Source organism: Calonectris borealis, chromosome 3 (assembly GCF_964195595.1).
Source record: "Calonectris borealis chromosome 3, bCalBor7.hap1.2, whole genome shotgun sequence".
NCBI lineage: Eukaryota > Metazoa > Chordata > Aves > Procellariiformes > Procellariidae > Calonectris > Calonectris borealis.
Genome location: NC_134314.1, coordinates 66,465,723 through 66,609,901, shown reverse-complemented (window position 1 = coordinate 66,609,901; position 144,179 = coordinate 66,465,723). Strand labels below are relative to the sequence as shown.

At 39.2% G+C, this 144,179-nt stretch overlaps 3 protein-coding genes and 2 long non-coding RNA genes across 34 annotated transcripts; 3 read left to right on the top strand and 2 right to left on the bottom strand.

The window, feature by feature from the left end:
* Nucleotides 1-1,849: 1,849 nt before the first annotated feature.
* On the bottom strand, nucleotides 1,850-22,313 carry ABRACL (ABRA C-terminal like). Of its 3 annotated transcripts, none has more exons than XM_075145975.1 (3): nucleotides 22,293-22,313; nucleotides 3,556-3,622; nucleotides 1,850-2,417 (listed from the first exon to the last, which is right to left on the bottom strand). In XM_075145975.1, exons 1-3 carry the CDS (start codon nucleotides 22,308-22,310, stop codon nucleotides 2,233-2,235), a joined length of 270 nt encoding a protein of 89 aa, XP_075002076.1. In that variant the 5' UTR covers nucleotides 22,311-22,313; the 3' UTR covers nucleotides 1,850-2,232. The 3 variants fall into 3 exon arrangements, with proteins under 3 accessions (XP_075002076.1, XP_075002078.1, XP_075002077.1); XM_075145977.1 differs by lacking the exon at nucleotides 22,293-22,313 and adding an exon at nucleotides 6,120-6,205; XM_075145976.1 differs by lacking the exon at nucleotides 22,293-22,313 and adding an exon at nucleotides 5,777-5,947.
* A 2,235-nt stretch (nucleotides 22,314-24,548) lies between these two features.
* On the top strand, nucleotides 24,549-95,372 carry REPS1 (RALBP1 associated Eps domain containing 1). 21 transcript variants are annotated; one of them, XM_075145973.1, is made up of 21 exons: nucleotides 41,369-41,492; nucleotides 43,280-43,509; nucleotides 45,819-46,015; nucleotides 51,141-51,271; nucleotides 55,385-55,538; nucleotides 61,965-62,092; nucleotides 62,579-62,741; nucleotides 63,050-63,113; nucleotides 63,985-64,139; nucleotides 70,093-70,232; nucleotides 74,713-74,793; nucleotides 77,875-77,962; nucleotides 78,826-78,927; nucleotides 83,151-83,223; nucleotides 85,506-85,624; nucleotides 86,403-86,467; nucleotides 87,594-87,779; nucleotides 89,237-89,332; nucleotides 89,950-90,098; nucleotides 90,725-90,830; nucleotides 91,925-95,372. In XM_075145973.1, the coding sequence occupies exons 4-21, from the start codon at nucleotides 51,197-51,199 to the stop codon at nucleotides 91,991-91,993; spliced, it is 2,013 nt and encodes a 670-aa protein (XP_075002074.1). In that variant the 5' UTR covers nucleotides 41,369-41,492; nucleotides 43,280-43,509; nucleotides 45,819-46,015; nucleotides 51,141-51,196; the 3' UTR covers nucleotides 91,994-95,372. The 21 variants fall into 21 exon arrangements, with proteins under 21 accessions (XP_075002072.1, XP_075002075.1, XP_075002061.1 ...); XM_075145972.1 differs by having other exon boundaries at nucleotides 43,280-43,530; XM_075145960.1 differs by lacking the exons at nucleotides 43,280-43,509; nucleotides 51,141-51,271 and adding an exon at nucleotides 24,550-24,924 and having other exon boundaries at nucleotides 61,965-62,029.
* Nucleotides 95,373-103,843: 8,471 nt separating this feature from the next.
* LOC142080493 (uncharacterized) lies at nucleotides 103,844-111,149 on the top strand. The gene is made up of 2 exons (XR_012673007.1): nucleotides 103,844-106,950; nucleotides 108,712-111,149. It is a non-coding gene; the product is annotated as an uncharacterized LOC142080493 (long non-coding RNA).
* CCDC28A (coiled-coil domain containing 28A) lies at nucleotides 106,621-119,186 on the bottom strand. 8 transcript variants are annotated; one of them, XM_075145948.1, is made up of 6 exons: nucleotides 119,067-119,186; nucleotides 118,001-118,195; nucleotides 115,156-115,319; nucleotides 114,021-114,175; nucleotides 112,370-112,392; nucleotides 110,524-111,296 (listed from the first exon to the last, which is right to left on the bottom strand). In XM_075145948.1, the coding sequence occupies exons 2-6, from the start codon at nucleotides 118,156-118,158 to the stop codon at nucleotides 111,242-111,244; spliced, it is 555 nt and encodes a 184-aa protein (XP_075002049.1). In that variant the 5' UTR covers nucleotides 118,159-118,195; nucleotides 119,067-119,186; the 3' UTR covers nucleotides 110,524-111,241. The 8 variants fall into 8 exon arrangements, with proteins under 8 accessions (XP_075002053.1, XP_075002049.1, XP_075002048.1 ...); XM_075145952.1 differs by lacking the exons at nucleotides 110,524-111,296; nucleotides 119,067-119,186 and adding an exon at nucleotides 106,621-108,779 and having other exon boundaries at nucleotides 118,001-118,801; XM_075145947.1 differs by lacking the exon at nucleotides 119,067-119,186 and having other exon boundaries at nucleotides 118,001-118,797.
* A 307-nt stretch (nucleotides 119,187-119,493) lies between these two features.
* On the top strand, nucleotides 119,494-132,939 carry LOC142080491 (uncharacterized). The gene is made up of 3 exons (XR_012673006.1): nucleotides 119,494-119,671; nucleotides 119,773-119,930; nucleotides 130,744-132,939. It is a non-coding gene; the product is annotated as an uncharacterized LOC142080491 (long non-coding RNA).
* Nucleotides 132,940-144,179: the final 11,240 nt, after the last annotated feature.

Below are 144,179 nucleotides of genomic sequence, written 5' to 3'. Positions count from 1 at the left end.
CTGACCGTCCTACTGTTTACAAAAATAGGTAAAGCTTTCCCCATAGTTAGCTTTTCTATTACTGTGTCAAGTGCTCCAGGAACTACATCTTGTGTCCAGGCCATTTGCTGCGGTAATTATTTCCTTAACAGAGGCGTGGTCCCATGCATGTGAAGCAATGTTAGTATTTGATTTTCTCTGCAAAAAAAAATTTAGAAACAAAGTCCTCAGTGCTTGTACATAACCTGAGGTGAAGAAGCCTACACAATGCTGAGGCCAGTAGACATTAAGCCTTGCGTTGAGGGAAGTCCTTGGATATACATACTTGTTCACGTTGTCCCTCTTCTGCTTTCAGAAACAGAGGGAAAACGAATCTCAACTCCCCCAGGCAGCACACAATCACACTCTCCTCTGGTTGTAACAAATTTGTTTTAGTCCCAGGTTTCTCTGTCTCTTTCTACTTGGTGTTCCCAGAAGCCCTGAATACATTTATTAGCATTGTTAAGAGGGTAAATCCAAAACGAGATAGAAAGGTCTCTTCATAGTCCCATCTCAGCTCCAACCCAGCACCAAGCCTTGAATTTACTGGTACCTAAGACGGAGGCCCCTTCAGTGCTTTAAAGAGCTGTTGTGAACACACACAGAGAACTATATCCTGGCTGGGACAGGCTGGTGCCCTCCCATACCAAAACCGGCATCTCAGACAATCACAAAGCACTCGGTATCAGTCAGCATACTCAGGCTGTGAACCCAGACAATGACTCAGGCTGTCGACAAAATAGAGGGAGAGGAAAACACAACTGTGGTTATCTGGTGACGCAGAGCTGTCTGGTGTCACCCCCAATGCAGAAGGCTTGGCCTCAGTCCTCCTTTCTTTCCACCTGTGGGGCGCAGGGGTGCAGGCACTTGTTGGCGCAGGTCTGGAAGCAGAATAGCTGCATTGGAGTGACAGGGGACTGGAGCCGGTAAGCTGTGCTAAGCTCCTACTCTGCTTCTGAGCTCCAGCTGGCTTGGACCCAGACAGCTCAAGTTTCTCTGCGTATCACTTCCCTGCTCTCCAGATTCTGGGGCCAGCACAGGCAGAGGCAGCCCAGATCTGTTTGCACACAGGATCTGAGTTGTCTTCCTGTTGCGCGAAGCAGAGCAAACAAAGATGAAAGGGGCAGCAGCTGGAATTACACAGCTTTGTAGAGATTCCATAACCGTGCGTGCATTTCCTGTATCTGGAAACAAGGAGACACTTTTCAAGCATTTTGCACTTGCAAAAGGCTGCTAAGTAAAGGGAAATTCACCCATCCTGCAACTTTAAGATCTGCAGCTGCAGAGCTGAAGCACAGAGCGGTAAGCAGTTTGCTTACCCACTGCTGCTTTCCCCATGCAGCAACTCTTTCTCCCCACTGGAAGGGGCATTTTTGCCAGCTAAGAAGAATTAGCAGTAAGCTAGAAAACAATCAAAAGGGCTCTTTTTACTCCCCTCCCATTTTTTGCCTGGAGTGATTTAGAGAAAGTATGATTTCTGTGAGGAAAATAATCACAACTTGAAGCTGCTGTACCATCTTCTGGTTAACACTGCATGAAAGCATTCAGGGAGCTCCTCACCCACTTCCTTCAAAAGTCTAGAGGACAAAAAAATGAAAACATACTACACTGCAAGAGATGAATGTGGTACATCTATAATTCGTGGCTTTTTGTGCACAATCTGGTCACTCCGTAGGATGGTCATTCTTCAACTGAATCACACTGCAAAATTATTTCTATCTCACTGGCATGCTTTCTGTACAGTTACTTAACTATGTTCCTTATAGGAATTCAGTTTGCTTTCATTTCAGATTGCAAATAAAAAGAGAAACAACGGCAATAAGAATTATACAAATTTAAGTATGTGCTTTTATTTTATACTTTCATGGCACATTTTGATTTGTAAACATTAAATTACCAGTCCCCTTCTTCATATGTTGAAAATAACCGCCAGACATTTGAGAGCATTACCTGAGATTTTAAAGGGAAGGGGGGGAAAAAAAAAAAAAAAAAAAAAAAAAGAGAGAGAGATCTGGCATCTTTTACCTTACTCAGATACAGTACCATTTTAGGAAGAATTACAAAAAGGAATGTTTTCCAAAATAGGACAGTTTCGTTTTGACTATAAAGGTATAGAAAATACATCAAAACACCTTAGAATGATCAGCCTTATTCAGAGGATGTTGCAAGTCACTGTCTCAAACAATTCTATTAATGCATAGCTGAAACACTGCATCAGTCCTGCAGTAGCATGATATCAACGTTGTCATGAACACCTTGTAAAAGTAGCTCCCCTTGATAAGTGACAATCTTCCGTCGTTTTGCAGCCTTAAGAGTTCCCACTAGGGCTTCAAAGAGGTTGGCACACTTTTCATCAGCAAAGAGCACACCAAATTTCACGCTTACTTGTCCATCAGCATCTAAATCAAAGATACAACATGAAAACACATGCAGATTTTCTTTCAGTTAGGAGATTATTGTGGAAACAAAGTGACACACCATCAGAACATTGAAAGCAAACCCCACGGTGTGTCCCGATTTATTGGGAACATATTATGAACGCTGATGATAAATAGTAGGCAAAACTCCTGCCTGGTATGACTTTCCCTTTTTTCCAGAGACTCACATCAAGGACCACATATCTGCTATGTTTATTTTTACTGGTGACTTTCTGAAACCTATGACCAGCACAGGCTACTGAACCTCTTCAAAGCATAAGGAGGAAATAGTTTTAAATAATTAAAATGTTAAAATTTTGTTTTCAATTTTTTTTTCCACTTATTAATATTTAAGGTTCACATTGAAAAAGGTGCAACGTGAATTCATTTCTCACACAAAGCAAGAATTTTGAAATATACGTTAAGGTTAGCTAGGTTATTCCTAAAAGGCAGATGCAGTCATACAAAACGCAAGATGTACATATCCGTTTAGGCTTTGAAAAACAAATGGAACTGAACAAAATTGCATCAGAACTGAAATATATGAGCAGGTAGCACATCCACAAATTGCATAAATATTTGTAAAGAAAGAGGAGTTTTAACAATGAAAAACAATCTTCAGAGAAAAGGCTACCTTCTAAGCAAGTTTAAGGAAGGTTGGGACTACACCTATAACTCCTAGTTTAAGGCATACAGATCAATTCCTTCCAAATAATACTATGATGAACAGAACTGAAGTGTATGAATTCTGAAGTTCAGAAGTTACCAAGGAAGGATTAGAAGGAAAAGGTGCAACTTTCTTCTCTGATGACTGTAGCGAGTATCGGAAGTCTAAAGAAAAGGGTAATTTTGCAGTTCATTGCTCTCTGCAGTGGGAGCAGGATTCCAGGCCTACATCTTCTGTGCTGCAGAGGCTTAAACATTTAACTTCATAACAGGACTACTTTAAAGGATGGGACACAGGGAGTACCATACAGTCCAACATTAAGTATATATGCAAGTTTTCAGGTTACCTGAACCTGCTTAATTCAATTTGCCAAGTTCATAGGTTGATATAACATGACTACATCTGTGTGACATGTATGTACATCTGTACCATCAGAGAGATTACAGTACTTACTTTTGGTTCCCAACCGCCGAATCTCCTCAACTAAGAGGCTAATTTCATGTTCCACATTCATTGTGGTCTAAAAAGTAAAATAAATTTTGACAAAGTTATTAGGAGACCTGTAAATCCTTTGCGCCGTCCTGGCCTGTCCTCAGTTCATCAGGAATGTCACAGCACTTTGTAAATCCCAGTAGCCTGGAGACACATGGCTACAGGATAATCTGAGATGTCAATCTTGAACAGATGAAGAGCCTCCACACCTCCACATTTGAGGGGAAGTGAACAGAAACTACAACCTCGGTACGTTCTAAACACAAATCTAAGGAGCTAATCTCAAAATATGAAAAATGTGGGAAGGTTGGGGCTGGGGGGGGTGTTTGTTTTAAAGAATGAGCTTTGGCTGCCACAGAATCAGAGCATCCTGGTAATGTCACAGGTCTTCAGGGGCTTTGCAACTTTCTATCAATGCCCTCAACAAAAATGGAATATCTTCCTCTAAATTCCTCTCTGGGATATGTGGTAGATTCGTTTTTTTAAACCACACCACAGCGTTCCACTTATCCTGACAAGATACTGCAGACATCCAGCTGGTTACAGCAGGTCTACGCACGCGGTGCCCGAAAGGACAGCAGCTACCACATACCTGCTACTGAGAGCAGAATTGAACCAGAGATAAACTACGCAGTGTCCTAAAAAGGCCAACATTTATTTCCGTTCATAGTGATCCCAAGGAACCGCTACACCACCAAACATATCCTGTGCGCCTCTTTGCTGTGAAACACAGCAATTTTCCCCGATGTGCACCAATGCCTAGCAACAGTTTAGCCATACGCAACTTAGTAGATGGCAACGCTACAGTCGCACAAAACACTATTTGGCTACAAAGCGTCCACGGTTAATAACTGCAGGCACCAGAGAGATGTTCGGGATCTATGCTATGCAAAGCGGCATCAACACAGTGAAACCTTTAGATGTGAAACTCTTTAAGCAAAAACCGGCATCAAGGTAAGCACAAGAAACTGGGCCCCACAGACAAAGCGAAGTGTCAAATGCAGCTTCCACAGGTGCTCACAATGCAGCCTGGAACAAAAGCTATAGAGAGAGCTGGAGCTGGGCGCTGTTTGAAAGGGGCTCAGTGAGCACTGAGATAGTCTCTGTTGTTCAAGAAACCGGGATTTCTGCAAAGATCTGGTAAGTAAGTGGAGTTTAAAAACTGACATCTGGATACATGACAAACTCTTCCTAGTAGAAAAGCTTCCCCTCCTTTCTTTTTTTATTGAGTTAAACTAGTACGAGTTACACAGTTCCACCTCCTGACCCCTCATGATTTATCCAAGAGGCAAAAAAACTTTGTAGCAGTGTCTGACTTTCAGATCCCGAATTCACTTGCAAAAATCTGTCTTTTTAACATGCAAAATCGAGCAAGCTTAGCATCAGCATGGGGTTCAGGCAAAGCCCCATCTAAATCACAGTTTCATCCCCAACGCATGGTAACACAAACACTGCAGTGGGTATTAAGAGGCTCACAGGTAACATTGCAACAGAGTGCACTGCCCTGGCACCACCGCTGCAAAGCTGCCTTAAAAGGGCATGGCCACAGGGCTGCAGAGGTTTAATTGCCTTAGATGAATTCTACAAACTTTTAGATTTTGTTTAACTGAGCACTAAATATATTGTTACAAGTCACCGAGGAAAACATGACCCATCTACCAAAAAGCTTACACTATCATTACTAATTTGTCAAGCTGCCAATTTTAATATTGGTCATTACAATGGCATAATTAGCTTCTCTTTAAAGATGTTCTTTTAACTTTAAAGGCTTTTTTACTTTAACTTTTAACTCTTTAAATTCACGTTAATTTAAAATTCTTCTCCCTCATACACATACATCATCAATTTAAATAGCAACATTTAGAATTTAAACAAAAAAAATTTCTACATTATTATGCAACACTTTTGAGATCAGAGAACCGTGCTGTGAAAGGGGTAAGGAAGAAGGGATTCTAGATATTTTAAGAACACTTAAATATTTACTTTCTATTGTCATCTACTCGACACACCAACTATCAAAAGTGCATGCCAACTATTAAACCCTAACATTTCTGATGCCAATACGTGGCTGGACGCCAGCACGATTTTTCAGCACGTAGTACGACAACTAAACTTCTGTTTGCTGGGAATTCACCTAACCGTTACTTGGCACAAATACATCTTTGCAAACAGCCCCACCGACCTCTCCCGTTGCAGACACCGCAAATCCCTGAGAAGATGGCTCCTCGGCGGGGCCGCGTTTGGAGGCAGAGCGCGGTCCTCTTCCCCCCGAGGCACTCCCCGCAGGATGCCTCCGCCTCCCCGGGCTCTGCCGGGGCACGGCCGGGCCGGGGCTCCCACCGCCGCCTGCGCGGGGCGCACTGGGAAACGGGCCCCGCCCGGGCGAGGGGCAGCCGCACCCCCACCCGCCCGCCGCTGCCGGCGGCTGCCCGGGCAGCGCCTCTCTTTCCCCGGAGCGGAGGGAAGGACGGCTCCCCCGGCGCGGCACCCCCGGCCCGCTCCCGCTCCCCGCCGCCGCCACTCACCCGCTGCCGTCGCCGCTCTCGCCGCGAGGGGCCGCCGCCGGCGGGAGCCGCGTGAGGCAGCGCGGGGGCGGCGGGGCAGGCGGCGGGAGGCGGGGGCAGGGCGAGGGGGCGGGCGGCGGTTGCACGGCCTCCGCCGGGGCCTCGCCCCGCCCGGCTGCCCCGGGGGCCAGGCCTGCTCCCGGCGCCGAGCTCCCCGCCGCCCCGGTGCGGCGCCCTCGGCCATCTTGGGTTCTGCCGTTGCTGGCGGCAGGAGGAGTCGCCCAGCCCTGCCGGGACCCCTCTCCCCCTGGCATGCCCCGGCTGCCGGGCGGCAGCGGCCGGCGGGCACCCCGCCTCTGGCGCCAGGCCCGGCTTTCCCTCGGCCCCTCGCAAGGGCCTGGCCCTGCGTTCCCAGCTGAAGGACCGTGTCGTTCTCCCCCCTGTGAGGACCTCGCTCTTTTCCACATCGGCGATTCCCAACTTTGTGCCGTCTACAGAGTTCCCCAGCACCCCTTGTTCTTTTCGTGACAAAGGCATTAGTGAGTTCGTTAGGTAAAATGCCTTCCGAGGCCAGCCCTCTCTTCCAGCTCTCAATATAATACACTGTGTTGCTTCAGTCACTTTCTGCTACTGTACCATCTCCACTGGCTTCCCCTCCACAGCATGGCTGTGACACCATGCCACATTCTCTTCTTACGCCCCCCACATCTGTTTTCTCCTAGAAAAACAGTTCTCTTTCCAGAGAAAGTGAATGAGCTAGGTTAACATCATTTACCTTCAATAAAGTCATGTTGCAGTCTATCTAATTTTTCATTCAGCGCCATGTCCTTGCACTCTACACTGTGGAGAGAACGCAATTTAATTTTTTCTGTCTTGTACCTTGCTGTTCGCTACTGCTCTTGTCTCTCTTGCTTCCTCTTTACCTCACAGAAATGTTTACATCTTCTCTCAAGGACGCATTAAAACTGAGCGCTGCATTAACTCCTACAAAGCAATGAGGCTGCTGCCAACCCGCTAGTGAGAGGCAAGGCTCACACCAAACGTCTCTAGAAAATTCTCACAGCCATAGCTGAAGGCATTGCCATTCCTGGCTGTCTCTCCCACCTCCTTCTCAGGCATGACTGCCCATAAAGCAGAGTTGGTATGAGAAGCTATTTCCAGCCCTTGCAATTCACGTTTTCATGCATTAGCTTCTGAAGCTAATGAGGCTGAGATACTTTCACAGACTGTGAGATGTGCCAGCTAGGTCTGGTCCCTTACTACATTCTCCCATCCCTGGTGTAAGGATGAATAAATAGCTAACGGCACCTTAAACCACTACAGCAAGCTCTGCTAGGGCTCGTTTGGCAGAACCTGCAGCTGGATAAATTGATTTGCACAGTGGAAATGATTCCAAGATGATCACATTTTTATCACTCCAGCCCTTTGCTTTTCCGAGGGATTTTTTTGATGTTGATGTTTTTATTAGAAGATTATCTTTTCCTTAGAATAATAACTATTTATCAGTAACAGAATCTTTGGTTAGTCAAAAACCCCCATGCTGCTTTCTGCTCAAGGAGCTATATATTCAGCAGGTGATAGCATATCAAGAGTTTCCCAAACAGATTAGCTGTATTTAAGATCAGTATGGGCTGCTCTTTTCAAAGAACAAACCCTGGTAGTTAGGAAAACAAGTCAAGATTGAAAGGGCTACATTCCTAAGTCGATAATGGAATTAATGAAATTTAAATCTGTCTGAACTGAATCAAAAGACGGTGAGAATTCTCAGAAAAATGTAGTATCTGAAGAGCATTGATGCTTTGTGCATTTGGTGGTATATGTGCTTATATTAAAGCATACTGCTTTTCCTAAGATCTTTGCTTTGTTGGCCAACAGAATGCTAAATACTACAGTAAAAAGGATAGACTTTTAAGAAAACTTTGACATAAACTTTTTAAAAGAGAATCTTATTAGTATTTTAGCAAATACGGCAAATATTCCAGTTATTTAGCAGTATAGAATAGAAGTGCTTATCCTCTGTTTTTATTGTTAACATGCTTTCAGTTGTATCATGCACATACTCTAGATTTCTTAATCATCAGAACACGATTACATTTGCACAAATACTGTAGGCCTTTGCTATGTATAATGTGATTGTTATTATGGATAATTTATGTTTGATCGAGTAATAGTTTGGGATTTTTCAGACCAAAGGTATTACTATTATTATGATGATGAAACCTGTGTTAGAAATTCTTTTCTAAGTCTGTTTTGAATTTATAATTTATAAGAAGCAGATCAACTATACATCTGAGAAAGATGAACAAAAATCTGTAATTCTCCTATTTTCTTTTAACCCTTTTTTTTGAGGAAGTACAATTTTTTTTTTTTTTTTAAATTCTGTCTTTGGAAAGAAAGTGTTATGTACCCAAGTATTGGTCCCCAGGAACACATCAGGAGATTATCAAAACACGGTATGCTTTCATTGCTATTTCTTTCATGGTCCTTCACTGTCATGTAATGTTAAAATAATTCGAGGTAAATGAGTAATCAAAACCATCTGTTACCATGACAATTAAGGGAACAGTGATGCTGCCGAAGTATGAAAATGAGCTGGGCAGTATCAGGACTAAGTGACTGATTATGTCCTTACAGGGGCAGCAGCAGAGCAGGAAATGTGAAAATTACGGAGATGGTGATTTTCGGTTGTTCTGCTTCCACAAAACGATACTTTTTAAAAAAAAAAGAAGTGCAAAATTGTCCTTTACAAGCTCACAAGACAGACATGGAAATATTGCTTATACATATTTCTCCTGTCTCCTGGCACTTATTGGAGCAAGTAATTATTCCATCTTCTCCTTTCTCCATCACGTTCATGCCTAGAGCTCTCCCATCACTCATCTTATTTTCAAGCTGAAGAGCCCTAGTTTTATTTAATCTCATGTAAGATGAATGCCTTTCTATGTTGCTGATCCTTCTTGTTGTTCTTTATAATTTTTCAAGTAATTCCATGTTCTTTTCTGGGATTGAATTAGTAGAACTGTTAGCATTATTCAGCATGTGAGTAGAGTATATACAAAGACATAATGATGTTTTCTGTTTTGTTCTCACTCCTAATAATTCCCAACATTTCACTTGCCTTTTTGAAAAGTGCTGAGCACTATCCACAGTGGTTTCAAAAACTATTTCCAAAGTGGTAGTAATTAATTGTTCTGTTACAGATAATTAGGACTTTTTTCCCCCCAGCATATTACTTTGCATTTTTCAGTACCACCAGCTGTTTTACTGTGTGATTTGAAATAGGATCACACAAACTTTGTCACCTCTTTCACCATGTCATCGACAGCTTTGAACATCACAGGGGATGGAACAAACATGGATGGTACTAAAAGCATGCTAGTAACCTCTCTCCCTCGTGAAAGTTGACGATCAGCTCTGCCTCTTTGTCTCCTCCTACCTTTCAGCTGTTTATCAACTCTGAATGGAGCCTGTCTTCTTACCCCATGAGAAATTAGTTTTGTAAAAGTATTTAATGTTTACAGCAAACACGTTGTAAACATATCTGTTTTAACAGGTTTCTCCAGAGACAGGCGTGTAGCAGCACAGGCCAAGCCTGAAAAATCTAAGAGAAAGTTACAAGGTCATTTGCTAGGTAATGGCCATTTTTTCTGTTTTCTAGCATATATTAACTAAATATTCTCACTTTACTGGTGTATCTTGATAACCCATGCTGTTCTTGTTTTGTTCAATACTGTCCTCTTGAATTTTTGTCACATTATATGTGCTTGTGAATAGGCAGACATATGCATCACAACACGTGCATACACAAGAGTTTTCTGTTGAGATCCTCCCCAGCTAAAACCGGTTAGAACTGCCACCATGATTTGCAGATTTCACTACTACAAGAGATCATCTTATCTGTCTTCTTACGTAGTCCAGGTCTTACTTTGTTCTTTCAACACATTTTTGTTTGACTTGTTGATTTAGTAGAGACATGAGTTCCTGCTGCATGTGCCTGTGTCCCATTCCTTTGCTTTAACAACAGCAACTTATACCTGTACAAAGTGCCAGAGATTCTCCCTGCTGTCTCCAAAGCTGGACAGAAACTACTGTCCTGTGATTCAACCAGGAGTGTGCAGATGTGTCTTGTTGTAGCCCAGCCCCATCACGTACCTGTGCCGTCGGCCTGCCGTGAGTCACTCCTCAACATGGGTGTGCCATATTATGCAACCCGCTGTAGGGTTATGACTCAACATGAAGTCGTAAAGCCACTTCAGGCCAGGCTAGAACAGATCTTTAAAAATATGTCTTTGCGTGATGTAAAGATTTCAAGTGGTAGAGGATCAACTGCATTCCCTATTGCTGTGGACTTTGTAACACTACAGAAAAAGTAAGATATCTTTTCCCAGAACAAGACAGTCCTTGGCTGCAATGAGAGAAAAAAACACAACAAGTCAATGCTGTTATAGAAATCTGAGCGGAGTAAGCAATATTCAGAGAGTATGGTTGTTAGAGATAGTCAAAAGAACGACTATATTGTTTGAGACAGGCCAATCAACCAGGAAAATAGTACTCTATTCTCTTACGAACTCCATATCCAAAGCATCTCTATCATTCTTGGTCCAATCATTAGTCTTACTCTGTTTTAAGTCAGCAGCTGTTTCAAGGGAGAAAATTATTTTACCAAAATGAAAAGCATAGTGATGCTCTGGAAAACTTTCCAAGAATTTTCCTGTAAAGCCATGTTTTAAAATATTAATTGTATGGGCTCTTAGCCTTACTTTTCCTATAATGACCAAAAAAGCCCAAACCAAAACCAAAACAGAACAAAAAAAACCCCAACCCTTTCTCTTTTTTCTCTCTCAGTAAATTGAAAAAGTAACCTAGCAAAACATACGCATTTCTTTTAATGTAAAAGCAAACACGACGGACCAACCTCAGAACAAGAGAGACTACAAATACAAACACAGTGGCTGCTGACAGTCTTGGCACTTGAACGAGCACTTCCATTGAGGTAAATGGAGTGATTCACTTACGCTGTGACTCACCTGTGTCTGCCCAGGAGAGGGGACTTATTTCAGAAATGGCATCAGGGCGTCATACCCTTCTTGTTATCCACTAGGTGCCTCAAACAATGTAATGCTGCTTCTTCCTGAATTAAGTGTGCAAATCTTTACTACAGTTGAAGAGAAAAGAGAAGGACTACTTAAAATCTTGATGTAAATCACCAAAATTACTTGCTCTACCCCTAACGCAAGAGTAAACCTCTGTATGGAATGACAGAAAGATGCTGTATCAGTACAGGCTAAAAGTCTGGGCCTATAATGTTAGTCATACAGCACACACTGTAAAAAGAACTACAGGATGACCCTAACCATGTGTCTGAGGGCAGTTACTTGAAAACTGTAAGACTGAAGTCAAAACCTCCCTAAATATGCAAAATTAGTAGGGGCTGTATTTTGAGTTTGGGTCATGGTTTTCTACACAAGAGGATGTGAAGTAAAGAGGATGTGCAGTAATGTCTTGAGGTAGCAGAGTATCAAAAAGTGTTTGGAGACAGTTTACAAAGAGAAAAAGAAATATATAAATAGCTGATTGTATTTAATGTGTTTTATGGTGTTCTTTGCTATAACAGCTGAATATTTGAGAAGAGGAACATGAAGACTAATTACTTTCTCAGATTCCTGGTATCAAAAAATCTCCTGTAGCAAGGAAACAGCAGTACATCTCCTGATTTCCAGACAGCATGGTAACAGCTGAATCATCCAGTCCCTCTGTCCTCTTGTTTGGTATGCATCATAAAAAAAAAAATCGGCTCCCCTCCTGCCTTTCCCTCTACACATATACATACACATACTGACATTTTGAGGACTTTGTCAGAAAACCAAAAATACTGGCTGTGCATAAAGATGTCAAATAATGGTAGCAGAGATGACAGTTACATTAATATAGAATTACTATTCACATCCACATCAAATACAGCTCTAGGTGCAATATCTTTATTTATTAGTTTCATATAAATTTCATTCCTAAAGCTCAAGCATTTATAATGACTCACGACAGAAGTACATCAAATCTTTTCCTGAAGGAAATCTTATTGAAATGAAACTGTGGATTGACATTTGTCAGAATGCATTTACTTAACATATGAAATCTTGTCATGGCAAAAGTCATTACATTAAATTTTTTTTTTAGTGAAATGTCAAGACCTCCTGCTGGCCATGCAGGTTCATATGCTGGCAAGCATGGTTCACATAAGTTTATAGTTGGCTAAAAAACATAAGAAAACTTTCTTTATCACTGGATTAATGACAGTTAATAATCCTTTAATGCAACAATCCTGTTTATAAGCATTTTTAGGGATAAACCTGTAATTTTGCTAGTCTACATTCCAGGTTCTCAGCTCAAAAACTGTGCTTAAGGTGCACATTGGATCATTTGAATCTGATAATCCTCGCAATTATACTGAATTTATACTATATTTTGAAGTCAAGTACAAGAGCACTTTATTGGTTCCTGCATATGGGGAAGTGTATTTTTAGGGTCAAGTTTATACATAAACTACCTTTTAAGAATTCTTTTCTCGTTTCAAGATGCAATGCCAGCTCTGAAATGCAAATGAGATTCAAATTCATAACTGAGCAAACTTTATTAATGTCACTGGCACTGCAGCCACAAGTCTTTTGAGCCTAAATCATTTGATTTCGTGCTGTTTGAAACTGCAACACAGAGCAATGATCAGACTCCCAACACAGCTTCGCATAGAGCACTGCTAATGGTCTCACCTATTGACCTAATAGTCTAGGAGGAATTTCTGTCATAGTGTAGAAGGTCAAACTGTATGCTGATTTCAAATAGTAGACAAGTAAGTACTATGAGAACACCAAATTAATTTATGCTTTTAAACACAACATATGGTTTGATTACAAATGATGTGCCAGTTTTCTCCTTCATCTAACACCTAAGTTTTATGAATTTTCATGAATTTTTCATCTGCAAAGTTAATTGTAATTGTGAATCCCAAACTTCTGGGATAAGACTTACCCTTTTTTACTTTTCCTCGAGGAAATTTTGTCTGACATGTTGGAGAAGCTTAGATTAAAAAACCTAGTTAAGAAAATAAAGTATAACCATCTTCTTGTTTGGTTCATAGTTATCCTATGTAATTGCGTTACACGTACATAAATAATACTTGCTTCTCAAGGTGTTGTGACTTAGTATTTTCAGTCAAATATTATTTGTTCTCTGTCAAACGAATAGCACAAATGAATGTCACTTTCCTTATGTTTACTGAAGGAAAGCACAAAAGCTGTCTTGCGCACAGACAAGTGTTTTCTTTGTGAACTGTTACAGAAACTTCCAATTAAACAGTTCATCTCCATTCTGAATTTAATGGAAGGTTATAAAATAATATTAGATGAATGAAAGTATGCTTCTGATGGTCTGCAAATTTGGCAGAAACGATGGGGGGAGGGGGCAGGGTGATGATTCCAGAATTTATGTATGTATTTCTGCTCTAAAAACCATAAATAACTGTGTAACTACAGTGCTAACAAGAAACAGAAATGGGAGGGACAGTTTTATTTTTTCTTTAGGCAATCAGTTGCGTCATAGATTGGGTAAAGTCAGTCAATGTAGGATGAGGAACTTCCCAGCTCCATAAACAAGGCATGCATGTCCGTCAGAGGGAAAAGGTACAGGTGGCCACAGGTACACATTTGGGATAAGGTACAGAGGAAATAGTAGCTGTCTTCCTCAGGAGTACATTCAGGAGAGGTGGGGGTCTTAAAATGGAAATAAAAAACAAAACAAGGACTTATTTTCAGTTATTTTACACAGTGACAAAGCTGGAGCCTCAAGAGGACAGTTGACAGAAGTCCTCTAGGTGGAGGAAAACTGGAGAAACAGTCTCTAAAACAGAGGCAACTGCTCATTAGGTCAATCAGCGGATCAGTTCTGTCTAGTACTAGAGAGGCATGCAAAGCCAAAGACTCCAGCCAGCCAACTTTCCCTCTTTCCTCCTATTGAATCATTTCACTTGCCAGGGGAAGCAAAGGAGAAAAGAGATATGATGGGAAAATGTAATGAGAGCCTAACCTCTTGTTTTTTCTTAAAAGGGTGGGTTGTAACCCTTCCTGCTTCTAATCTTTTAGAAGACTTCCCTTGACCTCAGTTGGCATTTTCTTCGTGCACCTTTCAGAAGAAAGACTGACCATGATGCACTTAAATGGCTGGCATTGCACTAGGATGTACATCAGCCATGGAAAACTGTTTTCTCTGCAGATGCTAGCAAAGAAGGACTGCTGTGAACTGTGTAGAGAACAATTAACAATCCCCCTGAAAAGTCGGCAAGCATTTAAGAAATCATTGGGTAAAGTGCAGTGGCTAAGATTTTGGGTAGGAGTTGAAAGATCCGTAATTTTCAGTCAGGCTTTTAAATTGTATTACACCTCAATTGTGCATACACCTCACATCAGAATTCATCTCACCAGACTTTAGTTACCTGAAAGTAAGGTGTCTATTTTAAGTTAGTTACTTGGCTAACTCTCTGCATGTATACATAGTTACGTCTCTATAGTAAAGAGGAGAGATAAAGACCTCACCTTCCAAAAAGCACCACTATAGAGAGAGCTTCAATAAGTAGGTCAGAGATGACAACTAACTTCTAGATAGCTAAAGACAAATGGAACAAATAATAGTTCTTTGGTCACAGCTGTAGGCTGAGAGACATATAAACTAAAGTACCAGGGCGGTATTGTTGACCCCATTCTATCAATTAACCAAAGATTCTCTAAGCAAATGATCCTCGGTATTAACAGCTTCTCACAATAGCAAATAGTCACCAGTGAAGACTTGGTACGTCGGTTAACTGGTTACTACAGATCAGAATGTTTCCATCACGGAGGCAAACAGAAGGTGGAAAGCCTGGTATCTCACACCAGTAGAAATGCAGGCGTTTTTTCATTCGCTGACTTTCTAAGGAATACACATCCTTTATTTCATTACTGGGAAATAGAGTTCGTATGTGTTCCCAAGCTAAAAACTGACTGCACAGACTATTTTTCTCACAGGTCAGATGTGAGGAAACAGAGACATTTCACTTCCTTCAAAACCTCTATATAAAGAGAAGAGGAAAATGGGACCAGACCTATTGTTCTTACAGTTTCCTGCCTCCTTTTTCACTATGCCTCATTCAAAAAAGCAAGGGTCTGCCGCTTTGAGTGCATCATCTCTATTTAGTGTATTTGGATATGTAATAATATATAAATGGCTCTTGTAGTACACAGACAGTATCAGAAAAGTCTTTATTTGATAAAAAGGTTGTACGTCAAAGGTAGCTGCTGTCCCTGTTTTTCCTTCATATAAAATATAGTAGTTCTTCATTCAAAGTGTTCTCTCTCTTCCAAGAGAGTAAGATCAAACTACACAAATAAATAACCTGCCCACAAAATCCCAATAATCTGTATTTGGGTTTCTTCTTCTCAGCTGTTTTTCTTAAGTCTTCAGTCCTTTGAATGGCAGGAGTATGATGATCAAACACGAGAAAGGTCTGAGTTACGAAGTACATTTGCCCCACTCCTGGCTACCCTAGTCCCAGGCTTTTTGCCAGGGTTGCAACAGTTCCTACTGGAATGAACTGGGGAGTGGTACAAGAAGTTTCTGCTCTCGCTCAGCGACGAGGTGTAACTGGGAGATTTGGGGAAGCAAGCATGAGACCACTGTACGCTCCCGGCAGGAGCTGTGGTCAGCTGTGGTCAGCTGCTTTGCTGTCCAGTGCTATTTCTTCTATCTGTATGAGGTCCTCCACAAAGGAATTGCAGTGATTGTGCCTGAGGCTTGTCTTCTCTCAGGCTCTCGGCCATTTGTAAGACACCTATAAAAACAAGCACTACCCAGGCATCTCCCAAAGCTGGCCATGACAGGGTCGGGGGAGGAAGAGGAGGATGAGGTAGCCTGCTACTTTCTAGCACCTGTTCAAGCTAGGAAATCTAGGCTGCCACCTTAGCCAGGTAATAGCAGTGCTTGGATTCCTGCAAAGAATCAGCGTTGCCTTTTATCACGACCATTGTTTGATCTATTGGGGAGTACAGAAGAGATACCAATTCGTGACACAACCTTTCAATCAGAGGGGCAACTATACATTCTAATCCCTTCCTAATGAAATTATTTTCTCTATAAGAGAGCCAAACTGCTCTTAGCCTGAAAGAAGGTGCATGGGATGCAATGAGCTGCTTTTCTTCACCTTTTATTTCACCCTCCAGTAAAAGAGCGATGCGTCCTTCATGCATTCAGAGCACTCTCTCTCCTCTGTCACCGAGACAAATCCTGGCAAAGGACTTTGGTGGGAAGCACACACAAGGGCACACACAAGTTACATGAAAAAAATGTGTGGATAGCAAAAGATGCAACTGTCTCTCTGTATTTATGCACGTATATTCATTCCATCCTGCCAGTTTCTAATATGCTCATTTTATGATTCATTTCAAGAACTGCAAGATCTGAACCTTTTTCTAGAAGGCACAGGGAGAAATAAAGTACTTGGCAATGGTTCCACTTAAATTCAGAGCGCCATAGCACTATGTAGGCTTAGCACCCATTCTACCAAATATAGTCCCTCTAAAATCACTGGAATGGAACATGATGTTTCAAAAATAAAGAAATGTAATTTCTTTAGAACATTTGAATGTGTGTTAATTAAGTATATTTCCACTCTGCTCAAATAACATTTATTGATTTTACATTACAGGACTGTCATTAGCATTTGCTAACAGAGTCAAGTTTAGCAGGAAGTTACGATGGTAAGAGCTTTGCTTCAGGAATTATTTATACACTAACAGGAAAACTACATCTTTCTTCTCTGACATCTTGAGTGTCTTAATGCAAACAGAAGAAGTTTCAGTTCTGTGCATGTTATATATATCTTACTGTCAACCTCAAAAATGTGTTTTTTGTGAATAGGAATGGTAGTGCAATGAAAATGCTACCATATTTCAAAATCAGTTTTTGCTCCCAAGTACACTAATGTAAATGCAAAGTAATACTCCTCAATGTGATGGAATTATTCTAGCTTTTGCAACAATATATATAAGTTGCGGAGATGGAGGTGAGGTCAACGACCTAAAGGTAAGTGGGGGGGTCTGGCTGTGGAGGTCAGGGCCAGCTGCGAGCCAGCTGCCGGAGGGGTCGCCACAGCCAGGGCCGACCTCATCCCATGGGAGCTGCCTTCACCAGAGGCTCGGCTGTGGGGCCTGGCCGGAGCTCCAGCCCCACCGCATCGCAGCCCCTGGCCATGGGCCGCTGGGCCAGACCCCCCAGCCCTGCCCAGTGCCCTGGCTGGGGGTGGCGGGATGGGACTTTTGTCGACAAAGATGGCCACTGCCTGTCTTGTCATCACACTCGGCTCCCGGCTTCCCTTGCTAATCCTTGACAATAAATGTGGATAAAGAGATGTAATTGGAAATAGATCTTCAAAATAAGTCAAGATGTTCAGAAGAAAGAAAAAAGGAAGGAAAAGATAAGACGAGGACAGAAAAAAATAGCATAAGAATTAGAAAGTGTGAAGAAATGAGAGTCTGTAAAACATATTAAAGCAAAGATATAGAGAGGACCTTATTAGACTCCTTCTTACAGCCACCACAGATGGAGCATACAGCTCTTAATATCCCTCCTATACCTGACTCAAACATCAGAGAAATGTCATTATAAGTGTTTTTAACAAAAGAAGCAGATTTGAAAGCGCGTTGGGGTGTTTTTGATCTAGAGGACTTTAAGAAAAAGAATTAAACTAGATTATTGCTATCTTAAACAAATATAAGACACAGAGGGAGTTTTACGTTTTATTTATCTTAACATATCAAGAGCAGCCCACATCACCATGGAGAAAAAGGAAGGGATTAAAATCCTTGGGAAACTGATCTTAATGGAAAACAGCTAAAAGAACAGGCTGAGTCAAATTCTGACCAAGAGGCAGAATCACACTGTGAAATAACAAACTGCTGAATCCAGAATAGAGAAGGTACTGAAGCATAAGGAAAAGGCAAGCTGGAGTATGAATCCCAAGACTATCAATATTGTGGAGGATTGTATTGCTAGTGTGAGGAAGAAATATGTAGAAAGAAAGGTTAAAGGGGGGAATTAAAATTCTTGAGTAACTGATTGTAACTGAAAACTGTTAAGGAAAAAAATAGTAAGGTGGAAACTAAAATATACGTGAAATGGAAAAGGAAAGATACATTTACATATACAGCCAAAAGCAGAGAATAGGAAAAGGAAAGAGGGGTGAGTATGTGTGTAATATGGGAGAGAGAGATGTGAAATTTTGTTTTCAGCTCTTCTTCCCACCTCGCAACCAATTTCTGACAAATTCAGTAATGTGCCAGAAGTTTCCTGAAGTAGCCAATAACAACCCTCACAGATAGAGATCATTATTCAGTGGAATAATGATCCATTAGGAAGGGATAACATCCTCTTCCATCAGCAAGTTACAGTGCCCTTCCACATTCAGGGAGCAAGAGGAAAGAGTAAAAAGTACGAGAACAATGAGAACTGCTCAAGAATCCAGGGAGACGGGAGCTAAGTAAATAAAGGTAGTGAAGGAGGTATAAGACTGTTTTCAGACTAGCTGGGGCTTCAGTAATGTAAACTTTAGGGCTTCAAAACAAAGAAAGATATTGAGGGACTACAAAGGTAACCCAAATCATTAAGAAAAAGTAATTTGAATATAATCTTATCATACTTCAAGGCACTTGTTATCAATATATAAATAATTTTATGAAGAATCATGTATGTAAGATAGCGCCAAAAAGTACAAAGAAAAGTTAAACTATCTTACCCCTTCTGACTCTACGATATTATAAAGAATATATTTATAAAAGGGGATGTAGACACTGTCATGAATAATCTGTAAATAAATGCGGCAGCAAGACCAGATGGATTTATAACTAAATGTTGAAAGGCTCTAAAAGGAGTTCTAATTTCTATAAGAAGAGACTTATTTGATAGCATCATGCAAGCAGGAGACATCCTCTCCTTTTCGAAGAAACAAGGATAGTTTTAAAATCTAAAGAGAGGTGAGATTTGACCAGCTGCTCAGGCTTCTGAGGTGCTGAGGTAAATATGAAAAGTCACTCTCGCTTCAATCCATTCTCTAAAGGAATTCCTTTCTGGAACCTACCAAACACATACAGCTGTGTTGGGATGAGGATAGGTGCCTCCCACCTTTTGAGATGTGGAGATGAAATCTCATGTAGAAATCTGCCAAAATCATAACGGAGTAAAGGTTTCTCCTTTCCAGTATCCTCCACTTTGATTGTTTTAATCAAAAAAGTTTTCCTTTAGAGGCTTTCATTTGACTGCTTACTCCTTTCAATCAATTGATGTATTTGGATGAAAGAGAAAAGGGGGCAATTTTTAAAATATGTGCAACTTTTACAAGGACCATGATATATATACACAAATTAAAAGCTTAAAGGAGAGACCGGGGAAAACTGAGCAGGTGCTATGGTGAATGATATGGAAAAGGTATTATTCATTCTCCACTGAGGAAATTTACACAGAGAAATATTATTAAATACTCCACAGATAGTAGATGTCTCCAGCCAGGATCCCATACATATTTCAGGTGGTGACACAACACACTAGGGAGGCTGCTGAGAAGGAAGTTATTATTTTCCCTTACGGGATGTGCCTGCACAGAGGTGCGGGAGGGACCAGAATGACCACATTGTGGTGAGCAACAACATTGCTTTAGATCCACCGTTTGCTTGCTGAATGCTCCTTGCAAAGGCGCTCTCCTTGTACAGAGGGAAAAAACAATACTCCCCTCGTTGTTACTGTCTGCCACATGGCTCGGTGGGGAGAGGATTTTTTCATCCACCGTGGAAAATCTCACAGCCTTAAATGTGGGACGCCCCTTTGATGGAGAAACAATCCCAGCAGGACTGGTAGAACAGAGAGTAGGTTCTTGGAAATATGGATGCCATTTCGTAGAAGGTAAAATCAGCAGCAGGTGAAACCTGACCATATGACAAAACTGGTATTTTTCAAAATTGCAAGAATGTAAACATGAAGGTTGGAAAGAGGTTGTAAGCTGTAACACACAGAACATACATGCAGAAATTTACAAAAGTAGGGGTACAAACATCTGGTAAGTGGCTATATTTGCATTAAAATGTTGCTTCTGTACAAAGGAAATAAGGATGCTTTTAGAAAAGCAGAACAGGGACTTCTTTCATTTGTAATTGTTAACACCATTCTCAAAATATTCTTCAGTCTGGGAATAAAGTACCCTATCTCCAAAAGTATCTTCTTTTTTGAAAAGATCAAGCAGTAACAATAAAACAGCTCTAAAGTCTGAGACAGCAGGTTTTTTTAAACACCTCCCATTCGTTTCTAGCCTTAATCTACTTGTCTTTCCACTAAAGAATCAGGATAGAACAAGTCCCTGTAACTCCTGATGAGCTGCAAGTAAAGGAGTATATTGACAGAGATTGTAAAACCTGCTCCACAGCACTATGTATGCGGAAGAATTTAGAAAGGCAATGACAAATAACCTCAGGGCCATTTTTCTAAACTTGGGGAACCAGGTGCAAGATGGAAAATGTGCCCAAATACATACTTTATAAGGTTGAAAATTATTTGAAGGTGTTTTAATTAAAAAAAAAAAAAATCTGAGCATATAACTTACTTTAGTGCAAATAAGGTACATGAGACCCACTAACTGTAATAAGAGCTCAGAGATTCAGAGGCCCATCGAAAGCAGGTAGACTCTAGACATGGCACTCCCACGACACTTGCTGAAGACTAGACCCTGCATATGTGTATGAGTTACATTTATTTTTAGAAATGAGTCTCAGCATGTGTAACAACTAGTTTTTAGAAAACCAATAGTAATTTCACAGCTGATAAAAGATACTGAAACCTGAGCAGTGTTTTAACTGGCATTTCCCTTAAATGAATAAAACATTACTTTTTTTTTTTTTTAGTAGCAATGGACATACATATTGCTGGTCACATATCAAGTTGTAAAAGTATTCCTTTTCTAAAAAAATCCACATTTTATTGATGTATAATGTGGCTCTGATGCTAGGAGTTGTTATGGGCAGCAAAATAACCTTGCACTTCCTTCCGTCTGGGTCATTAGACTTGGCCTTCCTATGACAATGATGATTTTCTCTGACTTTGATCTCTTAAAAGAGTGACTGCTTTGATATCAATATATGTCATCTAATAGTTGCTTCACAGAAAATAAAATACAATAAAATTAGGCATCACATGGAGAATAGCTTAACTCTTAGCTATTCAGAGCTCTGAATTCTAAGAAGGTATATTAAAAAGAGAGAATAAAAGGTACAATACCTAAAGAGGCAAGAAAAGTTCCTCTTCTTGCTCTGTTTAAATCATAATTCAAGGCAGTTAAATCAAGTTTTTCATGTACCAAATATATATCAAAAGTGTATCACTAACGTTATATTGGTGGGTATTTTGTCATAAACCTTCTTCTTTGCATATCTAATATGAGCTCTGGAAATGCTGTGACACAGATCTTTCCAAACCAAAAGAACTAAAAATAGAAATATGGCTTCATTGTTTGGGTCAGTTGAACTGAAAAGCGCAAATATGGAGAAGTTAATATATCTTACAAACCTGCAGGAATACTATTTTCCTCAGTTCATCCTGTAGCAAACAGCATAATCTCCAGCCAAACAAAACGAATCCTCATTGAGAATCCACTGAAAGATTTAATTTTTTTACCTCAGTAGATGCTAAGTCTGGCCTGATGGGAACAGGTAATGTTCTGAACAGCAGATCCCTCCTCAGCCTGGAGGTTTGCAAGAGGCCGATCGGGGGGAAGGGAGATCCCATAGCCAAGCACTGAAACATCGTACCGGGACTGTCTGAGGCAAAGATGCTTTTCCCACGTGTAGATCTTGGGAATTAGAAATGAATTTGCTACATGTCATGTCATTCTTATTCTTTCTGCTGAGTCTTCGAACTAGCACAAAGCAAGAAGGTAAGTTTATGGTACGGGAGTTGGAAATGAGACTCAACAACCTGTTTTCCAAAATAGCTACCTGAACAGCTTCAGAGTGGTGCTATACACAGTGAAAAGCCTGGCATATTCCCCCAAAGCATTCAACTCTCCAGTAAGCAATGACGTGACATTTTCACATGACACATCATGGCTTTAGTGAAATACACAGTTATTAAACTTACTGGAGAATTGTTTGGCATTTGGACATGTGGGAATAGTCCATAATAGGGAACCTCCTCCCTGTATTATTCTCTGTGTTTTGTACAAACTGTTGCAGCCAAGTGATCCCCATTAATGTCAAAAGAGTGCTCCTGCTGCAAAAAATAAAATAGCAACTCAATTAAAATAATAAATGTTCAGATTACTTTTAGACATAAAACTCAAAATTATTTTGACAATGAAGGTATTTTGGGGTCCTTACACTAACTTATGAAAAACTTTATAGCTACAGATATATACATACATTAATCTTTCAAACTCCAGTGCCTGAACTAGCATACAATCACTGAACCTGTAAGAAGCAAAGGCACTTGAACCCAATCATCTGCTAATAAGTGATTTAAAAACCTCCTCTACAAACAGTTCTCTATAACTAATAGAATTGCAGTATGCAGTTTAGCTGTGGAGGAAAGGTTACATTCGTTTTACTTGCAGAGATACTGATGTGACAATAGCTCCAATTAAGTGACCTACGATGCTAAGTTGGCCTTATCGAAGTTTATAAAGTCATAATAACTAGATAAAATATAAAAGTTAATTGTTTCTTCAGTACAGCCTATTTTGAGGAATTTTAATTAACGGAGAAATGTGATCAATCTCTGTGGTTTCATCATTAATATCATGCAAAAAAAGCGTTTTGCAAAAGCTTGATAATGGTACATTTCTAAGAAGATCCTTTCGTCTGTTATTTTAACTATAAGCTAACATATCAGTGGTTTTCAGAAACTTTAGTTAGCATCAAAAGGATATGTGTATTTCAAACAGCAAGGAAGATGAATCTCTGCCTTAAGTTCAGAACATAACTATCTTAAGAGGCAGAAAGGGTAAGGTGCTTAAGGGAAGTAAAGCAGTTGGCAACAGCTACTAGAGAGTAGCTGTTCTCTTTCTCTACTACAAAAAGAAAAACTGGAAAAGTTGTGAAGGAAGGTGAAGTGGAAAAAGGGAAGAAGGCTAAATTAAAAATGAGAGGATGCCTCTAAGTATGAAGTACTGGACTGGCACCTCAGCAGGATTTAAATCAGATCAGGTAGTCAAAAGGGTCTAGCAGGAGACCGTGGCATTCTGCATAGGCCCTTTACTCTGTTAAGACTCCCTCCAGAAGCCAAAGTAGCTCGGAAGGAACTTTCTTAGTGTACTGCAGCGAGAGCATAGATTTACCCAGGGAAACACACAATCCAGGAAAACACAGCCAAGAGAGACACGCAGAGCGAGAGCTCTGGCTGAAGAGGTACGTGAGCTCTTGCTGATTCTTCCTCGCAAGACTGATGTACGGGGTTATTATCCAGGCCACTTCTTGTTGTGTGGTACGTGGTGCTGCTGCGTAAAGCAGTGGCAGTGGAAAAAGAGAGCATACTGAGAAAGGCAATCACTCACAGCAGGGCCCACGAAGGAGAACGGGTAATTCCTCCCCAGTTACCAGGAGGACCTGTACTCGTGACGATCCCCTGGGCTCCGAGCCCCCGGCAGGCAGGCTCAGGAAGCCGCTCGGCACTGCCTCAGCCTCTCACGCCACCCGCGGAGCCTCGCGGGACCGGGACCAGGCTGCGTGGGCAGCGCTGCCGCGCATCCCCGCCTGATTTACTGGGGAGCTTCCTCGGGGGCCTGTGCAGCCGGCGGCCGAGGCCGCTACGGTGGCGGAGGTCGCTGCGCGCAGTCACGGCCAAAACAGAGAGCGAGAGGGCGACGCCGCTGTCTCCAGGAAAGCGGGGGTCCCCGGCGGGGAGCCGAGTGCCTGCCACCGGCGCCGCAGGCCCGGCACCCCAAGGAGAGCTCAAGGGGTCCCTGAGGAGAGCTCCCAGCGCGGAGCCGCCGCGGCCCTCCCCAGGCCTCCGCCCCGCACCCCTAGAGGGCGCTGCCGCGCACGGCCGCGCCGCACGGCCTTGTCCCGGGGAGGGGGCGGGGCGCCCGGGCTGCCACCACTCCCCCTCACCCCCCCTCCCGGGGGCGCCGCCGATGGCGTCGGCACGGCGACGCGGGGAGGGGGCGGGCCCGCAGGCGGCGGGGAACGCTGTTGGTCCTTTTCCCCACTAACCCCGCCCCCCCGGGCCTGGCGCTTCCGCCGCCGCTCGCGCGGAGGGTGCCGGCTCCCCGCGGCGCGGAGGGGGCGGCGGCCCGCGGCGCTGGGCGCTCTTCCCCGCCTCCCTCTCCGGGGCGCGCGCTCGCCGGGCGGTCGGCGCAGGCGCGGGGGAAGGCGCGCAGGCGCGCCGCCGTGCGGGCGGGTGGGCGGTTGGTGGGGGGAAGGTGCGAGCAGCCGCTCGCGCGCGGCGGTTGGCTGGGGCGCGCGGCGGCCGGCGGCGGCGTTCCCTCCCTCCCCCCCCACCCCGCGACGGGCCGGGCGGCGCGAGGCAGCCCCGCGCGCTCTCCGCTGCCCCCCAGCCGGCCGGGCCGCCGCCGTTGGATGCGGGGCGGCGGCAGCAGCGCCGCGCGGAGCCGGGGAGTAAGATGGAGGGCCTGACGCTGAGCGAGGCGGAGCAGCGCTACTACTGCGACCTCTTCTCCTACTGCGACACCGAGAGCACCAAGAAGGTGGCGTCCAACGGGCGGGTCCTGGAGCTCTTCCGCGCCGCGCAGCTGCCCAACGACGTGGTCATGCAGGTAGCCGATGCGGGCCCCCGGGGGGCGGCGGGGCTGGGCACCGCCCCGCCGTTACAGCCTGCGGGGAGGCAGCCCCGTCCGGTGCTGCCGCCCCTCCCCTCCTCGGGCTCGGCCCTCGCTCCCTTGCCCGCCCGGCAGTCCTTTGGCGGGGGTCGTCCCGCCGGGGGTGGTGGGCCAGGGCGGGGAGGCCGGAGCGGGACCCGGCAGGAGGCTCGGGAGCTATTGTCCGGCCCAGGAGCCGGCCACCTGAGCCCGGGCAGGAGGGGACGGCTGAGCCTCTCCGGCAGAGAGGGAAGGGTGGGGGGTGCAGCGAGTCGCTGCGCTGAGCATGCCTGTAGCAGGCCCCCGCTTCTGTACTTGTGGGGCCTCTGACTGCAAGGCTGGGAAGGGGCTGTTGATAATCTCCGCTGGCCATGTCCAGCAACTGGTAGGAAAGTGTCGTCTTTGCTTCGTGTCGGCAGAGGCCGTCCAAAGCACGGGAACCCCAAAGCATTTTGGGGATGTGAGGGAGATTCTTCCCACAGTCTGCTGATGAAGAGCAGCACAGAAGGAAATCTGGGTTTGTATTGTTGGGTGCTGCTGACGCTAATCCACTTCACTTAAGCTGTGATGTCTTTTTTGGACATCAGTTCCCGGCAGGTATTAACTTAGCTGCAGTCATCAAAACATTTCTACCAAAGAAAAATGCAGTGCTAAGAATGACACGGGCCCATACTTGCAATATGTATGTGCACAGTTTTAGCACTTATTTCCTTGGCCAGGTTATGTCTAAAAGGTGTAGCAGTATTACAGAGCTACCGACATAGAAAAGGGAAAGTCTGCTCTGATGCACCTTATCTAATTATTTGACGAAAGTATTCTCAGTGAACCATTCTTATGAACAGCTATTTGTAATAATTTGCTGCTTCTGCAGTTCCCTCTGTCATTGTTCAGTGCTTTAAAGTTTGTGTAGTGTTTTGAGCTGCTCTTGGTAAAACTGTCTAAAAAGCCATGCTGCCTTTCATGCAGTTTCACCCTCAGCCTAGTGACATAAGCAGCCCTTTTAACAAAGCATTAAAGTTACTGTAGCCGGAAATACAGTACACAAATTTCAGCATTCTGCAATATAGTACCAGATTTCAGGAGAATACTTACACTTAACTGGGGTTACTCTTGATGTGTTTTGGGCTCCTAAGAGCAACTTGGTTAGTTAAAATGAGTTTAAGATGCAAAAAAGTGGAAAAGAGCTGAATAAGAAATGCTTCTTACTGGTAAAACCAGTAATCTTTTATTTGATGACTTGCTAGACTGGACTTAATGGTAAGAGAGTCTGCATGCTCAGTATTATGAGTGAGATTTCTCAGGGGCCACCCACTGCTTCTTTTTGTATGTGGCCAACCAATTTCAGAAGAATCATCCCAGGAAAGTGAATGTTTACATGTTTGTTGTATTTAAAATCTATTTTCCACAAAACTTGTCTGGATCACTGTAAAGAGATTTTGTTAGAGATTTTGTTTTATGCAAGGATTTAGTGCAAGAACTTGGAAAGACTTGGAATTTTGAATACAAGTGGCCACAGATTATATCCTTATCTGTTGCAGAGGAGGTAAAATATTTTCTTGTAAAGTAGATCACATCTGAAAAAGAGAAACTACTCGGGCATCATTCCATGGGTTCTAAATAAACTAACTCAAGAGGCAGACCTGGCTTATCAGTGTAGTGATCTCAAGAAAAACCTTGCAGTTAAAATGGCAAACAAGATATTAGATTGCATGAGGAATGAGACTGTAAATAACACAAAGAAAGTCAAAATGCCCTTAGCAGTTTGACCCATTATGAATATCTTGTGCAATCACTATTGGTCACCTGTAAAGTACCTTGTACTTGTGAGAGAGAGAATCTGGTTGTCTAGTGATTTTATGTTCTCCTTGAAGTAGGGCTGTACCTCAGGTGCATGGATACATTGGATGAAGGTTCTTCCAAGGGAAATTGCATTTGGTGCTTCGGAAGCTGTAACTATGTGACTAAAACCTCAAGATGATATAGCTTAAGAAATAAGGAGACCCTGTGAAGGAGATGGAATTTTCTTTTGACCACATGGTGCTGTGTTCTTACCTGTTCATTTGAAGCACCTGATGCTTGTGGGGAAAGGAACTTGATTCAGTTACCCAATTCTTATATAATCCTGGAATGGAAGTGTAGTACTAGTCACATGAATGCTAAGTACCTTTGTAGGTGTGCAAAACTTAGTACAAAATTACTGCTCTCAAACTCACAGGGACCAAGTAGTCTGGAGGAACCACCTCAAAGTTTTTCCTCTTCAGTGGTACAGGTCTGTAGATACCTTTGAATAATTCGGAATTGATTCTCTTGGAAGTGAAAATGTGTGACAGTTGGATTTTTAGACCCATAACTTGTTTTGCTTGCAAATCTGTTGTTTAAAGGCTGGATACACATGCAACCTTTCCTGCAAAGAGTTATGTTTATGTGACATTTCTGTCTTGCAACAGGAAAAGTTAATACAGGTGGCTAATTGTTCCTAATCATTCTCATTTCTGCCTCTAAGGGACACTATCAGCTGCCTATTAAATGGGAATAAATGAACATATAGAAGACTGAAACAGTTATGGTTGCTGTATACAAATCATATGCTCACAAAGCAACAAAACCCTGGAAAAGAAAAGCTGTATGTCCACTTAATACACATCTACAAAAGGACAGCCTTATTACCAGGACAAAAATACCACAAGCTGTGTAACAACCTTAACTGCACATGTGGGAACGCCAGCTTTTATTAACCCATATTTCTGTCTTTTTGTGCACATTCTTGAAATTAGCATTAAGGTAGAAGATTTGCATAAAACAGTGAATAAAAGTACATGTGTTGGGATAACAAGTCCAACTACTTCACAACAGTTACATGAGTCTTTAAATTGCTCTCAGGGTGTGGTTTCACATTGCAGCTAAACCAATCTAATGGTGAGTTGCCACTAAAGGAGATGGTTCAGTCTTCCCCTTTCCCCCAGCCATGTGCTCCTGCTGCTGCTTCTCCTTGCAAAGATGCTAGTGCTTGTCCGATGCTGTTGTACGCTGGCATCAGGGACTATGCAGGCGGAAAATTAATCACAATTTTTTGTTGATTTTAACTCTGTATCAGCTAACAGTGGGGTTGAATGAATGTCAGTGCTGACACAAGGAAGGAGGCAGGAAAACCATTTGCTGATGGAGGGGAAGAGAACTTTCCTCTTTCTAGAGCAATTGGGTATTTCAGTGAGACCTAGCATGGGTTTCATGGTAGCTTAAACCACTAGAAGCTGGAGGTGCCTTATGCTGGCACTGACATTCATTTGAACAGACAGCTTGTTCAGCCAAAAGTTAGGGGGTTTTGTCAAGTTATTTTTCACTTGACTCAGCTGCCTTGAGCTTATGGCTCAGTTGCATGTGCATCCATGTTTGTATTAGCAAGTAGTATGACACAACACAGGTGATGCTGAGGAGCTGCCATCCACTCTGTATATGTATTTCAGAAGCTTTCCTTTGATCGAGTTCTGGCCTGCTCCGGTAGACTGAATGTTAGCTGGGATTCATTAGGTGCACTCCTAGAGTATATCTTCTAGGTTAGCTTCATACAAAAGAAATCTAGTTGCCTATTCTGGAGTGGCTGCACAGTATGAACCAGAGCAATGAGGGTGGTCAGGAAATTGGTTTCAAAAGCACATTTCACATCTGACCGAAAATGCTAATGTAGGTATGCTGTTAAAGTCAGTTCTTGGTGCATCTGTACTGGTGGTGAAGTTGCTTGTAAAAGCTACAGTCAGCCAAAAAATGTATCGTGGAGTTCATTACTTGTGCATGGGATTAATATAATAGCTGTCCCGTTTGTTCAATTTGTAGAATTCTTAAAGTGATTTAATCACAGAAAGTTTTATGAACTTGCACTTTTTTCTTTGATTATGAATCATAGAAACTTCACAAGACGAAGTAAATCAGTTGTGATTTGCTCATCTGAAATTAATGAGTCAAGGCATCTTGCTTTAGAATACTTTACTATAAAACAACAAATACGCAAGTATTTGCATGTACTTTCTCTAAGACAAATGAATTGTCATCTTCAGTGTTGGCAATGTACAGCAACGTTACCTGACTTCTAATTTAGTGTTAGAGAGTCTTTGAAATGACAGATAAATCGTACAGTTATGCCCAGTTTCTTCAATTACAATATGCTTGCATTAGCCCATGAAAAAATTAGCGTAAAGCATATTTTTGGCTCTTGTTAGCCAATTTCAAGCTTTTTTTTTTAATTTCTAAGGAGCCTTTACAGACAGATTAGTTTTGATTGTTCTTGTGTCATTGATGGAAAAAATTAGTCTCTGATTGTCTACCTCAACTCTCTTGTCAGAGGTTGCTGTCTTTGCATCAAAAGTTGTAAGAAAGTGCATACCTGTGATGCAGCTGCTTCACTGTAAAGTCCAGACTCATTCATCAGCTACGATTTCTGCACTGTGCAGAAAAACAGCTAAGGTGTAGGCATGTGCTGCCTTCTGTTGTTCTTGGGGTGACAGCTTTTGGCAAACATAGGGAATGGAGAACATGGAATGGTAGTTTCCTCAGATGCCAGAGCTCATCTGTGGCATGCGGTGCAATTATAATTGGAATTATAATCCATCGGCAGAACATGGCAAAACAGAATTGCAGGTTCTTGATTTAAAATGTTGGCCTCTTTGCTGGAGAATGGATGTAGAGAGAAAGGGATATAAGAAAAAAAACTTGTTCATAGTGATTTTATTGTTGCAGTTAGTGTTTCAGTGCATTTTCCTACACAAAGACTACCTGTTTATCAAATCAGTAGAATTTAATAAATGCCAACTGCAAATGGAAGCGGAGCCAGGGCATGCTTAGGGTTACCTGTGTGGTGGAGACATGCAGAAGACTCAACCTTGTTCTGGTTAATTTGCTGAATTTATTATCTTTTCAGAACTGGTGGGGTAAGAAGTTAGAATTCCTTATACACTGCAAATCCCATGCCTTCCTTTCAGCGATTTGGATTTGGAGTATATTGAAAAGACACAGCACTTTCAGATCTTTAAAAAAATGTACACTGTGTAAAAAGCTTTCCTGTTCTAATACTGATCATTACCTAATCTGCAAACAAGCCCAAAGTTTAAAGAGAAATCACTTAATTGAATCCAACCCATACATTTTGGGTTTATACTTTTTATTTTAAAGCTTACAGCTTTTCTACATGATGTTTTAAAATAAAATTAATTCGGATTCCTTCTGAGGCAATATTCATAACAGGTCATTATTAAGGCATTCTTCCAGTGTAGAATGATTAAGGCATTCTTCCAGTGTAGAAATGTATAACTATAACATTTTTCTTACTCATTCTTAGTATTTTGTTAGCCTGAGCACCATAAAGTTGATGAGTCTATAGCTTTTTAGAATTATAATCATATGTCATTTTTATGTAACATTTATATATAATATTTATATCTTTAAAGGAAGTTTATACATACATTATGCTGTATCTCAGTTCTTGCTTAGGAAATAAGAATTGTTAGTAATCTGTTGTAAATATAAACAGTGCCTGGATCTGCAGTTAAGAATATCCAATTTGTGAATTAAGTATTTTTTTCCCCTCAAATGTTATCGTAATAGAATATTTTTTTTTCCTCTCAGCTGAGCAGTAGGTTAGTTTTGTTTCTCTGTAATGATGAGATATATAAGCAGTGTACTTTCTGTTAGTGCCAGAAATGGCTTTTAGTCTGCTTTGTAGCCTGTGAACTGTGCTTCGAGTTTTCTGCGGAATTCTGGTAAAAATGTTTACTTTAATGATGTTACCTTCACCGAGACTATAGCAGGCTGCAAATTGTTTTCTTTTTGCAGTTAATTAGTTTGAGTAGTCTCATATCTCAGCAGCATTTAGTCAGAGAATAATCATTGTTTTTGAAATGAAAGGCAGGAAGTTAATGGCAAAACTTTAGGAGTGTAGATTAGGTCTATTAGACTTAATTTGTTTTCGTCTGATTTCTCAGTGTAATTGAATAGCATTCATACTGTATAGTCACTTATATAGTAAATAATTCCTTCATAATTCTGTATGCCAGTACAGCACTCAGCTAATTTCAAGTATCACAGCTCAGCTTTGTTTGAAAACAGTGTTGTGGTTTTTTTTTCTTTTTAAATGTGCTGTCAGATGACAGCAGGGATGATTAATATCCATTCTGACATGACTGGATAGAATTCTAAAATTATTCAGAAATATCAGGGCCTTTGGCAAATGTAGCTATCTTAGAGTCAAGTTAGCTGTACAAAATTATGTATTGTAAACTTGATCTTTTTCCTGTAAAGATGATTCTTTTGTATTAGAAGTTGTGAGCACTTCACCCACTGTCTGAAAAATTGCAGGCATGCCTTCATCTTAGTCTAATCTTAATAAATATTACTGCAGATACTGTGAAATTATAGGACTTTGTTGGCAGTCTCTATGACTTTTCAACTATATTTGCTAGCTTTCCAAATACTAGTCCTTACAGACAAGTTGCACACCTATTAGGTCATAAATATTTGCCGTTTAGATTAGTCCTTCTTGCAGAATTCCTAGACTTCGAATTGCAGTTCTGCTTAAATGAGTCTGAAGTCAGAAGTGAGTGTGGGAGCAATACATTGACTATTGGATTTTTCTCACTGGAGTTCCAGTAATGATTAGTGTAAGAATATATTTCCCACTTGTTCTTTTTCCTTTACCATTTCTTTAGACGATAGGGATGTTATTAAGCCAGCAGTGTCATTCTTTCTAAAGTAAGTTACTGAGCTGGTGACCATGTTTGTGACTTGCTTGTTTTTCCAGCTGGGATTGGTGTCTAAAGACTTAAATTATGCCCTGCACTTCTTATGCAAAAAGTACATTATAACTTAGGCATGCCTGTCTGTGTATAGGAACTCTGTTTTGATAGGTTAAAGGACTTGGGAAGGATGACAGTCTGACCTGAATTTCTGGAATGATTGACTTCTGGCATCTAAAATGCTCCTGAAGTGTGGTAACAGAGCAATTAGTAGACTCGGTTTCAAATACATCTTTCCACTTCAGTAACCCCAGAAAAGGGTGACCAGGGCTGAGCTGTGTAAAATTTAGCATTAGGTGCTAACTTACTCCTGCTTCAGACTATTAGTTGTGAATTTTGTAGAAAAGTCTGTTCTTACTGCAATAGTGTATACAACTTGTTTTTTTTCTGAATTAAAATGTCTTAAATCAGTTAAGACCTAGCGTAGCAGCTCTATTCTGAGTCTCAAATGTAGCTCTGCAAACGTGCAGTTTTTAGAATTTTAACTGAGGTTTGTTTAAACTTTGATAGACACATGGTTAAGACTTGTAAAGGCCTTACTGGAAGAAGGAGAGCAGTGCAAAGCTAAGTAACTAATTAACACTGTTCAGATTGATGCTCATAGGAAAACAGATTGAGATGGGAAAGCAGCGTAAGATAATGGACACAGTAGCTTCAGGTAGACTTGTATGGAAGTGCTGAGGAATAACAAGACCAGATCTGAGCAGTCCTATTTGGCCAGGCCACAGCACGACCACTAATTCTGGGATCAGAGAATGCCTTAATCTTCATTTTACATTAGCAAAAAGCCAGAAGCTTGTGTTCATTTTTTGAGGCTTTCCTGTCTTAGGTTTGTTCTGGCTTAGTGATGAAAGGTGATGTGTGGAGAAAATATTAAAATCAAAAAAGTAAGAAAATAATTACTAGCAAGGAAAATCAATCACTGAAATGCTTCAATTATAAAGGAGGTCTGAAAGGAATCAAAATGTCTATATAAATGCTGCTCTTTTCAGCATTTAGTACTTGAGTAGACATTTGCAGGAAAAATATTCAACTTAATGCTGCATGGCAGGAGCATCCACTATTAGAACATCCATGTGGCCTCCCTTGCACTATTTGTTATTGGAGTAATAATTTAAAATACTAAATATATTATTGCTGTAAAATATCTCTGCCTGCTGAAGCTAGATGCTTTCTTGGTGCTTATATGGATACTTACGCTACTACTATTTGTTCCAGAAAATACAATCACTTGAGTGTTACAGAATTATCCTGGAGTCTCAAATCGTCACAGACTGACTCAGGCATTGAGAGTTCTTGTTAAAGTGTGTTTCTTCATCTCCTATTGCTTGAAGTCTTTGTGGCACCACCAGGAGAAAGGAGGCACCCTTGTTTTGAGGGCAGTTCTTAGCAGTCTGATACATGAATATTTCTTTCCCTTCTAAGGAAGGTTTCTTTGGGCAAGGCAAAAAAGTTGGAGTTGCAAGTGCTCTTGATGTGACATTGTTCAGTTGCCTCATTTCAACCTTTTCTGCTCCTCTTAAATGCAAAGCACACAACTTTCTTGAGGCTGCAGCCTTACAAGAAGTTTAGAGTCAAATGAACAAACTATTGCTACCAGCCACATGTTCCCATGTGTCTTGTAGCTGCTGAGGTGTTCAGTGGTTGTAGAGTAGACGGATTCAGTTTAATAAAAGAGCAGATAACTAACACAGCAACTTTTTGCTGGCTTAATGAGTGGAGTAATCATAGTGTATGATCAGATAGATGAGCAACAGCTAGTGCTCAGGAACCATGCAGCTGAGAGCAGAGGAGGGAGGAGCTATTTAGGTTAAGCAGTAATCTAAAATTGCATAGGAAGAGGAGACAGGTATGTGGAATATCTCCTTTTAAAAGAACCTGTCTTTTTGCATCAAGAATTAAAAATGGTTCTTGTAGGTCCCCAGGCTGTCTTTTGCTGCTTCAGTTTTTTTTTTTAATTTCCAGTTCTTCTTGCTGCTGCTTTACCATTACTCTTCGTAAAGTACCTTTCTCATGAGTGCCTACTCTGCCAAAAGAACAGCAGTAGAGAGAATCTGAATGCAAGCAAGGAGCAACTGTGCCTTGAGGTCTTCCTTTTTACTTTACTTTTTACTTGGGAGGATAGTAGTTGCTTTCTAAGTGAGTGTTCATCTGGCTGTCTGGATTTTCCTTTGTTGGTGCTGTTGAACATCTCAGAAAGGAATATGCTTATTTATTCTGTCCTCTTTTTGAGGGTATTTGGCAGTAACTTGTTTATGACTTATAGTTGAATAGGACAGGCTATGGCTCTAGATCTTTGGAGAAATGACTCCTCTAAATCATCATCTTGAGCTTTTTTGTAGTTGCATGTAGGGTGCATCTGCCTCATCTTTGCGGGTTGATTGATGGTGGTTACCAGGTACTGTCAAATCAAGAAGGGAACCACTGACCTCTAGAGAGCTATGGAGCTCTGCATAAGAGGCTCTGCACGTAAGATTCATGTGTATGGCTTGTAACAGCTTTTGCAGGAGCTGTTAGCAAGACCACAAACTTTGATTGCAAATGGAAAAAGTCAAAGCTACTGCATTAGGAAGCATCTTTGAGGCTAATCCACCATGAATATACGTGCTACCAGGAACAACAGGAGATGCTGCAGACCACTTTTGGAATGGGTTGAAGTCAGGAATGACCTAAAATAAAACTGCTTCAAAAAGTACTACAGCAGGTGAAAATTCTGTGGGGTTTTTTGTGTGTGTGTGTGGTGTTCAACATATTCACTTGTTAAGAGATGTATTTATTATGTGCATCTGTCATAAATCAGAGTTTTAAATTTTCAGTGCTTTTTGTCTGCTGCATTTCTATTAACAGAGTGAAAGCATGACTCCAAATCTGCCAACCCTTACTTAGGGAGTGGGCATCCTTGTAAAACAGATCCCATTCCTCTGAGGCTTAAAATACTGGGTCATTTTTTGACCAGCTTCTTTATTAACTTAATTAACTTCTTTATTTCTGATGTGATTAATTCTGAAATTTCATTTGATTGAAACATATGTATGTTTGAACCTGAAATGACCTGTGGAATGGGAAAGTTTAGTTCTAAGTATCTATAGAGAATTAATTGTCAGAGCTGATGAGTAGTTTTTTCTTCCTGTTGGTGTTCTAGCAGTCTGCTTCCACTGTGGATACATGCAGTGTGAAAATCAAGGGCAGAGAAGTATTAGAGGCTCAGACGGTAGGAGACTCTAACAGTTCATTGTCGGAGAGCGCGTGTCGTCTTGGAAGTCGTCCCGTACTATTGGTTTTATTTCTTTAAAGGCCTGTGTTCCGAAGCCAGGTTTGTGGCATTGACTGAGATCCATCTTAAATGGAACAGTCAGACTTAAAAGGAAGACCTTACTATTCGTTATGCAACAAAGTACAACAATGTCCCAAATATACCCTGTGCCTGGGAATTCCTCCTATCAACTAAGTGTATTTACTACTATGCTGCTTAAATACCTAATAAGATAAATGTATGTATTAGAGGTAATATTATACTTGCTGTTCAGCACATGAACATTGCCTACTTCACACTTATTGAATTAAATATAGCAGTTCTTGATATCCTTCATAAATGCATTTTGCAAATGATCTTTGGATAGGTTTAGGACTGTTTAAATGTTTGTCATATACTGCTAATAGTGCTGAAACATAGAATTCAGACCAATACTTGGACTGTTTCTTTTAGTGGCTTTTTTTGTCCTGTCTCCAATTTTTTTTTTTCTTATGTGCCAAGATTTGTGGAGCCTTGCGGAGAACTAGGTCAGAGACTTGACTTGGTTAAAAATAACTCATCAAAAGAAGGATCTTTGTCAGTTCTCTGTCTTGTTCCTGCTATGCAGTGCTGTCAACAACTGTGGCACCTGAGAAGCTACCTGCCAAGTGAGATTTTTCTGAAGAAAAGTTAAAAATTCTTGATGAATAACTGATCAGTATTGCTTTGTCCAGTTGATGATAGGTGAGAGACTGTAGTTAGAAAACTGTGTCAGGCTGTGGTCCGCAATCAGTGAGACGGATTGAGATAAATGAAGTGACAGGAGTTGATCTATTGAACAGTGGCTGCAGAATAACAAGATTAGAAGGTAACGCATTGTGAGGAAAGAAATGTATTCTATCTAGAAAAAAGCACAAAGGAGGTTTTCGTAGGTCTTTGGTATGTAGTGATGGTCGGGGTTTTTTCTGCTACAGTAGCAATGATTAGGAAATATTTTTTTCAACTTCCCTTATACATCCCCAGATTACGTTACACTGTAAAGGTATGGTTAATTTTTGTTGTAGCTGAGGTGAGTGGATTACATGACTTCAGGAGAGCACCTTTGTAGGACAGTATATTCTAGTACCCAATTTGAGGCTGTATTCCAATAAACTTTTAATTTGGAAAACATCCTGTCATACCTGTTTAAGTTAGCAAAGAGCTTTATAATCCTCGCAATGAATTGCTGCATACAGGATACAGAAATAACATTGTTGACATGATAATGTTTTTCATTTTAAACTGTGAATCAAAATCAATCTGTAAGCACAGTTACATTTTTATTAAATAACCTAAAACTGAATGCAGGTTATTCTTTTTAATTTTTTAGGTTTTTCTATCTGAAGTGAAACATTAGCTTTTTTTTTTAAATTTATTGCTTGCTTTTCATTAAAAGTTTATTGTAAATATGCATAGTAAAACTCAAAAATCATGTACTAAATACTGAAGCACAAGTATATTCATATGGTCTGGTTTAGCTCAAGTTTGTATCAAATATTGTAAAATGAATGTGAAAACTTGTTTTGCACCTCTGGTCCATGGCTTATATGATATTGTTCCTGGTGATTGTTTCATTTAAACATAAAAAAGGTTGCTCAGAGAGGTTGTAGTCTCCCTCCTTGGATATACTCAAAATGCATCTGGGCATGGTCCTAAGCAACCTGCTGTAGTTGAGCCTGCTTTGAGCAGCAGGAGTGGAGTGCATGATTGCCAGAGGACCTTTCCAAGCTCAACTATTCTGTGATTCTATGTTTCTTTGTGTTTATTAATTAAAAAAGTCTTACACTAACAATACAAACATGAAAATTCCTGCCACGTCACGGTAGGACTACTAAAATACCTCAAATTAAGCATGTGTTAATAAAATCAGGAGCAAAATGTATATTCTGAATCCCAGTTCTTTTTTCTTGCATATATCAGTATGTGATTTCTTTTTTTTTTTTTTTTTTTTTTAGTGAATAGACTTGTGTTAATGTCCTAGTTCGGATGAGGTAATACAAAAGGTTCTCCTTTGAGTTTGTTCACTTCCCTTTGCTGTAAACATACACAATGTGTGTTGTAACTTCCAGCCTTCAAAAGTTGCCTTAAAGTCTTGTCTCTTACCACCCTCTGGTATGGAACAGTAGGTACTTTAGTAACTCTCTCCAAGCAGATGAAATATTTTTATCTTTACTGTGTAGGTGGCATGCATGTTGTTTCATTTATTGTTTTACTGTTGAAGTCATCCCTGCTTAAATACTATTGTACTTTTGCATGAATAATGTTTACAGATAATGGGCTTGATTTGCCTTGTAGAAGAACCTGGGGGCAGGGGAACTGTGATATTCTAGAAGACCCTCTCAGAGAGGTTTTCTGAGTTCTGGAAAGTGTGTTTCATCACATTTGGTAGAGGTGTGATTGGTTCCACTTCACCTGGAATTTTTAAAGGTACTCAAGTCTGAGTTTTTTTGTTTCACAAACCTTTCCAAGTTCAAGGATCTCTTATTTGAAACTGTAAGAGTTCTAGAAGGTATGTGTTTGAAACAGTGCCCTTTGTCAACATTCTGCTTCCTATGCATGTCTGATCTGTGCCAACTCCTGATACTGTTGATGCTGCTGTCACTTTTTTGCGGTATGATGACTGAGTACGCAATTTCATCATTTACAGCTGCTGCACTGAGTTTTGTGGGTTGGTGGTTTTTTTTTGTATCAACAGCTTCCAGCAATTTTGGAGCTTCACAGAGTTGTTGGCCTTAATCTGGTTAATTGCAGTAGTGTGACCTCAGGATCTTCATATCTAAGGATATGAAAACAGTCATGGAGCATTTTGTCTTGAAGATGGCTCTGCATTCCTTGAAGAGTTTAAGGAAATTCCTTATCCCCTCTCTTCCTAAGAAGATGAAGGCCCTAAACATAAATCTCAGAGAACCAATCCCTTGATTTTTTTTTTTATTATTATTCCCCCCCCCGCCCCATCAGTATTGCTTATTACCTGTTGAATGTTTAAATCCTCCTTCAAGGAGATTATAGGTAGGCTGCTTTGAATATGTTCAAGCATGCTGTCAGCCAGCAGAGGAGTCTCCACTAGATGTTTGCATGTAATGATTTTACTCACCCTTCAATCATGTTTCTGATTGGGTTATATTCTGTGTTTGAAATAGAGGACTCCTTTAGGTAATTGTGGGTGGATTTGACAGCTGCTTGTTCAACAGCATAAAGGCATTCTTTTTTGTTGGTTGGGGTGTTTTTTTAATCCTTTTTCCTTTTCTTGATACTTACATCTCGTGTATTTTCTACATTTATATCTATTTACTTTGAATCCATGCTTGTCTTTCCTTTCTAATACTTATGTGCCATGGTAGCTTAATTATTAATTCAGTTTTAAACGGAAGTTTTTTTCAATCTGGCAGTACTGACTAGCTACAAACAAGATAATTTCTAGTTTAGCACTGGCTTTGGAATTGCCCAAAGCCATTACTGCCTAATGATTCCATAGGCTCCAAATGCCTGTGTCATTGCTTCCTTTCATAAGAAGCTTTTCCAGAGTCTGCTCAGTTATTCATCTGTCAATGCTAGGCCACTGGATCCACAAGCTTTTTCTGTGTAGTCAAGTACATTGATGTTCATCAGTCCTCCAGAATACAGTGCTTTAAAAAAGGGAATTGCTCTTGCTGTCACACTGGTTTCAATTGCTAGCTGGCTCTTGAATCTCCACTGCTTTAGTTCTGCCAGTTATTTAAACTTAGTGTAATTATTTTTGGCATTAGATTGGGTACAGGTAATTTATTTTAGATGTTGATGCCTCAAAGTTTTTGTTTGAATTGTCACTTGTCAATTTAGACTCACTTTTTTCCTCGTGGCACTTTTTGTAGTCCAACCAACTAATGTATTGTATTCAACTGTATTGAATTATTTTCTTTTAGTTAACGAACTTTAGAAAATGCCTTGACTTCTGTCCAGATATCATGCTGCAGAAATACTATAATGGGAAAATACAAATAACACAGGTTCTGTAGGACAATGTGGGAAGTGTAACGCAGACATAGCCAAGTGATGTAATGCAGCTAGCTTCTGTCCAGCAGGATTTCAGCTGCATGCACAGCCCTAGACCTCCTGATCCTCTTGAGACTTCTTTGGGACTAGGTGTTTGTCAACTTCCCACGCCTTCCTGTGACAGGTTTTACAACACCTTATTTTCATGAGGTCCTAGAATCCTGGTGCGTCGCAAGAAAATACCCAAGCAGCTTTTTGTTGAGCCATATCTAGCTCAGCTGTAGTTAATAAACCCATCCATTTGTCTGATTGTATGGAGTTACCAAAGTCTATTTCCTGTTTCAGCAGTGCTGAAGCGTACAGACTAACTCCTCAAGGATCATGTCATTCAGTTGCTGTTACGTGAAAATGTAGTTGACTTTTTCAGTTGGAACTTGCCTGCAAGCGGGGCTCCTCTGCCCTTCAGAATTGTGTCCTGTGAAAGCTGGGAAATCTTTCAGGACAGCTTTCTCTAAGCCCAGTAACAGTCCATCCCAATAGTTAGGAAAATGACCAGATGTGTCAAGAGACCAGATTTGCCAAACAGGGAACTTATGACTGAGCTCTGGTGGGAAGGGTGAGGAGAGAAATTAGTGCCCATGGATGTAGATGAGGCTGAGATTCTCAGTGCCTTCTCTGCATTGATCTTCACAGACAAGGTATCCTGGGCCTTTGTGCCTGGAGATGGGATTGAAGGAGGAGAGAAACTAGTAGCAGTACAAGATAATTGATGGATCTCTTGAGAAATACTAAGTTCATGGACTTAGATGGGGTGCTTCTGAGGGTACTGAGAGAGCTAGCTGCTAATGTTGTTGCAAGTCAGCTTTCTCTTTGAGTAGTTGGAGAGATCAGAGGTGGGCCTCAATGACTGGAGAAAGACATGCTGCAGCCATCTTCAGGAAGAGCAGGAAGGTTGGTTTGGGGAACTGCAGGCTGGTCAGCTGCACTTTGGTCCCTGACAAGTTGTGGAGCAAGTCTGCTTGGAAGCCATTTCTAGGCATATGAAGGTGAAAACAGTAATTAGGATTAGCAAGCATGGATTTACCAAGGATACTTGTTAACCAGATTGTCTGCTGTGGTGGAAAGACTTGAACTGTGGTTGAGGAGAGAAAAGCAGCAATGTCATCTATTTTGACTTCAGCAAGGCTTTCACCATGGTGTCCAAGAGCATCTTTGCATCTCATTTGGAACATCACAGTCTAGATGAGACTGCTAGGTAGATAAAAAGACAGTCTGGATCATTGAGCTCAGAGGGTCTGATCTGGGACATGTTATGCTTAGTATCTTATCAGTGACCTGGCACAAGCAAGGCTGCACCCTCAACAAGTTTGCAGGTCTTCGATGTGGAGGGGTGTGCAGTTAGTATGTTTGAAAACACGGCTGCTGTCTGGAGAGACCAGAATTTCTCAAAATTCATAACAAAAGACAAAACCACCTTTCTGTTATATAAACACCAGGGGAAGAAAAGGGAATAAAATAACACCAATTCTTTGTTGTATTTCTTAAATGAAACAGCATCTGTGGCGTTGTTTGGAGAACCTGAAGTTCTGCATTCTTGTTCAGTGCTGAAATTCATGTGTATATGTTGGTGGTACTTTGTGTTCTGAATGAATGCTTTAGAGGTTTGTTTTATAATTTAAAAGTTAAACTACAGCAAGCTTATATCAGAAAAGGCTGGAAGGTATCATTTGCAATTGTCTAGCTTTTTCACTTTTTATAAATTCTAACCTCGTCATTGAAATTCTTCAGGGAGAAATCTGGGGGCAGACCATTTCTCTAACTTGATCAGTAACACACTGTTCAATTTTTTCTGAGAATTATTTGAAAATCTTAATTTTGTGTTTCTGGATTACATCTGACAATATAATACTAAAAATGTTGAATGCTATTCCTTTTCTGTTGCAGTTACTGAAGACAGACAATAGCTGCTAATGGACTAGCTAATAGTGACATAGGATGTTTATTATGTGGTTTTCGGGGGGGGGGGGGTTTGTTTGTTTTGTTTTTTAAAAAGGAACATGACCCCGGTTACTCTCTTACTTTCTCACATCAAGTCTGTAGAACCTCTAAAGCCTAGGTGAAAGAAAAGGTGGATAATTGGGAAAAACTTAAGTTTTAGACTTGGCGCTTTTGCTGCTTGGTAGGAATCACATATTGTGATTATGTGTCACATAATATTTCGATATTGCATGTGAAATTGTTACTGAAAGATTGTATATAGGAGGTTGTTAAGAGCATTTAGTGCAAGGCATGCTGCTGTTAAATGTATGAAATTGCCTCTGTAGACCAGTTTGTGTTTTAAGTTTCTTTGTACAAGTAACTGTGTGTTTTGTTTCAGATTATGGAGCTCTGTGGTGCCACAAGGCTTGGCTATTTTGGAAGAAGTCAATTTTACATTGCTTTGAAACTTGTTGCTGTGGCCCAATCTGGTCTCCCTCTGAGAGTGGAAAGCTTGAATACAGGTAAATCACAGGATCGGGGGGGAATTGGGTTGCTAAGCGGAATTATTGTACTTGGCTCACAGATTCTTGTAGAGTAACCTTGTAAATTAGTGTAGTATGTTTTTTTATACATGTTGCTAACTTAAAAAAAAGAAATTGTGGAGAGACTATGAGGGAGTGTATTCTTACTGTGCAATAAATATGAGGTATAATGCCTTACGCTTACTGCATGAGTATTGTGTTCATTGTGGGGTAGATGAACAACTGCTACTGACTACTGTGTAGGTACATGTTAATTCTATAGATTACTAATGTGAGAAGTTGTGTGCTATATCCTCTGAATAAAGTACTAATAGGACTAATGTGAATTGGAAGGAAAAGAAGAATGCAACATTTGCAGGCTTTTGTAGTTGCTGAGTTTATGAAGCCTTGATTGTAACAAATGAAAGGTCAACTTTTCTAAAGTCACGTTCCTTCGCGCTTGGCTTGACAGTTTTCTCCCTCCGTAGTGCAAATATGAACATTAGTGGTTTAAGATTTTTCTAGTGAAAAACCTGACCTGTAAAAGATGTTTGAAGCCTGTTATCAGCCAAAACACCTGTTATCCTACTTTTCAAAGGTCAGCTGTGGTGTGGGTAGTGAAATAGGAACAGGAGAAAGACTCACTCTAGAAAGATGGTTCAGAACAGCAGAAAGAGCTTTGATATGAGGCTCTACTGTAGCCTTCTGAGTGACATAAGTGGATCCATGTCGATGTTGCTCTGTGAGATGAAAAGAGACTTAGGAAGATGAAATAGTGAGTTTTAAGCCACCATAGCCCTTTCCAGTGTAGTACACAACTCACAACTTAGAGATATCTTTGGAGCACAGCTTTGCATTAAGGTGACTTCCCTAGTGGATTTTATGTCTGTAAAATACATGTTACGATATAATTTATATATGCTAGTGATTAAAAGAAAGCTTAGGAGTTTTTTTCTGTCTAAAGGATATAGATTAAGCAGAGTGGTTAAGGAGACTGTTAAAAACAATCTAATAGGACTGAAGTATTTGACAAAGCTATAAAAAAGAAAGGAATCATTGTGTATACTTCTGCAGTTAGTTTATTCTAGGCTTGTACAAACAGTATATGCTGCTTTCATGTTTTTTTGTAGCTTTTTGGAAAAGTGCATGGTTTCAGTCAATGTTTTGCTAGTATTCAAGTTCCTTTCTGCTCATAAGCCACCCTATGTTTATAAACCATTTCCCTAGTTTTCTTGATGAGCGTTCCCAAATCTAAAGCTTCAGCAAGTTGTAGCAGAATGCCCTAGAATCAGAAAGTTGGAAAAAGGACCTGCGACTCTTAATATCCGATAGAAATGGGACTTGATATAACAATTGTGGGATTTCTCGTCAAATGCCCGTTGAAGAAAGCAAAGACTAAAATCTGTGTAGTAGCTTTTTCCAGGGTTTTTATATACTTGGTTTTATTTTAATGCAAGATACCTTAACTGGAAGGAGCTTTCCTATTTAAAAAAAAAAAAAAAAAAAACGGAAGAAATTTGAAGGAAGGAATTGAAATGAAGGTACAGAATTAATTCCAAAATACAAAATATGTTGCTGTAAAATTAGCAGCCATTGGAACTTTTATAATGGAATACATTTCCTTCATTCATGACAACACTAGAAATACTTGTAATGGTTTCTAGACTTCTAGGAATAAGTTTCTGTAACTGGTTCCAAACCTACTAAATAAAACGAGTACAATTGACAGAACATTTATTTTTACCCTAACTGTTTTTAGCTTTGGTTGTCTGTTGCCTTGGTTGCAGTGGTTCCAGTCCTGTCTATGAAGTTCCTGCTCCTAGGATGATTCAAGTGTTGTTGTAGCAGCTACTAAACAGCTAAAATACAGCAGGCTGAAGACTCATAAAATCATTCTCAGCTTGGGTTACCTTCCTTTGAAAACTGGGGTTCAGCAGCCTGGCCAGCTGGGTTCTGCCCACAGTCCATCTCCAAGAGGTCTTGAAGAGGAACTGTTAGAGCCATCCCAAACTAAACCGTATACTCTTTCTCTCTTCAAGTAAAACATTTAAAATTAGTTAAAGCTTATATTTTAGGACATCTACTTTTTAGCTCTGCATTCTATGCATGTTTTATTCAATGATTGTCTTGATGTTATTCACTCTCTTATATTGGTATTTTCTCTCACCTTGTTTCTTTTGCTCTTTGGTTCACTGTGTGTCTCAAGCAGACAGGAATCTTGCTTTATGTGAGTTGCTGAGTCAAATTTTGAGTACTAGATCCATTCAGTTGATTCTTAGTTAACTAAGTGCTTTTTTGGTTACTTATTTGTGCAGTGTAGTAAAAATACTGGCTTTAGTTAATTATACTACAAGCTTCTCAATCTGTTGTTCCTTTGCTGTCCCAGAAAATTTTCCTTTCCTTCGAGGAAGCTAAAAATTTAGAAATTGATGAGCAGTGTCTATTTCAAAGTAATATTTATTTTCTAAGTATGGAGTACAGTTTTTGGTGGAAGAAAACGTTAGCAAGGATGTGAGCATAAAAAGTACAGAGAACTTTCTAGTTTATTCAATATCAAGATTTAATTCCATTCATAACCGCTATCACGTTTATAATTGAGGGATTTCTGAATGGTAACAAATGTTGTAGTAGTGTTAAAATGAATTTTTTCTGCTGTTATGGGGAAAAGACAGAGGAGAGAGGTAAAAATGGCAGATTTCAATTGGCCATCTAGAAACTTGGTACAGCAAAACAAATATTTATCTAGTCTTGTTTTTAAAGAAGACAGTAGAGTATTTTGTGTTCCTTCTGAGCCCTCTATGTTATTTTGTGAAATAGTGCTAGATATCTCATGCCAAAGCCTCATGTTGGAGCAACTGTGTCAGTTGGATGTTCTAGTGTCTGTATTATCCCCTGTTTTGCAAGCATACAAAATTTTCACTTGTATGCAATGACTTTTTCACTTTTTGGCTGGCTGTAGTTCACTGTTTAGCTACATGAATAACATTCCTAGTGCAACAATGCTAACGTGAAAATGGGCATCTAGGAATGAGGAAGGTATCAGGAATTGCTTTAACAGTGTTTCCATGTGATGGGTAACCACAAATTTAGCAAAGAGTCTGTGTTGCATGCTCCTTCCCTGTGGTGAAAGCTGTTTGGCATGTTGAGTTGTACTTAGTGACAAAAGCTTAAATCAAGAATTTATGTTCTTAAAGGAGCATTGCTCTTTAATACTGGATGGACACATAAAGGTGTCTATAGTTGTTGAATACTACGGATTCAAATGACACTCTTCAAATACAAATCAGTTTAATGTTTATGTAATAAACGTAAAACAAACATAAAAACTGTATGCAATTTCATCTCATATTTTAATAAAATTGTTAGTACCTCTGACTCATTTTCAATACCAAAAGTAATTGATGTAAGCTGTCAACAAGAGAAATTAAATTTGAGCCATGATTGTAAATTTGTTTTGTGTTGGAAAAAGAATTTCCAAGTAAGCGGTACAGCAAATTCGCAATTTATTTTTATTCACAGTGGACCAGTAAGAAAGTTGTGGTTGGGATTCAGAAAAATGGTAGAAATCTTGCAGAGAAAAATTGAAGACTTACGTAGCCTCATTTTTATATCAGACTACTCTGAACCGTGGTACATAAAGCTAAGGAGTTTGTAGCATTTTGTAGAAACTTTGCTTTATGGGTGTTTATAACAAGGTGAGGTGATATTGGAATGTTTCCAGTTGTATCCCAGTAAAACAGCTAATTTAGCTTCTCTTGTAGAAAGGTGCACACAGATGTGTTTAAGCAATAGTTGCAATTTTTGCAGTAAGACTAGATTGTATTATCTGTTGTAAATATAAACGTGACATCAGCTCACTAAAAGATGATGTTGAATATACTGCAGTATTTTAGCATTTGTTTTGCTGCTGAACTGTTTTGCATGAAGAATCTCTAATTTTATATACGTGCTAGAGATGGTGGATAAATTTTGAAAATCACATTTCAATAATTCAGCGTTGGCAAAACTGAGAAAAAATCAGCTACATCCAGATTACCTGATCGCTACTGTGTTTAATGCAGAGTTCTAGTGCAAAACTGTTATGGAACTATGCGAAGTCCTCTTTGTATACCAAAACCAGAGCTTGGGTAGCAGAATTGTGAAGTATAATGCAGAAAGGGTATTTGCTTTTTTCCTATTGGGAGATGTTGGCTTGACTATAGTAGCAGTCTCAGTGTTTAAGTATTGGAGGCATGTGTGAAATTTTAACTACAAAATAGAACTGCATTTTTATTTTTAAGCATCATACTTCTGTATAGTAAATGGCCTGCTCTCTTTTTTTAACAGTAAAGGACCTCCCTCTTCCCAGATTTGTTGTGTCAAAGAATGAACAAGAATCAAGACACACAGCCTTGTATTCTTCGGATGCTGATAACCCAGCCTCATATTCAGGTGTGATTCCTCCTCCACCTGGCAGGATACAAGTCAAAAAAGGCTCTGTGAGCCATGATACAGTTCAACAACGTACATCAACTGATCAACAGGTAAATTAACTTAAAAGATTAAATGGGACTGTTAACCACTACTTTGCTGCATAAGAGTCAGTTTGATAGGGCTTCTAAGCTTTGTTGCTTTCAATATAGTTTCTTTTTTAAAAAAAAAAATCATACTGGTGTACATGATGCAAGACCACCACATATGCTTCTGAAATACTTGCATGTAGGAGACACTTTTTTATGAAGTCTTATAATCTGTGTTTAAAATATTGGTGGTAACGGACAAAGAATTGAGATAGAAAAGATGTGTAAGCTATGATAGCAAATATCAAGTTGTAATCATTATGATGTTAATACCTTGTTTATTAGATAGTTCACGTTGGCTTCCTGGTCATTGGAATAGTGGTACCGAATGCCATGGAAGATGGATTTCTGGTCCTTCAACATGCTCCAATACCTTTAAATCTGAAATACTTTAGAAAATTTTTTTTAAAGTCTCACAGTTACTTTTCTCTGCCTTGCATTTTATTGTTCAGCTATTTAATTGTTAAGTAGAGACAATGAGAACCAGAAGTAAGACAGAAGTTTTCATACAGCTTTTTATTGTGTTCTAATAATGAGAAAACTGATTTCCTTTTGGTCACTGGTTCTTTCATCTTCAGCAACAGGGTGTCTGAATAAATGAAAACTGTAAAGGTTTACAACTCTGTGCCTCCTTATAATTCCGTGGGTTTTGTAATCTTTACACTCTCTTTCCATGGGGAACTCTTTTCTGATTGTCTTTTCTACAAGCTACAACACTGAGTGCAAATATTAAATTTTGCTGGGTGTATGTGTGTCTGAGCATAACTGTTAAATGACCTGTTTTCTTCCTATGGTATGCTCTTTTCTGGGCGTCTTTTGTAAAGAATCAAGGAACTTGCAAACATCCCTTAATCTGTCTGGGAATCAAGGAATCACTCGTAAACATTTATTAATCTCTCTGGGAATAACCCAGACTGATCCAATATAAACAAGAAGCAAATTAGCAGAGGCCATCCATAATCAGTGTTTGGCTGCCACTTCCTTTCTCCCAAACTGGAGATGGGGACCATAGTGAAAGGAGGGCTGGCAGTAGATCTGAAGATAGCTTGTCGTTGTCTAGTTTTGGTTAGGTGTGTTTGAGAGAGCTCCCAAGCACTTCATAAAGAAATCAAAAATTGCAGATCTCCTTGATCTGATGATGGGGTTTTAGTTTGGTTGAAATAGTGTTTTGTATGCTTCCATCATGGTGTTGAGTTTGTTTAGTGAACAGCTGTAATTTGATACAGGAATCTGTACTGGTGTAACTGTAAAATAAGGTCTTTTGAAAATAAAAAATTTAAAAATTTAAATAAGGTCTTTTTAAAAATAACTTTTAAAATGCGGTCTTCAAGTTCTGGATAAAGCAACCACATATTCAGAGACGTGTATAAGCATCCAGATTTAATTTCGCCATCTTGGCTGATAGAAGCACCTTGGTATCTGTTTCACACAAGACTGTAGGGGATCATCAGAATAAAGAAACTCTGTGTATAAGTCCTTTGAGAGATCTGGCCCAGAAAACAGACTCGGAGCAAATGTAACAGACAACACAGCATTGAGTCCAGCAGTTTTAAGCTGTATTCATGGTCTAGAACATCAGGGAAGTATTGTCTGATTTTGCACCCTATTGTACAACTGCATTTTCTGTGGCTGGTCCTACATTTCTGACTGTACAATAAATCCATTCAAGCAGCCTTCTTGTCCCAGTCTAATATTTATTGATTCGGCCACCATGTTAGAAACAAGCTGAGAATTTTAATCCCCTTAGGCTGAGAAGGAGGCTTGAGCCCAGGTTTCTTGCTTAATGACATAAAAACTCTAATTGTGTTATTTTCCAAAAGACGGATACAGTTTTTAGCCATGTTTTTGTAGAAATTGCTGATCCAGTTGTCTTTACCTGGAGATACCACTCAGTTTTATAAAATGTAGAAAGAGATTCAGATTGTGGTTCCTCATTGTCTGCTACCTCTTTCAGTGATGAGGATGAGAAGAGCTGAAGTCTGAGAAGTAAATTACAGCATGTTATTTTCCTAGGGATCACTGTTCTTTCTGAAGGAATTTAAGTGTCAGTCTTGAATATTTCACTCTGAGAGCTTGTCATGTAGCTGTTAGATACTCCATTAGTGAGTTTGAGGTTTGATTTTTTTTTTTTCCCCTTAAACTGTTTATGAAATCATAAGATATCTTAATCTTCATCTTTAAAAACTGGGTTCATTCATGTGCAGCTTTACATATTGGTGAGATTTGTCATACATAGATTAATATCTTAGAATTACAAATAATTTATGTAAAAGAATTTAACTTAGAGTATTGTCTACTGAAATGTCCTAGGTAAAACTATTTCTTTATCAACGCATTATTTTGGGAGTTCCCCTCAGTGAGCTTCACTCGGAGGCAGGGCGTCAGGAAATGGCAGTCAGGTTATGTTTCCAGAGGGTTAGCCATAAATGAGTTCATCTTTTAAAGTAAGCATGAACTAAGTTCAGTAATGTCCTTTTTCTATCTCTAGCCATTTTTGTGGTGGCATTTTTAGTTTATAATGGCTAAGTATTATGTAAATATAGTACTGGCCGAAAGTTTATATCAATATTGCTAGTGTTAATAGAAGGTGACTGAAGTCACACCCAGCTATCATGGAAGCTGCAGAACTGATTCTAGGAGTCAAGCCAAATAGTGAAAGATGCCTTCACTCACTAGACGGCATGTTGACTGCACATCCTAGTAGAAATAAAACATTGGGGGAAAATTTTTTTTATTTTTCCTGCTGACATAATTTCTTCTTCCTAAATAATAGAGGCTAAGTAGATTGGAACACTTCTGCTGACAGTGTGACATATATACGAGCACTTTTGTTGACTTAAGGTATGTTAACCACGACATATATATGTGTATCTATGCCTTGGAAGTAGCAGCTATGCTACTAAAAATGTTAATTCAGGCCAATCTTGAGAATCTAGATTCTGTTGAGTTCTTGTGCTTTTTTAAAAGAAAACCGCCTAGTAGAATTAGGAGCTGTCATTGTAGATGGAAGCTTTTTTGGCCTTTTTTTTTTTTTTTTTAGTTTTTTTAAAAGAATAAGACAAATGTACTGAAAGCAGTTTCTTAGAAGAAGCAGCACCATTGAGATTAGGAAGTATTTTCTATCTTCTGAAAGTAGCTTACAAGTGACTAAATGTTCTCAATATCAGTCTGTTAGATATTGCTTTTGGATGTTTTGTGTTAACATCCAAAGCCAAAAAGCAAATACTTTTTCTGGTGTCTTTAAGTGTGATCCAGGTGTTGATCAGGTAGTGCTTTAGGATTCTTTCACCTGGCTTCCCACCTTTTCCAGGAAGGAGGGTAGCTAGTTTCAATAGATGTTGAGGCCCTAACAGCTGAAAAACGTGTATGTAGCAAATGCTCATAGGCTGAACCTTGCTATATCAGGTGGAAATAAAAGGTACTCATCTACCTATGTGTGCATTAAGCATAATATTGGCACTCTAGATTATATTGATTTATTGCCATATTAGTGCAACCTTAGGAGGGGACAGCTCAAATTTGGCACCTGTAGCACTCAAAATTTGATCATTTCCACTTTTTTTAACTACATGAGAAGTTGTGTGACTTTCTTTTAAGGTTTGGCCAGTAGTCCGTTTCTGTTCGCTTCTGTTTTGTAGATTGAACAGGTGATTCCAGGTGAAATATATCTGGTATTAAATAAATTGTTTAGGAACACAGAGCTGGAAAAGACCTCTTTTGTCATTGAGTCTAACCCTCTATTATCATGAGAAATTGTATTAGATAATGAATTTTTAAAAAATAATCAGGGTTCTCTCTTGAAATCGCAACCTTTTGTCCACACTGACCATGTTGGGGAAAACTATTCCAGAGCCTTAGTAGGAATACAGTGGAATATTCGTGAGAATATGGTGGGAATTCCCACTTAAGTTTACTCAGATCAGGTAATACCTATTCTTCTAACAGCTTTGTCCTTAGTATTTGCTGCAGGACACCACCAGTACTTACTGGAAAACTATTGTATTCTCATTTAGCTTTGTTTTGCTTGACAAAACAATCCATAGCGTCAGTTTTGTCTCATAAAGTAGTTACCAGTAATCCTCATAATCCTTCTCTGCCTTTGATCCAATTTGAATTTGTTCTTACTGAAAATATTTTACTAGATTTGTATTTCTTGTTCAAAATAAGATCTCACCAGTATTACTACTATTTCGTAGGGTACTTCCCTACTTCTCCTTGATATGTATCACCTCATATACCTTAGCAGCTGTGAATAAAGCAAATCTGTCATATTTGACATATTGTAGTGGTCTGATAGTTGACCTGTGCATCCAGTCTTCTGTTTTCAGCTGATTTATTCCCATTATGCATTTTAGTATTAGTTTCCACTATGCAAGAAACTGTATTTTATATTTTAAAACTTGATAGTTTACTGTTACCTATGTCCTGAAAGGAACCCATCTGTCTGATGCCTCCTTACACTTGTTGTCAGAATTCATCAGCATGCTATTTAGTGTGCATAAACAGTTACCTAAAGTATCAAATTAGGTTATTCCCCAAATCATTCATTCAGGAGCATTATTAGAAACTTCCCTTCAATCCCATAGTTCCCATTCTAATACAGTCCAGCTTTGCTCCTTCTGTAGCCAATTGTTTTGCACCTTAGATTCTTGTATTAATCTCCACATTGTTGGAACGTCTTGCACGACACCCCACTGAAGTATGCTGAGGTTCAGGATAAATGTAGGGCAGTTCCTTCATCTAGAAAATCACAAAAATGCTATCAGCCAACTTAAGTAAAATTTCCCATGGTGTGATTGATCCCTTTTCCATTTGTCTCTGTGTTTTTAATTATTATTTTCTTCAAAACCTAGTCTAAAACCTTTCAAACTGTTGAGGTCAGACTAACAAGTTTGTAATTGGCTGAACCACACCTTCCCTCCCTAAAAATGTGTAGTGCTGCATGTGGAGAAGTTCACACTGAACCTTGGACTATTTTGTTCTTCAGTATGGATACTAGTTGATTACAAAAACATGGGTTCTGCAATGCAATTACCATCTCTAGCATAATCTTTCTTCATGATGGATCTGTTCCCTGACTCTTATGCAGGCTGTGTGGTATCACGACCTGGATCACAGCACCCTTAGAGCTACCCTTCGGATACCATGTCTGGCTTCATTGTCTCTGGAATTCTCCTTAGGAGGCTTTCTTCTGGCCTGAGGTGTGAGATCCAGGAAAAGGTTTATAATCTCATTTGACTCATGTATGGTTGCAATGCCCTTTCGAGGTTGAGATCCCTCCAGGGTTGCTTTAGCATATATTGTGTTGCCTTACGCCAGTTTGTTTGACTTGACTTCACTAAGGTTCTTCTTTTAGAGCCTATATTGTATCACCTTTTTTAATTAACATGCTATTTTTAGTAACTGTTTGTCAGTCCAAAAAAGTGCAAGTTCTGAGTCCTTCATAGTGTCTTGGTTTCGTAATTCCAGTTTGACAAAAATCATGCTTTTTTATAGTTCTTTTTTTATGTGATTTTTTTTTTAATTAAGATGGATTACTTAATTTTTGCCTGTTAGCTATAACCGTATTTTTTTTATTAGTTATTGAGAAGAATGTTCTCAGCAGTTTGATTTAATATGAAAATGTTAAATAGTTATTAACTATTCATGTCAACATGCTTTTATTTAGATCTGTTTTCTGGAATAATTTAAAGAGGAAAAATAAATGTCTTAAGATAGTAAAAACCGGGAAGTTGTAATTGCTGTGGTTTTTATTGAGGTTTGTTTGGAGACAAATTAAAAGCTAGTGTTTTAAATGTTTAAATATAATTGCATTGAAAGTGCTGAAACAGTTTATCAAAATAAGATTTTAATAGTAGCTGATCTAATAAATGATACATCAACTAGAGTATGCAGGTGGTGAGTAAAATTGTCAAAGTTCCCAAAGAGATTAGGTGGGTAATTTCTGTTAAAGTTGGTGAAATTCAAAATCGCTGAGTTATCAGTAACTCACATTAGGCAAACTGTTGTAGTTGTTTCATCTTAGGATTTTGAAGAGCAATTAAGTTAGGTTCTGTACCCTAGTACTCTCAGAAAAATCTGATCCCAGACATTTCATGCTTTCAAAATTAGTTTCTTTTATTGATAGATCAGACAGATGAAAGTGAACAATCCTGCTTCCTCAGCTGGAACATGCACTCTCAAAACACTCGGTTTATGAGAATGTATGTTGCAATTGAGGAACAAAGGTGGTTCTAATGAACATATGGCCTCTGTTTACTAAAATGTGAAGCTCAGTGCAAAATTGAAATGGAAACTTCGTACAACAAACCATGTTTTCTAGGCATGAGTATATGAAAATGACAACTTCTGACCCACTGCGAAGGCAGATACATAGTTGATGTTAACCTATATATAAGGGGTGAATGAACCTGTATGTAATTACAGTTTCAATAAATCCCTACTCATTGTGTTTTCCCATGACAGCTTCTGAATCTTGAGTCAATGTTTCTACAGTCCTGCCTCCTTCCAATGCTTTTCTGGCTTGCATCTTCCTTTCTTTACACTTGCATTGAGCCATCAGTATTTTGGCTAAGCCATAAATATATACACACACACAGAGACACTTATATTTGTGTGTGTATATATAAATATATATATATACACACACACATACATATTTTTAAAAAAGTAATTAAGGAGTTTAACTCTCCTGATCTTCTGGTCAGCTGGATCAATGAATGCCATGAGTGGTATATGAGAGTGACTGGGATTGGACAGGGGAAAGATGGTGCCATAGTAATGCAATCTAAATTTGGTTTAAACTGTTTTGGGAATGTGTGTCTGGTAATGATGGTAAAGCTGAAGATGTGGCTTGTCCCTCTTCCAGAAGCTTTTTGACATCAGAGTTGATGACGTGCTTTTGCTGTTTAATAATTTTGGAGTCTGTAAGCTGAAGCTCCAAATCAATTGCGAGAAATCTGTAAAAGTTCAGAATTCTGATATAACATTGACTGGAACATTGAGAACGAAGTTAATTATTTGTTATGCTTGTACTTCTGATGATCTGATTACTGTTATTACATGCTTTACAGAATCACATGAACCACATGTAAACATTTAGAAGAATTTAAATTGATTATCATATTTACAATTTCTTCCTATGCCTTGAGCATAAGGCCAAATGTTAGACTGAGGCTTACTGAATAGTGACAGTTGTCAGCTTCATTAGGGCAAGGCTGCTTCATGAGGACTATGTGTCAAGAGTTTTAATGTTCACATGCAGTGAACACTCACACTAGAAGTAGTGAGTGGTTTCCTTTAGGTAGACTATCATACATTTGTCTGCCTCAGGTTTTCTTCTGTGTCTTTCTGGACCATCTGACTTACCAGAGTAAGAGTACCGGAGTAAATTAATAGTGTCTGTGACCAAGCATAGCTTTCCCTAGGTTTACTTATGGTATTTTGTCTAAAAATTCAAACATCCTTCAAATCTTGTTTGATAAAAGATGGCTTGTATAAAAGCCAATGGAAGAGAAAGCTTTTCATTGATTTCAGTGATGCATCATCATGGTTCTCCTAGCACCTGTTGCACTATGCTAAGCGGACTAACCATTCAACCTTGGTTCTAGCTTCCAGCCTGCAAGTGGCACTCTGGATGCCCTAACTCCTTCCCCTCTTGCCCCTGTGTAGCTGTAAGAGTAAGAATGTACTGTCATCTAAAATAAATTCCCTGTCAAGTAAGATGTTAAGAGGAGGAATCTTCAGGCAAATTTCAGAAAGGCATGTAACTGCAACAAAAAATCTTGAACTGGTGGAGGTACTGTGGAAAAACAGTGACTTTGTGCAATCAGTTGGTCCCTGAATTAAAAGTTGAAGTGAACTAGTACTGCTCCCAGCCACTTTGTAATACTCTTTGCCAATACATCTGGGCATCGTTTAAATGCTTTGAATGGAAAGTTCAAAATCTTGTGGCCTAGGAATTTGTTTAAAGAAATCTGACTCAATGGTGAGAACTTTCAGAAAATGCCTCAGTTGCAGAATCAACCAGGCTGGCCCTGTATCCCAGGAAATATGAAAATCGGAGGGGGACAAAAAAGTGAAAGTTTGCATCAACACATTAGAAAGTAACCAGTAATCATGTCCCTAAAACATTTTGTTAGGATGCATGTAGTTTTAGTATGTACCTTACATGGAGAAGAGTTTGTTTATGGCACTTTCTCATTGACTTTTAGACTTTTGCAGATGTAATATTGATTTAAAAGCATGATGACCCTCGAATATTCTGCAAAGTAAACCAGTTCAGTTTTGGGAATCCTGTGGAAGTCTGCGGTGGTCAGTCTGGCTGTTGGTACTTGATAGTATGTTAACAGTTGTTAACATAGAGTACCAAACTTTTTTCCTTGTCTACTGATGAAACAGATTTTGAGGTTTTTAGCTTTGTTTTTACTTTTCAGGAAACTGAGTTCAAGCTTTGCTTTCTTGTACTTGTTTTCTCTAATATAGTGTAGTTCAAATTGGGAGATCTGGCAAACAGGAATTTCAAAAGATCTAGATATAGGGAGGAAATTACTTTCTACTATATAAATACTTTACTTTGTACAATATAAATTATTTTTCCTTTGTATTTTATTTGAAATTGAATAATCTGGTAATCTGAATGTCTCCTGAGAACTGATTCCAGGTAGAAATTGCATGTGTGATTCTCTCTTTTCCTACCTGTTCAGGGAGAATATAGTACAATATGGGATTAAAGAGAAGCTTGAGCCTTAACATCAGGGCAACACTACCTTGTAATTTGGACAGCAGAGAAGTATATCCTAGATGGCATCATTCTTTGAAAAAATTACATCTATGTTTTTGCATATTAAAAAAAATAATAATATGGCCTGTCTAGTGATTTGGGTTTTTTAATGTTTAATTCTGGTTTGTTTTTTAAATGAAAGTAACTGATTGTGAATCACTTGATGAAAATTAGGTATGATAATAAGTTGTACAGTAAGTAATCTTTTCTTTTGAGACCTGGGTTCAAATGTAACTTTTATCACAAGTGAAAGTGAGTCTTATGATTTAGTTTCCTTTGTAGCTAAGCCATTTAACTCAGCATTCTGTTGTCTTAAGAATGTCAGGTTAAAAATATATTAGATGACGTTGTTTGAAGCGATTGTGTCCAGTTCCAGTCATACTCTACCTGACTTCTCCTGTTCCTTCATTTTAATAAGTACTACAATTTTCACTCTCTAAAATGAGACTTTAACTGCAGCGATGGTTTTTCCTACAAGTAATGGTTTTAGATAGGCTTTTATGTATTTAGTTATTTAGTAAAAAACTTAAAAGGTTCCTTTGTTTTATTAGGAGTCCACATCTCCAGTTGTTTCACCACAGCAATCCCCACCAACCTCTCCACATACATGGAGGAAGCACAACCGCCATCCCAGCGGAGGGAATAATGAACGACCTCTTGCTGGACCTGGGCCTTTTTGGGCTCCATTTAGTGAAGCACAACCAGGTATAAATGTCTTCTGTTATGCTTCAGCTGTAACCCAAAGTTGTGGAATTCTTAAATAAGTATATTAAATGAGTTCAGGGCAGTTTATCTTTGTATTTTCCAATCCTGGAAACTTTCTTGCAGATTCAAATGTTCGTGTGTATGGCAGCACTGTGGAATCTGTGGTCTTGCATATGGCGGATCCATTTCTTAGTGTGGTATCAGAAATGCTTAGAGTTTGGAGGGAGGGAAAGAGAGTATGAAAGTTTCCCAGTGGAAAGTTTTCTAATACAAAACTGACATCCTACTGAAATTGTGCAGGAACTGTCAGTATACCCAAAAACATGGGGAGCTCAAGGGGAAGCAGCAGATAATGTATTGGTTGTTTGAATTCTATTTCTGGTAAATTAGATGAATTGTCAGAACAACTAATTCTCTTAACATTTTTTTTTTGCTTTCTTTAAAGTTTATGTAAACACAACTGAAGCTACTGTATCTTCAGTCTGTCAAGATAGAACCAGTTGTTTCAGTTTCAGTACAACTTTTCATCCTTTATTGTTCTTCATTTAACATGAAGACCGTCCCTGTTGCTTCTATCGCTGTGCTCAGTTTTTAAGTTTTCCCTTTTAATAACTCATATTTCAAAAAGTTCTGTTTTCTGATACCTGATAAACTTAATACATTTGGGAACAGCGGAGCAATTCTAATTCAGATTGTTTTTGATGATACTGCTGAATAATATGTTGTATTTTGTAGGCTGTAGTTTCAGACTGAACTGTGGTTGGTTGGTTGATTTCAGTTGTGGTAGTCCAAAATTGATCTGTTACCTTTCAATTTATTGTCATTCTGTAGGTATAAGTATCTATGCAGGACCAGGGATTCTGTTGTTAGAATTGGTTGGATAAGGAAATAAAACTTATTTTAGAAGTGAAATGGGTTGTATGCAGAGGTTTATGCCAGTGTCCTGAATGTTATTTGCTAGTAAGTGCTGGGCAATTTAGAATAAAAAAAATAAAGATTATTAGTCTGCTTATTGCATATATAATCACTTCTAAGGGTTCAGTCCAGGTCTTGTGATTTTTTCAGCAGTCAATTTCTTGACTTTTTTCTTGCATGGTTTAGTTGATTTGCTTTTCTTGCAAGCTGAAATATAAGTTTGTCTGGTAGCTGATTTCTAACTTCTGAAGGTCAAGGACTCCAGGAGAAGTATGCAAACTATTCCAAAGAATTTAATATTGTCCTCTTAAAAATAATAAAAATACCATGTTAATATTTCAGTTTGGCAATGCTTTCCCTGTGATATCTAATGGATAAATTTTTCAGTAGTAGTTTGAAAATATTTTTGAACTAACTCAATATTCATCAATTTTATATTCTCTACTTAAACACATTCATAGTGTGTTTAAGTAATTTGGAGATACTGTTATAGAAGGATTGTCTGTTCTGCCAACGCTAAGGATAGAGTGGATTTTCATATATTAGTTCAACAAAAATTGTCATCCTGATTCACTGTGGGTGATTCTTTTGCACTGCAGATGATTAATTATTCCTTTGAATTTCAGCTGTTGTAGACAGTTCGTCATTCTTTTTCCCTCTCTTGAGCCTACTTTTTAAGGACAGTATTTTGTAGGAAAATGATGTTCTGCTGACATTTAGGTAGAACCAGACAGACTGTTGGTTACTTTTCTTAAAATCGGCACTGCAAGCTCATCTTGATTCCGATGCGAGATGGTCTTGAGAAATGAGGTAATTTCCAAGTACGTGATACTATTTCAGTAGGATTTAAGGCAGGGCTATGCTATTTCACTTGTGATCCAAGAAAAGTAAGAACCCAGGTCTCTGCTTGTGTTTCACACAAGGTAATGGGGTTGTCAACTGAAGGCATGGAACCTCAAGTGTGAAAATGTTTCTGACGGGTCTAATAATAAACAGCATGTTGCCTTAAACCAGGAGGACAAAAATCAAAACGTATTTTTTTTTGTTTGGAGAAAGATGTTTTTAAACAGGAAGATTCTGGCTTATGCATAGTAAAGACACTCCAGTGCATCGTCGTACTCCCACCATGAACAAAATTAAGTAGTGCTTTCTGTATCAAATTGGACTGTACAATAATTGTTAGATAATGACTCAATTGTTGTTTTTAAAAATCTTACCCCTTGTCTTGTATCAGAAGTCAGAAGTCTTAAGCATAACTTATAGCTGTAGTTCTCGAATTTCTTGAAGAAGAAAACCTGTTCTCATCTCAACAGAGCAAAAGAATTTGGATTGTAAAAGTTTTTTGCCACTGTGTTGTCCAGTAATTCAGTTAGGATAGCGTTAGGGATGCTTCATAAGTACCTGGACTCTGAGGCACTGTCGTGACTAGCTCAGTGTGTTTACACATAAGTGGCCTGAAATCAGAAGCCAAGGCTTGTTACCATCTTTCTTCAAGGCTTTTTGTAAAGAGAGCCCCAAAGGGTGCATGTATTTTACTTTAATATCAGGAATTAAAAGTTCAGTGACTGATGTTGATCACCTGCATAGAATGAAGTTTATAGTTAGTTCAGGTCTCATCCTTAAATGTCTGAGTCAATTCTACTAAAACCTGAGTCTCTCAAGTCTTCCAGGTGTCTTTGATTTAACAGTTTAAGATAAAGCTGTTCAAAAAATCATGTTGTTATGTCTCAGTTCTGGCTTGCATCTCTGATCTCTTTAACATTTTTTCTAGATCAGTCTTCGTAGACGGATACAGTGGATGACTGAACCCTTTGTAGGAAACAGAATTGTATATGAGATGAGAGCCTCTTATTCCTATAGTTACAAGAGAGGAAAAAAAATACTTTATACTTTTACCTTTTCAGCTCATTTTGCACTACAACTTCAGCTGCTAGAAGGATTCTGACTGTGACAAACTTGGGAGAAAGAACCCCTTCCCCACTTCAGGTGGTAGTTGAGTGGCATGTCAGAATAGGGGCTGGAAACTATTTTTTATTACCTTGTCGTCTGTTTGGACTGGAAGCAAAGCAGAGCATTTACGTTGGTAGTAGCCAAATAATGATTTCAAACTAGTCAAAAAATCTGGGGTTTTCTGTTCGGTTGTAGGACCTCTGTTAGCTTTCCTTGGCATTACCTCAGAGTTGTGTTTTGGTGTCTGAATATGTATGAGAACTTGCAGCCCTAAGCCACACTTTTTTTTCCTTGTTGAGAGAGATTTTACTGCAATTCATGAAATCAAGAATCAGAAAAGTTCATGGACAGAAGTGGAACGTGTCTACTGTGCTAACAGTTCACTTGCATCTTTAGGTCCTGTGATATTTACTGTGCTTGCAGGGGACTGAATAGTCCTTTGTCTCCTAGTTGCTGCTTCAATAACTGTTGATAATCGGCCTTGTTACAACTTAAGGATTATTCTTACCTTGATGTGATTATTGAGGGAGCAAAGAGCTCTACAGCGTTTTATCTTATTGCCAAAATTGTACTCACCTGGTTTTGTTTCGTCACAAATTGGTGGTAAGGAGAGCTCTTGCTAGTTTACAAAGTTAATTGAAAATTTAGTTCTCTGTAAGTAAACCCACATTTGTATGGTTACAAGCTACTCGGATGTTATCTAGATAGACCATTTCTTACACTTGGATTTGTAGCTTAAAGTGAGGGGGTAACTTTTCTCCCACAGGAAAGGAGATCATTTTCCACAAGTTATCAATGTGTTGGTAAGATATTCAAGCTAGAGGAGAAGGATATAGAGCAGCCACAGGAATTCAAGTTAGTTCTTCATATTAAGCATAGTGCATTAGACTTCATCAGCTAGTTCGAATCTGGTAATTGGTCTTAGGCTTACTCTCCATTCAAAGTGCTGTTAATGGTGTTCTCACTGATGAAAATGCACAGAGACCCTTGAAGGTTGTTTCTTCATTGAGTTACAAATCGTAAAAAAATAAAAATACACTGACTGTTCTGAGTCTTCTCTGTGACCCAATTTTCTTCCACCTCCCCTTCCACCTCAGTGTTATGTGTGTAGATCCAAGTGTTCACAGTTACTGGTAAAGTAATCTTTCTCCAGTGTTCTCCAGCCTTCCCATCTTGTGTCCTAAAACATTGCATCGCAGAGTGAATAACAGGAACAGTAAAGCAAGAGTATTCTTGTTGGGATGATTTGAACAGGGGAGAAAGGAAGCAGTTCTTGTAGTACTTGTAAAGTACTCGGAAGGGTATGACAATTTGGTGCTACTGGCATCTCCATCGCTGTCAAAGTACTGCTTTGGAAGAGGTGCTGTGCTAAGTGGGGTACAAATTGAACTGTACTAAGACAAGCTATTGGGAGAAGAAAAGGCGGAGTAAATATGTATAAGGTTAGTGGTAATAATGTCAGTGTCTGAGGGACAGAGAAGAGGAGAGCCATTGTATCAAAAGTAAAATTTTAGTGTGGCATATCCATGGGAGAGACAGGAAGGACTTGTCCCAATCTTGCTGTCTATTAGCCCTGTGCTGAGAGAGACTAGGTGGAGAGAGACTCTGAGCTTTTCTGCACGTTTCATTCTAGTGTTTTAGAGTTAGGCCAGCTACTGAAGAAGAACCCCAAGGCAAAAAACATTGTCAAACTCATTGCCTTTATTCTCAGCAATTTTGGATAAAGTCACTAGAAGCTCCAGGCCACATCAGGAGCTTCCAGAAGTGAAGGACAAATTTGGGAACAAAAGGAGTAGTTAATAGTGGCTTTTTATCTTAGTAAAGCTAACTTAAAAAAAAAACCCAAACAAAACAAAAAACCCAAAAAAGCCCCTTGGTATTATTCTTATATTTTTATGAAATTAAGAAATAATGTAACCTCTCCATTTTGTATATTTGACTTATCTCCTCCTTCAAAAAATCTCTCTCCCCTGGAAATCTCAATTTTTACTCTATGTAATGCAAGATTAAATGTGTTGTGCACAATTATGGCTGTTGTACATAGGAGAAGAGCAAAGATAAACCAGTTCTAAGCATTTCTCTCATTACTTTCTCCTAGGAAAAATGTCATTTATGGAATGAAAGAGTAATTGCATACTGCCAGATATTAAATAGCAATTTTGTATACTGACGATATTACTGTCACTTTAGATGTTAGCCCTCAGTGTTGCCTCACTGATTCTCAGATTTCCTTCACTCTGTTCACTGCAGATTGTGTACTAGTAGTGTCATCAGTCTCCAAGAACCTGAAATTGTTGATATTTGTCAGCTTCGTAAATAGATTACCTATATATAAATGGACTGTTTATAGCAATGTTTTTTAGTCAGCATCTTGACAATGAATTCTTGGGTTTTATTGCTTCAATTTAGATCTTAGTGTCAGGATTAAAATTATGATATTAATGTCATATTTCTTGTTTGTGGGTTGTGTGGAGAACTTACAGAAACTCACAAGAAGTTGACCTGCCTTTTAAAGGAAATCTACTTCTACATATGAAGCAGAAGTTCCTATCTAAATATGACTTCAACATATTTCAAGAGAAAGCATTTAGTTGTGCAAAAAGAGTAGATTAAAGCAATCAGTTTCACAACTGCTGTTTAGATTTAAGGAGTTCAGCATTTCTTTCAGGAGTCAAGGAGTAGAATGGATTCCTGGGATTCTTCTAGACTTGTTCTAGATGGTTTGTTTTCCCTCTGATCAGTGTTCCTTAAATTTTTAATTTGCAACTGCAATTTAAGAGAATTTTAAGGGTTTTGTACATAGAACAGTGGGTGGCCAAATCCTTCTATAGTTGCTTCATCATTATTTTAATATTAAGACGTTGACCATCAGCAGTACTTCAGCAGTAGATTATAACAAGGCACTGGGTGAATCTCAATTATTGTGTTCCAGATAGTTAATATACAGCAGATGTCAGCACTCTATAAGGATGCCTTTTATTATTCTTGGACTGTTTTTAAGCAACTGAGTTAAGTTAGTCTAGAAATAATTCAGAAAAAAACTTCTGTGCCAAAAAGCCTGATTCTTAAGAGGAATTTCTAAGGCCTTGTGCTTTGAGTGGTAAACTAAAACCTAAAAAAGAAAAAAAATTAATGATAATAAAGTTGCATGCTAATATCATATGCCACTTTTAAATAGCTGTTTGTCCATACATGTGTTGCTTGTTTCAATTAAGTGAAAATGTGGAGTATTAATTAACTCATTCAAAACCCACTATATGGGTAAAACCAAATTTAGATTTTACACATGTTGCAATAAGCTTGTTCCTCACTTCTGTCTTTTTAGTACAGATTTAAGCCAACCTAATGTGAAAATCTACAGGAGTGAATTGTCAGGAGGGGAACTTTGTCACCTTGGTGCAATTTGGTTTTCATTTTCTTCACCATTCTACAAGTGTGTATCTTTCTGACAGGAGCATGTGTTTCAGGATTTTTTTTTTTTTTTACTGCTTTCCATATCCATAGTTCTTACTCAGTTTTCAAGGTTGTCTTTTGAAAAGGAAATGTTTCTTCTACTTTCAGGCTCATCTACTTCTAGTGATCCCATATGGTCTGGCCATTCACCACCTCCCCATCAAGAAAATTGGGTCAGTTTTGCAGATACCCCACCAACCAGTGCTCTTTTAGCCATGCATCCTGCTTCTGTCCAGGTGTGACACTTTATTGGTATTTGATTTGCTTCATTCAGATTGATGTTGCAATCCTTTTTTTCTTTTTTCTTTTTTTTTTAATAATTTTCATTGCAGATGTTTACTGTGTATCTGTGCTGTAGTCTGTTCAGTGCTATTTACCCAACAGATACTTGTTTCATTGAGTTAACTTCATTTGGAATGATTAACTGAAAGCTACTAATTTAAAAAAGTCAACAATTATGACTTTAAAACATTTGTGTTTAGCTTTTTTGCATATGTGCCATACTTTTTTTTCTGCTTACATACCTGCAGTCATTCCTATCCTTATGTATCAGTGTGCAAAAATACCCTGTCATTATTCTGTAGATGCAATCTGCTGATAGTTTCCTGCAGTTTTTAAACTACTGTGAGATTTAACTATGCTTTATTTTTTGAAGGCAAGAAGTTGAGAATTCATAGAAGCATTTTAGGTAGATAATACTGAGGAAAAATATTTCATTTCAGGACCAGACAACAGTACGAACTGTAGCATCAGCTACAACAACAAATGAAATTCGTAGGCAATCAAGTAGTTATGATGACCCCTGGAAAATAACTGATGAACAAAGGCAGTATTATGTTAATCAGTTTAAAACCATTCAACCTGATCTAAATGGATTTATACCAGGTAAGTTAGTCTTTAAAAAATATAATTGTGGGTGCAGCAGATCTGTTACAAAGATTTTGTTGTTTACTTAGGTTTACATACCATTTTGAAGAAAGTTCTGCGTTTTACTGATAATGTTCTTGTAAAGTCCAATATAATTCAAGAAAGGACTTGAAACTAATTTGCCTTTTTCCTTTTTTTAACCCTAGTAATTAGTGCCATTTTTCCCAAAACCTTTGCTAAATAGCTCATCTCCTTTACTATAACTCTAAGTCTTCTAATGATTTAACTTGCTTTAAATATTAAAAATGGTTGTTGTAATTTTTCAGGATCTGCAGCTAAAGAATTTTTCACTAAGTCAAAACTACCTATTCTTGAACTTTCTCATATTTGGTAAGTGATGTGTCTTTATTTGGGATAATTATTTAGAAAGATGACAGCTATCTGGCAGTCATCTAATAATCTACTTACTAAAAGGTGTTATTAAGTGAAATTTCATTAGTACTCTAGTATGTTCAGTCCTACTCACATTTATGCCAATATTATTTTAGTGGGCTTTAACGGGTCTAGTCTGGCACTATTTACAAGGCATTTTGAGCTGTTGAAGAAATTTCAAACACTTCAGAGTAAGAAATAATTTATTTGAGGTTTTTATTGTTAAAGATGCATTTAAATTTAAAGAATTAATTCCTTATCTGTATTTATTTATTCAAGTCTAAGTAAGTTTAAGTGAAATGTACAGATGCAAATATTTTCAAATGTACTTAGTGGGACATGATGACAAATATAGGTTTGACTTGGTGCAAAGCTTGTATTTCATTGTATTCTAGAATTCATACTGCATCGTTGCATGCTATCATTAAATGGCTTACCTTGGCAGATTTGATCTTTCTTTCAGTGTAATGATTTCTAATTCAGGTATTTTCCTATTTAAAATAAATCACGTTGCCTCAGCACTATTATTTCTGTAGTATACTTTGCCAAAAATCTGAGGCCAATAATATTGTGTAGTACTGTCTTAAATGAGTTAAAAACCTGGACAGATAAAAGTGGGGTTAAATGATCTTTAAGCTCTAAGAAATGTTATTAATGAAGGCTCATCTTCTTTGAAGAATAAAGCATGTAACACTAATATGAAGTGTTTAATAGGTAAAATGAACTATGAACTGCATTTTTTGATCTTCCAAGTAGCACAACAGAAGTATGTCTTTTAGAAATAAAATAATCTTAAGAAATTTTATTTATACTAAGTTTTCCTTTTTAGGGAACTGTCAGATTTTGATAAAGATGGTGCACTGACATTAGATGAGTTCTGTGCTGCCTTTCATCTGGTAGTTGCTAGGAAGAATGGGTATGATTTGCCAGAGAAGTTACCTGAAAGTTTAATGCCCAAACTGATTGATTTGGAAGACTCAACAGGTAAGACATGCTTCAACACAAATTTCACTATTTTCAAATGATGGTATAGTTGAGGTTACAGTATATCAGCAGATACTTATAGGTTTGTATGAGCATAACGCATTAGTCAGTATGAAGTAAAGCAACATGCAGTTTTTAGAAATCGTAATCATTGCTCAGAGCTAATCTGAGCACATACGTATTTCTGTACAGGGAGATGTTATTTAGGAACAGTACACATATTGACTGTTACATTTGGAAATACTGCCTCCTTTAAAGGTTAGGGAAAACAAGATTGTCAGAGTATGGATTTTATTCACTATCAGCTATTGTATTCCAAATTCCCAATCCAGCTATGCTTCAAACTTGCTTTCAAATGAATATGCTTTCTCTTCACTCTCATTTCTGAAAATACGTCATGAGTTTCTAAGCCTTGAAGGTACTTTTAAAATATTCCCAGATTCAATGCTGGAGGTAGGACTGTGTAGTTTAAAAGTACAGGATTGGTAGCACAGACTTTTTTTAATTCTACTCCTGACTTGACAGCAGGATTTATCCTCCATTGCTTTGGCACCTAGTCTTTCTGTGCATAGTCCTTTATCTTTTGTTGTGGTTTAACCCCAGCTGGCAACTAAGCCCCACCCAGCTGCTCGCTCACTCCCCCCCGGTGGGATGGGGGAGAGAATCGGAAGGGTAAAAGTGAGAAAACTCGTGGGTTGAGATACAGACAGTTTAATAGGGAAAGCAAGAGCCGCGCACGCAAGCAAAGTAAAACAAGGAATTCATTTGCTACTTCCCATCGGCAGGCAGGTGTTCAGCCATCTCCGTCACATGTAACGGTGACTTGGGAAGACAAATGCCATCACTCATCCCCTTCCTTCTTCTTCCCCCAGCTTTATATGCTGAGCATGACGTCATATGGTATGGAATACCTCATTGGCCAGTTGGGTTAGTTGTCCTGACTATGCTCCCTCCCAGCTGCTTGTGCACCTGGCAGAGCATGGGAAGCTGAAATGTCCTTGACTATGTAAACACTACTTAGCAACAACTAAAACATCAGTGTGTTATCAACATTATTCTCATATTAAATCCAAAACACAGCACTATACCAGCTACTAGGAAGAAAATTAATTCTGTCCCAGCCAAAACCAAGACACCTTTGGATGCTCCCAGATAAGCCATTGAATGTATGAGTTCTGCTTGTTAATATGTGCCAAAAACTCAGTCCCCTAACTGAAAAGCAAACTACCGTTCCATGTAAAAGTGGTGTTTAAAAACAGGATGCTTGTGGCCATCTTTCTTTTTTATTTTAAAACAGATAAAGGAAACAATATTTTAAAACTGCTTAAAATACTTTTTAACAAGCAGTCTTTGCTTGGAAAGTCAGGTTATACCATGGGTTCACAGGTACTATGATTTCCTAGAATTTCAGTTCTTTTTACTAAATACTTCAAAGGGGATCTCTTCATACTGTGTTTGTAAGATGTCAGAGACTTTCATCTGACAATTATTGATGAGTTCTTAAGCTAGATACTGTGGCTCTTACTACCTCTGCTTTAATAATTAAACCATTTTTTGTGGGAGTAGCTTGGCTCCTCAAAGAACCTTTCCAACGGCAGTCAGCTGCAACTGAAGTGTTTTTAGTATGAGTAAGCATTTTACTATGACAAAGATATTCATAAGAAATATCTACAATTGGGTGAATACCTATTAAGTATCTGAAACGTATTCATTCTGTCTATTTTTGTGTTAAGGGGATGGCCAAGCAAAAATCTTGATAGGAAATGAAGTGAAATTTATTTGTATAAAACATTGTTAGTTTTTGAAAAAAAAAAAAAACAACCAACAACTATACCTCTACCTGATCTTCTACAGCCTTTATTGGTAGTAGATTTCAAGGCTTTTATTGTTTAACTGGAGTTGTCTAGAAACTTTATAAATTGGACATTAAACCAAAAAGTGTTATGTGTATGTTTATTGTTCTTATTTTACAGGCAACTTTGTTAATATAAAACTTTGAGTTATTTTCATGAGGTACAAAGTGGTCTTTAAATTTGAGGAAAAACTACTTTTAAAAGTATTAAAAAAAAAAAAAGTTTTTCCCTCTGGTATCAAAGGGAAATTACCCTGTTCTAGTGAATGTTAAAAGGTTGCCATGCTGTGTAAGCTGTTCTGCTTGGTACTTGATTCTGCTGTTATTAATAGCTACAATGAAAAGTGATAGTTCTTGCAAACTTGTTGAGTTTTATCCAATTAACTGTTTTTGGTTTTGGTTTTTTGGTGTTTTTTTTTTTTTTAATTTGGGCCTCCAGCATTGGAAATAGCAAATCTTGTCTAGTACATAACATGATTTATCACCAAAACTTGTATGTTGAATAAAAGACTTTAGGAGAACTTATTGACTTGACTATAGTTTCACTTGTAGTTACAACAGTCCAAATCTCCAGTATACATTTACTATTTTAATCTAAATTAGAAGTTACTCATAGGTCTACGTGCAGACTAATGTGCATATTAAATTACATGGATTCAACTTAAGGACTGTAAAACAGCCTAGAAAGATCAACCAGTTAAATTTCTGTAATAATTTTTTCTTTTTAGTTCCCATAAAAGCTGTATTTCAATAAAGCTTGCTTCCAACAGCCTTCTTGGAAATAGAAACTGTAAAGTATGGCATTAGAGTGTCTTTTTGAGTGCACTTTTTTCATGGGATACAACTTTCTCAAAGAAAGAAATTGTTAGTGATCTTCTGCTGACTGAAGTCTCAGGGTGAATAACATGCTTTCAAACTGTTCAAAAAGGTGAATTACTTGAATGTCTTTTTAAACCAATGTGCAAGATGGTTAACAATAATTTTAAAAGTGGTAACAATACCGTTATTAATTCTGTTCTTTTGTTAGAAACTTTCCCTTTGATCTTCCATGCTTCTGCCCTGCTCTTGAAACTTGCTGTCTCTTTCCATTTTGACTTCTGAACTAGTGGCCAGCAGAAAGAAATGTAAAGGCTCCCTGCACCCTATGTCTCTGTTCAGACAGAGGGAGAGAAGAACCCTTGTGGTCTACTCTAGCAGCCTCTCCCTCATCAGCCGCTGTGAATCTACTATGTGACCAACTGTCACAAACCTGTTAACATATTGGCCTTGTCTTACATCTGGTTTCGTGATCAGGGATATGTATTTCTCTCACATGACATAGACCTATTGTATAATAAGGCATTTATATAGTTGGTCATTTTTCTGGTATAGCACTATGCTCCTACAGAATTTTAATAGAAAAAAATGTCAGATGAGGTGCTGGTATCTTTCTGCTGACTAGGAATAGAAATGAGGTGGTTTAAGTTCTTAGAATAATGTGGTAATTCTACAATACCTTTGAATGGTTTTAGTATTTTGAATTGGATCGTATACCTCAAAGAATTATTTGGATTGCAGCAGCTGCACTTAAGATTTCACATTGTGTTGTGGTATTTGTAGATAGATAATGTCAGCTCTTCAGAATGAGCAAGATCTGTCTGCGTAAGAACAGCCTGTAGAAGAAAACTGCAGTGAATGAAAATGGGAGCATGAAGTCAGGCAGTTGTGCAAATACTTCTTTAAGTGCTTATACATTTATTTTATGAATTGAATACTGTTGATAGCATCTGCATCTGTCTTGGCAGAATTTATGATCTGCAGCTGAAGAGAGTACTAGTCTCACTTCCTATTGTGTAAATAAATGTGAATATTTTTCTTTAAACTCAATTTTATCTCAGTTAGTAAAAGCTACCAACCTTTTACAAAACTCAGAGCAAGTTTTGCTTTTCTGTGAATTTGTTTTTTGTTTGGACTGCTGCAACAATGCCATTGCTTTGTAAGAAAAAGAATCTGCCATGCTTTGTGCCTTACACAACTTAATTACTTTAACTCCCGAAGTTTTCCATAGGTGTCTTACGCATATTTGCAAAATTCCATGAATTACAGGTGGCTGCGTAGTCTATCCACAGCAGTTTTCAGCCTTATCTTTTGACCTTGTGTTTATTTAGCACTAGTAGTTAGTTCAGTTATCTAGCGCACCACTGTGGAAATGAGGATTTTGAGTGGTTTTCTTAACTCAGAAAATTCCTATTCATATTACACTTGAGAGCAATTGATATGCAATATGCATCCCCAAAACATTACCACTGGCATATTTTGAACTTAGTATATTATTTTGTGTACAATGACCACAGCATGTCATCTTGACTACTTGGTGACATCATTGGGCCTGTAAATACCAGCTTGATGTAGCCTGTTTTTTATTGCCAGATGCTTTTTGCCTGAAGCAGGTATTAGATGCAGTTTCTATCTTGAATAGTTTGTAAAGCCATTTTCCGTAAAGGACAGTAGTAGAAGATGCTAGATGCTGGGCACAGTTTTGGGAACATTGAGTCTCAACCTGATGCCTGAGTATTTACAGGAAGTTTACAAGACCTTTGAAAATTTGATGAGTTACTGGTTTCTTTGTGTGTCTTTTTTCATGTCAGTAGCACCTCAGCCTTCCCTCACCTCCACATGGGACAATTAATTTCTTTCTGAACTTCGCTGTTTTGGCTATTCTTTTTAGGCGGTGCCTCTTGCTATCCCCAGCAGCACTTTGGAGACAATAATGGATTGTTGTTGGTTTTCAAGGGTGCAGTTGGTCACTATTGACTATTCAAGTGTTTCCAGTTCAAACGTTTTGTTGGTGCCAGTTTTACACCACCACACACACATGCCTCCTCCATTCCCACATGCCACACAGCTCAGTTTGACACTGGATTTGTTATGTGTTTCTTCTGAATGGAAGACGGCAGACAGAATATTGAGCTGTCGTAGCAGAAGAGCAGACTACAGAGTTCAACTCTTCAGGAGCCTGAAACCAGACCTTTTTATAAATTTTAATCAATTTTTGGTACAGTGTATCACACATTCTTGTGGCAGTTGTCTTCAATCACTTATCTGTTAAGCAGTTCTTATAAATGGTAATTTAGTTAAGCCATCTTTCCTCTTGTGCAGTATTTTGTCTTGTTCAGAGTTCTAATTCTTTGGACTACAAACATCTTGTTAATATGTCTAGTTACTTATCAGTCACTCTTTCAACTGTTCCTGTTACTTACATTACACATTTGTGATCTGAACTTCAGTTTTTTGAGGCTTTCAAGGCATTGCTTTAGCTTGTATTGCAGTGTCTAGCAAAGTAGAAGACACTGTAAGCAGGATTTTACTGTGTTATGCAGAATGCTTAATCTGCTGTTCAGATTTATTTTACTCAATTCTCTTATAGTTTGAACAGAACAAAAATAAGTGTGCTGCATCATGAAAATTTGTACAGCTCTGAAGGAGGAGTGCTTCTGCAAGGGACTGTACTTGCTGAAAGCTCAGGGAGAACTGAAGTAACAGTAACAATGTACAGTTGCAACATGACAGCTGCTAGACTTGTTCAATTTGCAAAATGTAGTGAATGGGAACACCATTGTTTTAGTAAGGAGGCTTAAAACTTGAAATATTCTTTGGGGAATAATCTAAGGGAATGGTTTTCGTATTTTGGGTTTGTGCTTGCATTGGTATACTGGTTTTGCTTTAACCTTTCATATAAGGAAGTATTTTATTCTGTAAGATAAACTTCTCAGTGCTGGATTTGATGTAATAAACATCAGTGTGAAGTTATTTTCTCATGATGTAAGAATGAATTATATTTATTTCTACATGTAATCAAAATCTAAAAATGCTATTCAAAACTCAAAAGTACCAGGACATAGTATGGTACAGTGTCATCTTCAAGGTCCATTTTTTTAGAAAGATCCTCAAAATAAGAGTAGCACCTGATAAGTAATATATTTGACTTGAATGAATGTTTTTTGTCTGCTGCTAAGTATTTATTTGGAGAAGATGAAACCAAAGGGTACTTTGCACTTTCCATGAGATGTGAGCAGCTCTTCTGAGAATAAACTGAATGCAATTCATGATTTTGGTTTATAGTGATTCCTGTCATTTCAGAAGTTGGGGAACAGACTGGTGAGGTAGGTTACTCCAGCTCTCCAGCAGAAGCACCTCCAAGCAAGTCTCCATCAATGCCATCCCTAAACCAGACCTGGCCAGAATTGAATCAGAGCAGTGAGGTTAGCACTTCTATTTAAGAGTTATTTCATTGCCAGTCAATAAATAAATTGTGTATGCATCCATAATTCATCATAAGTGGATTGTTGATCACAAATTGTGAAAAAGTTCAACAAGACAATAGACACAGGAAGGTTCTACATATGTTAAACTGTAAAAAAGGTAATATTTTCCTTCTGATTTTTCTATCTCATTATAAGATGAGCTACTGTTTGAAATTTTGTCATTAATGGTAATTAAGCTTTATATTAATCACAAAATGATCTCATATTGTTTATTGGAGAAGTTGAATTCATTCTTGATTTTTTTTCTTTTAGGGTGGGTTTTTGGTTGGGTTTTTGATACCTCTGAAGGGCTTTTATAGCCAACACTTTTGCAAAACTTCAAAATAAATTTCTGACGGATCTGGACATTGAGACTTATTGCTGGAGATTATTTTACCCTGAAATATAAAATATCTCACCAGTAATGTAGAGAAGTCATAGCTCTGGGTTTGTTTCAGAAGCAGAGACTCAAAGTTGAATCTGAAGCCAACCGCTGGCTGAATTTATTTACATTTTAAATTTTTGCTGTTATGTACTGCTGCTTTATCATCCTTTACCATACATATTTGCTGTATAAGCAGTCTTATATAGTAAAGCTGTATTTTGTCAGAATTTGAAACTGAAGTTACAGTTACCAAACAGGATTTTTTTTTCTTGCAAATGTAAGGGATTGATTCCTAGAGTTTTTCTTGTTGCTTTGTTTTAACATTTTTGCCTTTGTGACTTAGAATAAAACAATGTTTTATTCTGAGAGCTACTTCAGAGACTCAGATGAGTTCCTGACTGCAACCATACTACAAAGATGATGTAGGCTTATTTTTCATTATAAGGGGGAGAAAAAGGGAAAGAGTTTTTTATGGCTTTCTTCTTTCTTCATTAGGCTTCAAGTGAATAGAGGGTTGGTAGTAAAAGATTTGGACAAACCAAAGGAGAGTCAGTATGAAACAGAAAATAAGCAAATTTTTAGGATTAAAGTTAGGAGCAGAGGAAACTTTCTTAGTCTTTCAGGAGGAAGGACTTTGTAAAGTCTGCTATTCCTTTTAAGGGCAAATGCTAGCCTCACGGTGATGTCCGTACCAGATAAAAAATGTAGGAAATGATTTAGTGATTCTTAGTTGTTCTATTTGACAGAGGGACTCTTAGACCGCTGATAGGAAGCTATGTTTTAGAAGGGAGGTGAGCAGATATTCAGTTGTTGCTGAAAAGCTGCAAATGTCTGCAACTGTATTAAAATTTGCATTGATACATTCCTTCATGTTTGCAATAAAGATTTAATAAGCTAATCATTTGGTAAGCTGCATCATAATTGAACAGATTCCTTCAGTGTCCAATGCAACTCAAACCAATTGAATTGGATAATTGTACTAGTGGAACAAAGTTAATGACAATTCTCTATCAGCCAAAATCTTGTCTTACAAAACTGACTTTGTCCATTCAGATAGATAATGTGGTATTTTCTTTCTGAAAATCTACTAAAACTTTTAAGAGGTTTGGAAAAGTTCTCACGCTAAATATACTACCAAATACTAACTATACTAAAATAAGAGTTGAACATTTATTAAATGTTAAGAGTTTTTTGTTCTAACACAAAGGAATTTCTTACTTCTCAGCTATATTGCTGTGCATGCTTCTTGCTCCTCAGCCTTTTCTTTTCAGCATGAGTCAGGTCAAAGTCCTCAAGGTTTTAATGCCGTGGAAAAAATTTTGGTATTCCTGCAGGCACCAGTCTAATTTTTTCCTCTTTGAACCTCTTACAACTGTCATCAACAAACGAATTTCTTAAAAAAACTATGCATCTTTGGATTATCTGCCTTTCCAGGCAGTTTCATCCCCGTTAATTTCAAAACTGTTGGTTACTCTGTTCTTTCTAGCTCATAGTTGATTTTTAGACTCCAGTTCCAGGCTCAGTTACTGTAAACTCACAGGTGTGGACCCAAGGCATCAATCTCAAACTTCAGAATAAAGAGCACCATGAAAATCCACCTAACTCTGGATACTACATGCTTCACATTCTTATCTCCTCAGTCATCACTTCTTTCTCACTTCAGACATCTTTTCCACCCAGTCTCAAGGCTGAGCACTTAGTTCTGAGAGCTTAAAAAAAATTGAAAAGCCTATTCATGTTTTGTTGAAAAGAGTCTAGTGTCATATGGTCATATTAGCTGTGACACAGATACGGAGATTTGCTTTTGAGTTCACAACTTGTTTGAAATGTCTTGGTGTTCTTTTAGTAACAGTTCAGGTTGTTGTGAGTTTTAGTTTTTAATTAACCTTTCGAAAGTATTTTTGAAAGATTTTTGCAAGTCTGAAAGACAAGTATTTTAGTTTCAGCTAGTGGGAGTTTTATCCTAGCTAATCAGTTGTAGTGTCAATGCTCTTAAACCTTGCACAGAGTTTGAGATGCAGTCCAGTAGATCCTTAATATATGTAGCTTTCTATTAACCAGGGAATTAGCAGTAACTAGCTTCTGGTAGTATTTCAGGATGGAGCACAAACAGCATATTCCCCAGAGCAGTCAGGAGCTGTTGGTGTTCATTGTCTGTGCCCAGCTAGGGAGCCTGAGGACAAGTAATAAATGTCCTGCAGTTTGGCTTCAGAGGAGTAGAATAAGAGGTAAATTCAGCATCCACCTCTAAAAAATAATATTTTAGCATTGACCTTAAATATAACATAGATGCTGTATGCCTTTATGGAAGTTTTGAAAAATTAAGAAATTATTTCTGTAATTGGATGTTCTGTTTGCCAGTCTCACCAGTAACTTTGAAGCCACTGGCCAAATCAAGTTTAAAAGGGTAGTGGTAGTCCTAAAATAAATAGTGCATGTTTTATGAAAATGAGCAGCTGTGTAAATGCAAGAGGCCAAATCAGGGGAAAGACTGGCAAGAACTTGGCCATTAAGTTTCTGACTTAGTAAAAAGCGGCTTACTCAACATCTTTGTGTAGCTCCAAACTACTTCCAATGCTGCCTCTTCACGAAGGCGTGGAGTGACACAGAGATGAACTGTTTAATATGGGGAGTGGGAGAGAGCAGTTAGGAAGGAGAAACCTTACATCCTTACTAAAAAGGTTATTTAGATTCTGTCTATGAAGGGGGTAGTTTTGTGTGTTTAAAACAAACAGACAAAAAACAACAAAAAAAATCCACCCCGAAAAAAACCCATATGAACAGTATCCCATAATCTTTGTCTTAACATAAAGTTTGAAATGAGGAGGTAAGGCTCTGTCTCTACAAGGAGCAGCACCATGCACGAAAGCAGTTACAAATTTGGTTGATCTCTTTCTGAATTTCAGCTGATTGAAAACAGTTATTTAGGAATTTCCATAAAGAGTTACTTCTGAAATAACTGTTTTAGACTAGGTTCACATACAGGCCATTCACTGAATATAGTTCGGTGTAGAGGAGGGTATGAGATTAGGTTGACTAGCACCATATGGTTTGTCCTGTATCTTCTGGAATCATTTACATTGATTTGCCTGTAGAGATGAGGCAAGAATATTGATTTGTTTTCACAACTATACTAACATCGTTTTTGTCAAATTTTCTAGGCATTAAAAATTTTGTATTTGTAATTTTTGTTGTAGTGTTTGAAACTTGGTTAGTATTTACTTGTTATTTTACCAAAATAAAACAAGTTTAGCATTCCTATTGTGATTTGTGATCTGTTTTCTGGATCACAGACTAATTTTATGTACTTTGGTACTTTGTTGATCCAGGTGTGGCTGTAGCTTGACTTACTAAGCATGAGGACTCTTGACAACCATGTATGATACAGCATGCCTATATCTTATAAAATTGTTCAGAGATTGACTTATTTGCTTTTAGCAATCAACAGTATGTTTGAATTTAATTCTTTGCCTTGTCAGTGATTTAGACTTGTAAAAAATACTCTTTTACAGCATAGAATCACTTCTCAGGGGTTGCACTGGCAAGCTGAACTAGTGTAATTGGAGTACTCTGCTCAGGGTTCATTTGTCTGGGATTTTGTAAAAAAATTAGCATTTATGAAATATGTTTGAAACTTGGCAGCTACAAAGCTGAGGAACCTTTCTGTGGATGTTGTAATTACAAATGCACACGACGTCACACTGATTTTATCTTTACAGTGTTTGAATGGCTTAACCAGTTTTTTTACTTGTATGATTTTCATTGGCAAGCATGAAGTCTGAAGGTACTTCTGTGTTGACTGTGCACCTGTATCTTCATCATGAAATGTGAATATAAAGATTAATATTGACAGATAACAAACTTGGTTGCACAACAATCTCAGACTGAAATAAAAATACTTAATGTGTATTAGTGTGCTTTCCAAGTCAAGTACTGTCCAGTGCAAATATAGTACTTTCCAGTGCAACCCCCAAACTACTATGCTAAATCTCCTCAGTGATCTTTTACTCCCATCTTTCTCATCATGCTGACTTCTCTCCTCTGTCTGTTCAGCAGTGGGAGACATTTAGCGAACGCTCTTCAAGCTCACAAACTCTGACCCAATTTGATTCTAACATTGCACCAGCTGATCCTGTAAGTCAATCACTTAGCTTGCTTGTTTGAAATTAATTTTATTAACACTGAATTTCCATTCATTGTATTTAGCTGTTATGCATGATTCCATGGACTGCTTTTTGGGGAATGGTGGCAGGCTTCTTAATTTTTTTGCTTATTTTAGGAATATAAATTTTCTAGTACTGCACATGTTTAAGATCCGAGTGCAAAGAATGCTTTTTTCCCTTGATTTTGATGTAATACGATGCTACTATCGAAACCTGTAGTACACAAAGTATTTAAACATAATGGTTTTTTGAAAATATAAGTTAATACAAGGGCCCCTCCCAGTGATAAACAAGTCCTGGTTTAGATTTTTTCAGTGTCGTTTTGTTTTTTTTTCAAGTTGCAGAGCTTGATTTGCACAAACTGTTAGGAGTTGACAATGCCAGCTTCACTGAAAAAACTACTGGGCTTTAATGGGTGTGGTATTTCATACTCGTAATGTTTTCACCAAGTTACTTATTAATAAGGCTTCTAGCATTTCTCCAGCTAAACCTGTGCTGTTCTAGTGCTTTACTCAGTGAGGAGTGCTCTGAAGGATTATGTAGTTAAATATCTTGCCAAGTTTGGGAGCCAGAAATTCACTACAGTGTTTCAAGTTCTGCTGGTTTTAAACTTCACAGCATGTGACACTGAAGCAGTTCTGAAATGCATTAAAATTACTTCAGTATTTAGCTGCTGCTTTCATCCTGCTTTTCTTACAGATTTAATTACCACTGTTAGCGTCCATTTTAATTTAATTAATTACAGTGTTAGTGTCCATTTGATTATATAACAAAATATAATAGGTGTACATAATATGCATTTAACTGCTTTTGGTATTGAACAGGTCACTTCTGAAAAGATATAATACATAAATATACATATATTTTAAATACATCAGTGTTCTACTCTCAGAGTTAACACTGATATTTATGTGGAAATAGCATTTCTAGATGCTGGAAGATAGAATTCAAACTGCACTGTTTCCAGAATTGTGGGAAACTGCACTGTGCTCAGAATTGCCCTTAGTAAACATTCAAAACAAATGCAAATGTCATACTTAAAGTGAAAACCAGCCCTTTTTCATCTGAGAGAGACTTTTTTGGTTTAAATGTACTGTATTTTTATGTTTTAATGAAGTAAACATGATGGAAATCAGTTTATAGTTGTTTCTTACTGTGTATAATTGCTTGACAGTAGAGAGCTATCACTGTCTTGTTTCCATGATAAGATATTTTTGCACATAATTAGTAAATGACAGAAAACTGAAGTTTGAAATTTTTTCCCATACGTTGATAGTCTAAAAAGTAGAACAGTGATGATATATGGAAAACTCGCATATAGCCATATATATATTTGTGTGTATGCATGTGTGTATAAATAGAAATTCAATAGAAATACAAAAAATATACTGGGAGATCACATTCTTGAGTTGTTTTCTTATAATGCTTGTAGTTGACAAAAATTTTAAAGAATGGTGAGCATCTTTGATGCTTGCTAAGGTAACAGACTTTGGAAACAGATACTTCAGAGTCTTTATTTTCATATGAAAATAAGAACAAATGACAGCAAATTTTCAGTGGCAATGTGCAGACTTCTTATTTTAGCAGTCTCAACAGTGATGCATAGGACTGATTTATTGAACAACTCCTGCCTTACCAAAGGAGAGGATCAGCGTTCTCGAGCAGTTGTTAATAACTAACTAAAGAGTAAATTCATAGACCAGTTCTTTTCTCTTTTTCTTGGAAAAGCATCTGCTTTGGAGGTAAAAGTAAGTGGAAAGAGTAAAACAGTACATTCATCCCCCGGTATAGGAACATAATTTGCCTATTGTAAGTGAAAGATGGTAACATGTTAAGTTGTTTCCCGTAAAATCAGATTCATTCTCTGAATTAATACATTATATAAAAATCCATCTAACTGTTTGAGACATGATTTTTGTAGTAGCTGCACATTAGATTACAGCAGAGGACTGAAGTAGCCACAGCAAGAGTGATCTTTGCATGATAATCCCATTGCAGGGAAAAAAAAAGCACAACATATTTCAAAATGATAACTATTCCTACAAGCCTGGTGCGACAAGAGTGTTTCAGCTGTGACTAGAAAGTGGTTTTAAAAGCTTATATTTGCAACAAGAGTAGTGCAAGTCAGTTTAAACAGTTTTAGAAAATATTCGTATATTATGCTTGGTGAAATTGACTTACTTGATAGTCAGAACAGATTAAATTTCTGATACAAGAGTAGCTTTGAAACTTGTTATTTCTAGGGACAGAATATAATCTAGGAATTTTTTTGTGCTGTCATTGTCCCACCCATTCATATAGTCTGAATATAGATGACAGTAAAAAACCTCAAACAGCTATGTTCCTATTTTTAGGTTACTTGTGAACAAACATTAAAATTTTGAGATTTTTTTTTTAAACTAGCTACACTCAGTCTCCAAACCAAATGGAAAGAGCTGTGTATAAAGTACATTAAAATGAAGTCCCTTGTCTGAACTACAAAGAAAACGCCTAAGTGTAAGGTCAACGCCTATCTAGAGATATATTTCATAGAGTTCATCACACTAAAGTTTAGAAGATTTCACTATTTTAAAGACTCCTGAAACTATTTGTCTTAAACTACTACAAAGTACCTATTTTATAGAGAATTACTCATATAAAGAGTCCATAACTTTCTGAGGTATCATAAGTAAAGCCACGGAGTGGGGTTTTGAAGTTGGGGGTTTTTTTTGGTGGTTTTTTTTTTGAAGATGCACTTGGAGTAACAGATATCTGATATACCAAAAATGGTGGAAAGCTGGTAAAATTCAGGTCATATTTACAACACAGTAATCTATAGAAACATTTTTAGTGCCCTTTTAAAGTAGTATGCTAGGTTACACCTTACAAATCGTTAGAGAAACTTCAGCTTATAGAGCTTTGGTTTTATGGGTATATTCAGTCCCCTGGAACTGTGTAAAAAATTAAATTTATGAAATTTTGTTTAGAAATGGCATTTTGCATGGTGTCAGAGATTCTTAATAGAACAAGTTAAAACTAGTTTAACATCACTTAACTCTCATCTTCTCCACAGGACACTGCAATTGTGCACCCAGTTCCCATAAGAATGACTCCAAGCAAAATCCACATGCAGGAAATGGAGCTTAAAAGAACTGGAAGTGGTAGGATATTTTTCTGTTGCTAATGAGGAAAGTTTTGTAAAATCGGAGTTGGCTTTGCTTCCTTAAACATGCTGACTTTTTTTCTTCTCCTTAGATGAATATATCTGGAGTTGTAACCAGCATAATTAATGAGATTTTCTGAGTTAAGAAGTAGAGTACTGTTCAGATAGGTGCAGAGTTTGAATTGGCCATTTGCTACAGTGAGCATTTCACCATCTGTAGGAGATCATTGCTTGGTGTAGTTCAGGAGCATCATGATACAGATTTCATTTAGGGCTCCAGGAGAATGTCTAGGTTTCCTTATTAAATATTGAAGGAAACTGTGACGATGGAGAATATAGCCTGCATTGATAAAGCTTGTTCTACTGTGGTCAGATATACTGAGTTTATTATTTTGAAACTTGACAGCATTTGGGAGTATTGCCAGGCCTTTTTTTTTTCTTTTTTTAATACTGTGGTCAAAAATGAGCAAGGTGGTTTGATAATTTTCTTTGAGGAACAGTGGCGTCTCAATTTACAGATGTGTCCCAATATGCCAATATTTCCTAAAGTCATGTAACTCGTGCAGAGTCTTCAGTATATGAGAATAAACAAGCATCCACAACACATTTCTTTTAAAATTTCTTTAGCCTTGTAAATAGGTAAAGATTCCCAACTCTTAACACTGAGAAATAGAAATAACACTATTAAAATGTAAAACTTCAAAGTCAAAATAATTCATACACCAAAAGTGTTAAAATACAACAATTTTAGTCTTGAGTGCAGCTCTTCAGATAAGAGCGGAAAACTAATGTAAAGTTTTGGCATCAGAAGTAAAGGCTAGTTTGAATACATTTGTTTATTAGGCTTGTTTTTCTATCTAGATCATGCTAACCCTACTAGCCCACTACTTGTGAAACCACCTGATCTCCCAGAAGAAAACAAAATGAGTTCATCTGTAAAATTTACACCTGGAAATACAGTTAGTAAGTATCAGAGTACTTTCTGATCTTATTTTTTACATTATGCAAAATGTAGATCTGATATATTCTTCAGTGAATGAAAACAGCAGCTCTAAAATGAGATAAACTTATCCTAAGAATAGAGACATCTCTGATATGAAGTATGTATTAGAAGTAGTAATTAAGAAGGTTCTATGGATGTCACTGGAGATGTTTTCCTGCCATATGTGTTCAAAAAAGTTCATTTTTGTCAACTCTCTTCTGTCTTCCTGTTTTCTCTCTTTTAATCTTAGGATGAGAAATTGAAATGTATGGGAAGTGGAATTGACTAAGTAGCATTTGATTCTACTTCCTCAGAACTATGTAACAACATGTTTTCTGAAGAGTAAAAACCTGTTGACCACAACATTTTCAGGCATTTCTCATCTGGTTTAGCTACTAAGAAAATGCGGTAGACTTCTAGATTTCTTTTTTAGGTACAGCTTTTCAAATGTTTATTTGCTTCTAATAGCCTTTTTGATTTTCAGTATCTCCTGTGTCCAAAATATTTTGCATTATTTTGGTTTGATTAGTCTACTTGTCTAATATTGAGAGAGGTCCCAGATTACGTATAGCCTGAATGAATCTCTGGAGTCTGTTTCTGAGATTTTTTTTGTTTTCTTTAAGCTGGGAACATTTCTTCAGTAAAAATAAGGTTTGAAGAACTCATTACTTTGAGTCCTTTGCTGTGCAGTATTAAGACAGAAGTATTTTGGTTGGTTTGTAATACAGGAGTAATTTAGAAGGTGCCTTTTTGCAACGTGTTTTGTTTTCCTCATGAACTCAGTTTCACTTGGCACTCTTGGTTCTGAGCAATGTCTTGAGCCTGTCTGTCTTTTTCTTTTCAAGCAGAGCTCTGTTTTTACGAGGTAGTCTTTTGATGCAAAAGAAAGAATGAGCAAACATGGTCTTTTAGTGGGGAAACCACTACTATATGCAGGATCTAAGTTCCAAGAGACCTTCTGTACTCTTTTTTCCTTATCTGAATATACCTTAACCTTTGATAAAGCGCCTGTAACTGTAATTATACCGAGAAATATTCTTCCCTCAGAGGAAGAATGTAGTGAAATAAATCAAACCTCATTGCAGTGTAACATAAAGCCACCCTGTAGTACCTCAAACTAGTTATCATGGGATGCCTATCCTTTTTCTGAAGAAATGGCTCTTGTCAATATAGTAAGTAATTTGGATAGTTAACACCTTTCCAATGAATCCTGAAGAAATCATTTAATACAAGCTAACTCTAGAAAATTAATTTCTGATGCTTAAAAAAACACTATAAATCTAACAGGATTTTTTTTTTTGTGCAGACTTGCTGTCTTGGTAATTACACTTCTTAATGTTCTTTAATGTCATACTTTAATAGTGTATCTGAGCACCTTCTATGCTAAATCAGTGACAATGGCTACAGTGTGCTTCCTTGAGTTACTGGGCTGGACTCATTTTTCAGTGTTTGCTTTAGTTGCTTGTTTTTGTTTAGCTGTGCCAGAATTCATTTGAGAGTAGGGACTCTCAATCTTAATTTAAGCAAGTCTTTTTCTAAGTGTGTGCAGGGGGTTTGTTTTGGTTTGTTGTGTGGGGTTTTTTGTTGTTGTTTTTTTTTTTAATATTGCTGGTTTGGAAGTGTTATTTCATATATGTTAAGAACATTTCTTCTAGAATGTCTTGATTATAGGTTCACATGCTTTTTTCTGCATTGTACAGAAGAGTACAGATTTCTTAGTGTTTTATTGATCAAAATTTAGATGCAGGTTCGTTATTTTACTTCTCACAGTCTACTGTTCATGGATCAATATATTAAAATAGTATTTGAACTGAGAACCATTGGAGATTTATAAGCATCATCTTGATGTTGAGAAATTAGCATTTTGTCTTTATTTTCCATGCTTTTCATCAACAGTAGTTCAGCTTGGAAATTACGAATTTGTAAACAGCAGCTCAGACCTAAGCCAGGAAGCAGGGACAAACTGTTCCATTGCATGAGATAAGAAAGAAGTCAGTAGGCATAGGCACTGCACAATTGTCTTTCTGTGCAAGCTGTGTGATTTGGAACAAAGGAGAGAGGATCTATAACCTCAGAAAGTGATAACTGGAGAAGTTTGTCAATAATTCTTCTGATTGCTGGACACCCACATTGTTCAAACTGTTACTATGCAAATAAAAATAAAAGCAGCAAAAATAACTGCTGTTTTCCCAGATTGTTTTAACTTTAAAGCAATATGCTACTTCAATATGTCATTAAGGACAAGCTCGTCAATATGTTATTTTAAACTCCTGCTAAATGATATAAACAAGATCATGAATACTGCAATCAGAAGGTAAGGATAATCTACATTACCTTCCTTCATAATGAAATACAAACAAAGCTGGAGACTAACTTGTATTACTAACACTGAAAAGTAGAAACCTCCCTTGAGGACAAAAACAACATTGCAGAAGTCTCTATATCCTTCATAATAGGAGCTTTCCTAGACTACCATGCTTACGTTATTGGAAATACTGAAAAAGGATTCTGTTAGCTTTCAGACTGTGTTCAAACTCATGAGTTTTTGATTAGCCAATATTGGTGCAGTATGAAGATTACGTTTGCTAAGTGACCATCTTTTGCTTTATATAACCACTGAAATTGTTTACTGTCCAAATGTCTTTGAAGTTGGTTTAGAAATACTTCTTTTATTATCAGTGTAAATCCAGTAGTTTTGTACTGAAATGATGTAAAACTTTTTGGTCTACTAACTAAGGACTAACTCTTTCCTCTTTAGAAGTGTGATTACATTAATTCTTGTCTGACTAGATTATATTACATCCTGAATGGCTTGAGGAATATACCCAGTACTAGAGATGTTTTGATTGGAAAGAGAGAATTTCATTCACCATATAACCAACTTCTGCTTAAGACTTCATTTTCTCACTTGATTCTTGAAAACTTAAATGTCATCTCATGGTAGCCATTTCTGTTTCTTTTTTTTTTTTCCCCAAAGAATATGTGTACAGATACCATTTTTAAATTCTCTGTAGCCCTCATTGAATAGAGGCACACCTGTAAACCTGCAAAATAACTTTTAATCTGAAATTAACTTGAAATAAGGTATTCCTCAGCTGACTGTGCGCGTGGTAAAGGTCTCAAGCCAACTTCACTAGATTAATGTAGCTGTGGTTTTAAGGAAAAAAAAAAAAAGTAACAGGTAAGAATGTGCTTTGCTGAACAGGAAAGTCATCTCTGCAGGATTCTCGTCTCTGGGTCCTGGTTGATGTGTCTTAACACTTTTGAAAACTGTAGTGTCCTAGGAGGTTAAAGTAATCCTTTGAGACTGGGTAATTCAGAAAAAATCTTGATGTTCTTGAGTAGAATTTTCCTCTTTACTGATAACTGATCAGGTGAGTTTGCTCCAATGACTTTCCACCTTGAATTGTGCTTTACCAGGTGCTCTGGAATCATCCCTTGTGATAAATTATTGTGAGAGCCATTTTTCTGTCTACATTCATTCCACACAAATCTTGTGGTTTTGGTGAGACTCCTCATTTCTGGAGAAAAAAACTCAAGCTTTGCACAGCTTTTAAGGGTGAGGGTGTCCTTAAGGAAACTGTCTACGTGATGCCGTAATAGCATTTTTCGTTTTTATAGGTTGCCTTAACCAAAAGCTGAAAGCTTTTAAAAAGATTTAGTCCAAAACAGAGCTGACTACCAGCCTTGAAGATACAGAAGTTACAGTAGTAGCAAAGCTACTGAGTTCATTTGTATACTGTACATGTCTCTTCCTTTTTCTGACTCCTAAGGTTGCTGACAATCCTTCAGCACTTCTAAAATCAAGCATGTCCTACTTCTTGCCTTTTTTTTTTTCTTGGATGTCCCTTACTCTTCTTGGCTAGATTATTGAAGTGGTAGAATGTCAAGTGTTTAAAAATTATTGCTTATGAAACTTACATTTTGTATTTTAAATACAACATTATTGTCATTGTTTATTCTCCAGTACGTCCCAGTAGTAACCAACAACTCACAGTACTGGGTGAGGGGAGTTGGTTTGTATTAGATCCTTCAATTATTCAGACTCAAGGATTTTGAATCATGCCCAGATGATTCCTTACAGGGAAGCAATACAAGGACACAAACCTTTTTAAAAAATAAAAATTGGATATTTGAAATTATATCTGTTAGGGTATATTAATGATGCAAAACAAATATGAAACTTTGTACTTTCTCTTACCAGCAGATGGTTACAGCAGTTCGGACTCCTATACTTCAGATCCAGAGCAAATTGGAAGCACTGTAACGCGGCAACGGTCAGTAGAGTAGCAACTGAAAAAAATAAATAAAAGTGTTTAAAGAAGCCTGTTCTGAGCTTCTGGTTGTTTGACAACTAGCTTGTAAAATGATGGCTAAAGAGATTCTTAACTTTAACACTCAGGAATCTGGAGGCAGTCTGTTTTCTAATGCATTAACAATGTATGCTGTTCCTGTTAATGGGTAAAGTGAAAATTCAAAAAATAATACAGTCTAAAAAGTTTTTTGGGATTGGCCAATCAAATGAAACTCCATGTTCAGTCAGAAATCTTGATAAAGACTTTCTCCTTAAACACAAGGAAATGTATGCATAGGAGATCATACTTGAAACCAATTTTTTGTATTTTTAAAAATATCGATTAAGCATTAATGGAGAAGGACCTTGTGACTTTGTAGCATAAAAGGAAAATAAAACATAAATTAGAAATATCACGGCAGTAATTCAATCTCTTTTAATAATGGGCTTTTATAAAATGAAGGGCAGTCATAGGCCCAACATAAATTAAGAGACTGGAGGAAGCTATGCAAGCACATACTAACTGCATCGTTTGACATAAGAGAATGTGCTGTACTAGCTGGTGCTAATTGTTCCCATTAAATCTGCCTGAATAGGATTAAAAACCAGCTATGCCATTAACCGTCTTACAATCAGTTTCAGAGGTAAGTTTCAAAACAAAAATAATTAGGATGACTTCAATAGCAAAGAAAGATTTGCAATTACCTTTCAGTACAGCAGCTTGAAAACTTTTTTCCTCCATTACTTAATGGCAAATCTGATTGTCTGTCCTGCTTCTATGTATGTTTTTGCACTATCAGCATGATGGTTTCAACATCTTTTTGTCTCTGATTTTGCGTTGGGTTCTCTTGCTGAACTTCTGCAGATGAGTGAAACTTTCTAATCAGTTGCCGCTTTATGGCATAGGTAGCTTCTGTCCAGATCTGGCAATTCTGGCAGTGTCGACCCAGGAAATTTTTCTCCCACTTCCTCTTTTACTTCCTTCCACTGATATCTCTTCTACCAGTTGCAACTTTATCTATAGAGATGACATTGTCCTTAACCCTACCATTAGTCCAGAGTATTTTCTGTATTTTCAAAAAGCAAAAACTGACAAGCCTATGTCAGGCAATGATACCAGGAGAGTCTTTAAACCACTTTCTCTCTTTTTTTTTATCCTATTTGTGCCTTTTATACTAGACTAGCTAGAGGATGACCCTAGGAGTCAAGGTAATTAGATTTGTATTTCATGAGCTGGAGGGTTATGCAGTGTTACAGAAGCATTGTCCTGGAGAGTATATTAAGGAAGCAGATTTTTCTATTGCCATAACTCAATTTTCTGTCTAGAGTTACACATTCAGGAATTTCAGGTTTTGTGTGAAAATTAGGTACCTCTTACCTCTCCTAGTTTTATATCTTATGATAGTTATAGAAGAATATTACAGAAGTCAGTCATAGAAAAGATTTTGGCACTATTTATGAGTTGAATAAAAGAGTAGCTGTATTCATGTCAGTGATTCAGTAAATCTGTCTCGCTCAAATTGGACTAGTTAGGAAGTTTCTGCAAGCTGTTTTTAAGTGGAAGCTGTGCAAAAATTCTGTATACAATAAATCCCACTTAAATGGCACTTAGTGCAGTACTTCATCCTTCTATCCTTTCTGCATGTGTGCTCGATGAACTTACAGCAGGTATCCACTAGATGGTGATCCTGCCTAAGAATGAGTTAAAATTTCTGAAGACGCTACCAAGTATATAGATTTGGAAAATTTCAGGCAGAGTGTTAAATAGCTATCTCGTACACTGAGATACATCCTTAAGCTCGATATACATGGAGGCAGGTCCAACAGAAGCTTAATATTCTTCTTCAGTGACATTGAACTTAACCAGTTTAAAACCTAATCAGGATGTTGACTACATCTTCCATACTTTATAAATTATAGTGACTACCATCTGGATGGAATTACCATATTTAGGATTTTCTGTTCCTAAACTATCATTTTTTGGGTTGTGTATCAAGCTGTTGGATTTCCAAAGACAAATTACTTGTGATAATATAAGAATAATTTGGATAACAGAGATTTAAGTAAATAGAAATATAAAAGGAATTGTGAAAGCAAAGAATACCAGAAATTTAAAACTGATTTTGCAATCTTCAAAATCAATGGTAATCAGACTCTCTTCCATCTGTCAAACTTTAGTTTTTAATTGCATACTTTGAAAAACTTTTGAATTCTAGTTCTGTTGCAGCTGCCTAAAATCACTACAGAAGCTTATATGTTTTGCAGGTCACATTCAGGAACATCTCCAGATAACACTGCGCCGCCACCACCCCCTCCAAGACCTCATCCTTCTCATTCTCGATCATCATCTTTAGATATGAACAGATCCTTTTCAGTTACCCCAGGTAGACATGCTGTGTTCCTAGTGTATGTTATTTTTCAGCACATACATTCCTGAAGCAGACAATTTTTTTTTCCTCTGAAGAAATATTAAGACTGTGTTTTTAAAACACTACTCCTGAATGAAAAAGCTCAAAATGTTGTCATTCTTCCTGTTTGTATTAAAATTTGTACTCCACTTTGCTTAAACAGATAAATTTAGAAGTGAATTCTGAATGCTAGTATTGTAGTCCTTTAGATGAATGTGGGAAGCAAAGTCAGGAAATAACATTTTGGTAGTGCACCTACATGCAATGAATTGCCTCTGCCAGTAAATTGAACTCCTCACAAGGAGTTCTTTTGGTATCAGATATATGAGAGACGGGTGTTAAGTATTTCACTTCAGAGGAAATTATTAAAGGTCACTTCTGATGGTTTGCTTAAGGGTTTTTATTGTACTTCTAACTTGTCAGTGCTTTTCAATTCAGGATCACAAAGTGTGAGAAAATATTACGAGTGTATAATGAGGGTGAAAGAAAAAAAAGGACTAAGATCAGAAAAGTATGACCATGTCTGTACTTTGAGCTGGAACAAAGGACAAGATCCATGTTCTGATTCCTTGTTTTGTCTGTTTGCAAATTTGAAAGGAGATGACATTACAATTGTGGTCCTCAACATGACAGGTTAATATGTGGGCAAAATGCAGGATTTCTTCATGTTGACAAGTCAAAAAATTAGATAGCACTGTGAAGATAGCAATGTGAAGAGTGACAATCTTGGCCAAACACGATACCTCTTTTACAGGACAGCAACAGGCTGGAGTTGTTGCCTATCCCCCTGCAGTGCCTCCAAGACCACAGCCTTCACAGGTGATGTTGTCACTTTTGAAAAATCATACTCTAACTTGGTGCATCATTTTTATCTAACTCTGAATTTTAACTTATCTCTAAAATGAATAGTATTGCTTGGCATTTTTTTAAACCGCTAGTTTTCAAACTATGTGAATTATGGCAAAACCTAGACTATAGCCAAATTTAGCCTTTCCTGAGTAAAGAATTGCTTCTGGTGGAACCATGGGAAGGGATTATAGAAGAGATTGAGGAGGAATGAGCGGCTCTGGAGCTCCGAGTTGTAGGCAAAAGAGGAAAGTTACACTTTTACATTTCTTTACTTGTCCCTGTATAGCTAATAGGCCATAACATAAGAGAGAGCAATCTTTCAGAGTTTTGCAAAATAAGTGTTTGTCTTCCATCTGTGTCTGGCACAGGGTATAGTTTTACATAACATGCCTGCTCCCAAAAGGAGTGATCCCACTTCTTCCTTTGTCATAGACTTCGTGATCTTTGCAGTCCTGGTCTGAGTCAGTTCAGTTAGCTGATTTGGTAGAAAACAAATCCTGGAAAAGTTGTTTTTTCTTTGTCTCAACCAGCTGAATCCTTCAACTGCTGTGCAGATCTGACATGGGACAGGTAAAATTGCTTTTCAGTTATTTTTCAGCAGCGGCTACTTGTTAGAATCTGTGTTACCAGCAGTTGAAGTCAGTCAATGGATCCAGAAATCATCTGCAAGGAAAGAGGGTACAATGACAGACGCATTCCATACAGTGTGATCACAAAAGCATGTTTCCCTATGGAACTAGGCAAAAAGCCTGACAGAGCCAAGCTGGACTGTGTTACAGCAGAAACATCTTCTGTCCAATGAGTCTACATAGTCCTACGGTGCATCCATCTTTGGTCTCGTTCTCTGAATAATAGCACATCTGATCGAACTTCCTTTTCTCTTAAATATTTCTCTATTTTTGTAAACACAGAAAGTGGTCTGTTTGTGTCTTGGATGAGATGCACTTTATCCTACTGAGAGGACATAAATCCTTTTCCACTAAGAAGGCAAATAATCTTTAGTGTTCTGTCACAAACTGTTGTTTGGCGAGATTCTTTGCATCAGATAACTATGTTAAGAGCTATGTCACTAAATATTTTTGTTATTTTATTGCAGGGTGCAGGTCCTCATGTGCATCGCCCAGTAGATGCTGAAGGCCTAATAGCTCATACCAGTACCTCACCTCAACAAATACCAGAACAGCCAAATTTTGCAGACTTCAGCCAGTTTGAGGCATTTGCTGTTTCAGGTGTAAACAAAGAAGAAGAAGATGAAATTGAAACACACTCGGAAGTCTTGCAGGTGAGCGGAAGTGAAGATCTTGTCAATTGCTTGATACCACCAACAGTTATGAGACTTTGTTAAAACCTACTTCTGCTGTTTGAACTCAGTGCGTGTTTTTTTTTTTATGGTGTCCCAATCCATTGCTAGAAAGCAATTACATTAGACACTGCTACACTTATTTAGTAACTGCCAAACACCTACGTAGAAGAAATTATTTTCTTCTCAGTGCTTGATTGTAGTTTAAAAGATTTTGGACTTATTAGCATATATGTGCACAAACATAATTGTGTTGGTGCATTTAAGACTTAGTAAAGGCAAAACTTTTTTTCTGCTCGCTCTTGCCAGCCTTCCAAATGACTTACTGGTAAGTTTTAAAGTCGTTTGTCTTAATAAATGAGGTGACTGTCAAGTATAGTAAACATCTGCTAAAACTCCAGTAATTTGGTTTTGTTCAAAGCCATTGGACAAATAGCTAAAGTGAATAGAGCTCTGGCATCCTTCTGTAATAGATCATTAGAGATGTTTACAAAACCTTGTTTCCTACTACAAACACAGGACTTAAGTTTGGAAGCCCTAGGGTTTATTCCTATTAATGTCATAATAGCTTACTGCTATTACATGAATTACTTCATGTTTTCCTTTCACAATTTGTAGCCTTCATCCAGATTGTAAGTTCTCTGGGGGACTTCTGCATCCTCAGTTGCAAAAGTACCTGTGGTGCTTTAAAGTTCTCCCAACTATCAGCAGCATGTTCTTGCTTCCCGTAATCAGGAAGGTCAGTGACGTAGAACCATTTGAGCACTCTCCATGTACCTCATTGCAAAATCAGCTATTAGCTTAAGCTGCCACTGAAAACTGCTTAAGTTAAGCTTGCTGATTGTTTTGCACTGAAGTGGATAGGGAACAGTTGCATTGTGTTCCATTGGAGGGATTAACCTTTGGCAGTTACAAATAGATAATGGTGGTAATGTAACAGCAGAAACAGCTGTAGCAGTTTATCATCTGGCCACAGCCTCTTTTGTACTATACAGTGCCTCATAACATTGGGGATTTGACTTTATTCAGAGGTCTTCCAAAATCCAGAGTACAATGCTTGAGAGCAGAGTGCTTTCAAGTAACTATTTTGTCTCTTTTTTGTAGTGATTTAGATTCTGTATTGAATCTTAATTTCTGTATCAAAAGACGAGTCTGACTATTGATTCTGGATGTACAGCTTTTTACTATGTGCCTCTTCTGTAAGCTGCTCCCAGGCAAAAACAGTGTTTGTGACCAAGATAGTTTTAGATGGTTTTGCTCCAAAGCAGGTGATGGTGTTGTATTCCAGCCTGTGCTTCAAAAGACGACTTGAACTGGAATTTTAGGTGTTAACTGTATTCATGTATCACAAACACAGCATAATTCTACTTATTTGAACTGCTGCCGAATAAAATATTTGTTAAGAAGTAGTTTTCTAAATATAGTTTATATCTCTTTAGGTTGAAAAGCCCTCTGATTCTGCAAGTTCTCTTAGAGTTGCCAAAGCAGATGGAAGAGTTGAAGACAAAGCACCTGCTAATGTCCCCACTAGTGCGGTAGGCAAAATACACTTGGAAGGAGAGTGCAGTTGTCTGATGTATATGAAATTATACAACTGTTTTGATTTGCAACAGCGACTTCATATATTTCCACTTGAACGCAGTTTTCTTAGGTCCAATATGTGCTTGAAATAGGCACATGTATGGTAAATTTTTGCATCAGAACATGTTAATGATTAGTTTTATTTTTGAGATAGCAGAAAATTAAGATACTTGTAAGTGTTCAAATTTTTGAAACAGAGCAAAGCTTTTAGTCCAGAACTTGGTTAACAGTAGCTTTTTTTTTTGTTAGAGACACATAATTACTGGGGGGGAAGCGTGCTCCAAGATGTTGTGTATTTGCAATTGTCAGTTGTACCATGGTGTTTCTGCTTGCACAGTTCTTTGTCAACGTGTACCAACTTACTGCCCTTTCACCAGGGGTTAAGATTTAGTACGTAAGTTTTTTTCCAGACCATATGCAGCTAGATGTCCATCAGAAAGTATCTGATAGGTTGTAAATTCAGTTAGCTCAGTAACTGGTTTTAAGAATATGTAACACAAACAAATTACCAGGTTATAATCCAAGTAAAATGCAGTTTGTGAGAATGAATATGCTGTGTTTTCCTCTTCAGGCTAAAGGCACTACCCCACTTGCTCCACCACCAAAGCCTATTCGCAGAAGATTAAAATCGGAAGATGAGCTAAGACCTGAAGCTGAGGAACATACACAGAAAACAGGTGTCATAGCTGCTGTTCTTGCTTCACAGCCATCTATTCCTAGGTAACCCAAGAAGTGTATAAATACATCTGTTACTGGAAAGTTTACATTTAAACAGCATACACGCTTTCTGTTTCAGGAATTGCAAACAATTTCAGTGTGTTTGAATTAGATTAATTTAACAGTTTAAAGGTTTTTGGTTTTTAAACAAGAACATCCCAAATCCTCTACTACTGCGAGACCTTTTAGAGATCTTGAATTTTGGAGTGTGAACTCTTAACTTCTGCAAGTATGTTGGAAATAAGTGGTGGAAGTATTAAGATGTAGTGTTTCATTTTTAAATAATGGTCACTATGAACAGTCCAAAATGTATAGTCTTTGTGTCCTAGCATGAAAGTAGACTATTAAATTAGTCACTTTGAGGTAAATGACTGTTGTATGGTGTGTTGGGACTTCAGAAAATTGATTCTAGAATGTGTTTCTTGCTGTTTCATTGAAACCAAGTATATGTTGCTTCCATGCAAACAAACAAGATTGATCGAGTCACGCAGAAGAGGGAAAATTAACAGTGTAACGAGTTAAAAAAATTTGAAAAGAGGATTCTGCGCATTTAAGAAAGAGGGGCTATAAATGAGATATTCAGCTAAGCAATGAAATGACTTATTACAATACTTCTAATATATTCTCAGATCAGTGGGGAAAGACAAGAAGGCAATTCAGGCATCAATCAGACGTAACAAGGAAACCAACACTGTTTTGGCCAGATTGAATAGTGAACTACAGCAGCAACTAAAGGTAATTCCATAACCTTTGTCTGTTTAAGAGAAGAGCCTGAGAGGGCAAGATGTTAGTGATGCAGAGTAACAGGCATCTCTGCAAACCAATGATATACATAGTAGAGGATATTGATATAAAATAGTTGATTGTTTTTATAGCTCATAGAATATACCTAATTGTGACAAGCTTTGTGAAATTCCAAAGGACGCTTTTACTACTACAAAACACATTTTTCAATGTATTGATTTTCTTTCAGCCACACTAAAAAAAGGAGAAGTCTTAACTTAGTATTAATAATTCGGGGTAGCTGCTGTGGTCATCAGATACTTTAAAAGCAGTATTGAGAAGAGCAGCTGAAGTGGCCTCCTTTCTGAAGGAAAAAACAAACCTTAAAGTCTTAAAAAATTTATAAATATTTTTAAACAAATAGAATAATCTGGAATACAAAACTTGCAGCTTAAGCACAACAATAATCTGTTTATCTAGGTCAGCTATTATCGTTTTGGAGTTATCTGTAGGCACCATCTTAACATCTTTCTCTTGCCATCTTTCTTAGCTTAAGATATCTAATTTTAATTATCAAGTTAATAAAAAAATGTTTACATGTAAACATGAATTAATGTAGTACTGTCTAGACTGGAAGATAGGCCATTTTAAAAACTATCAAAACTGCATTTCACTTGTTACTGTTTATGAGAGTCAAGGTGCATAAAATTCACATAAGAGGAAAAACTGTGGGGAAAAAAAATTGCAAGTTTCAAGTCCTTTAACTGAGGTGAGAGCTTTTACCCCCTTAACATTTTAGACTTCATTTGAAGATATTATAGTTGGGTTTGCAGCTGGTTACAACTTTGTGGGTTTGGGAAATTTGAAAGGAATGAAGAAATATTAAATGGCTTCACCTTTGAGCAAAGTATTGATTTTCATTTATGAGTAATTACTAGCTAGCCAATCTTCCATTCAGATTATGGGAAGAGTTCTCTGGATTCTAGAAAAGACCTGGACGTTAGTTCTCAAAACTGAAGCTGACATTTACCTGTTTTGATCACATGAGGAAATTCTTTTCGTATTCATTCTCTGTGGACAGTCAGTAGAAAATCTTTCTTTTGTAGGATGTTCTTGAAGAGAGAATCTCCCTGGAAGTCCAACTGGAACAACTTCGACCCTTCTCTCACCTCTAAGCCTACTGCCGTTAACTGTGAATTTACTAATTTTGAAAGGGGTATTGGTTTCAAAGCCTATTTAAAGATCCATGCATCTAGCTCAGTGCACTGTATTCTACATTAAATGTTGTGATTCTGTTTTGTCAATTTGTCCACTTTTGTATTTAAGTATTTTAATTTCAGAACAGAGAAAAAAAAAACTGTTTCCTTGAATGTGACACTGCCTCTCACATCACTTTCTGTGGGCATCCGTGATCTTTGTTGGACTTGAGTTTGCAGAGTTTGTCGCCAAAATTTCCAACTGGAATTTTTTTAGTGGTTTCTTTTTTCCCATTGAAACATCTTTGCAGAAGAGGATTGCTAATCAGTTGACTTTAAACTTTAAGCACACAAACTCTTCTTTCGCTATGGCATTTATTTTATTGTGACAGAAAAGAGAAAAACTAGTAATCTGTCATCAGTCAATGTTACTTCCCAAGCTGCCTTTCATAATTGGAAAGTTGTTCACAATTCTAGAAAGCCTGCCTTTTCGCAATAAACCAACTTATTCAGGTTGACAGAGTTCTTGCAGGCTGTTTGCCGTATCAACTGGATTTGATTTTGTGTTTCTGTTGCATACATTATAGAGTATGTAACCACAGATTGCCAGGTGTTCACATTTTATCCATTCATGATCCTGATTCAGCCGCATGCATATAAAGATTTATGGTACAATTGGTAGTCTATAAAACAGACCTTTTTCAGTCCTCCCTTTTGTGAAAAGAGTTGGGTGTAAATCCCCAACATATTAATTACACATTACCTAAGCACCACCTGTAATTGCATGTTTCACACATTACCTTTTAATAACAGATCACATCCACCAGTCTTCACTATAACAAATTGTATTGTCAAGTAATGTGTCAATACCTCTATGAACTTCTAATTCCCAGAAAAAAAAGAAAAAAAAAAAAGAAAAAAAAAAAAACCAAACAAAAAATGAACAGTTTGCTTCTTAGGAATTCTGGGGTACCTTCTGTCATCTTGTTTCCAGGCCTTATTTCTCTGGCATATAGACAGGCTTCACTAATAACAGAGTTCCCTGAGTGTATCCTGCTATTCAGGTTGATGTACTGTATTAGGATTTGTTGTATATTGTATGATACACACCTTTTGATCTCATATGTAAATTTGCATTAATTGCTGACTAACAGCAGATATTCTATTTAATGGCTTCTTCTGGCTGTGGGATCATAGATGTTTAACTGCATGGATGTATCTCTGCAGAATCAGAACTAGCAATTGTGTGATTTTTACACCAATAAAACAGCACAATATTTTAATTTTGTTGATTCATCTTTACCTGGGAATTGAAACTCATTCCAATAGCGGGGAGGGTTTTATTAGAGGTCTGCAGGAAATTTTTTGTAGTTTTGTGGCATGTACGAGAAACAGTTTATCATAATCCCTTGACCATTTTCTTCCCTCATTTTTTAGCGGTTGTTCAGAAGCGATCAAATTCTCTTGGTAATCTGTGGCTACTCCTTTTGTATCCTCCTATAAGCAAATTCAATATAGTTGTAACTTCTAAAAAGTAAATGCTAGTACTGACTTGGGTCAAAGAAATCTATAGTTTTTTAGTCTTCATTTTTGGTTTGATTTCCTTGAGAGTACCTTTCAAAATTAAAACTAAATGGATTGCCTGTTAGCAGTCCTTATCTTCACTGTCTCACTTCTATGCTTAAATGAAATTCTTCTAACATCTGCCTCCCTTACAAAAGGATAGCTCAAGTCAATTTTTCCACTGGATATGCTGTTTGTTAAGGTGAAAAAGAAGTATTTATCTTTTTGGTTATCATATACAGATTGGATAATTATGGTTAATTTTTATTACTGTAACTATTCCAACATTTTTTCAAATGTCATGGAAGTGTTGCAGATGGCTTATGTATATAATCTAAAGCCAGATTCCCTGGTATGAAAGACATGAATGTCATAGTTGCATGAAAAGATGATACTCTCTATTTGCATGTTAATGGATTAAGAAATGATAGCTTAATGGGCACAAAGTTTACATATAAATTACTTTTCAACTATGTCTTGCCAATTAGTAGATAAAGTGTAAGACTTTGATTTTAAAAAATAAGATATAACCAGGGAAATGCAAAAAAAAAAAAAGCCGAACCCCAAAATAAAACAAAAAACCCCAAAACAAAACTAAAAAACTTTAAAGTTGACAGACTAGTCACTTCTATTATAACTGCCAAGTAGCAAGAACAGTGTTTAAAAAAGTGGGAAAAGTGGGTCACTTACAGTAGTCAAAGAATGTTGATTTCAAACCAACTGTATTTTGTCCATAGTTTATTTTAAAGTTAAAAATACATTTTTAAAATAGAACTATTTTCATATTAATATTTAATTATTAAGCCTATGTTTATAGCAGCAGGATTCTTAAATCAGAATTTAACATTTTAAGCTTAAATGTAAAAAGCCTTTTACACATATGAATTTCTGTAACATCCATATCTTTCTAGTAGAATGGCAGGCTAGTGTCTCAAGTGAAGAACTTAGGCAATCTGAACATTTTTGTGTCTTGCCAACGAATCTATTTTTAAGAATTTTTGTGAATTACTTTTAATGCATCATTCAGTATGTTTTAAACCAGTTTTTCATGATCAGAAGAGCTTCTGACTGAAAAATTGCTTATGTCTTAAGAACATCACTGCCAATGATGTTCAGAAGTTACCTCACTTAGTAATGTAACCCAACTTGAATCCCTTATAAAATTATTTCCCTGTCTCCTCGATTTGTTTGATCTTGATCCAGCTACTTGATGCATTCTTTTTTATGAACTTAGATTGTAAGCTCTTTGGGGCAAGGAATTATGTACTGTAGAAGAGTTGTGCTCTCTATATTGCAAATATAAATGTAGACTACTAAATAGTATGGAGTGTGATTCATGTACCCAGCTAGGCTGGATGGACAGCAGCATGCATTTCTGAAACACCTGCAAAATGTGTTTCTTTGGACTTTGTGATTGGAGGAGTGTCTCTTTTCTTGTTTGATTGGAGTTTCCTTTGTTTCTCCTACTAATGTGCCTCTTTCTTCATTCCACCTGCTTTGGAGTTGCTTTCTTCTCCATTCATTGCCTATCTTTGGACTGCAGAGAAGATTTCCAAACTGCAAAACTGCAAAGGTAAAAAGCTGAAAAGCCACTTTTTCTGAGCAGTATTTTAAGTCTACCCAATGTAAGCTAGTATTTTCAATTTTTTTGTATTTCACATGCCCCTCATTTTACTTGCAACTGTATAGTACATGAACTAGAGGACCTCTTATTGCTGAAAATGTCTTATGTGGGATAAACAAAGTTGAGGTTATAAAAACTTAAAACTAAAGAAAATAAATCTGCGGCATTGTTTCTTGTGTGAGATGTCTCTGTCCCTTATGGATGGGGTGTGCTGTGTTTCTGCTCTACATTTAGGGCAAAGTTGAGTTACTCTCCTGGGTTCAGCTATGCACGGAGTTTGTCTCTAAATGCAACTTTACGGATGACCTAGTCTGAATCAATTTTTCCTAAAAGAAAAAAAAAATCACAGTCTCCTGACTCATTCTAGTCTTAGTTTCTAGTAGAATGTAATTTCATGAAATGGTGATACGTTACAAAAACATAGAATCATTAAAGTTGGAAAAGACCTCTAAGATCATCGAGTCCAATGTTACTCCCAAGTGAGTAATAAAAGTGCAATTCTTACTCTGTGTGGAAGATTAAAAAATAACTTGTGTATTTTAAACATATTTGCATGCTTAAGTTGCTTAAATACTTTACAAAGCAGTTCGTGTGCAATTGAGTATTCAGTCATACTCCCAAATTTCCATTTTTTGAGACATACAACTTAATTTCATAAGCAAAATTCCAGCATGTTTTGCCATGCATATTGATGTACTAATCATTTACAATACAGCTCTCTAGAAGAAAACACATGAAAACCAAGGACTTTACAAATTTTTTGTTATTAGAGAATAAATGTTATGTTCTCTTAATAGTCTTTGAAAACAACTAACTAGCGATTGTATAGGAACAATGTTAAAAATGTCTATATACTAATAACCAAATGAGACCATACTTGTCCTGATAATTAGTACCCAAGCAAAATATAAACCCTTTTTTTCACAGGAGTCTTTGAAATAATTGCTTTTCATGATTCAATTATGTGTTGGGGGGGGGGGGGGGGGAGGGTTTAATACTGTGTAATTTTCCTTTCAGTAATATTTCTTTAAATTGACAAAATGGGCTTTAAAGGTGCAATTCCTGCTTTAAAGCTAGATTGTACACTAATTGTACCTAAACTGTACACTGCTCATTGTACACTAATTGTACCTAGTTGTACACTAACAGTGTACTCCAAAGTGATTTTACAGTACTTTTTTCCAGCTTACCGACATAGGTATTCAATGTCTTGAATTTAAGTTATTGTCAGAAACAGCCCTTGTCTCATTATAATACTCAAAAATTCAGAGTTGTGACTCTATGAAATACTAAGTTTGTGATCTCACAGCTTATATCCAAAGTTTTAAGATGACTATTAGTACTATTTGTCACACTTTGACGGCATACTGTAGCACAGAAAACTACATGAATTCTCTTCCATCTTGGTAGAATATGTTCTCGACACTTTCAGTCTTACAGATACTAAGAATGCATCTAATCTGGAAGCAGTTGAAATTACTGTCGTTTTGACTGGTCTTGATTATGAGCGACCTAGGAAATGAACAAAACATCATAAATAGTGAAAGCAATTTAAACTGACATTCAGTGGTGTATTGATGAAAAACCAAATTATAGCAATACTGCCATTGAACGTTACATGGCTGGAGTATTTGTTTCCCAGTCTACTGAGGAGCTTACAGAGATAGAGATACATCGTGCTCAACAATGTATGTAAATTCTTTGATATATCCCATACAGCAGCAATGGTGGCTTTTGCTTTCTGTCATCTAACTTTAGAAGTCTAACTGTATTTCTCTCTTTGGCTCAAATAAGACTGCATTTAAACTGACAGAAGAGGGTATGGTCCATGGGGTGTAGAACAAGTTAAATGTAAGACACAGGAATGTCTTCTGCAAGGAGCCTGTTGTCTTTGGTATCCATTCAAAACGCAAATAAGAAAGACTAGCATTTGAAAGAACAGTTGCATATTGAGAAAGGAGGCACTAAAATCAATTATTTGCCCTGGCATACAGTTGGGGGAGTGGAATAATAAGCATTACAACAGTTGCTATAAACTGTAAACACTTGTGTATGTGAACTCTTGTCAGGGGCTTCTGAAGGTCTGGCATACATGATTGGCTGTATGATTGGCCGACATGATTAGTCAGACTTAGCAAAAAGGTATGTATAGGAGGTAACTTCAGTAATATATAATTTCTCAGCAGATATTGAAGGAAATACTTTTGGGAACCCCTGTGGTATCTTAGGAGTGTGTTTCATTAAACTGCCGGGGAGTTCAGCACTCTGTACTAACTGCTGTTGTGCCTTATTTTGCAGATCCTCTTGAACTGATAACAAAGCTTGAGTTCAGTCTAAGTATGAAAATACAGTATGTATTTCAAGAAAAAGATGATAAAAGGAATTTATAGGAAGTTGTAATTCAAGGTATTCTATCAGAAAATGCAGAAGTGATGTGCCTCCAACTTTAACATGTCTCTTCTGTTACGTATCTCTGCCTTTGGAAGAAGAGTGCTGCAATTTACAACAAACCCTGCTCCTAGAGCTTCAATCCCATTGTCTTTCACTGCCCTCATGAAGGAACTTAGTCACCTGCTTTCTGATCAGAAGGAACCAAGAGGTCATAGAAGAATCAAGAGGTCCTTTTGCTGTAGAAGAGTACTTAAAAGGAATATATTCCTTGGTTTGCTCTGCACTTTGTCTTTGGGGATAAAGTATTGTTGAAGCAAGAAAATTCCTGTGGAAAAGCAGTATTAATTCACATGTCATTTTATCAAATTTAAGAGGCTGATCATTTTGATGGATTTTATAGTTTCCGTCAAGTTGCTTCCATAGGTGGACTCACTAACCAAGAAACATGCTAAAATTGATAATCTTTTAGAACTCTCGTGCCAAATGTTATTTTGTAAATGTTTTTTTATCCTTTTCTCCTGTAGCCTTTTTAAACAATGGAATCCTTTGAAGTTTTAAAACTTCCATTTTGCAAATAGCTGTGCATGTAGAATATAAGAAAATTTTTGTTCCCCTTGTGGAAAAAAATTTTATCCATTGATTTAAGTGGAGTTGCATTTCAACTGTAACAACTCAAAACTGTCCTGATTTGACGTGAGTACTACCAAAAATCGAACTGAAAATAGATAATGAAGTTGATTCCAAGCTGGAATTTTGGGTTTAAAATTTGGATAAAGATGGCATTATGATGTATTGTTTTATGTATTATTTTATATTTGTGTCCTCACACTTTAAAGCCAACAGTAAAGGTAAGAGAAAAATGGGGGCAAATAGATTGAGTGCTGGATCCAAAGAAAGCGTGCAACTGTGTGTATTGGTTATCTATAGATGTAGTGCTATTGTCCAACTCGGGTACTTGATACTATGTGCGTAATTATAAGTCTGAATACATATTTACCTAGTCTGTTTAAATTAGGTAGGAATAGGGTTGAGATTTGCAATGATAAGTTCTTGCATAATAGCATATGATTTTATGCTGCATCCACATGTTTGGATGATGAAGCTGGTAGTTTCAAAATGAACTTACTGAGTGAGCCTTTTGGTGAATTACGTGAATTTCTGTGTACTCCTCAGTTGGGCATATAAATTTACCAATAGTCGTGAAATTCAGCATGCATACAACTTTCTTTCCAAGTATGTCTGCATTTTGAGTGCATTCCTGACACCTTGAGGTGAAAGTACAGCCTGATGCAAACACATAGTAGTACAGTATATCTAGTTGCTGTGAAGTTGCATGAAGTTAATAGTCTTAATACAAAATTCATTCTTGTTTCATCTGGGTTTACAATCTGCTTGTAGTTGACATGGGATCCTGTGGAATGAAACCTGTGTTCAAACTAACTCTTCTGTCAAACAAGCTGTGAGAAGTTTCTTTTCATTTCCAGCACGATAAATGTGGACTTCCGTTGTCGATCTCACCTTTACCCTGCAAACTACTGAGTCTGCAGGATACAGCATATTGCTGAAGAAGTTTGTACGTTTAAAGGGGTAGACTGAACTTAATTTGCTTAGCGTCCGTGATGACTTTACTCTGGAAATATGTCTGTCAGAATATCTAAGATCTGCCTATATTTCAAATGAGAACAAAAGAAATTGTTATCCTGTAAAATATAAGCCAAGTTAGTTGGGCTTTTTAAACTTTTTTTAAACTGATTTTACTAATTTAAAAACATTTCCAGTCTACTTTCTCTTTCTAGACTGGTGCTTAGCATATATTTGTAGTATTAAGACTAATTATTCTTTTTCATTCTTGAGTTAGGAGCTAACCCAATGAGATGTTTCTGGTTTTGTTGTTAAGATCCTCAAAATCTCTATGAATTCAAGATGCTTTATAAATGTACAGCTTTGATCTCAAACCTGGTTTGATTTGGTAGCCTATTTAGCCCCTTGCTACTGTTCTGAAAGTATTAAGAAGCTTATAACTTTTAGCCTGTACAAAGTAAGAAAAAGACTTTTTCTCAACTAGGTTGCATATTCTTTCTTGCAAAAACCAGTGAAAGTTGAAGTAGGTCTGCCAAGGTTACATTTTGAACCAGCTGAAATGCCAACTTGTAAAACTTGTAGTTTCTGTGGTTTTTTTATTTTACATTAAATTAGATTGAAAATCCTGACAGAAATTGAAACAATTTTTATTTGTTGCAATGGTAGTCTGAATGGTTTTAACCTGGAATGCTGATTTTCATTTTCTTCTAACATACCTCTATTTTCTTTCACAGGTGCATTGCAGTTTTAAGGGTTCCATATAAATGTTTCTTGTATTGGCACACACTTAACTGTTAGACTGTATTTGTTCTACTATTTTGAAATTTTCAGTCTTTTCAGTATTTTGGCCTTTGGCTTAGTGCTGCAATATTGCACTGAATCGGGGTGGTCAGGTTATTTGCGAACTACTCCTCTTCTTTCATTCGCTCTGGTCCCAGTCTTCCAGTTTGTGGGAAAACTTAGTTTGTTCTTGGTTGTTTCATGTTCTGTTTTTTGTTGGTTTAATACTATTAAAACCTGTATGTTGGAGGTCTTGTACTAATCTTGGTATTTCTAAATAGGAGGGGGGAAAATTATGATCTGTTACAATGATTAACTTTTCAAGATTCAAAATTTAGATCTAATGTCAGCCATTAGAAATGTCATACGGAGTTTTTTTGATTTGGAGAGATTTACAGCTGTCACGGAAGCGTGCCACACGTCTCTGTGTAAAGCCTTATTTCGGCAAAGTTCAGTGCTAATATGGAAATCTGCCACGTCAGGTCTCATCGCAGAATCAGGGCCACAGTCATTTCTGATATACTAGAGCTCTTGACTTGTGTTATCTTCTGCTGCTACAGACTGTCATTAAAGAAAAGAAAAACAACAACCTTCCAGGGATAGGGGTGTGAAAAGCCAGCAGTATGAGCAAAATTGGAGTAATGGCTCCCAGCTCAGTCCAGTGCCCCAGGCAGCATTATAGCTTCCAGTACTTGAGATGATGGATACTATCTCAGCAGCTCTTCTGAGCAGATTCTTGCTTGCCTGTCTTAGCTGCTAGGGCCCACTTAGTCAGTTGTAAGATTGTGATATCAGAGAAGATCGCTTGAACATTAACATGACTTCGAATGCTGCTTTCCATGGAATAAAATAAACTTTCACAATCTCCAGTGTTTGCACATAGCTCTTCTTACCTGTGAGCAGCTCCCTGGCAAGCTTGGTTCACGTGTCTGCTGTATCTTCACCCTAAAATCCAAGTTAGTTCTTTCAGACAGTAACTTTAAAATAGAAGGTCTGTGACTGGTGGAGACTTAGAACAATACACTAAGGGGATAAAATAGAGAATTGCTTTACACAGCTTAAGAAGAAAAAGATTTTTTTTTTCACACTTGCAAAATTGTAAAACAGAAATGTGATGGCCTCATAATTGAAAAGTTGTCCTGCAGTTATTCAGATCCAATTATCCCTTTAATGTAAAGATCCTGAAAAAAAGCTTGTGTTCTTTACTAAGTAAATACAGGGCAACCTGTCAAATCAACAACCTAAACTTGAGTTTAAAACTGTATAGTAGCCCTAGCCATCAGTGAAATATTTTTATTAAAACATTGTAAATTTTTTCTAGGATAGATCAGAAGTTGTAGTGAAAGTGTCATGTTAGTAATGTTTGAAGAAAGGTATATTTTCTGTATTTCTGCATGGAGCAGGACTTTTCTCTCTGAGGCTGAGTAAGATTTTGGTGCTGTTAACTTAGTAGTGTTAGATTTCTGTAATGTTGGGGAGTAACTGCTGAAATGCAGCACCACCTCAAGTTTCAGTTTGTTCTGATGATGGTTTAAACAATGAAATGATTTTAAAAACATCCTCTTTTTTTTTCTGCTCTATAATATCTATAGATGTTTTCTCGTTTGATCAGAGGACAAGAACAACAGAAAATTGAATTCAAGGCAGGGTTTATTTGTTGTTAAAAGTACACAAATCAAAATTATGTATGAGGCATTAAGCTCTGAATTCTGCTTACAAATTCCAAAATAAAAATGATCTCTAGGCACTTGTTTAGCAAAAAGTAGCATTTGCTACAGAAATACTGGTATGTCTGTTTTCCTTGTAATTTTAATGTAGCATTTATATAGTAAGCTGTAGCTTAAAAATACACAGAAAACAATGTAAAATACTTTCAATCCTTATAGACTATATCTGGTGATTTACATGTTGTTCTTACTCATCCTGTGGTTAGTCTGTGATTCAGGGATACCTTATTTTCTGTGATATGTTTGAGAATTATAGAAACCTTTTTGCATTTGAGTAGGAAATACGTTGTTTAAAGTATTTATTTGCATTAAGCTTTTAAAATGATTCATTTGTCTAGCTACTAGAGTTTCTGTCAACCTTTTTGACTGACAGAAGTCTTAAATATGTACGTGTTACAATGATTATGATTATAAAGATTCTGGTAAAAGCTTTTAAAGTAAGTATTAGCAATGCAGTCAAACTTACTGCAGCAACAAACTCCTGAGAAAATGCCTTTAAAGGCTCTACATCCCCACCTGCAAGTGCCTGAATTCATCTTGCATGACAGATTTTAGTTACAAGAAGCAAACTTGGCTCATATATCTTCAGGCCTCCTTTTCTTGTAAGAGCCCAATGGCAATCTGTGTTTCTCTTTGTCACTGCTCCCATCTCAGCAGTGTTTTTCTGTTAGAGGTGTGAATGTCCTTTAAGAACGTTTGGTGAGCCATGAAACATTGATTTGACCTAAAACAGACACTGAAGCTAAATCCCAAGAACTGACAGGTAGGTGGATTACCTGACCAGCTAGCCTCTGGGTACACGTTATACTGAAGAGAGAGCAGTACACCTGAAGGCATGGACCAAGTCACACTCCATGCAAGGATAATTTCTGAGCTCTGTACATAATAATTGTGTAGTAGGGAAAAAAGCAAATATTAACTGGTTTCCTTTATTAGCCAACAATAAGGTGACTGTTTTATCCACTAATGAGTCAATATGATACTTAGTTGGATTAATCATGCAGTCCTTATCCCAGTACTGTACATAGTGACTTGTACATGGTGTTTATGTTGAAGAGGTCATAAAATTGAGCTGCGCTCATCCACTTTCTTTATTTGCATATGTTAAAAGCACTTGATGAGGCTTTAACAACTTACAGATTCCTAGTCAAAACTAAAAGGAAATAAGCTAAATTGTAAAAGCTAAACTAGAAACACTATTCTTTTAAAAAATTGTTCCATATTAGTAGTCAGACTCTGTTTATTTTGGGACTTTGAAAACAAAAGCATTTCAAGCAGTTGTTTGACTAGTTAAAAACAGACAATGCAAGAACTGTTTTATAAACCTTGTTTTGGGTCAAAATTAAAAATCAAGCTAAAAATTATTGAAACTAAACTGACCCTTTAGAGAACCAAGTAGTATTATGGGATCTGCAGTTATTCCAGAATCTGAGACCTGCTTAAACAAACTGTAAAGTACACTGCTATTACAGGAAATTCATATTTATTGTAGTAAATGTGGTTGTCCTTAATTCCTTAGTAAGCATTGTGCAAAATGTGTCACTATTTTTCAAAACCTAGCTGAGAAGGATCATTAGGAGAAGTATTAATTTAAAACTGATTTTCTTGGGTGTAGGTCATGAACTGCAGCTTTCATTTTTATTGTTCTTCAGGATCCAGACATCAAGAACTTAGTCTGAGTACAGGACCATCAATCAATGGATACGCCTGAAGTATGCCATTCGTTGTGGAGCAGGCAGATGCCTTTTTGAATGTTTAATCATGTTGGTAGTCTTAAAAGAAAAAATCTGAGTTTGCTTGCACAGGAATTAAGGCTCAGTTTTACTTAAGGCCTTTTGTACAGACAAAGGGTGAGAATTGCCCGTTGAGAATCCCTTGCTCTCTTCTTGTCTCCCAGCTTGGCAATATAAGCTCTAGTGCTACTCTGGCTGGAGTGTTGATCTTTGTACTTGTACTTCTGACAGGAAGAAAAAACTTTGGAAGCAATAGCAGCCAGTCTCTGCAAGTAGTTTTTTTATTCAGCAGCTACTTATCACAAGACACTGCTAATAAGAGTTCCAGTCTAGGGAGGAGAAAAGAGGAATGCCTTGGTGTCAGAGCCAGGGACAATCATCTAACTAAACATTGCGTAAATATATATAGCACAACAAAGTTAGTAATGTGCGAACAGATATTGAAAAAACTAAACTATTGTTTCCTCCAGGTATTAAGAAATGCTGGTTTACTTGCATGAATTTTATCTGACCAAGTTCAATTAACCGCTTACCTAAAGTCTGTTCCAGCTCTTGCTCGGTGTCATTCATGACTTCCCACCAGCAGGCAGGTGCTTAGCCATTTCCAGGAAAGCAGGGACTTGGGACACATAGCAGTTGCTTGGGGAGACGAATGCCATAACCACAAACATCTCCTTCTTTCCCTGAGCTGTTATTGCTCAGGTCAGGAATATCCCTTTGGCCAGTTGGGGTCAGCTCCCCTGGCTGTGTCCTCTCCCAGCCTTTTACCGGACCCCAGCCTACTCACTGGGGTGGGCGGTGGGGGGAAGCCCTTGTCACCTGCTCTAGATTTTCCGTTGCATCGCTGTAGTGGCGCCACTTCCCATGTGCACGTGGTTTCTGTGTCTGCGTAGGGATGGGAAGCGGTGCCGCTACAGCAATGCAATGGAAAATCTAAGAGTAGGTGACACCAAAGCATGATGTACAGGCTCTGTAAGGGACTCTAGCAATGGCATTGTTGGGTTCCCTCCTTCTAGCATATTTATGCTGTTGCAAAAGCATTTATTTTACAGAGTTAAACTACTGAAGTGAGCTGGAGATTAGAGACAAAAAATAATTTCCCTATACTGTCATGCTAAAGAGGCAACTGTTTTAAAGTTTGCACCTTTTTAGTATTTTTCGAATGCTGTATAAAGACAGTGCTTACCAGTCTAAACAGGTACCCATGCAAAACAGGTGTGATGATCATGTTGAAGCATTGGATAGGAACAAGGAACAACTTCCATTCCTTACTCTATTTGAGGGTGTCCCATTTTTACAGATCTTTCAAAATGAGACGGTACATTCCTAATTTAGTAGTGAAACTTGAAAAATGAAACTTGAGGATTTTGAAAATACGTGCTGTAGAGTTGTTTTCCAAGCAAACGCCCAATAGAGTCAATGCTTTAAAAATCTCCCACTGTTACACGCTGATTTGTTAGACTTTTTCATTAGGGAGAAGGAGTGAAGAGTCAACAGCGCCCAAATGTGCAACGTTACAGCCCTGCCAGGCTGGGGTTTCTTCCAGCACACACAATTTTGGAGGCTTGAGAATGTTTCTGAAACCCTACCCAAAGACAGCCTTTGGGGTAGTTCTACTCCCAGTCCAGCTCACCAGCAGTTCTTTGGCTAAACACATTTACAGAAGCGTGTTCTGTTGTAACATGTTTTTCATTTGCTGTTGAAGACCCAACTTTTCTGGCAGAAAACCCAACTTCATTACCTAATAATGTGGGATTGCAGATTTATAAACTTAGGCAGTTCAGCAATGCTGTTTATTTTTATACCATGTCTTAGTGGGTTTGATGGCAGGGAAAGCCTTGCTATTGTCGTATGGGGAGCAGAGAGTTTAAAAACATGCTTTTGACGTTTGTAAAGTACAAGTTACTGGTAATCATTTTCCTTGTAAATCCACGCTTGGCATACTTCCATCTTCTCCCAAGGTAGATTTAGCCCAAGGGGCTGCAACTTTCAAATGTGTGTGACAAAAATTAAGAAATGGCTATCAAGTTTTCCATTTCAGACTAGGAACCTCTTGAGTGCTAGGCTGCTTCAAGGGAACCGCTGTGTTTATTTTTTTTTCCTCATTTTCTGAGTCTGTGGCTGTAGGTTTAGATTAGATCTGCTGAGGTAGTTTCATGAGCTGCTGAGAATTGTTTCAGGCCAATCTGGAACCTAGAAGTCTGCTACTTCCAGTCATTGCCTTGCCTTAGAAACCAAGTCTCCTGCCAACTTCAAATTTCAGTCACGTTCTTAGGATAAAACCCTCATGGTTTCCATTAAATTAAAGATGTTGCATTTTACAGTGCATCTGCTGCAGGTATTTCTGGCGCAGAAGAAAACAGTCACTGCTGCATCGGAAGGCAAAGATGTGCCAGCTAGTTAATTAGTTTGAAGAGAGAAGTCAAGCTCCTCCGTCAAGCTGTTTGCGCACCAAAAGCCAAATCATGTGAGCACAGATACTTGCATTTTTGATGCTGTTTCTTATGTGCAGTATACTCTGTTACCCTTATTAATCATTGCATTCTGAGAGTTGCTTTATATTTTGTGTTGAAATTATCTCCAGTAGTTTGAACGTCTAGAGCACTGGTTTTTAGAGTGATACAATCAGTTTCTCAGCTGCCAGATTAACCCAGAGATATCCTTTGTTTCTTCAAAAGCAATGCTGAAAAGATGTGATTTGGAGGAGTACTTTTTTCCTGCAAGCTTTTAACAATTGTAAAGAAATTACATAATATGGTATAGCAATAGTAGCACATTCTCAAGAGCAAAGAAGCAAACGTGCAACTAGCATGAAGTCTTTCTAGGTTGGTACCTACAAGTTAAAACGTGCCGGCTGATCTGCAGCTTGTTTGCATTCATTGTAACGCTCGATAGCCTGTCACAACGCCTTGCTATGAGCCAGCTGAAGCCTGGAACTGTATTTAGATTGCTCTGCGTTATTGATGCAGGTCCAATAAAAATGTCTTCTCTCCACTCGCAGTGCAGTTACGTGGGGCCTGCTCTGATGTCTTGTTCCCGCTATCAAATGTTTTACGCTGCATGCTGGTTGGTACTTCCAGGCAGTCAATCAAGGATTGGGTATGTACTCATTCATATTAAGTATTCTTTTTATAGTGAGTGAAGAGGGCTGTGATAAGTAAAGCCCATGTTTTGTGACGACGACAATAAGATTGCACAAGGCATAGATCACCGACAGTGAGTTTAATTATTTGTAATTAAACGGGAATGATTTTCCAATATTGCTGGCTAAAACATGTTCTGTGTAAGTAATTCTGAACAGCCTCTGAACTGCGTGTTTGCATACAGACAGAACTGATTCATGTATGTGACGTTTGACATGAAGCGCCAGATTCGATCGCATGAGGAGTGATGAAATGCGAGTGCATTTAGAAGAAACAACTCTGACAGGCGGGAAGCCTGCTTGCATCCTCCTGTGGTTTGGGATAGTCTAGGCCAAACTTGGCTGCCATCTTCGTTTGTAAGAAGTGAGCTCTGTGCCCAGCTTCCCTATGACAGGTGAGCTCTGAGCAACTCCTTCCTAGAAAAAAGTGCCCTCAAAGCACCTGTTACACCTACAATGGTCAGTATTTATACAAGGGAACAGTTGGGGAAATTATCCACATGAAAACAGGAGTTTTGATTGCTCATAAGAAGCTTGAGACTTTAGTGGACAAAGCATTCCCACATCTGCTCCTGTCTTAGGGCAGGAGCTGGCTTTTACTGCCTCTTACGGGAAATGTGTGATTTCCTTCATTTTTTATGTGAAAGATGAGAGTGTAACTCGTGCAAAAATCATGAACCTGTGTTTGAAGAAATAAAAAAAATAGACATACTCAATTCTGTCTCTGCTTTGGGAAGGTGAGGGGAGTGAGGTAGCGTTTTTAAATTTCTGTTGTGAATAGAACTAGAGGTACAAATAGATGTTTCAAGAGTTGAAGCATATGAAAAATGCTAAGCATTACACACTGATGCTTCAGAATCCCTGTATATACTGTGCTAAAGGTGAAATACTTTGAATTGCAACATAACCATGATGAATTGGGATCAATGAGGATACTGAATAGGCATTAACAATCAATATCCAATAGAAATTACAAAGAATGCGATGTAGTTCTGAAGTCTCAATATATTGTGTATGGTTTATAAGGCTCCAACATGCCATTCCACTCCACAGTAAATACTCCGATTTCTTACTGATTGAACTAAATTTATACAAGGTCATGATCCAAATTTCATCAGGCTTGCTTATTTTTTTTACTTTGCCCTTATGCCTTTGCTCCTTGTACCTTTTGTGTTACTATAGTTGTAAAACACAATCTGCTGAACACTAATACAGCCAGGTCAGTAGGCCTTGATAAATTTCTGTTTCTGTCCCTTGACACAAATGAGAATGTCAAGACACAGCTCAGCATGTGTATGTTAGCGTTTGTATACATTTGTCATTTTAATAAACTCCCTGGAGAAAAAGAAATCAGTTCTTACCTATTTATGTTAAAACTTAGAGTTCGGTATATTTTCTAAACAAAAGATGCCCGCCTTAATTTGTCTTGCTGTTTTCAAAGAAAGAGGGAGTTAATTTAATACCACTGACGCTCATCTCTTGGAATCATAGAGGGGTTGGAAGGGACATTTAAAGGTCATCTAGTCCAACCCCCCTGCCATGGGCATGGACATCTTCAACTAGATCAGGTTGCTCAGAGCCCTGTCCAACCTGACCTTGAATGTTTCCAAGGATGGGGCATCTACCACCTCTCTGGGCAACCTGGTCCAGTGTTTCACCACCCTCACTGTAAAAAATTTCTTCCTTATACCTAGTCTAAATCCACCCTCTTTTACTTTAAAACCATTCCCCCTTGTCCTGTCGCAACAGGCCCTGCTAAAAAGTCTGCTGCCATCTTTCTTACAAGCCTCCTTTAAGTACTGAAAGGCTGCAATAAGGTCTCCCTGAAGCCTTCTCTTCTCGAGGCTGAACAACCTCAACTCTCTCAGCCTTTCTTCACAGGAGAGGCGTTCCACCCCCTGATCATTTTCATGGCCCTCCTTGGACCCACTCCAACAGGTCCGTGTCTGTCTTGTGCTGAGGGCTCCAGAGCTGGACACAGCACTCCAGGTGGGGTCTCACCAGAGCAGAGTAGAGGGGCAGAATCACCTCCCTCGACCTGCTGGCCGCATCCCTTCCCTCTCTCTTCCAAATCCTTCTCTCTAAGACATCTCCCTTTCCTATTAGTTTTTCTTCCTGGTTTTTATTTTCTTTCTTGTTTCGTTGTGGTTTCACAGATGTTTCTTGGAGTGAAGTAATCTAGATCAGTGACACAGGAAAGAACATCTTCTTTCAAACACCGTATCTGTTCATCAGGGTGAGTTTAGGCCAGGAAACATTCAATGTTAATACACTTTTATCTCCATAAACAACTCTTCAGGAAACAAGGTAACAGAAAAGGAGCTCATTTTATGCAGCCACTTATGTACTTTTATAATTACAAAAGGCTGTCCACAAATGTTACAATAGACGACTTCTTTTCCTGCAAGAGCCTAGAAATGTGATTAGTTTATTACCACCTAAAGAAAAGCTCAGTCTCTCAAAGATCTTGCTACAAAGTTTTCTTGTATTAATCCAAAAGATAATGAGCATACACCATTAATAGATTGTGTAAAAGACGCAAATGTGTATCCAGGAGGAGATAAGAGAATTTTAATTCCTTAAATATTTGCAATTAATGCATTCTTCATGATTTGTGATTGCCTGTGGGCTTAAGATGGTTGAAGAAAAAGGTGCCAATTCTTGTATAATTCTAAACAGCTGCTCGAGAAAGGTATTTATGTCCATATCTCAAATTATACCTATGCGTTATGTACTTGCATAAATTGCTACAGAAATTTAGAAATCAGATCACACATTTGTAAGTTATTTGAAATGTGTTTGAAGTCATAAGCCTAAGCAGAGTTAGATGACAGAGCCTCGAAAGGAAAAAGAATTCTCTTTATTGTAGAAAACTACTGGTTAAAAGTGTGTTTTGGGACCAGTATGCATTACAGTGCTGCAGTATACTGCACTGGCAGCAAGTTGCTAGTGAGGGTACTGCTCTCCTCCTGAATCAAAATGAGCTGCAAGAATGTCATTTTACTTGTATAAATGCAGCTCTAGTAGTGACTTTTGCCACCATAACCAGCGTCACGCCTTTGCATGCCTTGAGGCATGAGGCTAAGGCATGCTGCTGTGTTGCGTGATGTTCAGAAGTCTGCACAGGAACAAGGCCATAGCCCTGACAGTGAGAAGTTACTGTGCAGAAAAGGATAATTGCCCAAGTATTCGTTAAAGAGTGGGGGAAAAAAAACTTGGCTTCATTTTGCAAGGAGCGTGTTGTATTCTAGTTCTCCTAAGCTGACTTTGGATTTCACAACGTCACAGGTATGTACCCAGCAGCAGGCTGGGACTTAGAGTTAATTTTACAAGCACGCGAAACTCCTAGAGAAGCTCAACAACAAAGGAGATAAATCATGTAAAGAACAAGAACATCCTAAAGGAAAAGCCCAGGTGGGATCCCTACTGGTTCATTAATCATTGAGACTTGCCTGATAGGTGAGGCAGGCAATAATGGTGTTTGAGGCTAAATTTGTAGCCAGAGCACACTGTGGTGTTTACGTGACCTTTCTGTCCTCAGCTGCACAGTGCAGACTTGGCACTACGTGTGATTCCGAGAGGAGCTGGACCTAATGGAATCCACAACTACACCTTGCGGCTGAAGAGGCGTCTTCTCCAAAGATGCCCAACAACAGGCATCTTTTGTTCCCTGGCCACATGCCTGCTTTCAGCTGATGAAAACTTCGCTCTCAAGTAGAAGGATAAAGATTTCCTTCCTTGTGCAATATATATTCAATATATACAATATAGAATCTGAATGTATTACCTAAAAACTGAATATAAAATAAATCTAAAACCAAAGGCATAGTTTGATGGACCAGGATAGAAAATTTGGGATCTAAAACCAGCCTGATTTTACACTAATACAGAATTTTTTCTCTGACTGTGAACACAAAGATGATACCAATTAATACCAGACTATTTATAACATAGGAATGACTACAAAATTGCATATACTGGATTTATTGAACAATAACTGTTTACCCAGTTTTGGAATTTCACAATATTTAATCAAATTATGTGGACTGCTAGCATGCATGCTAGTTCTGATTTAGTGACTTTTTATAATTATTCACAGTAATGAAAAAAAAGTAAACTCTGCAAACATTCCGACCATGCAAGAACTCATATCATCTTAACACAGCTGAACAGATAGCAACTTCTCTAAATGAAACATCATATATTTTAAATGTTTTACTTTATTAACAATAAAGTAGTCTGTGGCATCACTGATCACAAAACACTAAAGATATAGTGTGCAGATTGTCTGCATGCCGATCAGAAAGGCAACATCGTCGCTACCTTCATAAAAATTGGAGAAATGCTAATGAACTTATATACATATATCATTTTCAACCATATGAACAACACTGAGCAGAAGAAATGTACTCCCAAGTTTCCCCAATTTCTCTATTAAATAAGGCAATAATAAAAAGCATAGCATCACAACAACCTACTTTAGATACTGAGTCCTGACATAATGCACTGCTCAAAGAGAAATGTGCAAAAATAAACACCTGGATTTGCACTTTGATTCTTCATTGTGTAAAATCAAAGAAAAAAAAACACAAAACCCAAACAAAACTAACAACTGCTCCAGATTCCAGTGTCAGGAAAAACGAAAGAAAAGCTGCTGGGAGAATCAAAATTGACAAAGCTGTTCTTTCAGGCTGTGGCACTATTTGGAATATCTTGAGCATCTGCTAAATGTAGTTTCTGGCTGAAGCAAACCATTAAGGAGTAACATTTTCACATACAGATACGGCATAAACAAGATAGCAGTGTTACGCGGAACTATGCCTAGTCCTGTGACGGGTATGCACCAGTCCAGATGAATTCAGTTGTATTAAGCCCTATGCTAGTTCTCAACCAGTAGATTAACCTTCCTCGATGAGACTTAAGCATGACATATCTCCAGAATTAGCTGGCGGATCAAGGGGGAATGGCAGATAATTTTTATCACTATTATATGGTATTATTACCACATTCCACTTGCGTTCTTTATGTGACCTAGCCTTAAATAGCTTTCCACAGACACGGAGAAGGTATATACCAGTGCATCTTACGTCCCAAACCAGAGTCCCACCTTCCTCAATGCATACAAAGTGTGTAACATCAGAAATAACGAGACTGCAGTATAAACTGAATGCAAGACTCCTCAACTGTGTTCTTAGCTTATCAGAAGCATGATGTAAAAGACAAGCTAAGACATTCAGCTTTATCTTCTTCTGGGTGGGCTAAGAGCACACATTTGTTCAATTACCAAAGCTCTGCTGAAGTATTTGACTCAACCATAGCCTGACCCTAGAAATAAAAAATTAGGTCAGTCCACTATTCACGGTAAAATCAGTGATAAACAGCTGCATATATTTCTAGAGAAAACGAAAAGGTAATAGGATTCACTTATCAACGGGACAGAACACTTCTGAATACTAAGAAGGAATCTTATTATGTATGTTTGTTCCAGAATGTCTCAGCAAGGACCGTGTAGAAGGACTCTGCTTCTGACAGGCTTTCCCATCTACTGTCAACACGTTGTCTAAAGTGGTCCATGCTAGCTAAATAAATCATCATATGAAAAAGCAGCCTGTAATTAAAAGTGTTAAGATCCAGTCATTTATGTATTGGAAGAACCTAAAATCCATGCTGTATTACAGTACTAATTTAAAAGAAAGGATGTTATTGAAGCGATTTGACTCCTGTAAAGACACCAGTTACTGGGGAAATATCCTGTAATTTGATTACACTTAACAATAACTATAACGCAAAATAGACATTTAAGGAAAAGGATACATAGATGAATTCAGTTCTTCTAGCTGCAATATAAATGTAGAAAGTATCAGAAATGGCATTTCAGTGAGTCAAATGCAACAATTATGCTGATATGATGAAATAAATACATTAAAACAATGAAGGAAATCACTAATAGTTTGGGCTGAAATGTATGATTTTATTACATAAAGCAAAGTAAACCTGCACTGAATTCTACACCAACAGAGCTAAGTCCCAAATTAAGTTTAAATCTGCCGATCTCAGGAAATCTAAAGAAATTTTAACAGTTTTGGGTTTTATGGAAATACACTAGAGAAAGGAGAAACTGAAAGTGTAGGATATACAGATCTAAATTCCTTGTTATGTGTGGTCTTCCCCAGATGTAGGAAGATGGACCACAGGGAAAAGTGGCCACACACAAGTGGCGTTCCCCAGGGCTCAGTACTGGGGCCAGTTCTGTTCAATATCTTTATCAATGATCTGGACGAGGGGATCGAGTGCTCCCTCAGTCAGTTTGCAGACGACACCCAGTTGGGCGGGAGTGTTGATCTGCTGGAGGGTAGGAAGGCTCTGCAGAGGGACCTGGACAGGCTGGGTCGATGGGCCGAGGCCAACTGTATGAGGTTCAACAAGGCCAAGTGCCGGGTCCTGCACTTCGGCCACAACAACCCCATGCAACGCTACAGGCTTGGGGAAGAGTGGTCGGAAAGCTGCCCAGAGGAAAAGGACCTGGGGGTGCTGATTGACAGCCGGCTGAACATGAGCCAGCAGTGTGCCCAGGTGGCCAAGAAGGCCAACGGCATTCTGGCCTGTATCAGAAATAGTGTGGCCAGCAGGAGCAGGGAGGTGATCGTGCCCCTGTACTCGGCACTGGTGAGGCTGCACCTCGAATCCTGTGTTCAGTTTTGGGCCCCTCACTACAAGAAGGACATGGAGGTGCTGGAGCATGTCCAGAGGAGGGCAACGAAGCTGGTGAAGGACCTGGAGCACAAGTCTTGTGAGGAGCGGCTGAGGGAACTGGGGTTGTTTAGTCTGGAGAAGAGGAGGCTGAGGGGGAGCCCTTATCGCACTCTACAACTACCTGAAAGGAGGTTGTAGCGAGGTGGGTGTTGGTCTCTTCTGCCAAGAAACTAGCGATAGGACGAGAGGAAATGGCCTCAAGTTGCACCAGGGGAGGTTTAGATTGGAAATTAGGAAAAATTTCTTTACTGAAAGAGTGGTCAGGCCTTGGAACAGGCTGCCCAGGGAAGTGGTGGAGTCACCATCCCTGGAAGTATTTAAAAGACGTGTAGATGAGGCGCTTAGGGACATGGTGTAGTGGGTATGGTGGTGTTGGCAGTTGGACTGGATGATCTTAGAGGTCTTTTCCAACCTTAATGATTCTATGAAAATGGTCGTAGTTCCCTGGTACATTGGCTGTCTCTAAACAGGTCTACATCCTCAGACAGTTTACAGCTAGACTGCTCCACTCACCAAAACACGCAGCAGCCTATAGAAAAAGAAAACAAGGTACTGTGTTTTCTCAAACCCAAGATGAGGGTAGGGCTTATGTCTTGGTTCATTACAGAACTATGTTCTCCTCAACTGTACATCACTGCCCACCCAGTAGTGTTGTTTTCCTGAGCTGAGTTTTGCGGGCAAAGTCCATGCTTCCTGCCTTCCCAGTACTTACATCTGATAGCAGCCTATCCAGATTGGAGTCACTGGCTAGTTTTCTTTTATCTTCAGGGAGTTCTTCCAGCTCCCCGTAGAGCTCCAGATTGAGGCGAGCAAGCTTCTCCTGCATACTCCGCACATGCTCCATCTGCTCTATGGAACATTCATTTCCTAAAAGGACCAGCAACAGCTTTAGATAAAGAAACCTGAGAAAGCAAATGAAGGTGTGAAGATGCAGCTTTTTACATCAGAGAAGAGGAATTTAAACGTCAAATTTACAAGTTAATTTGCTTTCTCAGTGATTTCTCCCTGTTTCACTACTGAAGTTTCTGTCATCCTGTCTGGTGTTATGTTGTGCTGAACTTACGATAACTACCGAACATACTAACTGATTTTTAGAAGATATGTTTTTTCTGTACTCCTGAATTTCTCTCCAGTTTAGGAAGGCCCTGGTTTTTAACTTTAAATATGATCACAATAAACCTTCTTTCTGATTTTGTTTAATCTTGGGAGTTTGTTTCCTGTAACTGATGCTTTATATAATACAGACTTTTCAGGTTCTTTTGTAAAATCAGTGTGGAATTAACGTGACATGCTGACCTAACACTAAACTTGCAAAAGCACATATGCATCTTTCTACTCAGTACAGGGAAAAAAAGGAAGCAGAAGAGTGTCATGGTTTTCCTGAAACCTCCATCAACGGTGAAGTAGTAAGAATAGTAAGATGCTAAGACAGAAGTGTAAGCTGGGTAAAACGCAAATTGCATAGGATTCCATAAAAGTTGTTACCAATAGTCTAAAGTATTAATATGCAGCAAAATCAGGTGCTAAATACAGTTACTTCGTATTATTCCTATACTATCATAAATAAGTGGCTTTAAAGTTGGTATCTGAAATCCATGGTCTTTGGTAAGCCATGCTGGAAGGAACAATGAAATGGCATTTGAATAATCTCATACCAAAGACAACCTTACAATAGGACTATAATTTAAAAAAGCAGTAAGATCTATTAATTATGTTGAACTTCATTTCATATGGCAGAGTCCAAAACGACAAACTGGCAGTCCGTCCATGCAGCACACTTGTTTGCAAATGTTACCATCATATAGCTATAAAAACAACTACTGTATACAGACAATTCATACACTTACCAAATGCTTGAAGTTTGCCAGAGTGGAAGTCATTCAGGAGACTCAGAAGTCCCCTTTCCATTTCCTGGACATCTGATACATCTGTGAGAAAAGAATGCTGGATTGGTGCTGCCTGTGCCCCTTTTGCTTCGCCTCCTGGAGGTTTGGCTTTCTCTTTTATTACACTGGAAAAAAAAAAATTAAAGAAAACAAAAAGCTTACTTCCTGCTTTCACTTTCACTGAGAATCTGAAATGTAAGATAAGTGTACATCTGGGCTTTGAAAATGAAATGGAAAATATATAATACATATTTCAATCCCTCCTTTTAAGTTAAAAAATGGATCACCATTTTGTCTTAAGAATAAAGAACATCATCACTATCTTGACAGCTTGATACTGCAAAATGAAGGATTCCAACAATCTGCTTTCCTATTAATAGTGGGAAACATCAATGGAGCACGTGTATGTAATGGCACATGGCGCATGGGGCATTATCTACATAAAATCACCCAAAAAGCATCTGCAAACTTTTTAGGCCAGAGAGAAAAACCCTCAGCAATCATATGCTCCTGTTGTCACAAACACCTATAGACTGCAACCAGTGTGGAAAACAACTCGTTATAACCTATACAGGAAGGTGACCTTGCCTCCACGTAAATTTTCCTAGAGCTCCTTCTTCTCACCTTCAAATAACACCGCAACTTTGTAAAACTCACCGTCAAAAGCCATCTCCCAGTCCTCTAATACATATCAAATGGAACTAGTCCATGCCTGAACAAATGTTAAACGTGCTAAAAATTCTCTACAGCCCGCTCTGCAACAAAACCATGAAAATTCCTGGATCCATACATTTTTCTCTAGACACAAAATTTATTCAGAGCATCATGTGCCCATAGAAACTACACGAATGAAAATTAATAACCATTATAAATCCAAACGAACATACAATCAGTATGGAAGCTAAACACTCAGTTACCAGTAAGAAGCAGCATATTCCATCTCTGACCCACAGACAGACAGACTGCATCCTAACCTAATACAAATCAGGTAAGGGGCTGTTTTCATCCCTGATTTGCCCATCCATGTGTGCCCACAGCCTTCCTCTCCCATTGGCATGGCTGCTTCTGCATCCTTATGGTGAATCTGTTCAGAATCTGATTCAGTGAAAAATTTTGAGCCTAAAAATTAAAATTCAGAATATTATGGGATATTAAAAAAATCACAGGCTTAGTAGAGGCTTTATTTAATTAGTGAAGATAATAGGGTTTACAGCATAGTAAACTCCACCCTTCCCTTGAATATTCCCATGCTCTGCAAGCCATAAATTCTCTCCTTCCTGTAGGAAAGAATCATTCTTTTTCCAGCCTAACAGCTTCTGTAGTCTACAAGCATCATATCAACTACATAGTTTATATGCTGGAACAACTAACGGTCCAACAATTATCATATCTGGTTCAACTCAGAGCAACATGTCTCAATTTAGGTTCAACTTTGGCTATTTCTGCTTCAGTTTCAGACTTCAAGAAAGGTTTGTATGCCAGAAAGGTCATCGATTTTTTCCACCTGTATCTGAAGTTTAATACAATATATTGCTGCTCCTGGAAAACTTATTTCGTTAGATTCTTGTACGTGAAGTGAAAATGAATTAAATACTCCTACTCCACTATCAGCAGTTCATCCTCACATTGTTATGTCAATTACCACTCCTGCTTGGAGAGTTCGAGAAATTGTCTGTATTATCACTCCTTGGTAAGCTTCACTTAACAGTTGAACAAGAATGTCCTTTTCCAAAACTTAAAGCAAAAAGGACATTTTCTTTTCTAGCCAATATTGTGAGCTACAAGAAATGAATTTCTAGTACATTCCAGAATAGTGTTGAGTCTCAATAAACTGTACAGTCAGCTGCAGGCACCACCAATTTATAGCACATTAGTATTTATTATTATTTCCCTGAAAATATTAACACATTTTCCCTGAAAAAAAAAATGTATAGACTTTACATTGCAGAAATGCGTTATGTTTCCACGAGGCCAGTACTGGGTCCTTTAAACGGACTATCTGTGCCAAAGAGAACAGTTCAGTATTTAATCTTCAGCTAATACTTACAGATCAGTAAACTCCGCTGCCTCTCTCTAGCTAACATTTCGCTTTAAAATACCTCTTCACTCATTTATCTACTGTATCTGCTACGGCCAAGAAAGGTATTTTCTAACATGCAGGAAAATTAACATTCTCAAACTGGATTAGATGCATCATCAATAACACACAAACTATTCCAAAATGGTACTTTCTGAAGAGCTGAATGCCTCTCTCTGCATATGAGTAGGGCCTCGGAGCTACTGCTGCCCCCACTGATAGATCCCCAAACAAAAAATTCACGGAAATTCCAGTTCTAGCTCATCCTGTTCAATTTACGTCCTTCATTTCCTGCCTTACTTGTGAGTTCCAACCTTGCAGTCATGTAATATTTTATTTGTTCCTCACAGCTGTGTATCTGGGGCTCTGCTATCTCCTATACAATGCCAACAGTTGCCATATTTGATCACCCAACTCTTGTCTTTCACCAGGCACATCAGGCCATCATCTGTTCAGCTAAATTGTTATCAGTGTGAGTCTACAGCATTGTGTAACATTTTACAAAGCTTACAAGAGTAGTATCAAGCACCTTCTTTTTCTGTAAAATAACCATTATATTGCATTAAACACAAATCATTTTGCTAAAACAGACACATCATCAAAAATTTTCACGAGTCTGAAGCTCTTTCTTTTCATTCTGTCCCCGCCAGTCTAAACACCCTTTAGGCTAGCATTGGCAGGTTTTTGGCTCTCACTTCCACTGAGCTTGCAAGGTGCTCCCAAGCTTACCGTTTTAACTTTGGTTTCTGTACTGCAGGCTGTGGTGCAGGATTTGAAAAGGCTGTACTTTTACTGACTGGCACCGAGTTTTTCTTGGAGTTAGTAACCTGAGCAGGGTGACTGGTAGATGATTTGGGGCTCCTCCTCTTGATTTTCCTTTCTTCCATTTCACCCAATTTACTGCATCTAGACTAATTTCTTGTCCTCCAAAGGGAAGAAAAAAAAATAAGAAACATCCATTAAATCTGGCATTTACAACAAAAGCAAGGGAAAAAAACAGGTCATAGTGGATGGAAATACAGCTTTATAGTTTCTTCAAAGATGAGCCGTTACTCATTTCTTCAAACAAGAGAATCCAGTTTTCAGGAGAAGCTGCCCAGGCCTGCCTGATCAGAAAAACAAGCAGGAATTAAACTCTTCTGCGTCAGCTTCAGCCGACAGGTGCCTCAAAATGATCTCAAGCTTTGCGTCCCATGGATTATGGCTACAAAACACTGGGACTACTCAAGTCTACGCCAATCAAAACTCTGAGAAACGATGGTGGCATGAGGATGCTGTGATTCATCCTTGCCAACCAACCTCCTCTAAAGGGTGAGGCCTTGTCAAAACTCAGTTGATGCCGAGCTATTATTGCCATTATATACGCTATATTGATGGGTGCTACCTAATAATGTCCTCGCCTGGGGAAACGCCTCCCCTGAACTCCACCGTCCCACGGAGGCGGCAGAGGGTTCTGTAGGCACAGCGATGTAGACCCCGGGGCGCCATCGCTGACCCACTGAGGGGGTGCCGCTTCCCCGCCGCTGCCCGCTCCGGACCCACCGCCACCACCTCCCGGAGGAACGACCCCTGCCCTCAGGCACAGACAGCCCCTACTGTATGTCGTCATTTTATTAGCACGGAGACCTGTGACGCTGCCTGCCACGCTTCCTCCCGGCTCACTCCGGCAGGAGTACGACCACCCTCCCCCCAGCCCCTCACCAGCCGCCGCCCTCTCCCCGCCGGCGAATGTTAAACGGCCGCCGAGGCGCAGGCCCCGCCCCCCGGCCAGCCCCGCCCCCCGGCCGGCCGCTACCTGTGGGGAGGCCCCGCCCCCGGAGCCGCGCGTGGACCCCCGGCCTCGCCGGCCCTCACCCCTCCCCCAGGGAAGCGGCAGGCTCAGCGCGGCGCGCAGGTCACATGACTGCAATTGGGGGCGGAGCGGCCCGGGCCGCCCTGCGAGATGCATTGTGGGAGTCCCGCCCCCTCCCGGCGGCAGTACTCCCTTGGCAGGCAAGAGCGACTACCATTCCCAGAATCCCCCGCGGCAAGGGGCGGCCGGCTCGGGACGCGCGCAGGGCACTTAAATCGGCGCGGGGGGGAGGGGCCGAGCGCCTACGCATGCGTAAGAGCTGAGCTTCTTCCCGCCCTCCCGCGTGCAGGGGAGGGGCCGCCCCGGGTGGAGCCGGGGCAACCGTTAACGGCTGAAAGGGGCGGTGCCGCCAGCCGCCTTCTGCGGCGGGGGCGGGGGCACGGGTCTCGGTTGGCACAGCTGCTTCCGAGATGGACGGCTGTCTCTGGCCGCAGTGTCTCCACAGGGGCGGGAGCCCTCCGGCTCGTCACGGAGGCGTCGCTGACCGTGCCGGTGAAACAACGCATTCCATAGCTCTAAAATGTGAAAAACGGAAGGAGAGCAGAATGGTTAGCGGCAGTAGTGCGTGTCATGCCCCATGGCACTTCTGGAGCTCTGCCTTTGTCACCTACAGAGATGCAGGAGCTCCAAGGTGAATTATTTTTTGCAGGTTTGACGCTTTAGTTCCGTGCGAGACAGATTCTCGTCAGTGACAGGCCCTGTACTCCAGATGGCAGCATCACTTCGCACGCTGGAGCTCTTCAAGCCTTGGCTACTCCTTACCTTTCCCTGTGCGGCTGTTGAGCGCTCTATTCAGAAGTAGCAGGGGTAGGTAACAAGGAGGACCCACTCTTCTGTCATACAGCTTCATCCCCGCGACAGGTGTTCCCGGGGGGTTATTGATCCAAGTTAAATGAGGAGGACCCTGCTGCCACCTTTAGTTTGATGCAGCTCTCTGTCTTCTCTGACCTGGATTCCAGTCTTGAGTAGTTGGCTTGCAGGAACTTAATTTTCAAGGTGTGCCTACCTAGCCTTAGTAATTAATAAGTTCAGCCCCCCCCCACCCCCCAAGTCTATTTCCTAGTGCTGTCTCTATTGTGGAGGAACTCAAACAATTGCATTTCTTGTCATCACTTGTCTCTTCAGTGCTCCCTGTCATTGATGGCTTTATGGACTTGAATGCTTGGCACATCTTTCCTAGCTATAGCTGTTAGCTGGAGGCGTTTTTCCCCATGTGGCAGTAGTTTGTTGCCTAGAGAGATGAACTCACCAACTATCTCTACAATTTGTCTGTCAACTTGAATTTCTTCTACTTGCAATGAGATTTTCATTTTTACCTAAGAAACGTTGTCATAACTGTATGTTTTCTGATGAAAACTCTCAGACGTTGCTTACGCACCAGCTGTGAAGGGTGGTATAATCCGCATCACCCAGAGTGAAAACAACGGCCAAAAGTTTTACTGGTGTTTGCAAGGATATGTCTCAATATAAAGCTATGGCATGGCTTCACAGGTGTGCAGCTACGGTGCCTCCCTACCTCTGTCTAGACCTTTTATGATACCAAAAAACTGATTCTCCGGTTGTATCCTCATCCTGAACCTTCTTATGGATCTTGAATTAGAATCAAGGGGCTGTTAGATATAACGGTGCCTCATCAAGATTTTCATGGGACACGGCAGTTGTGAGACTCAATGGCCCCTTTGAGTCCAAAAAGGGGTGCTGTCAAAGGGAGATTACATTTGCAGTGACTCTCAGGGGAAGGACAGGGACCAAATGTCCACTGAAGGTCATTCTGCAGTGAAAGTAATTCCTTGCAGCAGAACACAGCTTGGGTCTGAGGAGCTGGATCAGTTCTTATACATTATGAACGGTTTTGTTGCAAGAGATCTGTACCAGAGACTATCACTGATACACTGGCAGTTCACTTATGGGAATAAACAATCTAAGGGTGTTTACATGTAAGCTGTAAGTCTCGTAGGAAAAAAGGCACAAGTGAGAAGAAAGAAAGAAAACTCTGTAACATTGGAGATACATTAAACAAAAAAGTGGTGGTACAGGACTTGAAGGAAGGATAGAGAAGCAGAAGCAGTTGTTTACCCTTTTTTTGATTCTTTAATATAAAAGGCTTCTGATATCTAGTTTGGCATGCATTACAGGGAAACGAGAGCTAGCAAAACTCACACAGACTGTAAGCCAGCCACAGATTCTCAGCCATAGGGCTGCCCAAGTAGAATCCTCATTCACACCCATACATATGTATGGGGGGGGCTACAGAAACTGGAAAAAGCAAGATTTACAGACAAATTTGTGTAGATATTTGTATGAGAGAAATACTGTTTCTGCAGGGTAACTTTGGAAATGTTTGTGTTCATTGAGCTCATTTCTCACATGCTATATAAGCAAGTAAATGTACCCACCTTGCAGTTTGTATATAGAGGTGTGGTTTGTTTTTTCCCCAGTGATTAATGGTGTTCTGTGTGTGCAGAATAAAGCAAAGAAGTTTGACAGTGAGGATGGAAGGTGACTAGGTATCCTTTGTTTCTACCAACGCAGTTGAAATAGAATGTCTCATGGGCTGTTTTTAAATAAAGGGAAAATCTTTCCATCACTAATAGAAGCATTTTAAAAAAAATATTACTTTTATATTCAGAAAGCAGTTGGATTCCACAGTCAACCCTGCTTCAGTTTAGTCTCTCAGTATGAGGGATCAAGTACATTAACGTAGGTACTCTTATAAAAACAGTATGCGATTTCCCTGGGACACCCCAGAAAAGACCTACCATCAATTTTAGCACACAGGCAATGTTTTGCTCCAAGTACATTTGTTATCACCACCCACTACATGACATTAGAATTATTATTAAAATGTCTCTATTACTTCTATATCTGATTTAACAGAGCCTACAAGGACAGATAATTAGGGAAGCATCAGACTTTATTGTATATTTTCATAGTGAAAGTAATTTTATAGTGAATAATTAATTTCTTATAAAAGATAATAGTAATTTAGGAGCAAAGAATCAAAGGTAGCGTAGTCTTGATTTGATACTACAAATCCCATTGCAGATAACACTGTTGCCTGGAATCAAATAAAGATATCATACATACACCAGGGGAAAAAAAGTGTGTTCTGGATTATCTCCATTTAGCTGAGCTTTTGCATAATTTTGTATTGTGGTAATGATTCACAGTTCGGAAAATGCTTTTTTCTTTCTTTAAAAGGCTTTTTTCTGACAACACCAACAAGCATTACAGTGGTAGCATTTGTATATACTTGTTGACTGCAATGCTCCAAGGGTAACAGTGTTTTAATAGGAACAATGTTATTGTTAAAGAAGCAAATTAAAAAGTTAATTGAATCTGATTTTATTTACATGTATATCTCCTTACAAACTAGAGGCCCACCTTTGAAGATGCTTTGAAGAAGAACTTCAAAGAAGTTAGTCTGTACTTTGTATTGAGATATGCATGCAAATAAAATCAGATTCTTCTTTTTGAAAACTCTATTCAGTTAACATGAGATGGCGAGTCGGTTCTAAAGGCTTCCGAGGCACTGATGAAAGCATCTTGTTCTTTAGCTTCTATAATTAATCTCAGATGTATTTCACAGGGTGGCACCTTGTACTCATGGAAGCTGTAGCATCACCTTCCGAAAAAGAGTGTAATATGTGAGATACCTATTCGTATGAAATAAAATATGAAATAAAATACTTATTTCTGTTTTATGACTAGCAGCATAACAAGGGGTGTGTGTGTGTATTTATCGTCCAGCTAAATGTGCAGAAAAATTAATTAACACTGGATTAATATGGATGTAGAATCGTGTGGGTTAGGCACATATGTGTTCTATTTTACAGAATGATGACAGATATGCCCTCAAGAAATGTCACTGAAAAGTGTCAACATGTATACTTACATTGTATCTCTCCATATATATACCTATACACACACTATCATTTGGTTATCCAAGTGAATGAAGATAAGCATATATAAATATTTAGACTTCTGTATTATTACTGATCAGTTTCTGCATCTCTAACATGAACAGTCCATTGAAGTCAGCACTATTACACGTGAGAGCAAGTAGTTTAAAACTTCCACAAGTATTATGTGTGTATCCAGTGTCAGCTTACTGCAAAAAATCAATTCTTGGTTAGCTACCAAAACATTAAATAGGTGACCTGCTTAAAAACTAAACAAATCTTTTGCCAGAATGTGGATGTTGAATAAATCACCTCCTCAGGCCAGCAGTATGGTGATTCAGGCACCCACGACAGGGTAACGACTGAAGGAAGGAGAAAGAACAGAAGGGACTTGCTGAATCACTCAGAAAGCAGAATCTTTTCATTACATGTAAGGCTGCCTCTGAAGTAGAATGGCTGCTCAAAGCTTTTCCCTTCAGTTTGCCCCAGTTTCCTACCATACACCAACCTCTAGCTCCTTGCTGAGGTCTTCCTGGGACTTTCGTGGTCAGTTTTGTTCCAGCCTTCCTCACTTCTGGAGGTGTCTACTCTAGTCATGTCCCGGTTGCTTCCCTTTGTCTAAGTATATCTTCAGTTCTCCTCTCCAGCCCTGCTTTGGCCCCTTGCTCTCATAGTCCCTCAAAGACTGAGATGATCTCCTTAGGATCTAGGAGGTCTCTAGGAATGAAAGCTGATTCTCCCTATCATGGGAGCTTTGATGAATTCCGCCAACTATAAAGACAGGTCAGAGCAAAGACCCATATAGCCACTGTCCTAACTCCAAAGCAGATTGCAGATGCCTGCAAAAAACTGCAAGAAGCTGGCAAACATGTGATGCTGCCTCGGAGTACTTTCCAGTCTGCAATAGGTTTGTCCTTCGGGTGTAGTTTCTACGCACGTAGCAATGTTACGCAGCAGTAACCCCAAGAACTAGGCCTCTAGGGCCTGAATGGTCCTGACCAGTCCCACCTCGGACCCCCCCACTCCACTGCCCATGGGCCCAGGAGCCCCATTTCAGCTTAGCCCGGGGCCTTCAATCCCTGCCTGAGCTATGCTGAAAGGGTCTCTAGCTCTCTCTCCAGCTCCTGGGTGGACGCCTGGGATGTACACCGTGGTTTTGTCTCCAGAAAAAAAAAAAAAAAATTCTTTATATGCCTGGAAAGTTATGTTGAAAGAATATTATTAACATGTCTACTAGTTAGTTTGGATTTCATATTCACAGAATCATGGAAGTAATAATGGTTCGAAAGCACCTCTTGAGGTCATAGCATCATAGGATACTTCAGGTTGGAAGGGACATCATGAGGTCTCCAAGTCGAAGCAGTGTCAACTGTGCGCTCAGACCAGGTTGCCCAGGCTTTATCCAGCCTATCTTGAAAACCCTCAAAGATGAAGACTGCACAAATGTCCTGTAGCACAACCTCCGGCTCAGAGCAGGGCTACTGCCACATCAGGTCAGCTGTGGCTTTGTCTGGCCAGGCCTTGAAACCTTCAAGAATGGAGATTCCACCACCCCTGGGGATAACTTGTTCCAGTACTGCATTACAGTCCTAGTGAAGATGATGTTCCTTATACCATTTTTAGTTATATAAAAATATGCTAATATTCTATATGTGTTCAATAGATATAGAAGCTATTGTACAGTTACATTTGCCTTCCTTTAAATATTTGGTTTAAATATTTGTGACATGCATTAAGATCCTCCAAGGAAAAAGCACTTTGGAACTGTATATTAGTTGTTTTAATAACCCTGGTACTCCAGCTGGAAAAGGAAAAAGTCTATCAGTAGGGTGCTCTGCCAGCACACCCAGTATTTCAGGTAAAGTGCCAAACCTAATTCAGATTCTGTCAGGGATGTAAAACTAAGATTAGTGAGAAATGCATTGGTGGTTCACTAGTGTATAATGCATTCTCCTTTAGAATTATTTCAAAACATTTTCCATGTTTGTAAGTGCTGGCATGTTGTAAAAAGAGTAGGATTTTCTGAAGGATAAGGCTGTGAGTCACTTAAAGGAAATGTTGTGGAGGGAAAGCAGGGAGGGAAAAGACCTTTTGCGCAGGATGATTGCTCATCTCCACCTCTCACCATTGTCTTGCTTGGACAGTGCTTGTTCACATGTTAAAATACATTATAATCAAATGATTCCACCTACCAAACTGTTTTATTAATTTTATCATAAATAACATTTCTCACAGGACTCAAATGACCCACTGATAGATTTGAGAAAAAGCTTGGGTAATATAGCACCACTCCTTCAAATGCTTGCATTCATGTTCAATATTAGACAACGATTAATTTCATATGTGCTTTTAAAATAAATCAAAATAAACCTTGGGCAAATCCTTCATCTTTGGGCAGCCTGCTGAATTATTTTTGCAAGGAGTCATTGAGCTACTCATTGTAAATGTAACGATGTTTACAATCATTCTAAGAGCAGCAACATGATATTTACAGAATCCCATCAAGGTTAGCAGAACTGAACCCTTGTGAACCAAAGTGGGAAGTAAATTCTAGAAACAAGACCTGATCAGAAAACACGTGACAGAAGACTTCTGCACAGCTGGGGATGTATTAGTGCAGAGTATGTTTTCTGGTATATATTATGGAAATAATATGTGGAAAGGATTGGTGCATTTTATTTTTTACATTCGTAACACCTGTTCTTGGCAAGCACCTGCTCTTTTCCCCTTTCAAATATTTAAATATCGAATAATGTTTATGATTAATTTAGTACAACAAGATAGAACATGTGGCTCATATCACAAAGAACTAAGGTGCATCTTTGGTTTTCTGTAGCCTGCTTTTTAAACTCTTCAGTAATTTATCACAAGAGGAATGTAATGAAGTAAGACCTTGCAGAAAAAAAGGTCTTAAGGTAGCAATTGAAATAAAATACTTGCTCAGTTGTTTTAGTAGTTTGGCTAAGTGCCTATAAAAATTGTTTTATTTTCTTTGCCAGTGTGTACACTTAATGTCAGTAGGAGAAACTACTATTCACATTCCCTCTATGAAATGCCACTGAGCGGTATTGCTAGTACAGAGTAACCCAGGGGTGCCAGGGAAGGAACCAGTAAATCAAGTTTAACTTTTCAAAGCAATTTCAGCCTCACCTCTAGTGTGGACAAACATGGGCTTGTGGACATAATCACCTGCACACACCTCTGAATCTTCGGTCATGGCCAAGAATCCCAAACTCTGTACAAACTCAGGGACCAAATAAAGGCAATTCCTACCACAAAGATCATACAACAGACGTATACAAGACAAAAGAGGAAAACCAAAAAAGGAAACAACTAGACAACTTGGATCTACGTGATCGACCAAGGTTTAAGCACGGCAGCAACCTAATTCTTGTCAAAGGTTGGCATCATGGGCAAGGCAAATATACAGCTTACAGGAAAGAATTTGTAGGTGAATTTTGTTGATGGATCCTTTGGCTTAAAAGAAAACAGGCAAAGTTATAATTTTCTTCTTGAGCCATACAATATAAAACTAACTTGAATATACTTTTTTCCTAATGGTAAACTCCAAATGCAAAATTATGGGCCTCATTTGGAAACTTTGATTCAACTCAAGAAAATCCAGTAATTTTTCTAAGTGAGAAGATTTGTGAAGATCATGCCTGCAAAGAACTGTGAAGGCAAGCAGGTAGACTTCCTTTATTGAATGTGCTAAGAGCATGAAATATAGCTTTCATAGTTACAGTTATAGAAATAGAGTTATGTTATAGAAATATATTCTATAAATATATAGTTATATTCTAGAAATATAACTCAGATTGTTACCTTAATATCAAAGTAGGACAGTGAGTTATTCACAGTCTGCAATTTTTCCTGGTCAGATTTGTAGTTGGCCTTAAGTCACTTCTCCGTGTTGCCTGGGAAATCTAATTCCCTTTCCCCTCTATAGCTTGGTGGCTCAGTATAAATACAACCGCTACGACATTTTAAAAGCATCAAGTGACTGGTTTTTTCCAGGCTAGAAGATACATTGCTGAGAAGTTCCACTGACTACATGTCTGTTCTCCCAAACAGACATTGGAAAGCATGTTTGTAATTTCAGACTCTGTTTTGTTAGACATATACAAATGCAGAACTAAACCCAAACAAAAATCCATTCCCTAAAGAGAATAAATGTACACAGAAATATTTGTACAGAAAACTGTTTCTAAGCAATGCATAGGCTAAACGGTATACTAGAGTTTTCTTTTCAATATGATTGTGCTCCAGTAACTCTAATTAGCAAAGGAGAAATTAAACATTCAAAGCATTTTCCTTTGCATTGGAAATACTAAAAAGAAATAGCAGCAAGAGGCCTCAGGTCCAAACAGGACACCTGTGACTGTGCGCACCCTGCTCCTGTATAATAAAGATGGCCTCTGTAGCAAAACGTTTAAGCAAAGGCTTAAGTACATGATGGAATACAGTGGGCATGTGAGTAGCACTGTTTCAGTGAAGGCAATTGTATATAGCCTAATAGTTAATTATAGTATGGTACAGTAGATACTACTGAGAATACGTCTATTTTAAGGTTTTCTTAAATTAATCTTAATAGAACAACAGGCTTAAAGGAGACCTCCTTATCAAAGTATATTAAAAAAACAACTATAGGGAAAGCATTGTAAAAAGTGGAAAATAACTGACTATATGCATTTACAAGTTTTGGTTGTGGATCACAATAATTGTATTAGTGTTCAAAACTGTGGTTATAACTGTCATTAAATATGAAGCATAGAAAAATCAACACATAAAAGAACCAAAGTGGCATCATTGTGAAAGTGGTGGGGTTTTTTTCTGAGTATGTACAACCAGGGATTAAATTTGCAAACTTTTCTAAAAGAGACCATAAGGGAGGCTCCTGGAAGGAGGCTTAAATATAGTCAGCATTATTTTTTTTTCTAAAGAAGCTATTCTTTGGGCTGAAATTCTTTACACTTTCTTTTACCCTACTTTTAACCAGAACTTTTTAGTTGTATTTCATTGTATTTAAAAGTTGATTCCTATGCTATTAAGCAAAGTGTTTATATGTTCTTTTCTTGAACTAACTAAAATACGATTTTGCTAGAAATGCTTAAAACTCGGCATGTTCATAGTCCTCCAAGGAATGTGTACTCTGCCAAGTCTGAAAACACTTGGAACAGAAAGAAGGTCTGAGTAAATCTTGCATAGTGCTACATTTTTTTTTACTGATTTATGAACAAGACACTGATGCTTAGCTTGTGCAGTTTGTCTGATCTATGCAATGAAATAAACACAGCTGCATTTATTACAGTGATTGCATAATCACCTATTTGGTACCCACAAACTTTTGGGAATATTCAGAGAGCAGTATGTGCTAAAAATCCTGATTTCCTTCACTTTCTCTAATACCACTCTCAATTTGTTTTAAATTTAATATAAGTTTTTGTTTGTACAAGTTAGAGATTTTAATAGTAATGTTTCTGCAACACCAGTAAATCAGATCATTTATACCATTTGCAAAGCAGTGGTACTACCACTGCACAGGTCGTAGAAAATGCAAATGTGCCAGCCACCACAGCTACCACTTTGGGTTTCCTAATTCGGAGGTGTATAGATCCTCAACTGTTACTCCATTTAGTGTAGAGTCTGGCACTCAGTGTAATTTCTAGATAGCCATAAAATAGCTTTTCCCTTATTGTCAGTCTTCTAAATTACTATTTTGGAATTTGAAAACTCTGAGAGTGACTGGGTATTTAAACAGAAACACTGAGCTTTACAGCGTGAACACATTGAATCTCATCCCAACCAATTATCAGGTAGATGAAATTATGCAGAGGAACATAAACCAGGCAGCCAGAGACCTTTAATGATCTACCACAGTGGTAGATTCTTCCCAAATGAATATTTTTAAAAGTCAGCTTAAAGCCAAAAGAATTTTTTTCTGGCATCCTGTCAATTTCCAAAACATGGATAGTATAGTAAATATATTTAGGAAATATTTTGTCTTTTTTTTTTAATCTGAAAATTTCGAGAGGTATCCAAAACCTTTAAAAACATGGAGAGGTGAGTTTAGACAGTGGTGGAGTCTGTTGCAGATCACCGCACACAGCCCCACTGTAATTTCACCCGCGACGGGTTCATCTACGGTATAGATCACAGTGACAAACCACGCTCACTCGCAAGGAAGAGAATGGGGAATCTGCATTGGCTGATAGATGATTTATCACGCCCCGCGTTTTTTCAGTGACCAAAGCCTGTATTTTATTTATGATACAGGAGCTGCTGCAACAATCAAAAACCATTTGTGGCTGACTGGCGTACCACCCGTGTTCATCAACTGAAACAAAATAGGGTGGTGTATTTTTAAAAAGTGTTATATATGTAGTTTAAACAAGTACTTTCCTGTAGCTGTAGTGACTGATGGTGGGAAGCTCATACCTAAGGAGAAGCTGAGTTCTGCTTCCGTGACCAGCTCAGTCTGCACTGAATTCGGGGAGCAATTTAAGAGACTCCCGTCTGTTGGATGTATTGTTTGCCCTGAGTCCTGAGGCATTCATTTGAGAACATAATCAGCCTTGTTAAAAGAATACAATTTCAAGTCTTGTTTGACTGAATTGTTTTTGAAACTGTTTTAGGGGGTTTTTGTTATGATATTTAGTTAATGAATCAAAATGTAAACTGTAATTACTTCAAAGGAGACCAGATATATAACACAATTAGAAAGACATAAATGTGGTCAGTGTCTTAGATAAATAAAAATTTCATATGGAATTTACAAAAGCTTTCAACACAAACTGTTCTCATTAAAGCTAGGGACAGCAACAAAAGACTTTGCTCAGCGTTTATGGAATCTCCGTATGTTGAGTCTGATTTTCAGCCGATAATTCCTCCAGCCTTTGTTTTTCCAGATGAAGGTTTTCTTTCACAAATAATGACACCCATATTCCTGTCCTACAGTCACTTGCTGTATGCATACCTGTAGCTATTTAACTCAGTAATAATTATACATGACTTACTTAGATTAGATTTATGTTATATTAGATATAAGGAAGAAATTTTTTACAATAAGGGTGGTGAGGCACTGGAACAGGTTGCCCAATGAAGTTGTGGGTGCCCCATCCCTGGAAGTGTTGAAGGCCAGGTTGGGCGGGGCTTTGAGTGACCTGATCTAGTGAAAGATGTCCCTGCCCAAGGCAGGGGGTTGGACTAGATGACCCTTCCCACCCGGACCATTCTGTGATTCGGTGATTCCATGGTATTTAGATGACTTAAGTCCTTGTGAAGCGGAAACCTAAACACTTTATCAATTAGAAAAAGAATATATTATAACTTTTTTTCTGCCACAGAGGAAGTGGAAGTGAGGAATGCACTTTATTAAAAGACACAGAAACACCTCAGCCAAATGAAGAAAATTGGTATGGCAGTTCCAGGAGTAGTATTGATTCATTGAGATAATTTCTCAGCAACTTGGTTTCTCTATGGGGAGATACAGCTTGGAGTTGTTTCCATTTTCCAAGAATTGGAGTCCTAAAGGCAGGTTGTCTCTCAGTCCCACACTGCCATAGTACTGGCAGTCTCCTCTTTGCTCTGTAGTCCATTGAACACAAGGATCAAAAGCCTCTGATGATCACTATGTGCTTTGAGCTCTGAGGGGGCTGTCATGCTATAGTCATGTTTTCATAGGTTCTATGATCTCTTGCATGTTTTTCTATTCACAGCCTAGATTTTCCCCCGCTGTTCTGCTCCCCTGAGAATGGTACAACATACTGCTGTGTCTCGAAGTGCGGAGAGTACATTTTCCTGCAATTTCTTCACAGCACATCAGCTGCCTCATTTTATGCAGCAGAGCTGCAGTAATTCTCCATTGAGGACTTCAGATGCTTGCAGAGCAAGTTACAGACCATACATCTGTGAGCAGGAATGGAAGGAAGGAACCAGGGGTGGAAGAGCTCTTCTTTTAGTGGCAAAGAGCAGTTACAGCTGGCTGGTGTGTTGTTGAATCATATCCTAAGGCCATCACAACTACCGCTTCCACCATGGTGTCACACCTACTGCAGTTAGTTTTGATTGTTCCATTGCACCATTGCTAGCATGGCTTTTATCCAAAGACACCTGTGTGAAGATAGAAAAATGAGATAGGGTTTGAGAGGCTTTGAGCTGGCAGAACATGGTGTGCTGACTCTTGCACTTGTGTAGATATGCAGAGCTCTATAGCTCTGAAAAGCTCAGGGACCAGCTAACAGAATAACCCAAGGTCTAAACCACAAGTTGGACAGACTCGAAGCTTTAGCTTAATGTTAGGACTGAGAAAAGAGAGCAGAGACAGAGAAATCACTGGGACTGCTGCAACAGACCACTAACCTTTAAGATAGTGCTCAAGAAAATATTAAACTCATCTACTATGAAAGTGTGGATACATCTGCTAAGTACTTTGAATAACAGGGATGAAGGTGTTGGAGTTACACTGCTGCCTTTGTTTAATGGTGAAGATAACATGGTGAAGAAAATCAGCAAAAATATTACACAACTAAATAGAAAAGGGAGCTCAGCTCCAAGCTTCAAACAGGTGCATGACCCAGGGATAAGCCAGACAAGGAGAGCTGACAAAAGTTTGGGAATAAACTGTCCAGGGAGTGGATGAATCTCCAGGGAAATGGACTTTGTAAGCAACCTGTGTCAGAGAAATGCCTGTCATCATCAGAGAAGTTCTGCTATTAGTTTTAAAGGAATATCCACAGGATTCCATTTCTGGACAAGGAGGGAGTCTTTTGGGGCCATGCTGCGTAAGAATTCCAGTACACAAAAATACCAGTTCCTGGCATTGGTAAGCTGGAAGAAAAGTGGTAATTTGAAGTTCTGCTGCGTCATCGGGAAAAGGTGATCTTCAGTCTAACATAGTGGTGTGAAAATTTAAAGAAACCCAGCAAAACAGCTATCATTTTTTCTGTAGTAATTAATTTGATAATTTGTTAATTTTTATATAAAGCACAAAAAGTATGCAGTCATGAGGGACAGACCAGAAAAGAAATGGGTAAAATTCTGGTACCATTAACGTTGTCAGGAGTCAGATCCACTCCCATTTTCTGCCTATCTTATGCAGGTTTATTTGAAAAAGGTTTTCTATTGAAGACAGAAATGAAATGTATGATGATGGGTAAAAGAGCCCAGTGCCCCAACGAGACTGGGAGCATCCACATACTTTTGGTTAACCAGGAAAGACTAAAATGTCAGAAAACATCCTTCTCTTGCAGAATTGCCTCTATTTTAAGCCTACACCAAACTTCTACAGCTCAACAGCCAAAGTAACTCAAAAATACCGAAGCTGACTATGTGCCCAGAACATTGAGCTTGCTTTCTAAATTACAAACCAGAGCTAATTAGCACTGCTCTGGGAGCAACCAAGAAATGCCTTCCTCCAGCCCCCCAAGCTGTACTGTTGTTTATTCCTATGTATCAACTCGGTTGGGTTTTCCCAGCCTACACACAGGCACATAGCTTGAATCTGTGGGCTAAGCTACGAGGGATGAGCCTGGTGATCCCAGCTGACCACGTCTAAACTGCCCTCTTGGCACATGACTACAATTTCAGAAGGAGCTGTCTGATGTTTCATGGTTGGCCACGTGGTTCTTGTACGACTGCTCGCTGTTCGCTTCTGAGAGCCCAAACGGATTGCAGAAGCAAGCCGAGGGAAGAGCGGCATTCATTCCACAATAGGTGATGAGTAACTCCCACAAGACTTGTCTTCAGTTTCTTGAAATAGAACATGAAAGTTATTAGGTCCTTAATTTGGTAATTTAACTTGAGGCTTAAAATGCTGAAGGAAGAAAGCTACAATTCAGATGTAATGAACTTTCCAGTGAACTTTGAACTTTCATTAAAAATGAAATCAATATTGACCTGACATATTTAGTAAAGTCTCTACAGTCCTTTTGTCTGCCTTCCTCCTTTGCATCTCAGTTTTCTGGGGTCTGTTCCTCTTCTCGGAGGATCTCCCACTCCTGACTGAGGGTATTTGCAGGTGTGAGACGCAGAACCTGGGTCACAGCCCTGCCAGGCTTAGCTGCACAAGTGGAAGCAACTGCTGCCCACTGGGCTCGCAGACCTCCTTCTCCAGCGGACACAGCTAAATGGAAAGCAGCCCCTCGCTCCCACCACTTATACCCCACGATTGCCACAAACTGCTTTGACATGAATGTGCGGGGCTGTGACCTGCAGGGGCGGCTCACCCAGGGGCAGCGGCCTGATGGAGAGCGGGGAGAAGCACAGGGCAGTCACAGCCGCTGCCCTGCCAGGCATTGCCCCTCGCCTGCCAGGCGGTGCCCGCCTGAGTGTAAAAAAGGGGCAGGAGCATCCTCACGGTGCTGCCAGAAAAGGAAACATTGCCCAGCCATAACTGTGTGAAGTAGAAAATATGCATGAGTAGCTGGGAGGGGTGTGTCCCTAAGAAAGTCAGTATTTCCGCTGAACTTAGAAATTTTAAATGCTTCCTTTCCAGCACGATGAATACTTTAAATCTCCAACTGTCTAAGTATTTAAGCTCCGTTTCCCTTCCTATGTCCCTTCCTTTTGCACGGGAAGAAACAAGCTCTGAGACCATCCTTTACTGGTTCCAGTTAACCCATGTTCACATTTGTCACTCAATATTTACATTTTTTTCACACCTGTTTTTTTCTGAGTATTCCATATAGTAACAGCCCATCCCAGAAAAATAGACCCAAGTAAATTAACGAGAAAAAAGTATTGTTCTGGAATAAACATACAGACTTTGAATGTTTCAAGAAAGTCAGTGAATTTAAAACTCAGATTTATTTCTTAACTTGGTTTAACTGTCAGTCCTAAAAAGACCTTATTTTTTATGAGATATTATTCCCACCAGAAATATTCAGGCTGTCATAGTAGTTCATTTTACAGTCTGCAAATATGGGAACCAGTGAAATAGGTAAAGTAGGCTTCACTGGCAGTGAAATTCTACTCACAGTAGCTGAGGGTCTTTACTGCATTTAGGAGTTGCTTAAAGTTTTGAATTCTTGTTATTATTCTCCCTGCACTCAAATTGTTTAAAATACTTTTTCCTGCTTAGAGATAAGAACATGCAAAAATATTTGCAATATCAGGATTTGATCTGAATTTTCTCTCACAAGAAAGGGTATTAGACTGGTACATTTATCATTTTTAAACTGCCTGTTACTTAAACTTCAACATAAAAATGAGTAATTCCCAATCAAAGCTTATGGTAAGCCCCAGCAGATATGTTGCTGTGGGTTCTTTTCAGCTGACACCTGAACTGAGCTTTTTGCTTGTTTTCTTCCTCCTGTGTTTTATTTTTCAGTCCACCTCATACCTGGTTTCCCCATGGTACTCCTATAGTTTAAACAAAACATGTAAAGATACACTCCTCAGTTCAAACATGCCAGTGAACAGGCTATAGTTTTTATCAAATGACTATCCCAAACAAACATGTCAAAGAACTAATGAAGACATTATGTCCCAAAATAAAACCAGAAGAATTCAATATGAGAGAATGACTGCTTTCCATCCTCTGTTAATCAATCCTGACAGCTTCCCCATCGCAAGACTATTGCTTAGGATTCCTTATGTGCTTAAAACCCTGATTAAACATCATTTAGCCTGTTTGCACCATGTTCTTCTCATCAGTTTCTACCAATATTGCACATATGCACTCAGTGGTACTGCCTGTAACAGAAAATCAGTGGAAGCATTCCAAGTTGCAAAGTTATCCGTTGGTAGCCTGTTTGGACTTAGGTCTGAAGAAAGGTGGGCTTGTTCTTTTTTTTTTTTTAACACTAGATTGCATTGCGGTTTTTTTTCCAAGGCAAACTTTTAAGATGAAAGCCTTTTTTAGCTTAATGTATGAGAAGAATTAGTGACTTGCAATTTTTGTGCACGAGTACCATCTCTAAATGTGTTTCCTGTAGATCTTAACTCTTGTGCGTGCCACTGAGCCTCTGGTTTGTATTCCACTGTCTGCGGCCTTGCCCCCAAACTCCTCCATGCACCACAGAGCTTCTGACACATTACTGGTGGAACTGTTTCCTTCAGTTTCCCTTAAGTAACCACGGCTAAAACTACATATGAGAATTACTATGATGCAGAATATTTCGTTATAAATTATGCGGCCTCAAGATGCTAACAGAAGGGCACTGTGGGCCAGTTCCTGGATCCTTCCTTCTCCAGCTGGTTCTCTTTCTTTCATCATGTAGATTCATCAGCTGCAGCGGGAGCTGGAGCGGGCTATGGGGCAGGAAGGGACCATACAACCACTTTTCCCCAGGGCCCTTTTCCACAAGAAGAGTGGGATTGGGTTCCTCTCTTTATCATATAGCAGGAGCCCAGAGCCAGTAGGCCATTGTCCAATTAAAATTAAATAGCAGCTGTTGACAGTTGCTAGTAGACTAAATTGGTTCTGTGGGGAATAGCCCATTAGAGCAGTCATCTCGATGAAGGGCTGATTGCGTCTTACAGGGGCAATGCATGGGGGCTTCTACAGCTTGAACCCGCCTTCGGTCCATACCAGAATGACGTGCTGGGGCAACGTCTGGCGCTGCGACGCCCAACGTCATGCCGCCTAGTTCAGACTTTGCTTTTCCTACCTTGCTGTCGACCTTACTAAAAATTAACCACAAACAACAATTACAGCTCCGCTCACTCCGCAACTCGTGTTTCCCAGGCAAGCTGCTTCTTCCCCTGCCTTTAAGCAGCATCTCCGGCCTGACCTGCGGCAAGGCAGGGGAAGAGGCTGAGGCCAGACGCCAGTGGCAACCTTCCCCATCTTTTCCGTGGTCTCTTTTGCCGGGCAGGAGGAGGCTGCTGCAGCGGGGCCGGAGGAGGCTGGTGTCCCCGGGGGGGCGCCGCTGGCCCGGGCGCAGACCGCCGCGGGGCCGGGCCGGGCCGGCAGCGGCTACCTTGGCTGTTCGTTGCCGGGGAAGGGTGAGGCTCTGGCAGAGGCTCCAGTTCGGGGAGCCACAGGTAGGCGGCGGCCTCTTTTTCTTTTCCCAGGTTCGTGGAGGCTTTTTTTTCCCCCCCTCCCCTCTCTCCTCCTCTCTTTCCAGCTCTCGCTTTCCGGGTTGGGAGTTTGGTGCGTTCAGAAAAGTGCCTGGAACGGCGCGGGGTTCCCCAGGTGGGGCGGCTCCGGGCTTCGCTTTTCTCCCCCCCCCCCCCCCAGCTGGTTTTCCTCCTTTGTGGCCGCATCCAGGGCGCTTCAGCCCCCCCTCCGCCCCGAATCTCCACTTCGGGGAGAGAAAGCCGGGCGCTTTCCTGTCTCCCGCCCGCAGGGCAGCGCCGCGCCGCCGCGGGCTCTCCCCGCGCCCGCCGTGCGGCGGTGCTGCGGCGGCCGCCCCGCTCCCCTCCCCTCCCTTCCCCTCCACTCCCCTCCCCTCCCCTGCTCTCCCCTCCCGCCTCCCGGGGCCGCTCCCGCCTCCGGGGCCGCTCCCGCACATGGGCGCCGCGCGGGGCTCCCCCTCCGCCGAGGCGGCGGCGGCAGCGGCGGCGGCTCCCCCCCGGCCCCGGAGCGCGTAGCCCGCCCGCCCTGATTCATTTGTTGTTGTTCTCCCTCCCTCCCTCTCCTCTTTCTGAACTTTTGTCACCGCGGCCGCTGCGCGGATGAAGACTTTTTGCGCCGGGGACGCCTAGTCTCTCCCCCCCGGCCACCGTGCCCTGCGCTGTCCTCCTTCCCCCGGCCGCGATGCCGTTCCCCCTGCGGACCCTGGAGCCCCTGAAGCTGTGCAGGTTGGAGGAGGCCGGCGGGGACGGCGCGGAGCGGGGCGGCCCGGCGCCGGGGGACCACGCCGGGGCGGCGGAGGGGGGCGGCGGGCGCCGCCGCGGCGCGGTGCCGCTCTTCGGGGCGCTGGAGCAGGTCAGCTCGTACGCGCTGGTGTCGCTGCTGATGCAGCTCTCCGACCTCTCCCGCTGCGCCGGCGACATCTTCGGCGGGATCCTCAGCGAGGCGGACTCCCTCTGCCACCGCAACGCCCGGCTCCAGCGCCGCCTCGGCGCCCTGGAGGCGCTCCTCGCCCGCCTCGACCACCGCAAAGTCAAGATCCGTGAGTGCGACCCTTCCCGGCTTTGCGCGGCAGCGCTTGCTTCATTATTCATTTGTTTGTTTGTTTAAAAAAGGAAAGAAAGAGGGAAAATTAAGGATTCCCCCCCCCTCCCGCCCTTCCCGCGTTCAGGTGGCGGGGGCGCCCCCGGCCTCTCGCCGCGGCTCCTCCCGGGCCCCGCCGGTGCCTGCCGGCTGCAGAGCGGCGCTGCCCGTACCCCTCCTGCTGACCCCTGCCCCGGCCCCGAGCTCCGTCCGGCGGCTCTGGCGCTGGCTGCCGCCCGGGCAGGGCGCTGTCAGCGTGCGGGGCCGGTGGCTGCCGGTGCTTCCCCAGTGCCTCTCTCTGGCAGAAACCTGGTTCGGTGGGGAGAGGGTGTCTGCGGCGGGGGCGGAGGGGAGCTGGCTGGCTGTCAGGACCTCCAGCGCGGGGAGGTTTTAGCTGGGAGATGGCGCGGTGATCCTGCGGGAGGGCTGGGTGGGTTTGTGTATGTGTTTATGCCGGGTTTGCGCTAGACTTCGGATCAGCCGGGCTTCTGACAGTTCAGCCCACATGCCTGGTTAATTCTTTTGTTATGTGCATGGGAAGACCTCAGTAAATAGAAACCTGCATAGACTTTGCAGCTGGTTTTGTACCTCTCGGTTCTCCTGAGCTTCCATTCTGTGTGCAGAACCGATCCCAAGTTTGTATTTGCAACTTCGTCCAGAGTACAAGCAGCAAGATCCAGATTCGGCCTCGGATTCCGAAGTAGTGGCAGTATGGGGAGGTTCTTGTTAAGTTGCTTTCTGAGCCTGTAAAGCGGTCCTCAGAAGCGACTAACTGTACAGCTAGACAGCTATAGGAAAAGTTTTTTCTGAGCTTGGTCCGACTTTGGAGAAAGGATCCTGTAAAACTTGTATCGGTTAAATGGAGTTTCATTTGTGCCTGTCCTAGCTCCCCACAGAGTAAGTGAAAGATGGCTTGCAACATCAGCTTAGCTTTCTCCATGTGTTGGAAACATTCAGGAATCCAAAGAACTGTGTTGCAACTTCTGTGGCAGCCGTGTAAGGTATAAGCCTAGCCTGGATAGGTTGCTGCTTAGGGACCACTGATAGCTTTCTTTTAGACCGAAATACAAAGCCTGCTTTGCATATGGCATACTTATGAACAAAATTGATAAGGAAAGCCTTTCGCAGATAAGAGTCAAAGAGTATGAATCCTGTATGGGTAACTTACCTATTTCATTGCAGAATTATTCTTTATGGTAGACTTCAGTATACGGTTCCTCCAAAGGAGGAAACCATCATCACCCGTAGCGAAAGGCTATTTCTGTGGTTTGTAAGGGTTAGGCTAAAGTTTTGCGATAACCAGTTTGACTTTTTTGGTGCTTTGGTAACTGCTTGGCAAACTTAAGGAGCTTTTCTTCCTCACCAGGACAGGTATATCCTTTTCTGCCGATATAGTTATGTTTGGCATGGCATGGTGCAGTCAGACTTGAAATGGGAATGTTTTGTTACTGTGGATACCTTCAGCATGGTGGTATATTACATTGATGCTCTGATAGGAAGCAGTATTTATTTATGTCTATTTTAAATAGGGAGCTAATTATTACTGTATGCTGATGCAACGCATCTAAAGGGAAGGGTGAAATGAGGCTAGTGCTACACTGTGCAAACCCTGAAATTTTACATGGGTCAGACATTTAGTTATTGTATTCTCTCTTGGTCATCGTTTTGCACAAGTTATATATTTACTACTTTTTTTTTTTTTTATTGCAACTCAGTTCTTTGAGCTAAGCCTGTTATTGCTTTTAATTTGATGATCTTTGCTCTTGTCATTGCAATTCCCAAAATTGGACGCAGTTCTTATGTTTGGCTTTCTCCATTTGGTTTTAAATTCTTTGGTAAGTAGCATCTCTGCTGTCAAATTTAATTTTGTTGCTTAACAGCTGCATTGCTGCTGCTAATATTTACTTTTCAAAGATCTCATTTATTAAAGTCAACAAGAATTAATGACGATTTCTTTCTAATATATATATTTTTAATTGTATGAAATGCAGCCTCCTTGTAAAGGAAGATTATTTTATTTGCGTATCGGTCGCAAGGAATTGATGTGTAGGCTAAGCGTATTGACATGAAATTGCATATAAAGACATGTCAATGCTGCTCTTATATGCTTTCTACATATTGTAATCTAGCCAAGGAGGTTGGGTGGGATGATCAGTTGTAGTTAGCATCATGAACGTCTCTATAATGCAAGCCGTCAAGGCTCGTCTGCAAGTTTAACCCCGTTGCTGACATTAAAGGGAAATATCTGCAAAACAAAGAGAATGGTTTAATAATGCTGGCTTTGTTTGGGAACAATGACAAGGGGGATTTTTCCTTCCCATTTTTGAAGATACAGAAGCTTCATGGAGGAAACGGTTTGCTGTAGCGGGACTGTAAGAACAACAAGGATTGTAAACAAATTTAATTGCTTTCCCATTTACTAGATTCTTATTGCTCATAAACCTTTTCTTGTGGGGAAAAATATTGTAAACTACTGTATCTCTTGTGGTGCACAGGCAGATGCAGCATGATGTTGTATCAGATGACTTAAGTATTTTGCTCTGGCTTTCAGGATGAGGGGGTAGGACATTGTACACCTGCTTTTCAAATCATGGGTAATTTCTACTTGAATAAATTGCTTTTGTTCTCTTTTTGGGGCCCAGACAATAATTTCCTCTTGGAACCAAAGGTCCCAGGGTGACTTTTGTGATCCCAGCGTGATCCTATATGGGAAGGACCAGAAGAGGACTAGCAAACTTCAAATCTGGGTCACAACCACTTCTTGGGAAGTAGCTGCAGACTAGCAGCTGGTATAAGCTACGCTACATATGTCCCTGGTGCTTGGGAAAGTACATACTTTGAAAATGTGAGGGTTTTTTCTTCTGTGTATTATCATCGTTTTGTTTCAAAGTAAAATTATCCTTCAGATAACAGGGGTCTGTTAGTGTTTGTTTCTCACTGAGCATGGGTGGGGGTGTGAGGGAGGGAAAGCAGGCAGAACAAAGCTCTTTGTCTTCAGTTAGTCATTTCGTTACAGTCATGGACTGTGCTTGCTTGTCTGGCTGTACGGTGCGTCCTTGTGTGTGTGCAGGATCCATATGCTCCTAGACTGGAGTATTAGTAGGTAAATGTGTCTTGAATGATCTCTGCTGTTTCTCTTCTGTTACATATTCTTGATGTCCTGTAGTGAATGCATTAGTTTAAGCACATCCTTTCATGGCACCACATGTGAAGGAACTTTCTGATGTGGCAAACTGGTCAATGGTGTGCTGCATTGCAACGGGTGCTACGTCTTTGCAACCCTTACTAGGGGGAAGCTTCCTCAGCTATCAAGACTGACTGGATTTCTGGCACGCCCTTCAACTGGGAGGCCTGCTTTCCAAGGCTTTTGTGTTGGTGTGCCACAGGTGCTCAGAGAGTTTAGTTTCATGTACTTCAGGATATTGAAGGTAGCTTTCAGTTGTAGGTGATCTTAGTGATGCTTTTTCCAGGGTTCACTGCTGATGATGAGGTTCACTGGAATGGTTCAGCTCTCTCTGGTTTGGTTTGGCTGTCTCAAATTTTCCATTTACAGTGGTAGAAAAGCCTCTGTTTATGTCCCCCAGCTGAGAAACTTGTGTGTCTGACTCTATTTCAATACAAGCATAATTTTAAGGCCATTCAGTAAAATGCTTTCCTGACATGTATTTGAGCTTTGCATGATGAGCAGGGTGTTGTGCCATAAGAAGGGACATCAAAATAGGATGAGACATGTCCCTATGGGGCCGATGACTGGTTTATAACTTATGGTGGGGGAGGCACTAATGGCTCAAAGTGGTTTATAAAATTCAAGTGCAGTATGCAGTACTTGTGACCTTAGTTTAACTGCACTAGCCAGGTCTAGAGAATTAATTAGATGCGGTACTTTTTTATACAGTCTTTCATCAGGTTTTCATTAAGCTTATGTGTGTTGCTGTTCTGCGTGGTGTTTTGTCATATGTTTCCAGCATCCGGCTGCCGTAATACGGTTTACACCATCGAACTTGCCTAACAGCTTTTCATCTTCTAGCAGCGTGCATCTGTAGCTGTGACCTAGCATTAGGTGATGTAGTTTTCATCACTTCCAGTTCTTAAACGTCAGGGTGGGTGAGGACAAGTGCCTTTTTGAAGTGATCAGAGCTCATCAGGATGGCAGCAGAGAAATCTTGCGTGAATTACAAGGCCAGCTCTTGGGAAACACTCTGAGGCCTTAAACAGTCATTGTTTTTATAGGGCATGAAGAAGGACATTTTTTCCATTAATATTTGTCTTCTACCATCTGCAGGTACTTATGCAAAAATTAATATTGCTGTTCTTTTCTGTGAATCCTAATGGTTCGACGTCCTGGAAGGCTGACCCTTCTATCTTCTGTGCTATTTATTTTTAGCCTTTCTGAAGAGATTGTTTGAGAGAAATGCTGGGAGGTTAACCTAATGACAACTTCTGGTTCAGTTTCTGCAGTAGTAGGATGGGGTTTGGCCAGTTGTACCTCCTATTCTAACAAGAAGAAACTGATCCTGTGGGAGGGAGGAAATGCTACCTCCTAATTAACGTTGTTGTTGTTTAAAATCCTTCAGTGTTTGGTTTTAAAGGCACAGCACAATCATTTGATGTTCATGCAGAACGTGTATACATATGTATGTATTTTTTTCAAGTTAAAGCACTTTAATGAAAGAGAGCTGGGGGGATGGAGAGTATGGCTTTCTATTTGTCTGCATGTTGTAAGGACAATCCAGTTTACACTTCATCTCCTGCTATTTTGTTTAGTAAGTATTTTCCACTCTTTGTGTGTAAGGCAGTACTGGAGCACGTTTCCTGCTTTAGCCGAACAGGAAGCTTTATTCAGCTTATTCCTAGGGAAACCCCTCCTCCACCCCTCGCCTCCAAAAGTGAGCATTATTCGAGACAGTACCAGCAGCAGGCAGGAGATGAACGGGCTGGCTGACGTTCTGGGATTTCTATAGCTTCTGATGTAAGGAAAGAGCGTACAAGATATCTGTCATCTTGTAATAACAAGAAGAAACCTTCGTTAGAAAAAAGTTTAGGAGAAAACCCCAAACCAATGAAAACACCACCCCAACAACAACAAAAAAACAAACAACCACCAAAACCAACCACCAAAACCATGGTGTGCTGTTGAGGCAGCTTTGGTGAGAAGGGACTGACTGTCACGGGAAAAATTCTGTTCTGACAGTATTTGGGAGCTACAGTTTGGCTACGATACTCTACAGATGCTTCAAGTGACCGCATGCAATGGTACTTCTCTCTGTTGCTGTGTAATACGAAGATTCAGCAGCAAAGTTCAAACCATGTTAAACAGTTAATTGCTACGTTCCCCTAGGAAAAAAAAAAGGTATTTTCTCTTTTACCCTGTTGTAATTATTCAGATTGCTGCTCAGAAGCAATATAACTCTTGTTTTATTTAGCTAGTGCAAGACTAATTATCTGTGGAAATTCAACCTGATCCAAAGGAGATTTCGTTTGAAATAAGCAGGAAGAAAGTCTGAGTTAGAAAAAGATTTCCCATGGGCATGGTGGGCCAGGTCGCTGTCCTGCTGCGTGGCAAAGCTCCAGCTGAATTCAGTTTGATGAGGGTTTGGCTTGCCGTTTTGAAAACAGTTGACACTCTTTGGCTGAAATTTAGAGCTGCTTTGTACATTGCTCAGAACCTATTATACGCCACCTATGAACATTTATTTCCGTAGATCGTATGATTGGCTTGATCATTCAGGAAAATGGTGTTTAGGAGAGGTAGTTAATGAATTAAACATACTTGTATTTAGTTGTTTTTAATTAGGATTTATTTTGAAGGTTCCTAGATATTTTAGGATACAATAAAATGTCCTCAGAAGTTTCTCTTCCTATTAGTATTGGCACAGTCTCAGCTTGGTTGAGCGCGAGCTAGTAATCTTGGTCTTGTGGGCTTCTCTCCTAAGCTGCTAATATGAAGCTTCTGCAGAAGAGGCACTTTTTTGGGTGAACCTATTAACAAACATAAAACAACACAGTGGAAAGCCACTGAAATTCCTCAAAACCTAAATTCCGTCCTGGAATTTAAACCAGCCTCTAATGAGTGGAGAGTCAGATGAGGCTTTCAAGGGGGATGGGGAGCAGATTATCCCACACGTGCTTAAGTGATTCCTGCACCTTCCTCTGAAGCGTTTGGTGCCGGCTGCCATCAGCTGGATGCTGCGCTTAACGTTGCCAAGGCCAGATTCACTATGGTAATTCCTGGCCTTTTTCCGTATTTCTGGGTGAAGGAGGGGCGATTTCCCTTTCCTCATCTTTCTTTTTTTTCCCCCTGCATGTTCAGATACATGATACGATAAATGAGGGCATGTGCTTCGGTTCCTGTTATCAGGAGTGTTAGTGCAGCACAAACAGAAAGGGAGATTGAGAAATAGAAGGAATTAAAAAATGCACATCGAACGCTTGGCAATTATGCAAAGTCCCAGTTCCTTTAGTAGTAGTAAACTGGCTATCAGCAGGCGAGATCAAAGCTGTCCACCCTAACAGTTAACAAGATCAATTAAACATGGTAATTAAATGTTGTTCTCGGCTGTAGGTTTGACAGGAAACTGGTTGGATGGCAGTCTCCGGAGAGCTTGGATGACACGCCACTTAAGAGACTAGAACAAATATCTTTCTACCTGTGGGTTAAGTACAGATTAATGTGGGTGGACTTTGCAAGTTGTTTGTATTTATATCGTACTGTGTTTTAGTTGGGCAGGGCTTCTTCTGGCTTCAGGCTGTCGTGTTTTTTTTCTTTGTCATTTGTGAATGATGGTGTTTTATGTTAGGTTGTTTTTATTTATTTATTTATTGGCCTCTTGTCCTTTAATCAGCGTTGTACATAGGGGATTTCGTTGCCCTTTGAGGCCTTATGACTAGTTAGAACGTTTAAGGTCCTACTGAATGTGGTTGAGCGTGCGTCACGGTGCAGTCTGGAGGCAGGGCAGTTACGCCTGCAGAGAGAGACAACGCCGAGTGACTGCTTTGCCGTAACGCTTGGTAATTTCCCTCTTGGAGCCACTGGTCTACACGCTTTCTAGGTTA

Excerpts from the sequence above, each read along its gene's own strand:
- REPS1 (XM_075145953.1), top strand. The coding sequence starts at position 24,772 with ATGGAGGGCCTGACGCTGAGCGAGGCGGAGCAGCGCTACTACTGCGAC. Across the intron at positions 74,794-77,874 it reads ACATTGCACCAGCTGATCCT|GACACTGCAATTGTGCACCC; the intron begins GTAAGTCAATCA and ends TCTTCTCCACAG. Across the intron at positions 90,099-90,724 it reads TCACAGCCATCTATTCCTAG|ATCAGTGGGGAAAGACAAGA; the intron begins GTAACCCAAGAA and ends ATATATTCTCAG.
- ABRACL (XM_075145975.1), bottom strand. Across the intron at positions 2,418-3,555 it reads TCGGCGGTTGGGAACCAAAA|ATGCTGATGGACAAGTAAGC; the intron begins GTAAGTACTGTA and ends TCTTTGATTTAG.
- CCDC28A (XM_075145946.1), bottom strand. The coding sequence starts at position 118,158 with ATGGAAGAAAGGAAAATCAAGAGGAGGAGCCCCAAATCATCTACCAGT. Across the intron at positions 115,320-118,000 it reads CAGAAACCAAAGTTAAAACG|TGTAATAAAAGAGAAAGCCA; the intron begins GTAAGCTTGGGA and ends TTTTTTTTCCAG. Across the intron at positions 114,176-115,155 it reads TGGCAAACTTCAAGCATTTG|GAAATGAATGTTCCATAGAG; the intron begins GTAAGTGTATGA and ends TGGTCCTTTTAG.